At 43.0% G+C, this 143,855-nt stretch overlaps 7 protein-coding genes, 3 non-coding genes and 1 pseudogene across 12 annotated transcripts; 4 read left to right on the plus strand and 7 right to left on the minus strand.

Moving 5' to 3' along the window:
- Positions 1-6,444: 6,444 nt before the first annotated feature.
- On the plus strand, positions 6,445-20,203 carry LOC127604139 (signal transducer and activator of transcription 5B-like). The gene is made up of 19 exons (XM_052071075.1): positions 6,445-6,610; positions 7,234-7,368; positions 7,850-8,006; positions 8,194-8,283; positions 8,728-8,905; positions 9,594-9,724; positions 12,435-12,586; positions 12,747-12,902; positions 13,268-13,447; positions 13,650-13,737; positions 14,919-15,041; positions 15,352-15,444; positions 15,859-16,065; positions 16,178-16,272; positions 16,575-16,717; positions 17,150-17,305; positions 18,752-18,803; positions 18,904-19,008; positions 19,794-20,203. The coding sequence occupies exons 2-19, from the start codon at positions 7,241-7,243 to the stop codon at positions 19,915-19,917; spliced, it is 2,358 nt and encodes a 785-aa protein (XP_051927035.1). The 5' UTR covers positions 6,445-6,610; positions 7,234-7,240; the 3' UTR covers positions 19,918-20,203.
- A 6,964-nt stretch (positions 20,204-27,167) lies between these two features.
- LOC127604285 (ubiquitin-conjugating enzyme E2-17 kDa-like) lies at positions 27,168-33,058 on the minus strand. Its single transcript, XM_052071333.1, has 7 exons — positions 32,851-33,058; positions 32,047-32,110; positions 31,525-31,556; positions 30,594-30,671; positions 28,265-28,370; positions 28,075-28,168; positions 27,168-27,995 (listed from the first exon to the last, which is right to left on the minus strand). Exons 1-7 carry the CDS (start codon positions 32,872-32,874, stop codon positions 27,950-27,952), a joined length of 444 nt encoding a protein of 147 aa, XP_051927293.1. The 5' UTR covers positions 32,875-33,058; the 3' UTR covers positions 27,168-27,949.
- Positions 33,059-35,505: 2,447 nt separating this feature from the next.
- Positions 35,506-60,414, plus strand: ipmkb (inositol polyphosphate multikinase b). Its single transcript, XM_052071179.1, has 6 exons — positions 35,506-36,611; positions 46,963-47,048; positions 47,670-47,766; positions 47,956-48,128; positions 50,548-50,629; positions 50,904-60,414. Exons 1-6 carry the CDS (start codon positions 36,380-36,382, stop codon positions 51,650-51,652), a joined length of 1,419 nt encoding a protein of 472 aa, XP_051927139.1. The 5' UTR covers positions 35,506-36,379; the 3' UTR covers positions 51,653-60,414.
- Positions 60,415-63,221: 2,807 nt separating this feature from the next.
- On the minus strand, positions 63,222-72,646 carry naglu (N-acetylglucosaminidase, alpha). The gene is made up of 6 exons (XM_052071079.1): positions 72,056-72,646; positions 68,682-68,829; positions 67,425-67,571; positions 67,089-67,174; positions 65,659-65,915; positions 63,222-64,452 (listed from the first exon to the last, which is right to left on the minus strand). Exons 1-6 carry the CDS (start codon positions 72,466-72,468, stop codon positions 63,236-63,238), a joined length of 2,268 nt encoding a protein of 755 aa, XP_051927039.1. The 5' UTR covers positions 72,469-72,646; the 3' UTR covers positions 63,222-63,235.
- A 1,505-nt stretch (positions 72,647-74,151) lies between these two features.
- tfam (transcription factor A, mitochondrial) lies at positions 74,152-80,002 on the plus strand. Its single transcript, XM_052071278.1, has 7 exons — positions 74,152-74,424; positions 75,993-76,126; positions 76,358-76,428; positions 77,431-77,580; positions 79,120-79,215; positions 79,395-79,451; positions 79,570-80,002. Exons 1-7 carry the CDS (start codon positions 74,339-74,341, stop codon positions 79,837-79,839), a joined length of 864 nt encoding a protein of 287 aa, XP_051927238.1. The 5' UTR covers positions 74,152-74,338; the 3' UTR covers positions 79,840-80,002.
- Positions 80,003-81,521: 1,519 nt separating this feature from the next.
- Positions 81,522-90,033, minus strand: zgc:171971 (uncharacterized protein LOC569690 homolog). Of its 3 annotated transcripts, XM_052071222.1 has the most exons (9): positions 89,866-90,033; positions 89,254-89,520; positions 88,366-88,412; positions 86,939-87,093; positions 86,748-86,869; positions 86,530-86,608; positions 86,181-86,440; positions 83,662-83,814; positions 81,522-83,538 (listed from the first exon to the last, which is right to left on the minus strand). In XM_052071222.1, exons 2-9 carry the CDS (start codon positions 89,437-89,439, stop codon positions 83,401-83,403), a joined length of 1,140 nt encoding a protein of 379 aa, XP_051927182.1. In that variant the 5' UTR covers positions 89,440-89,520; positions 89,866-90,033; the 3' UTR covers positions 81,522-83,400. The 3 variants fall into 3 exon arrangements, with proteins under 3 accessions (XP_051927182.1, XP_051927181.1, XP_051927183.1); XM_052071221.1 differs by having other exon boundaries at positions 89,254-90,033; XM_052071223.1 differs by having other exon boundaries at positions 83,390-83,538; positions 86,177-86,440; positions 89,254-90,033.
- A 7,882-nt stretch (positions 90,034-97,915) lies between these two features.
- On the minus strand, positions 97,916-98,034 carry LOC127605155 (5S ribosomal RNA). The gene has a single exon (XR_007963490.1). It is a non-coding gene; the product is annotated as a 5S ribosomal RNA (ribosomal RNA).
- A 3,820-nt stretch (positions 98,035-101,854) lies between these two features.
- Positions 101,855-101,973, minus strand: LOC127605105 (5S ribosomal RNA). Its single transcript, XR_007963454.1, has one exon. It is a non-coding gene; the product is annotated as a 5S ribosomal RNA (ribosomal RNA).
- Positions 101,974-102,410: 437 nt separating this feature from the next.
- LOC127605195 (5S ribosomal RNA) lies at positions 102,411-102,529 on the minus strand. The gene has a single exon (XR_007963525.1). It is a non-coding gene; the product is annotated as a 5S ribosomal RNA (ribosomal RNA).
- A 449-nt stretch (positions 102,530-102,978) lies between these two features.
- On the minus strand, positions 102,979-103,088 carry LOC127605119 (uncharacterized; annotated as a pseudogene).
- A 28,041-nt stretch (positions 103,089-131,129) lies between these two features.
- LOC127604274 (PWWP domain-containing DNA repair factor 3A-like) lies at positions 131,130-132,354 on the plus strand. The gene has a single exon (XM_052071321.1). The coding sequence runs from the start codon at positions 131,695-131,697 to the stop codon at positions 132,244-132,246; it is 552 nt and encodes a 183-aa protein (XP_051927281.1). The 5' UTR covers positions 131,130-131,694; the 3' UTR covers positions 132,247-132,354.
- Positions 132,355-143,855: the final 11,501 nt, after the last annotated feature.

The raw sequence follows: 143,855 nt of genomic DNA on the forward strand, positions 1-143,855 counted from the left end.
ACTAACCGGGTGGCCAGGGATGAGACTGGTTTGTATAGGCATGAAATTGATGGACGTCCAGTCCTGTCGGCAACTAAATCGAAGACTCCAGATCGGGAGGCATGGGTTTTTTCATCTGCAATTCAAGGTAAGCTCGAACCAACGTATCAGAGGCTTATATCAAAAACTCAGATGGTGATGACCTGAGTTTGTAACGATCAAAGCCGAAGTGGTGCCACAACCGGCCTCGGCCCAACTTGCTGAACTGGTGGGGTTAACAGAAGCTCAAGAAGTTCAAGAAGACTGACGGTTCCCCCATCCAGCATCATGCGCAGATAATGAAGCTGCTGGTGGCCATGATGAAACCTAGAGAAATAGCCATTGAAAAATGTGCTGCCCACAAGTCCGATGCATCCAGAGTCACGCAGGGAAATAGAGTGGCGGACGAAGCAGCCAGGGCTGTCACGAAAGGCAGCCAGAAAGGGAAAGTTTTGTTGGTTACGCATGAGGTCGATCTCGAAGACAGGGTCACACTCAGAGATGTAATCTTAATGCAGGCAGCTGTTAACCCGATGGATAAACACCTTTGGGAGCAAAGGGGGGCGAGTCAAGACCCTACTAGAAAGGGAGAAATCACGAAGGTCTGGTAGTGGCGCCGCCGGATTTGCTGGGACTATTAATCCAAGAGACACATGGGTTGGCCCATGTGTCAAGGGGGGAGGTAAAGAGAAAAATAACCGCAGAATACGGGTTTTGGGCGCCATATTTGCTCGAACAAATCGACCAGGTAATTGGAAAACGTGCAATCTGTTTGAAAAACAATGTGAGAAGAGGGGTAGCCACCCCCACGGGTTATATCCCGACTCCTAATGGCCCCATGAGAGAACTAGTGGTGGATTTTGTCGACATGATACAACCTGTCGAAGGGAAAAGATATATGTTGGTGGTCGTAGACCGGTTTTCAAGATGGCCGGAGGCCTGTCCAACTAAACGGAAAGATGCTCAGTCTGTAGCCAAGTTTCTGTGCCGCGAAGTTATCAGCAGATGGGGTCTGCCGGATAGGATTTCTTCAGATAACGGGAGAGAGTTTGTGGATAAAACGGTCAAAATCATAATGCAAAAATTGGGAATTAAACAGCGGCTCGGAGCAGTGTATCATCCACAAAGCCAAGGCATTTGTGAAAAAAAAAAAATGAACGGCGTCATAAAAAATCGAATTTCCAAAATTTGTCAACATACTGGCTTGAATTGGATAGCTGCCTTACCACTGGCACTGATGGTTTGCCGGTCGAGTGAACTGCGCGATTTGCATTTGACCCCACATGAATTGGTAACCGGTAGACGCATGCCTTCGCCGTGTTTGCGTACCAGTGGGAAAGGCCCAAGCCTGTCAATTTTGGAGGACGAAATGAAAGCCTATGTCAAACATTTAACCAAGATACATAGGAATATCTCCACCTATGTTGTTGACAGGCAGAAACAAGAAGAAACACAAGAGAGACGCGAAGCAAATACTAAAGACACGGTTCAGCCAGGAGACAAGGTGTATGTGAAAGTGTTCCGCCGCAAGTGGTACAACGAAAGACGGCAGGGGCCATTTGAAGTTGTCCGCTGTACCGGAACGGCGGTGCAAGTGAAAGGGTCGCCTACCTGGTACCATCTGACACACTGCGTCAAGGTGCCCAAAGATGGAGAACCCCAAAGGGGGAGTCACGGCTGCGAGAACTCCGAACAACTGCCAGAACAAGAGCCGCCCAGGGGCCCAGATCGGGAGGAAGACGGGCAAGGTCGAACTGTGGTGGATAACGTGTCTGCTGTATCTGTTCCTGAGGACATCGGGGGCGGCACAGCCAACGATCAAGGAAGCCAACAGTTCGACAATGTCAATCTCGACAACGCGCCCTCCCCAGATATAGGTGGCTCTCCCCAACACAGCGACACCGAGCCAACTACCACCGGAGATGGTGTCCCCAAGGGACACGGTCACCCAACAGGACCCAGTGACGGACGCCCAGTCCGCCACAGAGTCCGGTCGCAGCGTTACATCGAGCAATGTTGAGGGAGTGTTGGGAAGTGCTGTCATGCTGCCATGTAGTTGCGCAAGGGCAGGAAGGTCCCTGTGCAGACACACAGCCAAATGGGAAGACAACACCGGTAACACCCTTGCCCTGGCCCAGCGAACATATGGGGACAATGTACTGTTACTAAATACATATAGGCGATTTGAGGTGTTAGGAGATTGCGCTCTATTTCTGACAAAAATTGGCATGAGTGATTTCGGAAACTATACGTGTACCTGTTTCAAAATGGGTGTGGGAAAGGCAGAACGCATGGGCGACCAAACTACGGTAGACAGTGTTACTTTCGTGACATTGACGGAGAAAAAAAAATAAAAGAAATCGATGACGAACAACCAGACAGCCCAGCCACTGAGTATGTTAAAACGGAGAAGGCAGACACAGTCAAAATTGACATTGTATCCATGACAACGAGTGGCGACAACATTGAAACGCAGCTGGCCGCGTCGGGGACGCGCATGACAACGGCGGAGGCGGTAAAGCCGACGCCTGACGTTCCAGGACCTGTCCACGAAGCGTTTGCGGACTCGGACTGGTCCCCGGCGGAGGTGCGAACCAATTTGCATGCTATGGCAAGACGGGAAGCTGTTTGGAAGGCTTATGGGTTCGATGCTTTGGCACTACCGGAGGTTGATGAATGGGCAGGAAGAAACATGTGGTATCAACTGACGGTGCATTCGATCGAGGTGTACCATTGGAGAATTAGCTTGGGAGAAAAATGGGGCCTTGGGATCTTTCCCTGGTATGGAGTGACATTTTTGGCCGATCACATTGATAATATTACGTATACCCTCCAGGGATTTGCGAATGAGACGATCAAGGGTTTCCGACAGTTATCACTTACCCAGAAGAGCCATCGGTTGACCCTGCTTAAACATGACATGGCTTTGGATTATATCTTGGCGAGGCAAGGGGGGTTGTGCATAGCCCTGAACTTGACAGATGACGCCTGCTACACTTTGATCCCTGATAACACCGACAACATTACCAGTATCATCGACGCGCTTAAAATCATTCGAGATTCTTTTGGGCCGTCTGAGGGAGCTGGTTGGTCAGCAACCAGCTGGATACAGGATAGACTGGGACCTATAGGGACGATAGTGGCGCAGGCGTTGGGGGCGCTCGGGATATCACTATGTGTGATGCTCTGTTTTTGCACTGTGATAATGACTGGCGCAAAGGCCATGATATTACGGTGGATAGGCGTGGTAATGCCAAGGGACCAGACCCAGATGCCGCTGCTCCCGATCGACCGTAAGACTGAGCCGACTTACTCTGGTGAAATGATAGTGACTGACAGGTACTCGGATTAAACATAATAAAATGATAAGGGGAGTGCATGTGAGAGGAGAATTGATATCAGAAAAATACAAAAAATAGAGCTGTACACGAAAATGAAAACCCAAAGTTAGGGGATGAAGGAGTGGGAACATCTGCGTAGCGCCACTTCCTTGGGTTTTTATTTTCCTGTTTGTGTGATGCGTTGCATGATCCTACGGGAATGTGATCCACCATATGTCGTTGTCTGGCCCGCGACCAGTTTACCGTCGTTATTGTGTCAAAAGTTGCATGTGTTTTGCGTTGAGTGCCATTGTCATCACGCGATACTGGCAGGAGTTCTTATTCGTTCCAGAACCTCTGGATGCTGACCGGGGCCGTGCAAGGGACTCTATGGACAGTGACCTGGACATAAGGACTTTGTATGGACAGCAGGCCCTGGGCAGTGATTCCCAGCACGTTCCATCGCTGAAGATTCGGGGAATGGACTCTGCCTCGGCCCACACATACACATGAAGAAGGGGGGCGTCATTTCGGGGGCTTGTTTTGATAGCATGTTTTGATATCTCATTACTATATACCTCATTGTTTATTCCAGTATTTTTACCTCATTTTGGTACCTGCTGGCCGGCTGATCATGTAACGGTACAATTTCACTGTTTGGTGAGCTCATACTGTTTTGTGGATTGTAATGTGCCAGGGCTCCTTACATCTGATTGACACCAGGTGTAGGGAACCACTGGGGATGGTAGAAAGGGCCTTCCTCTTTTTCCTTGTCATTAGACGGGCGAGGTTTTTTCTCGAGGAGGGGCCGGCAGCTTTTTGGGGCTTCTAACGGGCCACACCAAATTCAGTACTTCGCAATTTGTCACCGTTGTAAGGGTATTACCTAAGGGGGGTGGTATCGTCGTTTGAATTATGCGGACTTCAATTTTCTTTGCTTGTGGTTCCTGAGAGGCCTCAGATTGTTGTCAGGGAGCAATTGGCTAACTAAATAGTTTGAGTTTTCCTAGTTAAAATAACCTTAAGTAGCATGCCTTGAGCGTGATTTAGGCTGAAGATTTTAGGCCAAATTGTAGATGTGAGCATATATAAAAATTTGATTGGGGAAAGATGTTTGGACCTTTACCGATGTTATCTTTTGTTAGACCGTTTCCGGGACTACTACTGTGTCCCGGAAGGGGGGAATGAAGTGTAATTTGGAATTCCCTCTCTATTCCTGTAGGTGGCCTTAGAATGTCCACCTGGCGTCAGTGACACGATTCTATTCTATATTTGCGGGTCAGGGAGAATTCAGCTTCTGCTTGTACTTAAACCAAAGAATGTAGTGTGAAGTCTGGACCCTATTTCACTTGGTTGATTAGCAGCCCCCGAGGGGTTTCCTGGCCCCACCAAGTCTGGGGCCCCCTCCACGGGACATGTTTTTGCAGTTGGTCCTCATAACCTTTGGTCTCCTCCGGCCACACCGGGTCAGATGACATGTTACTTGCTTTGTTTCTGGATTTGCATGAGAGGCGTACCTCCCTGCCTCTCATTATCATATTGTCTCTATATAATCTCATGAATGTGTTTCTTCGGGGCGGCCTGATAATATCTGAGACTCACAGGAGCCAGAATCGATTCCACTCTGACATCGGTAGAATAAAATCTTTTCCCAATCAGCCGTGGTCCCTGAAGTGCTCATTCGTCGGGAAACAGCCACCGATCACCGAGTGTTTTTTGAAGACCAGCGAAGCAGCAAACACCATATACCACAAAGGAAGACAAAATGCCAACAGCAATTTAAACAGTTAATTCAAAACAAGTCATAGATAAAATGATTATCGACGGACCAGGTCGCGGGTCGGTAAACTTCAATACTCAAAGAGCCATTTTGACCATTGCCCAGAGGGAGAAAAAAAAAACACAGACTGTCACAAAACCCTTTTGGCATTTAAAGTGAGGATAACATTGCATTCAAAAAATATATGTAAAAATAATAAAATGTCAATTCAAGTAGTCCACTTATTCATGAAATTAGACGCTAATTTAAATTATTCACCTGCAGCCACCCAAAAATGCTAACCAAAGATTCCATCTGTTTTGTCATCATTTTATTAATTGTGGATTGTGCAGTCAGCTGTCCAATTGAATCAAGGACATTTCACTGAATGTAAAATATGTATTAAAAAATTATAATGGCCAATTCAAATATATGTTTGTATTTTTTTACCTGGTTAATGTGATTTTTGCTCCTAATCATGACAATGTAGCAAAATGAAACTTTGAGGTCTTATTAAAAAAGGCCAAACATTCTCCTAAGATAGTCCCTTCATTAAATGTCCAGTATTTTCCCCTCAGAAAATCCACATCTACCTTTCAGTATCTGTTTATTATAGATTAGATAGAGAGACTCAGTCAAGCAAAACAAATGTCTTGTAAATTTGACACAGAGAACAATGTTGTTTGTGTGTGTGCGCGTGTGTATGCATGCACGTTCGTGACGTTCTGCAACGTTTTAATGATTAAAAATATCACAAAGTATATCAAACGAGGTCTGAGGATAAAAGCATTCTTATATTTATCTACTGTAAATACATTTAGAAGTTTAGCTGGAGGTCAAAATATGTTGTGACAAACCTGAACAACAAACAATTTATCGGAGCCAGACATTTTTTGTTGTTTACATTAGCCTTGAACGCTTCGAAGTTGCACCTGGAACAATCCAAATGGGATCAATCCAATTTCAGATCGGCGATAAATCAAAATATAATCAGACCGTTGTTTCTTTATATTTGTATTGTCTTAGTGATAAACTAAGAAAACTCAAAATTAGTATTTTCTTAACACTAAAAATATACTGTGATAAAATACAAAAAACCCCAATAAAAATAAACATATACACTGTATTTTACTTTTAGAAATCACTGCCTCAATTGGGGGTTCCAGCCCCATAGGCCTGTTTGTATTTGATGTCTATGGATCGTGTTCCTATTAGGTCGGCGACAGCACCTTAAAAATAATTTGCATTGTAAAATTAAATAATGGAAATTAATAAAATAAATTAAAAACATTATTTTTGATGAAGACAGTAAAGAGGGTCGTTGTTTTATTTTGAAATATGTAAACGGAAGCTCTCCCTAATGTTATCAATTTGATACATCGTCACAGCAACAGCTGGTATCGCAGAATGTAGCGCGAACGTCAACAACAGTGACGTTTAAGTTGTATTTACATGTTTTTCCTCCGCCACTTTCCCATGGTGTATCTGTGAGCTGTTCTGCAGCCTTTAAGAGGTGAGGTTCATTCGTAACCGTAAAAGTGTCAAGTGACGTCGGGGAGTTGAAGTTTGAATCGTACGCTGTAACTTGACAACCTTATACACTGAACTCGACGACGCTAGCGAAGATGGTAGCATACTTTCCCTAGCTAGCACAGTGCTCGTCCCACCTAAGTCAAAAGAAACCAAAAGAAACTAAAAATCCGTGCAATATTCGTGTTAATAAGAATACGAGTTCAACAATATTCAGATATTCAATGAAACATATTTCTTAACTGAATGTCATCTGCGTGCTAATCCCCAAGTGTACGTTCACACGATCGTTAGCAAGCTAAAATATCTGTCCAAGAACAAAATCTCTCTTCAGCGTGTACTACAGATATATTGTGATTTGAATGAAAACGCCAACATCTGATAAGTTATTCGGATTTAAATCCGAGTTGTTCAGTTCAGTAGAAGCTATTAGCATTGCTTTGCAAAGTAAAGCCCAGATGTTTAATAAACATCAGTAAAGTCCTGAAAATTGTACTTTTCAGTTTCCGTTGTTATATGCAACCCGAGTTTCAAACTTTTTTGATTAAACCCTATCTGTTTCGCATTTGTACCACACCCCCTCATCCAATCCGCCCCCTTCCACAGGAGCACTATGGCAATGTGGATCCAAGCCCAGCAGCTACAGGGCGATGCCTTACACCAGATGCAGGCACTGTATGGCCAACACTTTCCCATTGAGGTGCGGCACTACTTGGCCCAGTGGATTGAGAGCCAACTCTGGTAATTTCAATTTGTGTTCAAAAACCCCCAAAATCCATGCCTTAGCTATATTGATAATGGACCCATGAAACACATTCAAGGAGGATGCAAGTCGTGCCACATAAATAGTCAAATAAATAAATTATGAGGTCATGAAATTATTTTGAATTTTAATCCTATTTGCTCTTTATATTGATTGTATTTGACTCAAACAATAGTAGAATATGCAGATTTCCTGTTTAAATGAATGGGCGAGACTCAAAGTGCGACAGCGAGCAGCCAACCTCGCCTCAGATTGCGCACTCCAGGGCTCTCGGGTGCACCCAATTTAGTTGCACAGGCACCCTAATTTCACAATGGTGCAGCTGAAAATAAAATTTGCAAGCTGCTGAGGGAGAATGGGGCGAGAGGGGAGAATTCTCATCGACTCTGATGCCTCACTCAAATATGACATGTGGTCTGCTGTTAGCTAAAATGTGATCAATATGATGTGCCATCAAAGGGATTCAGTGGAGTTGGGCAACCCAGCAGAGGAAGCCAAAGCCAAGCGTTTGCTGGACAACCTGGTGGCAGAGCTTCAGAGGAAAGCCCAGCTCCAGGGAGGAGAGGATGGCTTTCTTCTGAAGATCAAGCTTGGACACTATGCAAATCAGCTAAAGGTAAACGAGCAAAACAGATTCACCGTTAATTACCTTAATAATAATGGAACAAAACAAAAAACGAACACATTTTCAGGAGTTTGTTTTTGAATTTTCTGACCATCAAAATACCTACGTTTCAACTCAAATGTGTGATAATTCTAGAAAAAAAAAGTAATAAATCTCTTTTGTTCAATCGTCAATGCAGAGCACATATGACCGCTGTCCTTTGGAGCTGGTGCGCTGCATCAAACATATCCTGTGCTCCGAGCAGCGATTGGTTCAAGAAGCTTCAAATGTAAGTGTCGAAGTGAAACTTGAATTAGAAGGAATACCCATTTAACAAGGGCGGCCCGGTAGTCCAGTGGTTAGCACGTCGGCTTCACAGTGCAGAGGTACCGGGTTCGATTCCAGCTCCGGCCTCCCTGTGTGGAGTTTGCATGTTCTCCCCGGGCCTGCGTGGGTTTTCTCCGGGTGCTCCGGTTTCCTCCCACGTTCCAAAAACATGCATGGTAGGCTGATTGGACGCTCTAAATTGTCCCTAGGTGTGAATGTGAGCGTGGATGGTTGTTCGTCTCTGTGTGCCCTGCGATTGGCTGGCAACTGATCCAGGGTGTCCCCCGCCTACTGCCCGAAGACGGCTGGGATAGGCTCCAGCACCCCCCGCGACCCGAGTGAGGATTAAGCGGTTCAGAAAATGGATGGATGGACCCATTTAACAATTCAAATGTTTTGTGTTCAGGCAAATTGTGTAAGTGGGGGCCAGGCCATAGACAGCCTCTCCCAGCGCCATCAACAGATCAACCAGGCCTTCGAGGAGCTTCGATTAGCCACGCAGGAGACTGAGAATGAACTGAGAAAGCTGCAGCACAGCCAGGAGTATTTTATCATCCAGTACCAGGAGAATCTGCGCCTCCAAGGTATACACTTTTTTGCTCCAGCATCCACTTTCATTGTACTTGAGCAAATCGTAGCCTTCTTTTTGGATTGTATCAAAACATTCTTTAATTTACGTACCCGTGAACATGGTTATGACTTGAGCTATACAATTTTATTTTTGATAACTGCGAGGCATCTCCAATCGATAAAAACAATTTCCAGCAACTTTTCTTCCTTACAGATGACAATAGTTCTTAAACCAGACATGTCAAGCTCCGGGCCTCGAGGGCCCCACCGTCCTGCCTGTTTTCAAGCTCTCCCGCCTGCAACACACCTGATTCAGATGATCAGCTCATCAGCCAGCTCTGAAGCAGCATTACAATGATCCTAATGATTTGAATCAGGTGTGTTGCTCCTGGGAGAGCTGGAAAACAGGCAGGACAGCGGCCCTTGAGGACCGACTTTGGACACCCCTGTCTAAAACCAATATCAATAGTTTCATCAGTCTTCTTAATTTTTATCCTTTGCTCAATTCAGCCTAACCTAATCACGTGTTCTGCAAGAAAATAACAGATTCTCACCGGTCCAAGTCTTTGGAAATGTTCGTCAGGAAACAAACAGCTACTCACTGAATCAATTATGGTTAAATAACTAAACAAAATAAGTGGTTTTCATTCCCACCTTGTGAAGTTCTTTCTCTGGCTCTAATCTTGCTTCTGTTTTGGTCAGCCCAGCTGAGCAGTCTGAGCTCCTTGCCTCCAGCTGAGCGCACCCAGAGGGAAACCACGCTCCAAAGCAAGAGGGCCACCGTGGAGGCCTGGCTCGCCAGAGAGGCCAGCACGTTACAGAAATACAGGCTTGTATGAATATTCAGTATTCACTTCATATACTTTCTTTGCTAGCAGGTTTATTGGTTCAAATGGCAATGTCACCTCACACCACAGAGCTTTCAAGATGTTCTGCTAATTCTTTTTCACCTCCCACTTGTCCAGTGGTTCTTAACCATCTTCGAGGTACCGAACCCAGCCAGTTAATATGCACATTCACTGAACCCTTCATTAGTGAAAAATAAATATAATTTTTTTTTTCACAAATTCAAAATATGGGCGGCCCGGTAGTCCAGTGGTTAGCACGTCGGCTTCACAGTGCAGAGGTACCGGGTTCAATTCCAGCTCCGGCCTCCCTGTGTGGAGTTTGCATGTTCTCCCCGGGCCTGCGTGGGTTTTCTCCGGGTGCTCCGGTTTCCTCCCACATTCCAAAAACATGCATGGCAGGCTGATTGAACACTCTAAATTGTCCCTAGGTGTGAGTGTGAGCGTGGATGGTTGTTCGTCTCTGTGTGCCCTGCGATTGGCTGGCAACCAATTCGGGGTGTCCCCCGCCTGCTGCCCGAAGACAGCTGGGATAGGCTCCAGCACCCCCCGCGACCCTAGTGAGGATCAAGCGGCTCGGAAGATGAATGAATGAATGAATGAATGAATGAATGAATGAATGAAATTCAAAATGTATTTAAAAAAACACGTTTATTAAAAACCAAAAAAGTAAACAAAATGTCAAGGGATATGTATACTTTTTTTAAAAAAATTGATCGACGTACGATCACGACAGTCACACGTTGACTACGAAGCGAACTAAATTTCCCACAGCACTGATTAGACAAGCAATGTCATGTGATCATCTGTAGCAAGCGTGTCATAACTAATTGATATGTTGAGTCCGGTGTGTCTTAACCTCCATGGCAGAGGCTCCGTCGGACCCCTGAGACCGATTCACCGAACCCCTAGGGTTCGATCGAACCCAGGTTAAGAACCACTGTTCTTGTCTATTAATATTGTAGCTGTCATGTATCCAAGCATGTTATTTGACTATTATTACTTGGTCCTTATTTTGGGAATTGGGAATCTATGTGACTACGTATTTGTCTCCCAGTAAATCCTCTCTTAATGTAGCCTTTACTTTACAAAGTACATTTTCTAAATTGCCTTCCTTTCTTCAGCGATGTTTTGTGACCTACTCCCTGCTTACCTACAGATAGTAACTCATGTTTTTGGCTGACTCTGAATCCACACACATTCAGTTACCCCAATTGCGAAATTCCGTTTCGAAACGTGCACATTTTCCAAACATTACGTAAACACATTGTCAGTGCCAGTACTTGGCAGAAATTCTCCCAACTGCTTCACTGTTTCTGTGGGTGACTTGACATGTTTTTAAAATGTTATTTCCCTCCTTCGTTCATCTTTTCGAATGTTGTTGTCAAAATGAACTCTCAATATTGTGCTATAGTGGAAATTCTCAATGATCTCCATTAGGGGATCCACAGAGCACAATCACGTTGACACTGCTTGTTTGGATCTTTTAGTTGCCTCAGCCATTTTCAAAAGATGCCAGATTTCTGTCGTATAAGTTTGCCCCTTCCTTCTCGTTTCTCATGACCTGAGGGTCCACAGCTGTTGGACTAAATAGTGGAACTCACACTGGATAGAAAAAGATTAAATAATGAACTGTCGAAGGTCTGAAGGTCAATAACACACAGTGGAGTCCAAATTTGGCAAATGATGCGGCAAGCTACATCACACACAACAAATACAATTCAAAAGGCACATTGAAAAACAAATGCACAAGTGGGGAAGGTGATAAAGTGCGGGTTGAATGCATCAGTGGATGGTTGACAAGCAGTGATAAGGAGCAACCATGATGGACTAAGCAAGGCTTTTGAAATGAAAAGAGATGCAATCAACGTACAACATTGATACAAACGGGTCCTGGAAAGGACGCAGTTCCTGTTGATATCTTTTTTCTTTCTAACACTGATTTCATTTCATTCGTTCATTCATTTGATTTGATTAAGACGAGGATGGACTAGTGACCGCTATATACTACATTCCCCATATTCAGTGGTGCTATGATCTGAAATTTTAGCACCCAACTCGAGGCCAACATTCGTCAAACATCCTCAACATACTCTGGATAGATAAACTTGGATGAGCCACGTTTTATTAAAGTGTTCGGGATATTCCAAATTCCTTTAATATTATTTTTATTTGCATACAGCCTTTTCTTATAATAGACTTACTTGGTAGCGCTGATTTTTATCCGGTAACTTGTTTTTATTAACCTTGTATCAAGCATTTTGCATTTGTTCTTTTTATTATTTTTTTGCTAGCATTTTGTATTCGTTTGGTTTGTCAAGGAGAGTTAACATTTTTTTTATGTTGAAGGTATTTTCAAATGGCCGCTATTCTAAAGAGAGCGAAATAAAAACATCATAGACTTAGCTCCAAGTTTGTGATAGTAAACAGTTGTTAAAATTATTGTCTTCAGTTCTTACCTACTGTCAGAAGGCATAGCAGGCCATGCACAGTTTGCTCTGACATGACATGACTTTAAAATATAATTGATCATTATTGCACTGATATTCTACTGGGTTTAGCCATCACTTTTTGAGTTCCGTGAGGGAAATTTCTTAACAGACCCTTTGTATAACCTTTCTATTATTTATTTTTATTTTTTGTGCAAGTGTAATATCACACTTGTGTTCTCAGTGTGCGTGTCACGATCTGTTTGCAGGACCTGTCAGAACAACACCAAAAGACCCTAACCCTTCTGAGGAAACAACAGACATTGATCCTCGATGAGGAGCTTATCCAGTGGAAAAGGCGGCAGCAGTTAGCTGGAAATGGGGGTCCTCATGAGGGAGGACTTGATATTCTCCAGTCCTGGTATGGATTTAGGATTCCCTTTTGGTTACGTTTGACTTGCCAAAAAAAAAAAACAAGTGTTTTGTTATGAATGTTGTCTTCATCCACACTCATATGTTGATGGAATTGTTGTACAAATAAATGTGTCGAGCATGTTATGACCATATTCTGTTCTTTTTAGGTGTGAAAAGCTGGCAGATCTGATCTGGACAAATCGACAACAGATTCGACGCTGTGAACATCTTACTCAGCAGCTTCCTCTGCCAGGGCCCATGGAAGATCTACTGAACAAACTCAATTCAGACATCACTGATATCATCTCTGCCTTGGTCACTAGGTGAAAAAACCTCCGACCTCGTCCTTACTGAGCTATATGGAAGACCATTGTGCTGCTTGCAGACTGGCATGCAGGAACAATTGTGTGATTTGTTTCAGATCGCTCACATTGGCATTAACAAGGGATGTCACTGTCTCATCACATTCGTTGTGCAAAAAGGCAGATGTTTTTCATTCAAAGTTGCGGGGGAAAATAGTTGTGTGATTAAAAACAGATGGTTGTACATAACGGTTAAACGAAACAAGTTTTAAGTTTCAACTCTGCTGCCTCATCAACATGAATCCAAAACACACGATAATTCAAATGGCTATGGATGTGGGTCTCATTCCTTTTCGATAAGTCACTTCATGTCCTCTTCTCTGTAGTACCTTCATCATTGAAAAGCAACCGCCCCAGGTGTTAAGAACGCACACCAAGTTTGCAGCCACGGTGCGACTTCTGGTGGGCGGAAAGCTCAACGTCCACATGAATCCACCTCAAGTCAAGGCTGTCATTGTGAGTGAGCAACAGGCCAAAGCTCTCCTCAAAAATGAAAGCACACACAGGTGAGATTAAACTCCGGGAGCCTAACTTTGTTATGGATATATGACGATTGTGTAAATTCTGGATTTAAATAAGCTCTGTGTGGTTAAATTGTGGATGCAAAGTGTTACTTTGATTGTATGTACAGTTCTGCTTTGTTGGAAAAGTCTGGTTTATTCACTTTTTACACCCCCACCCACCTCAACTCGCCCCCTGGTTTGTTAGTGAAAGTAGCGGTGAAATCCTCAACAACAACTGTGTGATGGAGTATCAACAGGCAACAGGAACGCTGAGTGCACACTTCAGAAACATGGTAGGATTACGGTTATCATTTATATCATGAAATGTTATTGAGCAGCTCATTGCAAAAGAAGTAGAATGCTTTAAATGGGAAATGGACTGCACTGACATAGTGCTTTATCTATTGTCTTTATCTATATTGTCCACACTATAAGGCGCACCGAAAAGCATTCAATTTTCGCAAAAGCCGACAGCACCTGATAAGCCTTGGACATTTTCGAAGGATTGTTAACTCATTCACTCCCAAAGACGTTTTGAAACGTCTTTTCAGACTTGGTCTAGAATTGGCTGGTACTGAATAAGTTAAAAGTAGACAAAAGCAAACGTCCTTGGATCAGTTCTTCACAAACCCTCAGGCAAAAAAAAAATTTCTGAGAGCGAGAGAAAATGAACTAACAAGGGCAAAAAACAATGAGGATGCGGTTAAAGGTTTAACGACCATTTCTTTTCTTGACTCTATTCTTAGTTTTTCAATATGCACAACTCTCATTTATTGTGCAATAATCTAATTGTAACATGTATTTGTTACATATTTTGATGCATTTTTATGCTTTAGAAAACATTTATGTCTGAATGGGGGCCGGGGGCTTGGAACGGATTAGGGCATTTACATGGAAAACGCGTCTCTACTTCCAAAATCTTCAGGTTAAGAAATTTCTTCCAGAACCAATTAATTTCGTAAGTAGAGGTACCACTGTACTATAGTATAAGAAGCGTCATCTTCACCTCAAACTTTCCTTTTTGTTTCCTCCCACGTTCCCTCTCCCCCAAAAAGCTTAGGTAACTTGAAGACTGAAACTGTCCCATAGGTGTGAATGTGACTGGGTTATTTATATGTTCCTTGTGATTGACTGGTACCCAGTCCATATGGCTTTGGTCCATGTTGTAGCCCACTTCTTACCCAACAGTCATTTGAGATCCGCTCCAGCCCAACCATGACCAAATGAGAACAAGCACGATTTAAAAAAAATAAATGAGGCGATCTTGTTAAATCCGAGCTATATCAAGACGATGAGTGGAAGACATGGATGGATTATTTGAAAATACAACACACGTGCGTTGCGATACTGCTGATGAATGCATTTGGAGTTTAAAAATGTGGATGGTCACTTTCTTTGTTACCTACACTGCAACTGCATGCGTATGTGAAGAATTTCGGTTATAATTTATCAATCTATTTTTTTGTGTGTTTAGTCTCTGAAGCGGATCAAGCGTTCGGATCGTCGAGGTGCAGAGTCAGTAACTGAGGAAAAGTTCACGGTTCTTTTTGAATCACAGTTCAGCATCGGAGGCAACGAACTGGTCTTCCATGTGAAAGTAAGCAAACTGTAATTCATTCCCCTTTTAATGCCGTGGGTTTAAATGGGATTTTTGGGATACTGGATTTAACTTGTGGTTAAGGATACAAATGTATTTCAATAAATTTGAATGTGAAAGAAAATAAATTCATTTCAGGAGTTCAATCAGAAAATAATCTCATACAGATTCATGAAATGAGGAAAATCGCTTGAAAGAAGCCTACCGAATTGCCATATTACAAGTCATGCTGTTTCTTACGTAATATCATAATTTCTGGAGATGACGAATTTGGGGTTTTTGTCATTCTTTCCTTTGCTTCAACCCGCAGACTTTATCACTACCCGTAGTAGTGATAGTTCACGGTAGTCAGGACAACAATGCCACAGCGACAGTACTTTGGGACAATGCCTTCGCTGAACCAGTGAGTTGGATCCTGTGGTCTTATTTCAGTTGCATTAGTTTTATTGACCTCCAAACTCTATTCTGTCTACCATGATTTCACCACAGTCAGCATTTTTTGCCATATTCCACGATAGGATCTGATGATCAACTTTTCAATAAGATGGCTTTGGTGTGCTTTATCCTTCACACATTTGTGAGCGAGAACTTTCAGTTGTTCACATCACTGCATTCAAGTGGTGGTAGCAGACAGTGAACATGAGTGGCACCACTGCACAGCATTCCCACTGGGGGACGTTTCTCAAATCTGGTTGCAACCTACGAGTACAACAACCCTATTTACCAAGAAAAAAAACAAACATAATTTGTAAATACTTACATTGAATAAATATGGCAGTATTTTTCCCTTTCATTTTAATTATGCTTGTCTCTTCAGGGCCGGGTTCCATTCATTGTACCAGACAAGGTACTCTGGCCCCAGCTATGTGACGCCCTTGATATGAAGTACAAGGCAGAGATGCACAGTGGCCGCGGCCTGTCGGAGAACAACCTGGTCTTCCTGGCGCAGAAAGCTTTCACAACTACAAGTAACAACCCAGAGGAATACCGCAACATGACCATATCGTGGGCCCAGTTTAACAGGGTGAGGGCTGCATCTCATCACTATAGTAATAAATCACTCTTCGGTAATATATGGAAGCGTAGTTTCCGCTTCTAGGTTGCCCAGCAACTCTCAACTCAACTCTCTTGAACAGGAGAGCCTACCTGGACGAAACTTCACCTTTTGGCAGTGGTTTGATGGAGTCATGGAACTTATGAAGAAACATCTCAAACCTCATTGGAATGACGGGCAAGGAATATATTTTGTCCGTTTACAACAGTCAGGACTTCGTGTTGACTTTATAGATACACTGTAGAAAGCATCAAACAGTTCACCTAACTAAACTGTAATCATAAATTGGCCATGACACATCTCATTCTGCCCTGCTTAAACTGTGAGTTACTATTCAGGGTATCATAAACCACATCTGTTTAACGTGTGAAGTCACCTCTGCACACTCCACAAGTTTTAGTGCATCTCTGGCAGAATCTCTAATTTCATGTGATATGAAGCAAAAATACCAATAATAACTCCACATATTCCCGTTGCAGGGCCATCCTGGGTTTTGTAAACAAGCAGCAGGCACAGGATATGCTTCTGTCCAAACCCAATGGGACATTCCTTCTGCGATTCAGTGACTCTGAAATTGGTGGCATCACCATTGCCTGGGTTGCAGAGAACCCCAACAAAGCAGGTATCAAATGTAGTGCACATTATAAAGTCTTTTACCAGGTTTCTACATTCAGAGTAGATGGCAACCTCAATTAAGTTCACTGACACTGGCCCGACTGGGCCAGTAAGTTTCATAAATTATTCCAATAAAATCAACCGATTCATGATTTTTTTATTAATTCATATTCACTATATTGAATTTATCCACTTAAATTGTTCGTTCATCATTGACCTTTTTGCCACACTGAGCACGTTATTATTATTTTTTTTTTGCGGTTATGTGATGCTTTTAATATCATAACATGACAACGATATTGTGACATTTTTAATATCGCGTTGTCATTGTTATCATTACATCCCTAATGTGTCCAAGTGATTTTGGGAAACACTGTAAAAACACACTGAGTTGCACAAGTGGTGAATATAATTTGATGCTGTTCCTTTTGGTGAGCAGGTGAAAGGCTGGTATGGAATCTGTTGCCTTACACCTCCAAAGATTTCTCCATTCGCTCCTTGGCTGACCGTATCAGTGATCTGAACCATCTCCTGTTTCTCTATCCCGACCGACCCAAAGATGAGGTCTTTGCAAAGTACTACACACCACCACTCTGTATGTATCAGCGATGAAGCTTGTGTACATGTTTACACTGCCGTATTTTCCGCGCTATCAGGAGCACATTCGATGAATGGCTTATTTTAAAAGATTTCATATATAAGGTGCACCGCATCATAAGGTGCATACAATAGAAGCTAAAATAGTGGCTGCGGTTGCGTTATGCATCGACTATTGATGGAGCTACGCTAAAGGGAATATAATACAAGACAATACAATACAGCCTTATTTATATAGTGCTTTCACAACCGTTGCAGCTGTTACAGAACATTTAAAACACTATGTCCAAGAAATGAGAATATTGATCCATATATATAAGGCGCACCGGATTATAAGGCACACTGTTGGCTTTTGAGAAAATTCAATACTTTTAGATGCGCCTTATAGTGCGGACAGGTGCACCATTTTTGGTCATTTTCACAATTTTATTAAGGCCGACAGAAATTTGAGTTCTGTCGCGATACAAGCACGGAACCGACCAAAAGAAAGCTTTATCCCTCTTGTTTCATCAGGAAAAACATTTAACTGAAAAGCTTTTTGTAAAAGGATGCATTTCAAGCAGAACATTCACTTTGATATATACTGTATATTTCATTTGTGATACCTCAAGGATCTAAACCAGGTGTCATCAACATTTTTGAGGGTGAGAGCAACTTCATGTGTACCGATTGTGTGAAGGGCTACCAAATTGATACACGTCTGAAATAACATATTTGTCCAAAATACCTTCAATAATATGAGGATGTGTTATTTTTAATACTTGATGATTTAAATTGTCAGACTTTGATCGTGTTTCGAAATGTCTCACAGTACTGCCAATGTTTGCATTTTAAAATCATAATTTCTACTAGCAAATCACAATGTCCAGGCACTGGCGGGCTACTCAAGTGGTCTTCACGGGCTACCTGGTGCCCGCGGGCACCATGTTGGTGACCACTGATCTAAACAATGCTTTCCTACTAAATAACAACACAAAAAGGTCACTTTGATTACAAAATGTTTCTTGCAAGAAAAACACTGCACTGATGCATGAACGTTGAAGTGTGTGTGTACTGAAATCATTCCTCAAGTCTTGATACTTCTTGAGGATCTGCGCAAAACCTTTCATTACATCCATCCATCCATTTTCCGAACCGCTTAATCCTCACCAGGGTCGCGGGGGGTGCTGAGCCTATCCCAGCTGTCTTCGGGCAGTAGGCGGGGGACACCCTGAACTGGTTGCCAGCCAATCGCACTTTCATTACATTTTTCAAAATAAAAAACTTCATTTTACGTTTTGGCACTAAATGACAAGGTTTTTGCAAGCGTACCGGTAATTTTATGTTTTGGCATTAAATGAGTTGAAGAAATCAAAAATTCTGAATTTAAATTTGAACAAAAGAGATGGTCAAATGCAGATTGAGTTATTAAAATTGATCCTAATGACTTTGGTTCGTCTTGCAGCAAAAGCAGTGGATGGCTACGTAAAACCACAGATCAAACAAGTTGTCCCAGAGTGAGTTATCTTGTTGAATAGCTAAATCAATAGTGGGTAATATTTCAAGTATTATCTGCTTTTTATCATGTATATTTAAGTCTACTTTGAATTTTGACAGATTCACCACTCCAAATCCTGAACCCAGTGGAACAACTCCCACGTTCATGGACCAGACAGCTTCTCCTTCTGTGGTTAATTCCAACAATTTTGCTGCCTACCACATGTAAGCATGTATCCTTATTTTTATTCGTGTACATTGGGGGTGTCAAACTCATTTTTGTCACGGGTCACATTGTAGTTACGATTTCCCTGAGAAGGCCATTAAGACTGTGAATTTTGTAAAATCGTATAAATGTTTAAATACCTCCACATATTACATATTCAGTGCACAACAAATTGGTGGGTAACTAGTTTTGAAATCAGAAGTCAAGAATAATGGTTTGTGCAGCGATCATTTACATTAATGCAATAAGTACGTAACAAGATTATACTTGCAATATCTCTGTTATGACGGATTATATATAACAATTTTAAATTTTGATTCGGACTTTGTACATGCATCATGGAAAAGTTGACATGCTTGATTTGCTCTCGCGGGCCACACAAAATGATATGGCGAACCAGAACTTGCCCCTGGGCCTTGAATTTGACACATGTGGTGTACACAGTAAATAAAATTATTTTGTCATGTGTAATGGTAGAGGAGAATTTGGACACAAATACCGGAATTTAAAAAAAATACATGGTTATTTAAAAAACTATGAAATGGAGGGCAACCATCAAAAGTGCAAATTAAAAAAAATTACATCACACCAAGCAAAATCTAAACCTAATTTTAGCGGAGTAAATACACACAGAATATTGAAGTGGGCATACCTGGACGCGAATTAGAGCAGTCCCAAGCAAGACGAATGAGGATGAGTCTTGTGATCTTTTTTTGCGCCTGTCAGTCAAACTCTGTTCCATCGTAGAAAAGGTTAAATGTGGCATCTGTTGCTTTTCTCTTAGAGGGGACGCCATGTTGGACACAGAGGGAGACTTCGACTTGGATGACACCATGGACGTTGCTCGGCATGTGGAGGAGCTACTGCGGAGGCCCATGACCAACCAGTGGAGCAGCCAGCAGTCCTAAACGCGATGTACCCGATCCACTGGACTTTGGGAAGAAAACGGTTAGATATTCGACGTACGTGTTTTGCAGGAGACAAGCTCTTGGCACGAACATGTTGGTGCTATTCAAGAGCGCTCACACGTCAGTCTTGTTTCGAACCTGGAGAGCAGTGTTGGTGCCTGTAAATGGGCTTTTTTTTGACACAGCTGAAACAGGGCTACCTTTGACATAAACATCACATTCATGTGCCTCACAGACCTTAATCGGGTCGACAGCAATTTTCAAGCTCAAGTGCAGTGTGACAAAATGGTAAAACTTGTCATTTTCTCACATCGGATATTTGTCAGTATTTTTTGTAAATTAAATCTATCAAGTATACGATGATTTAAACATGGGAGCAAACAGGGTCGCTGAAAGCTGACTTCATGAGGCAATCACAGGGGACGTAGACAATAATATACACTCAGGCTCAGATTCACACCTGAGGACAATCGTGTGCCTTCAATTAACCAAAGAAGCATATTTTGGAATTTGCGAGCAAGCTGGAGTGTCTGGAGGAAAAACCCACCCAGGCATGGGGAGAACAAGCAAACTCCACACAGGAGGACTGGAACCATGTGACTCACCATGTGAGGTGAATGTACAGTACTAACCACTCGTGTACTGCCTAGCAAGCGTTCATTTTTCTGAAAAGTATGCTGTACGTTTCTTTTAAAATAGAAATCTCTCTCATGCAGAATTGTGACGACATTAACTTAAAAAAAAGTAAAAGTCACAGCATACCTGGAGATCTCAGTTTCAAAATTCAAGTTGCTGTAAGGAGATTGATTTACAATTTTACAGGTAATGTGTTGAAGTGTATGACACCTATACATACACTTACGCACACATGCTGTACATAAATATGTACTGTATACACAGAGGTGCTTGTCAAAAAATTTGAGTATCATGAAAAAGTTGATTTATTCCAGTCATACTATTCAAAAAAAGTGAATGCATATGTTCACTCCACACAAACTGATGCATTTCAAGTGTTAATTCATTTTAATTTAGCTGATAATATCTGAAAACCTTTTTTTATAATTCTGTCTCAAAAAAATTGAATAACACATATACTGTATACAGTATATATATGTAATGCATATGTATAAAAAAAAATCCTCGTCTGACCCCCCCCTCGGGTGGTGTCCATCCCTCATTCAGCTCGGGTCCTCTACCAGAGGCCAGGAAGCTTGAGGGTTCTGCGCAGTATCCTTGCTGTTCCCAGCACTGCACATTTCTGGACTGAGATGTCCGATGTTGTTCCCGGGATCTGTTGCAACCACTCATCTAGTTTGGGGGTCACTGCCCCGAGTGCTCCGACCACCACAGGCACGACTGTCACCTTTACCTTCCAGGCTCTCTCCAGCTCCTTTCTGAGCCCTTGGTATTTCGCGAGTTTCTCGTGTTCCTTCTTTCTGATGTTACCATCACTTGGCATCCACTACAACAGCTTTCCTCTGCCCTTTATCTATGATCGCGATATCTGGTTGGTTCGCCATTACTATCTTGTCAGTCTGGATCTGGTACTCCCACAGGGTCTTCGCTCTGTGATTCTCCACCACCTTCGGAGGGGTTTCCCATTTTGACCTTGGGGTTTCCAGTCCATACAGATGTTTTGGTTATGGCGTTCCATGTAGGCTTTCCCTGCCAGCATCTTACACCCTGCAGTTATGTGTTGGATCGTCTCAGGTGCCTCTTTGCACAACCTACACCTTGGGTCTTGTCTGGCGAGGTATATCTGGGCCTCAATGGCTCTGGTGCTCAGGGACTGCTCCTGAGCAGCCAGGATGAGTGCCTCTGTGCTGTCCTTCAGGCCAGCCCTCTCTAGCCACTATAATAGGACTTCTTGAGATCGGCCACTTCAGTTATGGTCCGGTGGTACATCCTGTGAAGGGGCTTTTCCTCCCATGATGGTCCCCCTTCCAGTGCCTCATCCTCTGTTCCCCATTGTCTGAGACATTCTCTGAGTACGTCATCCATTGGAGCCTTCTCCTTGATGTATTCATGGAGCTTGGATGTTTCATCCTGGACAGTGGCTCTCTCACTCACTAGTCCCCGGCCTCCTTCCTTTCGGCTTGCGTACAGTCTCAGGGTGCTGGATTTGGGATGGAACCCTCCATGCATGGTAATGAGCTTTCGGGTCTTAACATCCGTGGTCTGAATCTGTTCCTTTGGCCACCTTATTATTCCTGCAGGGTATCTGATCACTGGCAGGGCATAGCTGTTTATTGCCCGGGTCTTATTCTTGCCATTGAGCTGGCTTCTTAGGACTTGCCTTACTCGCTGCAGGTATTTGGCCGTAGCCGCTTTCCTTGTTGCCAGTTTGAGGTTGCCATTGGCTTGTGGTATACCGAGGTACTTGTAGCTGTCCTCAATGTCTGCTATTGTTCCTTCAGGGAGTGAGACACCTTCAGTGCGGACTACCTTTCCTCTCTTAGTCACCATCCGACTACATTTCTCAAGCCCGAATGACATCCCGATGTCACTGCTGTAGATCCTGGTTGTGTGGATCAGGGAGTCCATGTCCCTTTCGCTCTTAGCATACAGCTTTATGTCATCCATGTAGAGGAGGTGACTGATCGTAGCTCCATTTCTGAGGCAGTATCCATAGCCTGTCTTGGTGATTACTTGGCTTAGGGGGTTCAGTCCTATGCAGAACAGCAGTGGGGAGAGTGCATCACCTTGGTATATGCCATATTTGATGGACACTTGGGTTAAGTGGCTTGCCGTTGGCTTCAAGTGTGGTTTTCCACATCCTCATCGAATTCGCAACGAAGGCTCTTAGGGTCCTGTTCACCTTGTACAACTCCAAGCATTCAGTAATCCATGTATGTGGCATCGAGTCATAGGCTTTCTTGTAATCAATCCAGGCTGTGCACAGGTTGGTGTGTCGGGACCTGCAGTCTTGTGCGACTGTTCCGTCAACCAGGAGCTGATGTTTGGCTCCTCTGGTATCTCTACCAATGCCCTTCTGTGCTTCGCTCATGTACTGATCCATGTGTCCACTTATCTTAGCCGCAATGATGCCTGACATGAGCTTCCATGTTGTGGAGAGACAGGTTATTGGCCGATAGTTGGATGGGGCTGCACCCTTCGAGGGATCCTTCATGATCAGGATCGTTCGCCCTTCGGTTAGCCATTCTGGGTGAGTCCCATCCCGCAGCAGCTGGTTCATTTGTACTGCTAGGCGCTCATGGAGTGCTGTGAGTTTCTTTAGCCAGTAGGTGTGGACCATGTCCGGGCCTGGTGCTGTCCAGTTCTTCATATCTGAGAGTCTTTCCTGTATGTCTGCCACTGTTATGGTAACTGGGTTCTGTTCCGGGAGGTTGCTGTGCTCCTCTCTCAGGGTCACCAGCCATTGTGCACTGCTGTTATGTGCAACTTCCTTCTCCCATATGCCTTTCGAATACCTTTCAGTTTCCAGTCTTGGTGGGTCAGCTCTGTTGTTAGGACCCTGCCACTGAGCGTACACTTTCACACGTTGTGTTGCGAACAGCCTGTTTATTCGTCTGGCCTCATTCTCTTCCGTGTACCGCTTTAGGCGTCTGGACAAGGCTTGGACCCGTTGTTTGGCAGTTTCGAGTGCTTCAGGTATGGTCATCTGGATGTACCTCTCGGGTATCGGCCTTTTCATCACACCTCTCTGGGCTTCCGTCAATTTACTCACATCTTTCCGAGCCGCCTTGATCTTAGCCTCCAACCGTCTTTTCCATGGTGGGTAACGTATCTCATGGCTTCCATGGTTGCTCTTATAGCCAAGCATCTCAAGAATCACTGATGTTGAAGCGTATATCAGCTCATTGGTTTCCGTGATCGTTACGGTAGGGATCGCCCTCAGTGCTGCATTCACACTTTCCATGAGACTTTCAGGTGGTACTTCACATAGCCGTTGTAATCGGTTTCTAGGTTGCCCAGCTTTCATTCTCGCCATGATCTTAGCTTTCAGGTCAGTTGCTGCCTCGCTCAGCATTTCATTCATTGGGGCTGGCCTCACAATCTCATCATCTGCATTCATTGGGGCTTGCCTCCCAATCTCTGGTATGACCTCCTCCTCTGATCTGGCAGCCTGGGGCCCTTCACCATGGAACCTGTGTTGTACCTCATCAATCTCAAGTTGTGACAGCAGTTATATATATAGAAATGTTGGCCGACCAAAAAGTGTAAACATGGAAAGCATGTACCGTATTTTCCGCACTATAAGGCGCTTCGGATTATAGGACGCACCTTCACTAAATGGCCTATTTCAAAACTGTTTTCATATATAGGGCGCATAGAAGCTACAATAAAGGCTGCCGTTACGCTATGCATCCACTAGATGATGCCTCTCATGAAGGCTTTGGAGGGACCAAACTGGAACGTCTAGGCTGTAAGGAGGATGAGTGACCAATTCCCAGTCCATCTCATTGATGGTCCGCAGCAGTTCGAGCTGCTGTGTTGAGGTCTTGTTGATGATGCATGATGACTCCTAACTGATGACCGCCGAGTTTGTTCTTTGTCTTTCTTGGCCTGCCACAGCAGCTCACAGTAGTTGGCATCAAGTTTGACAATGAAGTCAAAAGTGTTGCGAGCGACTTGGCTGAGACGTCAGTCCAAAGATTTTTTTTTTACGCTGCGGGAATATGGAAGCTTGTGCACAGATGGGAAAGGTGTGTGACAGTGCTGGAAGACTGCTTTGAAGAAAAAAAAATGTTCAATGACCCTCGTATATCAGTCTGTGTGGAATGAATGCATGCATGCGTGCATTACACAAGTTTCACTTTTTGAAGAGTATGACTGAAAGAAATCAACTTTTTTTTAATGATGATCTAATTTTTTGACGAGCACCTGTATTGTATAAAAGCAGACATAAATGCAGTTGATGCAGGCAGTGGCTCTAAAAACTCTACACACCCATGTTCAAATGCCAGATTTCATACAGTATATAACCCTTGAGATAATAGTTTTCAATGTTTTTTTCTTAATCTTTTACAATATCGGTTTGTTTTGACTTTCACAAGTTTTTTTTGTTACCTTTTTTTAATTGGCTGGAAGAAATCACAATTTATACTTTTTTTTTGTATGGACTGCGGCCCTTCATTTTGACCTCAATTTAATATAAGCAGAAGTGTATTACCAAATATGGTTCCTTGCCTTATAAAGGGCAAACTCGCCCTTTAAAATGAATGTCTCTTACCATGCTGCATTTCTTTTCTGCATCATTTGTATGATACATATAATAAAGGACACTTAAAATGCACAAGTAATTTTTTTTTAAATGCAACTCGTTCAAAATGGACTTACCAGTAGTTAAGAGATATTCAATGTCAGTTTTACATCACTTTGCCTATTGAGAAGTGTGGAGGAAAAATAATTAATTTTGGACTCTTAAGTGGCCAAATGTGTGTTGTTGTTTTTTTTTTAATGTGGCATTTGTTCCATTTATGCACATTTAATTTGGATATTATGTAATTTTGGGCCATGTATCTAACTATGGGACATTTTTAGCTACAGTATAGTCAACCAAAAGTATATGTGATCAAATTATGACTAAATATCTTGATTCCAACACCACCTGTCATAATTACAGGCCACCGTTTGTTGAATAACATAGATGCTTGACTGTCTTTTTGTTCTTCTCAATGTACTGCATCTTTGTATGTTTGTCATCAGTACTGTTGAAAATAACCGGTAAGTTAGCTTGCCCGAAGTTGGATATTGACACATTTTTTTAATGATTTTTTTTTTTGCCTTTGTAAACCTCCATAATGGAATTTGAAACGCCTAAGATGTGAATTTTTTTAATGGTTTTGCCTTTGTACACCTGCAGAATGGAATTTGATTGACAAAGAATAAGTAACAGGAATTACTACCAAGTAAACATAAAACACCGTTTTTAAATGGTGATTTTATTTATAAAGGGGAGAAAAAAATATTCCAAGCTACCTGGCCGAGTTTGAAAGAGAACTTGGCCCCCGAATCCTTATAACCATTTAGGCCACCCTCAGTAGCAGTTTTAGAACTACAAGACTTCTGGGTTAAAGGTGTAACATCTTCAAGAGTCCGTTCACTGTAATTCAACTTTTGTGGCGTACTTGGAAAGGGTAAATAGACTCTTTTGCGGGTGTATAAAGGCACAATCATAAAAGCCGTCGTTCTATCAGAAGCTGCCGCTTGAGTTTAATCCACGATTGAGTTTTGCCTTTGGCGCTGTAACCGTGGCCTTAATTGTAAATATTTTTTTATATAAATCATTAAAACCAGAAATGAGTACCTTGTGTTTCGGGGAGTACAAATTACACCTGGGGAAAATACTAATACATCATAAGGGTACCTTTATTCGTGAGCAATGATACAACCAAGTGTTCAATTTTGAAAACTTTTTTTTTTCTTTAAGGAAGGCTTTCTGGCTGAAAACATTGTGGTTGTCTACAATCAATTCGTAGGAAAATATTTCAGGTTGCATCTGTAGCCATAGCCATACTTTGGGGATTGGTAAAGTACAATACGATTCAGCATCTGGCACATCAATCCTAGAAAGCTCAACAAAGGGATGTCTTGTGGATAAAAAAAAAAAAACTGAACAGAACCGCCAAACAACGGCACTTTAGTCCTGTCGATAGTAAATGTGAGCCAACATACTATGGTCAGTATTACTTTGTCAGGGGTGTCAAACTCATTTTAGTCGCGGGCCAATTTGGAGATACGTCTTCCCTCGGAGGACCGCTATGACAGTGAAACCACAAAATTCTTACTTGTACACAACAAATTAATAGATTACCGTACTTGTTTTAAAATCAGTCAATTATAATGGTTTGTTCAATTCTTATTCAAGTGACTCAACTGGGTAACAAAATTATTGTAAAATCTCAACGTTATTTATTACACATGACAATTTGACATTTCGGTATAGATTTTAGCAGGTTGACACAGGAAATTTGCTTTTGTGGGCCACATAAAATGACCCGGTGGGCCGGACCTGGCCCCCGGGCCTCGAGTTTGACATCTGCTTTATGTAGTTGTTTATAATATGTACTTTTTTTTAGTTTTAATAAAATAAAATAACTGAAATTTAGAAGTCTACTCACCGCATTACTTTTCGTTGCCGACGTTTGTACAATAGGGCCTGTTTATATGCTTCATCTCATTTGGAGGGCAAAGAACATGGTGGATTAAAATGTAGTTTTGCAAATTGCTTTTAATTCATGTTTGTCTCTGTTCCCCATACTTGAATGCAGACAAGAAAGCTACAATTGGACTGTACCATTCTTTATTTTAATACAAAATTTGCCCTGTAGGCATCAGACGCATGAAACAATTTGTACAGGAACACAGCGAAAAGCTTCTCACACTTTCTGTAACTTTGATAAAAATGTCAATCACATTTTAACCTATAAGACAAACTACAAATATGATCCGTTTTGAATCAAAAAAGAAAAAAAAACACCTGAGCAATTCTCAGGGGAGAAAAGTCCATTCTTTTCACTTGCAGGTTGACAGGTAGATGATCCCAATTTGGTGAAATAGGAATACTTTTTCAAAATGCCAAACAAAAACAAGACAGCAATGAGTTATTAATTTCAAACCGGTTTGTTTTGGAAAGACAGCACCTGTACATTGTTTCATTCAGTGTAATTGCATACAGCAAGTCAAAAAACCTATGTCCAAGTTACATTGTTAAAGGAGATTAAAAATATAATGATAATAAGAGTGTCCATTTTGAATTCTAGAAATAGTTAAATCAGGGATAGCATATTTGGCATTCTTCCTTGTGGCTGAAGGGCAGCTTATCGTTTTTACTCGAACGAGAAGAATGCTACGATTCGCAACAAAAACTTTCCGATTTTTAAAAATGACTAAAAAGCACTGAAACATGCTGCTTTTACTTGAGCTGCGTGAGCCTCAAGGGGTGAGAATAATGTCATTGTACTGTTGATTGGAGATTATTCAATTCATTCCTATATTTTACAGTGTTTTGTGACTTCAAAAATACAAAGGGAAAAAAAAACATGTTTAAAATGCAACTTTGTTTTTGTTACATGGCATACTTTTGGGTCCATTCTTTTGCTAATTTGTTGTATCTGAAGAGAGAGAAGAAGAGGGGAAGATTAAGTTTCATTCAAATCCAAAACTGTAGACTTTGGGTGCTTGCATACTAACTTTTCTTTGTCATTCTTGTACAGCTGTGCTATATCTGGAACTAAAGGGTCATCCGGGTTTGGATCACACAGCAAAGAACATATGGACAATAGCACTGAAAAACACATGAGATGCAACAATTGTCTCTCTTTATTTTCTACACACAACAACCTGGAAACAAACAAATAAAAAAAACATCGACTGCGATTACCTTTTGACACAGTTAGTGCAGGAGACCACTGCGACCGTAGAATGTCCAAACAAATACTCCCGTTGCTGTTGATATTTGGGTGATAAATTTTTGTCGTGAACGCTACCTAGAAAAGTGGCGGCGATCACATCGACAGTTACAAGGTACTGACAAATACGAGACTTGGCAGAGAATTTTAAGATCCACATCGACTTGGAACACTCCCAGCTGTTTGCAAAGATGCAAATATGGGACACGCCCTTAAATGTTTACTCACCTAATCACCAGCTCTTCGTCTGTGTATTAATAAGGTTTGGTGGGACGTGAACAATCATCTCCAGTAAACAAGACCTGGGACCAGGTTATTTTGTAGAGCGCTTGCTTGCTGTTCTCTGGCAATATTTATGTTAGCCACTAGAGGGCATATGTCACCTATTTATCAATGTACCGTATTTTCACGACTATAAGGCGCCATTAAAAGTCTTAAATTTTCTCCAAAATGGACAGGACGCCTTATGGTGCGGAGCGTCCTTTATATGCGCTGAGTTCCAAAATCTGACTGACAGCCGACACGCTGTTTATATAGAGAAAAGGCGGAAGTGACTGTGGCCAGGCATGCGGGAAAAAAGTCGTCCAATCAGGGAAGGGTGGGCGTGTATATATACATGTATGGAGAGGGAGAGAGAGAGAGGGAGAGAGAGGACAGGCAAGCTAGTCCGCCAATGGTGAAGGGTGGGCGTGTAAGTGGACGCCTCAAGCCAGTACCAACACTTGTATAGAGTGTGGCAATGTGCATTGTTGCAAAACAACTCCGGTTTTGGTTTCTAAGAACCCCTGAAAATAAATTCGACAAAAAGACACGCCTACGAAGCTCAGTTCAAACTTAAAGCCACTGGTTATGCTTTTGGCATGCGTGCCCATCTCACAGCAGCGGTGAAAAAAACAAGTCAAGCAAATGAACTCTGAGCTTGCCGTTATTCCCGGAGGGTTGACTAAAGAACTCCAACCGCTGGACATTGGCATCAACCGGGCGTTCAAAGTAAAGTTGCAAACGGCATGGGAACAATGGATGATCGGTGGCAAACACAACTTTACAAAGAGTGAGAGGCAGCACTTGGCGAGTTACGCCACAATACGCAACAACGAGAGGGAACGCGGCGTTTTTGATGGATTACGGTACTTGCATAATTGTTCAATTCTTTCTACACACACACGCGCTGCCACCATGTTTCGCTCTGTTCTTTACTTTCAAATGTGGGAAAGCTTCACACGAGAGAAATGTTGACTTTGCTGTTGCTACTCCTTCTTTCCGCTCGGCAATGCGTAGCAACTCACACTAGCATGTGATGCATTCAATGACAACTGAGATGTGCAGTCCTCTGCTTCTGATACAGAGGATGAGGACTTTGATGGATTTCTGGGTGATGATTGATCGAAAAACGTGAGAACATTGTACGATGGCTAAATAAAATACACCCAAACTCAGTTCTGCTTTCGTTGCCTTTTTAAAAACGTGTTTTTATCTTATCTGTATGTCTTGGCATGCTACCGTAGGCTTCAAGCTAACGTGTTAGAGTGCGCGCATGCATGCCGTATGTTTTAAGCTGGCGTATGTTTTACCACTGTAAAACTGCGGCCATTCGTACGATGCGTCCTGTGTATGTGTAAAATACAGAAATGTCACGCATTACTGAGACTGCGGCCATTAGTACGATGCGTCGAATAGTCGTGAAAATACGGTAATGTACAGTACAGCGTTGGAGGAAGATCAGTGCTCATCACAAGTGCTTGTGAACTGCAGTCCAGTTTCCATCCATAAATTTTCTGTCCCACGTAGGGATTTGCGAGGTGGGGCGCTGGGGGGTTGGAATGCAACGGCATTTTTAAATTTTAGTTCAACATTCGTGTTTTTTTTTTTTTTTTGCTTAAAAAAAAGGGGGGGAAAAAGATGCTCTACCGTGACCTGGATGAGCAACGTGGCTTATCACGATGCTGAATTAAAGTATCAGGAAAGTAAATGAAGTTCATCTTTTGACGGCCACTAAATTCAAGTGTGGCAGGCACATGAAGGTCTTGGGGCAAAAACACGCGTGTGGAGTGAATTGAGGGCACAAAACATTTGCTGGCATCTTAAAATGATGTAATGTGTGACACTGGTTGAAACATTGTCATTTTGTGTGACTTTTTACCGGTTATCCGCGGGAAATATCAAATTGTGCATCACTGGGGGGTCATTTGACATTTTAGAGGTTCCCCCAATATCTAATTTTTGGAAGCAAGACTGTATTCAACTTGGATTCAAAAAGATGTTTTGTTGATCATTGTTTGGAAAAAGAACAATCCCTCTCACCTTTGGTGGCTTGAAGGGGTAGTCGGTGGGGAAGTGGATTGTGAGAAAGAAAACGCCTCCTTGGTAAGGACTGTCACACTGACAAAGGTATGGAAGAAATTACACAATTCGTAAGACATTTCACAATAAAAGCTTTTTAGTTGCAATCTGATACGGGTGAGCGAGGCGGCCAGATTACTTGCACACAAACGCAGCTCTGCACTACTGTAAATTGCAAATTACTGTGCATACGCCATGAACCGATGGCAATGCTTCGTTTTGATGTACATCCAGTTGTGCTCATGTTTCCGCCCCCCAGTAGAAGTAATGTTTTTTGCAAAACATACTAACTTTCAGTAGATGGTCAATTTCAACGGCCAACTACTGTAAATTTTCAACTTAATATAATTTATAATGGAGGCTTAAAACCTGTATGTGCAACTGTGTGTGCAAAGCGCCTAATATTGGTTGGAATGTAAATTCCAAAAAGTAAACCGTTACTGTATGTTGTTGAGGATGCTTTCACACCACAAATCCATGATTCTGTAATGGGAGTTTGTTTCAAAATCCCAATTTAGAATGCTCCACATTCTGAAATAAATGTCATTGTAATTTTTAATTTTAGGCATCAGCAGTGTGCATTCTCTTTTGGGAAAAAAAACTAAACAAAACATTCTTGGCATTCCCGTACATATTCCCAAACAAAGCAACCCTCCTTTCAAACTCATCGTTGCGAATGGGCCACAAAATTACGTGTAGGTATAACCCGCAAATGTCATTGCAACCCGACTTCAAAATGTACATTTTAATGTTAAGAAGTTAAAGTAGCTGTTATTCATGAGCCAAAACGACATGAGAACTGTGATTTGGCACTGCGTTTGTGTCTGGTTCGTGACTCACTGTTTCGTGGAGCCAAAACTTGAAAGTAATGAAGCAATGGTGTTTTACTCACCGGGCCCATGATTGTCGCCTGCCAATGAAACACTGCAATCAAAACGGGAGACAAATATAAGATGGAGACATTTGAAATTGGCTATGCTGGCCCTTTTGTTTGTGCCACACTTTTTGGGGTAGAATTTTGGTGAGTCCTTAAATGGCTGCAAGCTGGTGTTTAGTAAATTAACTACAATTGAAGTTGACAAATAAGATGTCTTTCAGAAGAATTTGCGGTTCATTTGCCTTTATTTAAACATAAAACTAACCAATAAGATTGTAACACAGGTATTGCATGTGTTTGTCAAACAATATATACGTTGAAGACCTTGGAAAAAAATTGATTCTTTTTCGAAATACTTCAGTCCTATTTTATTCCTGTGCATATTAAAATAAACCTCTCAAAATCTCACATTTCCTGAGCAAACCCCTCATTTGCATCCTTCCTTTGATTAAGTCCGCTCATGTCGCAACAATGAACAGGTACCCTTGCCAATGAACTCCTTCAATGTGAATGGTGAACTGAAATGTGTTTACTCACAGTCGTCGCTCACGGGTCCAGCAGAACACTGTGCTGGAGGGTCTCTTTGCAGGTCCTGCAGCTCCTAATAAAAACAAAAAACAAAAAAAACACACACACACACACACAATACTGCTGTCAGTCATTCAGTGGATGATTTACATTGTAGCATTTTACTTTAATTTCATTACACTGCATGGCCGATGACTATGGTTACTCCTGAACAAAACACAACCTCCACTGATTACTTTTCAACTCCTTAGTTTTGTTTATTAATTGTTCCAAGAAATGAATGGATCTGATATCAGCATCATTTCAGTTCCTCAAGGAAGGTACTTGACGTCACTTAATGACAATTTCACGTTTAAAAATAAAAAATAAACCAAGTTTCCGCATTCAAATTGTAAACAGGATATGTGAAACGGAGCTAGTAAAACTAATTTGTAGTCCATTGTGTACTACTATGCAGTATACGTAAGCTTCCAAAAGCTTACGTATACTGCATAGTAGCTAAATGTTGTTGATGACAGATACCTGAAGCTTGATTTTCAACTTTCCGAGCAAAAGTGGTCCAACAGGAACACTTGGAGGTATGTGTCAATTGTGCATAGCTTAGCAAGCTAACCCGAAACTTTGAAGTTGACATTGTCCACCTCATCTGTTGTCGGCGGTGTCAACAAACAGATCATTTCTAAAACCGTTACCGAGTTCTGTAGTAGCTCTTTAAATGCCAGGAAAGCGAGAAAACATTAGTAACGGCAACTCTGTCCAATCATGAGCCTTCGACGGTTCATTTATCTGCCGCTAGCAAAGCTAGTCAGTTACCTTATTTATTCTCTTCAGTGCCATGTTGACTGGTGTAGCCGAACTTCAAAATATTTCACGTCACTTTTTTTCCGTTTCAATTTCGATATAGATGCTGTCACAATCAGCAATTGCAGTTCATTTCCTTGCCCAGCAGCCGGTTTACGGTTTGTGAATTTATGAGAGCTCTTTTGTTTCCGCCTTCAGTTTACGGTGGCGAGACCTCGGAGGATTATGGGAAATGGAGTTTACGAGCTCCAACCGGAAAACAAACACGTTGACGTTTATAATTGTGATGCAGCATTGGCGTTTAATTTGCAATGGTTACTTTACATTGTGCAGTATAATAATACCACATCAAATGTAGCTACTGATAAATGAGTAACTATATTCCCCGTATGATTTAATTAGCACGTCTGTAAATCACATTACATAAAATATATTGTGATTTGCATGAGCAGTACAGAACATAGGATTATGCAACAAAGGTAATTTGCACTTGACAATAAACCTATTCACACAAACTAGTGAGATTAAATTATTCTTAATGATGAGTGATGCAACACTTATCAAAAAGAAAGCAAATATGACCATTTATGTGGGGAACACACTTTGACTCGCTGTATTGTCATCCGAGTGTCGTTTTGAAGGCCCTTCCAGCAATATGACCCATAAAACAACATGAACTGGGATGTAAATTTTCTTAATACTTCGATCAGTTCAAAATTCAAACTACATGACACGTTAAAAACACAATGCTGTTGCCTTCAAGAATCCGACTTGAGAAGTATTCTGAACTCTGAGAGGAAATATTTAAATGATCATTTTTACTGGAGCAACTCTTTATGTAATGCCAGACAGGAGCATGCAAAAACCTCATTATGATGTGATGGATAAATGCATACTGTACACTCCCTGTCAACTGTGTTTACTCATTATCTTTGTTTGTGAAATTTCATCCCAATTAGAGTGGATTGCATTTCAAACAGATAAGTATAATTGTCCATGCAATTACAGAGGTGGACTCGTGTGGGAACATGGTAATTTGTGAGAAATGGGGTGAGATGAGTTATCCACTTTGTCAGGATGTTAGAACACTTTATCTTATTTGAACAGCAGAAAGTGATTAGCTTCCACCAATGCGAAAGGGACCAATTCAATGTTTAATTATTAACTAAAAATTTATTATATCAAACACATCCCAAAAAATGTACCCGTACATATTTTTACCTGCCCAATTTAGATTCTGAAAACTTTATTTATCTCTCACGGGCGATTCTGAAAATATAGAGGAAATGTTACTGTATTTACACAAATTAGCAACATAAAATAAGTAAGGGCATGAATAAATACAAAGGGTGTGGGAGGAACAATCTACACAAGATCATACCTGTCATGTACTTTTAGATGAATTGAGAATACTGTACATACATTATTTGTATTGTTGGATACACATTATGTATTTATATGATCTCGTGTCCTTGTTTGTCATGATGTCATGTCCTCATTTAAATGTCCTTCCATACCTGTTTGTCATGTCCTTGTTTACGATGATACTAATGCAGCGTGTTATACTGGAGACAAATTGCTTGTGTGTTCTACATACTTGGCCAAAAAAGATGATTCTGATTCTGATTCTGATTCATTGATACCATGTTTTTGACCGTAAGTTCTTTGTTGTATGCTTTATCTGTCCACATACATACAACCTGACCTAACGGTGTACCCTATTTTCCACACTAAAAGGCACACCAAAAAGCCTTAATTTTTTTTTAAAGTTCACAGTGTGCCTTAAAGTCTGATGCGCCTTGTGTATGGTCACTCCGGTAACATTTCGACCCCAAAACGGCTCCTTGCTCGAGACATGCTGACAATGCAGAGTTCAAACTTAAGGCGTTCGGTTATGCAGTTGAACATGGAAATAGAGCAACGGCAAGAGAGTTCAATGTTAACGAGTCAACGTTATAACTTGCTGATGGTTAAGTCAACTGTGTCGCTGCTTTATTAAATATGTTTTACTGACATCTGATCATTTTGTTGGCGTTTCCTTGAACGTAGCTCTATCTAGTGGATGCATTGTAGATTGTGTCTTACAATGTGGTGCGCCCAATGTATGAAGAACATTACAAAATAGGCCATTCATTGAAAGTGCGCCTCATAATCCAATGCACCTTTTAGTGTGGAAAATACGGTAATCTATTTTTCTCCATATAGGATACTCCGTGTTTTACATTGAAAGTGATACTAGAAAATATAATTGCGAATTCAATAAATATGGTCGACAATTTTGAGATTGTTTGATTTGTCTGTGTATCTTGCACCACAACAAAACCGGTTTTAGGAAAGATATATAATCGTGCTGAACAGAGGTCCACAGCAGCCGTTACGACACAGTCCGCATATATATATATATTCCTCGTCTCACCCCCCCCTCGGGTGGTGTCCGTTAAAATTATTATAATTTTATAGCCTATATATATATATATACCAGACGTATATATATCTATATATAGACATATAGATCTATATATGTAGGCTATAAAATTATAATAATGTTATGAACACAATCTCATTAGCTATCTGCCACTTTTCATGTGTTTTGTGAACGTCTGTTGATACATTAAAGTTCATTGGTTGAAAAAACGTCAAACGGCTGCCGTAAAGCAGTGAAAGTATTATTTTGCGACAGTATGGAATTGTCGCAACTCATTGGATATCGTCACTTGAACCGAAAGTAGTCTCCTACCTGTATCCCACGCATCTATGCTAAAATCGAGGTTTAAGGCTGACGAGGGTCACGTATCGTCTTACTGATAAGGGTTGGCTTTCATTTTGAAGGTGGACTAGAGCGTTTTCGTAATTCCGGTACGTTTTACTCTTCGTTAGTGTAGCCTGCTTTCGATTTTGTTGATGGAAACCACTCTAAACTTAATGTGTCGCAACATCAGTCTACGGGAGCGTCAGCGGCGCCAGGTGAAAAGGGGAACCTGCTTGGTGAACATTCTATTGGCAATGGGATAATATTGTTTCATAACGACACTTAAAATGTTACATGTTACAACCGGAATGGTGCAATACCTTGTAATGGTTGATAATGACACGTCGTGAGTATTGCACGACACCTCTCTGGTTTTATTTTGAAATCTGTAAGCGGAAATGGTGCTTGATTCACCTGTAATTGACGCTGTCAGGAAGTGGGATGTGGCCAGATTGTATTTATGCTGCTGATCAAGATATGAAAATCATAGAATCAGCGCGCTTCGGGAGCTCTGCTTCAACGTCGGTAACAGCGTGGATAACAGTTTTGTCCTACGCCCCTGAAGTTGCTGCCGGGAATCGAAATCAGCGAACGGAGCCGCTGTGTCTTTGCTTTCGTCTGGATTGGGCCACTTCCCTTAAGACTTCACAACCTCACGCCCCAACACTTTATTGCAACTGCATCTAGGGCGCGGGTTACGTCATAAGTATGTGAATCCATATAGTGACTTTTTAAAAAATATATGAATTTTGCTTGAGAACGAAGATTGCTGGCCCCAGTCGTTAATTACAAATGTCAGCAAGTCACCATCATCAAGTAATGATGGAGTCATCTTTAGCGCTTGGTAGACTGGACCTGACTTCCGCTGTCGGGGTCAACATGACTCCGTGCATCTCCCCGGCTGCTTCCACCAAAGAGATGAGCGGTCACCGGCCAGTTGGAACACAAGGACCGGCTCATCTGAATGGCTGCGTGCCGCTGTCACATCAGGTTGCTGGTCACAAGTATGGCGTGGATAAAGTGGGTAAGTATAGCTCCACCCCGACATCACTTTCATCCACGTGTGTTGGTGTGTTTGTAAAATTTCAAAGGATCAATTGATTTACAGAGCATCAGTTACGACTCATTAAAACTGGTATTTATGCACCAATTTCTGGCCAAGGTCTACAGATAATTTAGAAACTACATCGGTCCAAAAATGTCTCTGTAAGTCAACCAATTTATTGCATATTTGGTAGGAGCAGAAAATAAACATATATATATATATACTACATAGAAACATTTGGATTTGAAAAATGGCCTGGGTGAAAAGCATTTTGCCCGGGGACTCGCTTCTGTTAGCAACTTAGTGCAACATAGTGCCTGGGTGACTGCTACTAAGGTTACTTCAATGATGAATAAATGAAGTACTTTTTTTTGGGGGGGGGGGGGTTGCTCATATTTCATATTGCTCACAAACAGAATGGAACAATGATTAAACCAGTCTCAAACGAAATCTGTTTTTCTTTGAGAGGGATACCTGGCTGTCTCTCCTTTCTATCTGTCGAAAACAAAGCAGCATTGAGTTCAGCAGCCCAATGTTATCTTGCTTTATCACTGGGCTTGGTCTTGAATAATCATTAACACATCGGTCGCATACAAGTGAAGTCATAGACTCTGCAGACGATGTTACACCTTGCTATGTTGACCAAATAGTGGAATCCTGCTCATCCTGTATTGGTGCTGACTGAACCCGAGAGCGCTCCTCCCATTGCCTGTTTGCCCAGGCCGACACTTGCGTCGCTCTCCGTAGGTTTTGTTGAAAAATGGTAACTAATTTAAGGCCATTGAAAGGTTTCTTGAAGCGGTATCCTACGAAGATGTATTTTGCTTGGCCTATGTGATGGTTTTCTTGAACACATTAGGATTAAAATGTACACTAAATCTGCGATTACCGTATTTTCTGGATTATAGATTACTGTTTTATTTATTTATTTTTCATAATTTGGGCAGGGGTGCGATTTAATTCTAAACACATTATTACTACTTAATGGATTGTCATCTATCGCGGGTTTTCCCGGTCCCCATTAACCGCGATAAGCGTGGGATCACTGTATGTGCTTTATGCTATACTTGTCTGAATAACTCTTAATATGTTACGTGAACATACAATGCACGTTCTCAGTTTGTTGTTTGCGCGTCATGTCACGTTAGCATGTCATACACTTACTCAGTCTTGTTCTCTATTTTATTTGTATTTTAAATTGCCTTTCAAGATGACATGTTTGTTCTTGGTGTTGAATTTGACCAAATAATATTCCCCCCAAAATGTGACTTATACTCCAGTGCAACTTAGATATGTTTTTTTTTTCTCTTTATTATGCATTTCATGTCTGGTGCGACCTATACTCCGGAGCGATTTACAATTCGGAAAATACACTACTACTTTTGTATGCAAAGCAGCAATGTGATTTAAGATTACGTACGTCTTTGACATGTTCTACATTCATGAAGTCCTGCCGTGTTAGACGGAAACCCCAGTTGATGTCGTTCATTTCTTTGGTCCAGACTACCTTCTTATAGCGGTCATAGTGGGATAAATTTGCACTGGCGAGTCATTTAAATTACTTTTTTAGGCTGTAATCATAAATACGGTATTGGCCCGAATATAAGACGGTGTTTTTTGCATTGAAATAAGACTGGGGGTCGTTTTTTATTCGGGTCATACCCATTCACGATGCTAGACGGCGCCAGATATCATTGAAGCGAATGATGAACTTGACTCCCCAGGCCAAAGTGAACCCCTGTCACGAAGAATAAAAATAAAAACAGCAGTAGCACAAAGAAGAAAAGTAAAAAATAGCGGTAAGAAAGAAAAGAGAAGAAAATCATACAGATAACAGAAAATGGAGAAACGTAGCGACAATCTGGAAAAAAGTGGGTCGAAGATCGGCCAGGTTAACCGGCAGCTGAGGAGAAGTTACGTCATTTACATTTCACAAAACAGAAGCCATTCATTTACGAATGTGATTGCACTTTACATATTTAAATGTTCAGATATTAAGATTTGAATGAGGCAAAATAACATGCTTGTTCTCTCAAATATATGAGCATTTGTTTCAGATCTACTGTAATTACTTTCTGTATAAAAATTAATTTGGTGTTCAAAAAGTCTTCTTTTCAAACGAGTCTTGAAAAAGAGGGGGTCATCTTCTAATCAGGGCCGTCTTATATTCGGGCCAATGCGGTAGATATACGTTATGTCATATGTGCAGGTATACAGTAAATGGGCACTTATTTGTTCCACCCTCAACTGATGTGTAGGTCTGTTGAAAAACACCTTCACTTGTCAAATTTGATTTATTTCTTTTTATCATGTCTGGGTGGTAATTGTCCTTTTCTTTGAATTGTAAACTTCCAGGGCCTAATAATTGTGAAGAGGGTGGCCATGAGCAACAAGATGGTTGCCCTTGGCCCTTTTGGACCAGATATCTTAAGTACTTTGATTCCTGCATTTTTAACACGGTATTTGCTTTATACCACCTGAACGTTTACAATGGTGGTTTAAAAGCATCAGGCAAAGCCCTGAAGCCTTACCTTTGGACTGCTTCAGTAAGAACCCTTTTTTTCGAACATGAAAGAAAATACTTGAGAATTAAAAACATTTTTTAATTAAACTTCTTTTAAAAAGATGTGCTTTTCAGGATAGGTGTGTACTCTATATGATTGGAATTAAAACCTTAAGTTTTTTTTCCTTCCCCGAGTGTAAATCATTGATAGGCAGGTCAACGGTTGTCTGTAACAATTTCCAAGTTATGCATTTTTATTTGTGTAAAATGTAACAAATCACCCTCTGCCCCCCAAAAAGGTGGAAAAGGATTCTTTGACATTGCAGTGGAATATACAAAATAAACAGTATACCAGTCAGCCTGCGACAAGATTTCCTTGCTAATAGAACCGTAACAAACAGCCACTTCTCCTTTGTGCAAAATAAACCCTGTGCCAGTTTATCTCCATAAATCTTTTTCTTAGCCATAAAAAAACCATTCCTGATAATAAATCATGGCCTGACAACACTTTCAGCGTTTCCTATGTAAATGGAATCGGCAACATATCCAGAATACATAAGAATCTGCATTTGTCTTCCCACACAGACTCCAGCATGACTGCTGAAATGAAAATGCAGTTATAATCGTAGGAGTAATCAGAACACATTTTTTCACCGCCACGCCCCCACCTCCAACAGTAACAAGAGGTTGCCTGTTATACCTGCTTTGCATTACTCATTGATAGCCTGTTAACAATAATATCGTGTAAAGATTTCCATGCACATCATTCTACATCAATAGGAGAAAAATGCTGCTTTGTAAAAAATGATGAAACACAAACATCAAACTGTGGTGTGGCTGAGGCACCATCCCCATCAATACAGAAGAGCGCACGCATTCCCACGATGGCTTCTTCCTCTTGTCCTTACAACTTGATATATTGTCCTATTTGAGAAAGACCCAACCAAAGCAAACCATTTGGTACTGTGTCGATTTAAAAAAAGGAACTGATAGATTTGGCTTTGCTTCCGCAAAATCTGCAACAGCCACAGAATTGAAAGATGACATACTGTATGAATGCGTTGTACTTATGTCATGGGCTCACGTCTTATGTCAGCAGTATTTCATCTGGTCAGATGACCCGTGAGTAAATCTAAATTTTAGAGGCCACGTCCGGATTTAGCCGACTTACTGGAAGGGGGCGTAGCTGACTGCAGATGTGTTTGGAAATAATTTGGACTCATGAATGCAATCCAATAATTAAAATTGAAGTTAATTCTGTATGTGCGTGTGTGTGTGTGTGTGTGTGTGTGTGTGTGAGAGATACATATATATATATATATAATATATATATATATAATATATATATATATATATATATTATATTTTTTTTTCCGGAATGGAAGTGAATGACGACATTTCCATATTTCTCTATTGCTTAGATCATTTGTGACATATTGGAAAGTCTTTTTTTCCACCTCAGTTCCATTTTTGCCCCATACTAATCGGTCCCATACTAATGCACACGCTGCATTAGTATCATCGTAAACAACAAAATCATTGAACGATTTTAGAGTAACCAGTAGTTTTGTAGTACTATTTTGTAGTACAAGAAGAGTGACTGTGTGTGGGAAATGGGGGTGTCCTTTTCAAATCGGCAGAAAAACATGTTTAGTTCATTAGCAAGACCCTTATTGTTCACTGTTTGGGGGGATGGCATCTTAAGGGCTGTTCACAGGGCAAGATTTGGTCCGGTGCTGCACCGGGGCTGCCCCAGTAGAGCGTTCACACGTGCAAATTAGCTCCGGCGTAGCCCCGGAAAAGAGCTTATACCGGACCAAATTTGACCCACCTCAGGGAGGTGGGTCAAATATTTGCTCCGCAGCAAATGCTCGTTTGCGAAGCAGCACCGGTGTAAATTTGCACGTGTGAACGCAACTGGGTTAAATTAGCTCCAGAGCAAATGCTTGTGGAGAGTACGTATGGCGAGAATGCGTTGCTTTCGGGCTCTGTCGGACTTCCGTAATGTGTTGATTCATAACGACACAAGACTTGGCTAGTAACATCTTTCCTTTTGTAGGAGACTGGACTGTCTCAGAGTTGTTTGTTCCTTTGTTGTTTGTTCACAACCCCCCTCCCCACATAGAATTTATTTTGTGATTCCCTCTCTTGATTTTCTGTTTGGCGCATTAGTGTTTGCTTTTCTGAGTGTCATTGAAGTCATCGTTCATTTATGTTTTCTTGGGCGGTCACTCGAGCAGAAGGCACGGAAACCGAGAAGGACGTGCCGGTCCAGTAGTCGCTTGAGTTGCGTATATACAGTACGTTTTAAAAAGAACCAACACGACAGCTCGTTTGTTTTCTGTCGTTTTGCTCCGCTGCAGAAACTGCCGTGTGAACGCAAGTGGGGCAGCACCGACACTGTACCGGGGCTGCCCCGCTCAGCGGCTTTGTACTAGGGATGTGAATCTCAGCACTGAGGACGATTTGATACACATCTCGATCCACTGCCAGCGATGCGATACTTAAACGATACATGGAATTTTCTGGCGATACGATGCGATACGTTTCACCGTCGTCACGATGTGATACGATTCGATACACATTACGTTCAAATCAATGCGATCCGATACGATACAATGCAATTTGTTGCGATATTGTGCTATTAAACATGATGCAAATAAGCAAAGAAAAAAAGCTTTTAAAAAGCTGGAATTCAGTATGGTATTACAAAAAGGATACCACTTTATTCCTTATAAACAGTAGAACTTGTAAAACAACTTATTTAAGCCCTTTCACAATTGGGTTTTGTGCAAAGAAAATGTAAACAATTTGGCACCTGAGACTCACAGCTGTTGCTATAGTGTAAACAGACTATTCTCACTGAGTGTCTTATATGAAATATAATTATATATATATATATATATATATATATATATATATATATATATATATATATATGAATCTATAGCGCACGATGTCCACCCATCCACTGTAAGTGCAACTCTTTGCGCACTGTTCAGCGACACAGTAATCTCACTTCTCACTTAGTTGTACACATCGGGAATATGTTTGTAAGTGAACACAGACCTGTCTGGTATTTTATACCTGGGTTCCAAAACGTGCACGAGCTGTCTGAAACCCTCGTTGTCCACCACGCTAAGGCAGGAGGTCTTTGCATATGAAATAAGCAGTGACCTTAGTTATAGCCATTGCGCGGTCACAGTGAGTTGCAAGGGGACTCCCAAAATAAGAGGCAATTTTTTTCTGATCATGACCTGGTTTACCAAGAGTTTCTCCGGTGTCCAACGAGGAACTTTGGGAAACTTATCGGTGATCTGGTGCCATCGTTTTAAGTGGGTCTGCATATTTGTGGTGCTGCCGTTGTATGGCTTCTTAGTGCGACATTCTTGCAAATTACGGAGGTTTTATCAAGCTTTCCGTCTTTCTTTTCGAAGCCGTAGTATTTCCAAACATAAGATTTGAATGTTGCGGCTGCATTAAATATAGTAGTTTCCTTGCTGCTGCTTGCGCTAACTTCCATAATGTTTCGCTAGTCGTGTAGTTTGTCAACACAAAAACGCAAAGCAATGATGGTGCATTCATTGCGCCTAGGAAAGGGCAGATATGTGAAGTTTAACATGAATAAAACGGCGCTTGAATCGGATTTTACCGATACCCATCAATGCATCGTGATGAATCGCGATTTCACCCGTCAATCGCGTCGTACCCAGTGAATGAGCCGATGCACTCGGATCGCGCACGTGCGCATCGATGTATCGATTAATATCGATTATTTTCCACACCCTTACTTTGTACGTGTGAACGCTCCACACAATTTGCTGCGGTGCAAAATATCCCGCAACAAAATATCTCTGTGCAGCACCGGAGCAAATGTGTGCCGTGTGAACGGCCCTACAGATGCAGAGTCGTTAGCAGAGAACTGGTTTTTCAGCCTCTCTGCATAGCTTCTCTTAGCGATGTTAATTTCCTTTGGTCAATTGGGCGTGTTTGTACAGTGCCAGATCTCCACTTCTAAATGCGGCGTCTTTCTCTTTCCTGAGTTGCCTGAGTTTGGGAGTAAACCATTTATTGTTGAAGTAGCGGAAGGACTTCGTTGGTACACACATGTCCTCACAGAAACTGATGTATGATGTTACAGTGTCTGTGTATTCATCCAGTGTGCCCGTTGAAGTTTCAAAGACGCCCCAATCAGTGCAGTCTAAGCATTCTTGTAGATATATATATATTAGAGCTGTCAATTTAGCGTGTTTTTATTGGCATTAATTTAAATGAATTTTAACGGGATTAAATTTTTCTCGCGAGATTAACGCGGCACATGTCACAAGCGGATCTTACGTTGCTCTATAAATACACCAGAATCAAAATAACAAGCACGCTGCAGAAGTCCTCACCCATGTCTGTTTTGCCAGCCACGGCAGCGTGAGACACCTAAAATGGATACTTAAAGAGTTTATGAATGGAAAGTTTACTTTTAAAAAGTTGCCAGATTGCTCCACTGACAAGACCAAAGTTACCTGTTCTTCTCTCTGTGTGTATCATACAGGTATACGATGTATGCCACTGACGCGATTGTTACTGTGTTCGTCTGACAGTGACAGTGCGCTGCTGTGGTAGCGACCTAGCGAAAATCAAACGTCTCCAGTGTTGTCATCGCACCAAGTGTAGTCATCCGAAATGAGGTCTACACAAAAACCGTAGAGAGACTTCCCCGCAAGAAGTAAGGACCAACACAATCAACATAGCCTGACTGTGTTAGGCGGAGTGAAATCTCCCCTCTTTCAGAATGGTTTGCCCCAGCAGCACGGGGGAAGTGCTTGCGCTTGTTTGTACGGCCAACAGCTTTGAATACAGCGGCACATAACGAACACTGGTGTCCGGGGTCTCGTTATTCTCCAACAAACATACAGAAACAGACTGCTGTGTTCAAAAAAAACTTGAGAAAAACGAAGTATGCAACCATGGTTTAAATCCACTATAGGCTGAGTACTAGTTTACCTTAGATGTGCACTTTATAATGTTATATTGCTCTGTTTTGATTTCATTAAAAAAAGCTGCTAAAGCAGCTGTTGTGTGACAGAATATTTTTTTTCACTGTTGTTGATGGACAGTAATCTTGTGTGAGAGATTATGTGTGAACAACTGCTCCAAGTGAAAAATGTTCATTGTTTGTATTTACTTAAATTGTTATTTCAGTAAATATTTGCATTTGGCACATAGAAAACTGATTCATGATTCCAAGTTGATGAGAGCATTAAAATGGGTGGAAAAATAGGACAAAAAATGTAAAAGGAAACTCTGAAACGATAAAAAATGTATGAGTAATCACGATTAATTTTTTAGTTCATTTGAGTTAATTATGACAGTTGCATTTTTAATTAGATTAAATATTTTAATCGTTTGACAGCTCATATATATATATATATATATATTAGAACTGTCAGTTAGCGTGTTTTTATTAGCATTAATTTAAATGAATTTTAACGGGATTAAATTTTTTCTCACGAGATTAACGTGGCTCACGTCACAAGCGGATGTTACGGTGCTCTATAAATACACCAGAAACAAAACAACGAGCCCACTGCAGAAGTCCACGCCCATGTCTTGCCAGCCATGGCAGCGCGAGACACCGAAAACGGATACTTAAAGAGTTTATGAATGGAAAGTTTACTTTTAAAAAGTTGCCAGATTGCTCCACTGACAAGACCAAAGTTACCTGTTCTTCTCTCTCTGTGTATCATATAGGTACACGATGTATGCCACTGACGCGATTGTTACTTGTTTGGAACTATTTTGTGTGGAAGGTTACAGCGTTCCGTGTCCATATAAATAGAGCGGGTGGAGCTTCTCAGTGTTCGTTTGACAGTGACGGTGCGCAGAGGCGGTGACATGACAACGAAAGTTTAGCGTTGCAGTGGTAGCGACCTATCGAATATAAAACGTCTCCAGTGTTGTCATCGAACAAAGTGTAGTCATCCGAAATGAGGTAGACACAAAAACCGTAGAGAGACTTCCGCGCAAGAAGGACCAACATAATCAACATACCCTGACTTTGTTAGGGGGAGTGAAACCCCCCTCTTTCAGAATGGTTTGCCCCAGCAGCACGGGGCAAGTGCTTGCGCTTGTTTGTATGGCCGGCAGTTTTGAATACAGCGGCACATAACGAACACTGGTGTTCGGGGTCTCGTGATTCTTCAACAAACATACAGAAACAGACTGCTGTGTTCAAAGCAAACTTGAGAAAAACGAAGTATGCAACCATGGTTTAAATCCACTATAGGCTGAGTACTAGTTTACCTTAGATGTGCACTTTATAATGTTATATTGCTCTGTTTTGATTTCATTAAAAAAGCTGTTAAAGCAGCTGTTGTGTGACAAAATATATTTTTTTCACTGTTGTTGATGTACAGTAATTTTGTGTGAGAGATTATGTGTGAACAACTGCTCCATGTAAAAAATGTTCATGTAAAATTCACAATTGAAATTGTTATTTCAGTAAATATTTGCATTTGCCACATAGAAAACTGATTCATGATTCCAAGTTGATGAGAGCATTAAAATGGGGAAAAATAGGACAAAAAATGTAAAAGGAAATTCAGAAACGATAAAAAATATGTGAGTAATCACAATTAATTTTTTAGTTCATTTGAGTTAATTATGACAGTTGCATTTTTAATTAGATTAAATATTTTAATCGTTTGACAGCTCTAATATACCGGTACGTGTATTTTTCCCGAATGGAAGTGAATGACGACATTTCCATATTTCTCTACTGCTTAGATCATTTGTGACATATTGGAAAGTCTTTTTTTCCACCTCAGTCCCATTTTTTTCCATGAGAAAGTTTCCAGATTGATGCCGAAATGTGACAATTTGTACGCCTCATCCTTCCACATTTTCCACTGATTCAAACCATTCCAACTGTACAAAGGTTATTCAGGACATTTTGGAAAGCGAAAGCATTTTTTGACATGACTACAATCAAATAGATATTCTAATCTTTTCACGTTTCTCGACTGATCTAAACGATTCAAGCTTGAAAACGGAAATACGTGGAACAGTTTTTACATTACCCCAATTCCCGTTTTTTTTTCAGCGTCCACATTTTCCAATACAAAATTCCCAAACGAATGCAACAAAAATGGTAAGATTACCCAATTCGTCCGTGTTTATCACCTGATTCAAGCCATTCAACTTTAAAATGTTGATCTCAGTGGAGACACCTTGAGAACAATTTTTCAGAATTCCACATTTTACACAACAATTTTAAAAAATAAGAAGAAGAAATACCTTCCATAGTTCCTCCTCCTTTCCAGATTTCGCAACTACTTTAAGCCATTCCAACCGTGCCGATGATTTGGAACATTTGTTCTTCATTTTCATGTATACTATGCTTATACAGTAAACAATACGTTGACGTATGTTGCATGCCTACAGCTGGCAATTAGCATTTGAGCAATTCACATCAGAAAAAGTTTGTAAAATACGGGAGTCGATATCAAATCTTCATCGATTGCACTGCTCTTAGCTATACAGTACTCAATTTACATTTCCCATATTTTACTTTACCTATGACATTTCAGGTGCCAGCCCGCCCATTCGAATTCACACACAGATTTGATAAAAAAATGTATTCTCAAGCTACTGTAAAATAATTCTCACTTCCATCCAAATAGATTTCCACTTCTCTGATTGACCATTGATTCTGTGTTCCTGTGTGTTTACAATTTATGTATTTCAATACACTTATTACTTCACTAACAGTACTGAATCAAATGGCTTGACTGTTATGAGATCAATACACTTGATTTGTTTGTTTCTTTGAAGGGATTCTGCAACATCCAGATGGAACAGTCCTGAAGCAACTGCAACCTCCACCGAGAGGACCAAGGGAGATGCAGTTTTACAGCATGGTAATATAGTACTCGTCCGCATGCACGCACATACAGCGTATGCAAAAAAAAACAAACAAGCAAAAAAACCCACAACTGAGTCCCGTATTTTCCGCCACTAAGACATAGGAATTCATTATATCAGTACTGTACACACAGTGTTTTACAACAACACCTAACCATAGTTTGTAATTTCATATGGTTCTATGAATATGGCTACCTATTTTCCACAGTATAAGGCACTTTGGAGTATGAGGCACACCTTCAGTGACATGCCTATTTTAAAACTTTTCATATAGATTATATTAGATTAGATAAGAAATGGAGAAATATAGGGCGCACCGCATTATAAGGCGCATAGAATAAAAACTATAATAGTGGCTGCGGTTATGTGATGCATCCACTAGATGGAGCTACCCTAAGGGAATACAGCTTTATTGATATAGAACTTTCACAACGCTGCAGCTGAAACAAAGCGCTTCACAGAACCTACTAAATCCAAGAAATCAGAATATTGATCCATATAAAAGGCACATCGGATTATAAAGTGCACAGTCAGCTTTTGAGTAAAATGGAATGCTTTTAGGTGCGCCTTATAGCGCGGAAAATACGGTAATACATGTGCCCGTATTCGTTTTCTAGGTATATGCAGACGATTGCCGTGACCCGTGTCTTCTGGAGCTCCAGACACATCTCCCAAAATATTACGGCACTTTGTCCTCTCCTGATGCACCAAATGGTATGGAACTATGTTTGCATATCTGCTTATATGTATCGGCGACAATATACAAAACATGATGAAGGTGATAACTTTCATCATAATTTTAGTGTTTATCCATTCAAGCAATTTCTTGAGTTTGACGTCATGGACAGCCTTGCCCGCTTTGAAGCATAGACCACATCGTCTCTCTGCCTGTCACTATCTCAGAGCTGTACATGAAGCTGGAGGACGTGACTCAACGCTTCGTCAAGCCGTGCATCATGGATGTGAAGCTGGGCCAGAGAAGTTACGATCCATTTGCCTCGCAGGAGAAAAGGGAGCAACAGATCAGAAAATACCCACTGATGGAAGAGATGGGCTTCCTGGTCCTCGGCATGAGGGTGAGTGTGATTTATAAGGTCACTTTTGAAAAATGTAAATATAGGAATATATGGTGTGTCATTTCATAATTCCTCATTCTACCCTTGAGGAAAGCATGATTGTCCTCATCCTGCTCATGAGAACCCTGGAAAATTGTGCGAGCAACCTTTAATATTCACATTTTAGTCAGATAAATTAATGAGAGCCTCTACGCTTTGTACAATATGGATATGTGTGATAATTTACTGAGAATTTGCGTTCTCGCTGGTCCCGCATTTGTCCTCTGCTACTTTTGACCTCCGTTACCTTTTTATTACAGCATTTAAAAAAAAAACAATACACTGATATGTAATAATCCCCAAATTCTGTTAAAATCATAAATGGTCCGCCCCCACCAAATGCAAGTTCTCGTGGTTCGTAACCGATTACTCGCAGAAAACACGCGCAGCTGATCAGCAAGTGAAAACTTTAACACACACCGTTTATATGAATCGGATTACTTGGTCCACAGGGGTGGGAGAATACAGGAAAGACTGATAGTCCATCTTATCTTTTCGAAAGGAAGCAAGTAAAATATTTAAAACTTTGTTTCCATTTCCCTTCCGTTGTTTGTATCTTGATCGTTTCCTGCTTGCTTTCAGATATCCTCAGTATACAAACACAACAAATGTTGTGGCAGTTACAGTTGTGTGATACGTCTCAGTATAAGGTTACAAGGTTTGGGCCAAGTCTTAACGGTAAATCTTTGGGATATTCAGAAAATATGTCCGCACTTGGTTGGTTTGACAGCTTGTTTCACTACAAAAAAACGAAGAGGCTTTTCAATAGCACAATAACAGTCTTTGAACATCAACTCTGGATGTTTCTAACATTTAATGTGTGCTTGCAGTTTTCATCCAGAGTGTTGTACAATTTGCAAGACACGGCAAATGCTTCTTATGTAAAAAAGACTACTGCCCTGAACTCTAAATCTTCAGCCTTTGAGTTATTGTATGAAAAGCCTGACCAGAAATATGTTGTGTCGCTACAATGAAATGATGAAGACATACAGTTAAAACTACTTTGTACTTTCAGCAATTTAATATCATTCGTATACAGTAGCATTAACTGAACTCCTTGAAATTGAACTAAAAGCATTTTACAGTAGCAGAGTGCCGCCGCCAAACCATAAAAATACAGTATATCCAGTGCTGTGCACACAGTGTGTTTTACAACAGCACTTAACCATAGTTATACTTTTAAATGGACCTATTTAATAGAGATACCGTATTAATGTTCCTGAAATTCCAGATGGCCACATTGCCCCTAAGCAGGAGCATATCCAAATTGCGGCAGAGGAGATTGAGCAAAACCCAAGACCATGAACCCTGAACCATTGTTTTACATTGTTTATGAGTGGACAATGTGTGACCATCGTTATACAGACTGACTTAATGAAGCTTAAAATGACCTGTGTGCTAAAATCAAAGTAACAAACTTGGGCCAGTTTTATTCATGTCATGAATCACCATTCGATTATGTTTTCTATTTTGATAGAAGGTAATTTGAATGTTTTCATATCATACTATATCACGTACCTTCTTATGACCACAGGTTTTGGACAGGTATCACACCAGTCAAAAAAAAAACTACTTTGGCCACCTTGTGCATGTCTGACATTGCTCACCATGGTCCAATGAATGCTCAGGGAGTTTTTTTGAATGATCAGACGGATGGAAAAGTTGAGGGAACTTTGCCTAAGAGGAAATGCGATGGCTGGTTTCACTTTAATTAGCGCAGGTGCAAGATTATAATTACTATTATTTTTAGATTGTCTCCTTCAGTTGCCTCTGGCTCCCAACGCTTGGAACCGACCTGAGTAAATTATGCTTCCAGGATGTATTTTTCTGGTCTCATAGTTTTCCACTTCACCTCACCATGATTCTTCTCCCTTTTGTATCAATATGACAGAAAGGCCCAAAAATCTCAGGGAAAATCCTTTACACATGCCCAGAGTTAATACTTTGTTGTCATGTGAGATATACTGTCCTTTCCTGTGAGACTTTCCACCACAGCGGTTCAAACTCTGCAACCTGAGAGGAAACTTTCTCAAAAGAATGCCGGTCAGACCACTCAATTACTTCAGGTGCATTGAACGTTGATTTATAAAGGGGTTGTGTGTGAGTATATATCAAAGCCATAATGCTGACGTCAGTTGAATAACGCAAGTTCATTTGATTTTAATTTTTTGTTTTTAGACGTGTGCACGCAGTTACAGTATGAAACCGTTAGGTGGCACTAACACCACAGTTCATTGTATCCCTCCAGACGTGAAGAAAGTTAGTGGATAACATTTGAAACGTTTTTTATTGCCCTTTGTAGGAATCGTATAAAATATTTTGTACAGTATAGATTAAATATATAGATGTGTATTACAATATATCTTTTTTTTTCTTCCAGGTTTACAAGCTTTGCACTGACACTGTTGACATGTTTGACCAGCACTATGGCAGGGGACTGTTGAAGGAGACTATTAAAGACGGTACGCTTGTCTTTCATGAGTAATTTGTTTTGCTCAAATCAACCCACCGCCACCACACACATTTTACCAATATTTCCTAACTCTCAATCTTACACCTCTTGAGTTCCAGTTTGCATATTATGCAATTTCACCATTGAAAACCAAAGAACCGTGAAATGTTCTCATCCGTGGAAATTTGAGAGCATTCGTCACTTGCAACTCACACCACCGGTTCAGCCAAAGTGGATGTGCCTGCAGACTGAACGAGTCCTTTTCCGTTTTCTCTCTTCTTCAGGCTTGGCTAAATTCTTTCACAACGGTGTTTGTCTGAGGAAGGATGCGGTGGTCGCCAGCATTCGCAGAGTGCAGAATATCCTCCGCTGGTTCGAGTCGCAGCGTCAGCTGGTCTTCTACGCCAGCTCTCTTCTCTTTGTCTATGAGGGCCTCCCCTCCTCGAGCAGCTTCCCTCTCATCGGCACCCCCACGAACAGCCCGGCCGCCGTCGGCAGGAGTCGGGACGGCAAGGAGGAAAGGAGCCAGGAGGTAGGTGAAAAGAACGAAAAGATGGCAGAGTACAACAACAACATTCAGGCGGTGGCGCCCTACGATTGCGCCCGAGACCCCATTTGCAGCAATCACAGGAAAGCTGGCCTCCATCTGTGCGCTAAGGCTCATCATCAAGGCATGAGCGGAGACGATGGCACTTTAGGAACGACGACGCGCCAGCCGGGTTCTGTCGAGAAATTGCCGCCGCAAGACAACTCGACCTGGTTGTCCCGGCAACCCCCAAACGGAAATGGGAACGAATTCCAAGTCGAAAGGAAGGGCGAATACGACGAGAGAGCGAAGGGCGGCGGGAGGGAAGAGGACCTCGTGCAAGGCGGAGGCGACGTGACCGGGTTGAGCGAAGACAACGCGCAGGTAGAGGTCAAGATGATCGACTTTGCCCACGTTTTCCCCAGCAAGAGCCTCGATCGCGGCTACATTTATGGCCTCAAGCACCTGCTGACCGTATTGAACCAGATCCTCTCGGACGAGGCTTAGACTCGCCCGCGCTTCGCCTTCCGACTTGCTCCAAGTGAACCACTGTCCCCGCCTACCTGTCCACTTTCCTTCCGGAAATCTTGCAACCGCCATCATCATCTCACATAATTGCGATGTGTGCGTGTGCGGGCGTTGAATTATTATTATTATTTTTTTTTTTCCGAGTGGAAGTCAGAAGTAGAGAAGGCTGACCATTACATGCACTAAGCGATCCCTCGAAGGCATTAGGACCCTCTGCCTCAGCCGTTGGTTAACGCTGACTCGCATTACACAAGCTCTAAAATGTGACCCCCGTTTTACTGAAATGCACTGGATTTGACAAGTCTATTTTTATATTGAGGTCACGGGGTGGGGGGGGTGGTGAAAAAATGGTTAGGTTCGTTTTGAAAAACAGAACATCTCAAATCCTGAGTGAGCCAGAGATATTTCTGTCTTGTTTTTAACCATCGTAACTATTTGATACTATTTATAGAAGTTTTAGATTTTGGGGTTCTTTGGGTGGGATGCTGAGAGACAAGCTTTCACTGCCATAAAGCATCGGAATATATATATATATATAAATATTAGAGCTGTCAAACGATTAAAATATTTAATTAAAAATGCAATTGTCATAATTAACTCAAATGAACTAAAAAATTAATCGTGATTACTCACATTTTCTGAATTTCCTTTTACATTTTTTGTCCTATTTTTCCCTATTTTAATGCTCTCATCAACTTGGAATCACGAATTTCTATGTTCAGTTTTCAGTTTTCTATGTGCCAAATGCAAATTTTTTTACTGAAATAATTTCAATTTTACATGAACATTTTTCACTTGGAGCAGTTATTCACACATAATCTCTCACAATATATTACTGTCCATCAACAACAGTGAAAAAAAATATTTTGTCACACAACAGCTGCTTTAACAGCTTTTTTAATGAAATCAAAACAGTAATATAACATTGTAAAGTGCACATCTAAGGTAAACTAGTACTCAGCCTATAGTGGATTTAAACCATGGTTGCATACTTCGTTTTTCTCAAGTTTGCTTTGAACACAGCAGTCTGTTTCTGTATGTTTGTTGGAGAATAACGAGACCCCGGACACCAGTGTTCGTCATGTGCCGCTGTATTCAAAACTCACAAAACTGCCAGCCGTACAAACAAGCGCAAGCATTCCCCCATGCTGCTGGGGCAAACCATTCTGAAAGAGGGGGGTTTCACTCCCCCTAACAAAGTCAGGCTATGTTGATTATGTTGGTCCTTCTTGCGCGGAAGTCTCTCTACGGTTTTTGTGTCTACCATTTCGGATGACTACACTTTGTTCGATGACAACACTGGAGACGTTTAATTTTCGATAGGTCGCTACCACTGCAACGCTAAACTTTCGTTGTCATGTCACCGCCTCTGCGCACCGTCACTGTCAGACGAACACAGAGAAGCTCCACCCGCTCTATTTATATGGACACGGAACGCTATAACCTTCCACACAAAATAGTTCCAAACAAGTAACAATCGCGTCAGTGGCATACATCGTATACCTGAATGATACACAGAGAGAGAAGAACAGGTAACTTTGATCTCGTCAGTGGAGCAATCTGGCAACTTTTTAAAAGTAAACTTTCCATTCATAAACTCTTTAAGTATCCGTTTTCGGTGTCTCCCGCTGCCATGGCTGGTAAAACAGACATGGGCTTGGACTTCTGCAGCGCGCTTGTTGTTTTGTTCTGGTGTATTTATAGAGCAACGTAACATCCGCTTGTGACGTATGCCGCGTTAATCTCGCGAGAAAAAATTTAATCCCGTTAAAATTCATTTAAATTAATGCCAATAAAAACGCGCTAAACTGACAGCTCTAATAAATATACATATATATATTTTTCGTTCTGCTTTTTGAACCTTCTTAACCGTGCCACTAACTTTCTGCTTGGTGAGCCGTTGATTTCACATGACCCTAAAAACGATTGCTTCCAAAGCTTTTTTTTTCTTTTTTTGGTGGGGGACAAAGGGCAAATTAAAAACGGAAAATGCTCAACTGTCACATGCCGACATTGTTTAAAAAAAAAAAAAAGTAACGCAAACATTAGTTTTTTTTTGTTTGTTTTTAATATGCCGGTTTTTGTTTACATGCCAGCGAGCCTGCTACATTTTCTCCTTACGTTCCATTTGACCATACGATCGCGCATCTCTCAGCAGTCACCTTGAGTTTTTGAGGAAATTGCTGTTTTGTCGGCAGCGATTGAAATGATTATAAAGAGAAGTCTCTTCCGAAGATTCAATTTCTGCATAATTGACGTCATTTTATGGCATATGAAGATAATACCCGCCTTTGTATAGTGATCCATAATTTCCACTGATCCTGTTATTTCCATCTGCTAACATTGGATAAGTTAGCGTAGCAATACTTGACTTGGCGTTTGCGTGTTCCATTTTGAAAAGTAGTTTTTGAGTAAATCCCAAGAAAGCAATTTCATTCACACGACAGGCCCGAATAACACAATTACGCAATTAACATTTTTTTTAAACTGTTGTTCATGTGGTTGTTAAATGCGTGTCAAAGCAACTCTTCTACTTAGCAAACGACCAACTGGAACTTGAGTCGCTTGAATCTCATCGTTCATTTGAAAATGCAACTCCAACCTTTTTCAAGCTGAAACTGACACACTTTTTACTGCCATGCAATTTCTTGCATTTCTAAAATAGCCTGCCAGTTTTTTTTTCCTTTCCTGTATTCAATTTCAACAGGGATGTATCTCAGGTAACGAACACCCACGAATACATTCGGAAGTTACCACGTCGCCATTTTCCTCTCAGCTTGATCCTTGCGCTTGTCTCCACATGGTCGCTGAAGGTTGTCAGCGTCTGAAGACGTGATCCGTTTTTGACCTTTCACCCTCTTTAGGATCATTTAAACGTGGCTGACTGTCACACCTACAAGTCGAATCAGTGTCGCGATTCGGAGAGTTGCTTCCTTGCAACTCCCGCTTCTCGCTAATAGAAAGCCAAAACGCGTCTTCGCGAGTGGCGCCATTGACGTGACAAATATGACCTGTCATTTTTGTTATCGTAAAGCGGTAGCAATTGAGATGGCGTTGGTAAGATTGCAACTTTCATGGTCGAGTTTTAAAATTGGAGTCAAGAAAGAGCGCTTCTCAATAGGACTCGCCCTTTTATGGTTTTTGTTTTTGTGTAGCTGGCATTCAAGGAGTCATTTTAACATTATGTCAGACTGATTTATTTTATTTTATTTTTTTGTGACTCTTATTTACAGTTGTATACTTTTGATCCAATTTTTGTAGGCCGAGCCATTGGACTGACAACTGCAAAAATTTGACACACATTGGATGATATGAAATCAGATGGAATGCAACGAACGATGTAACCCAAAGCAACCCTCATCAAGACCAAACTCTTTCGAATTCAAATTCAGTTCTTGTTAACTTTGCCGTCGGAATGGCATATCGTGTTGGTCCTCTCACCAATGGTATAAGGCATATAATATTTTTTTAAGGGAAATATAAGGGTGTTCATTGTGCTTTTAAATTGCTGCTGATCTTTTTTATTTTATTTTTATTTTTTAACATAACTGGCTCATTATTGTGTTTCAACATTACAGGCTGCTTCAAATGTTTGTATGAGACTCACTGCCCCACTTTTGGTGAACTGATGATGCACGGGCCTTTTCCAGCTTATACTGTAGTGACAATGAAAAATGTAAACGTAATTAAGTGCATGGTCATTCGAATTTGATCCCACATACAGCTAGACTGCAAAAAATGAATTTGGTTCCTTTTGTTTTGATCAGAGTCACATTTTTGGAGTCCTCGTGGGTGTTTACACGCATTAACTATTATTGTCATGTAACTGCCTCATGTCATTTTTAATAACTTGTTTTTTGTCTTTTATGTTTTGAACATTATTGTTTGTTCATTTCGGCAGCTTTAATCGGTCTGTTCGTTTTGCTTGCAAGCTAACAATTGTCAAATTGTGCGTATTTACACAGGCAATCGTTGATAAATGACTTTGTTTAATGACACAAATCCAACTTGTAACCAGTGTGTAAAGTCTAGCAATCAGGTTTTGGTACTAAGACTGGCAGTTTTTTTCTATTATTACAAATTGTTTACCTAGCATTACGTAAAAAAAAAAAACATTGACATATGAATATGCCTTTGCAGAATTCGCACTATGTGCTTAGGGGTAAAAAAAAAACATACATTGTACAACGTGCTTGTTTTTCTTTAACTCAATCACCCAACATATCGACCAAAATCTAAAAACAAAATTTCTGCCTGTTCTTAGCTGAGCCAACAAGTAAGAACTAAAAATAATATATTTTTTAAATGTGGTACACTAATGGTGTAATGTAGTATCTTTCTTGAAAGTTAATTTCAGAAAGTAAAGTGAATGGTCAGTAAATACATTAAAACATACAGGAAATTGGACCGAATTGTATAATTCTTATGTGTTTACATTACATTACTTTAAAGAAAAAACATTGATAAATGAATATGCCTTTGCAGAATTCGCACTATGTTTGTGCTTAGGGGTAAAAAAACAAACACATTGTACAACGTGCTTGTTTTTTTTTTTTAAACTCAATCACCCAACAGATCGACCAAAATCTAAAACAAAATTGCCGCCTGTTCTTAGCCGAGCCAACAAGTAAGAACTAAAAATAAAATGCATATTTTTTAAAATGTGGTGCACTAATGGTGTAATGTAGTATCTTTCTTGAAAGTTAATTTCAGAAAGGAAAGTGAATGGACAGTAAATACATTGAAACATATAGGAAATTGGACCGAATTGTATAATTCTCTTGTGTTTACATTTTACCGTACCTGCTTTCCTCATGGCCATAATTTAACATTAATCATTTAAGTTAAATTTTGCATACTGGATTTCTCATGTCGTCAGATGTGCATATATATATGCAGTGCTGTGAAAAGAGCAAAATGTTTCAGAACCTCAATCCAATTCTAATGTCTAAAGTCAAGTCAACAGTATTTATAGAGCACTTTCAAACAGCCATCGCTGCATACAAAGTGCTGTACATGGAGCGATTTAACATACACAATAAACAGTAAGACGAATCGGTAATAAAGGCGGTAGAAAGCACCAAGCAGTAAAATCAAGAACAAATCTAAGTCATGCTGAGTCGAACGCCAAAGAATACAAGTGGGTTTTGAGGAGGGCTTTAAAGATGGGCAGCGAGGAGGCTTGCCGAATGTTCAGTGGGAGGTCATTCCAGAGAGAGGGACCAGCAACAGAAAAGGCTCGATCCCCTCTGAGCCTCAGTTTAGTTCTTGGTACTTCTAACAAAGACTGGTCCACAGACCTGAGGCGCCGGGCAGGTGTGTAGGGGCGACTTTTAAATGATGATTTTTGTGCGGGGAAAAAAAAACAAATACAAGTTTATCATGTCCCATGTGAAAAAGTAATTGCTTGAACCAAATAACTGCTTGTGCCATTTTTTTGGCAGCAATAACTCAATCGATTGTTTGCAATATGTTGTTGATCGTTTTTAACCGTCCGCAGGTGGACTTGCTCGGATGTTTTGGGGTTGTTGCCCTGCTGCATAACCCAAGTGTTCTTGACTTCGAAATTACAAGCAGATTTGTTTGGATTTTGACTTTTTTTTTTTGTTTGTTTTGTTAAGATCCCATAGCCCCAAGTCATTCCATGATTCAACAAATCTGATTATAATCGGGCCTGGATGTGGCCAGTGAAATAGAACTGAGCTTAACAAAAACCATTGAATGTCAGTTAAAACATGCTTTGACGAGGAGGAGCAATTACTTTTTCAAAAAGGGACAGTTAAATTTGGATTTCCCCCGCAGCTCCTTCATTGTTATATCTGAAACATTTTAAGTATAAAAAGAAACAAATGGGAGGGGGGCAAATCTTGTACTATTTCACAGCACTGTACAATGTCCCATTAATAAGGATACATAGGCTGAATGTGTTTTTTTTTTTTTGGTCAATCACCTGCCAATATGTTTGGTTTTCTGCCATTCATTCTTGAACCCTTTCAGGCACCAATCATGAGAACCTTTAACCTGATAACCTGATAATCTGTCCACTGGAGTAACTGCTGTCCCTAAAAGGGTTCATCTGACTTTCCAACTTTACAGTCTATTATAATTATGCCACCTTTATTTGTATCACTTCACTTATTTCCACACTATTGAACGAGTATCACCGTATTCCCATTCAGAACTTTTGGGGACAAGGTAAAACTCAAAAGAAATGCGCGAAATGTTTCAAAGCAGATAAAATACAGCAAAGGCAGGTTTTAATGGTAATATTCAAATCTTTGATGGCAATGTTACTGTATGTTTAAAACAAAAAAGCATACAGTAACTGAAGAAGTACAATGGCAATGCGGAATCACAAATTTTTGTGGTTTATCATGCGCTTCACTTATGCTGGTTTCCAAGTCGCTCCTTCGCACAAACATAGTCGATAAGCTTTAACGTTGAAACAAATATTGCGCTCTACTTTGCTGATTTTGATTAAGTCTTGTCTGTTTTCTTTTAAAGAATTGAAAGAGCAATTACTGTAAATGTGTCATTTCCAAGTCTACTTTGATATCTGAGCGAATGTTTTGCGTGTATGTGCGCGTTTCAAGCGAAAAAGGGAGTCAGGTTAAAAAATAAAAAGTAAAAAAATGGAAAGATCACAATCAATCCTTTGCAATCATTTTGTGATATTTGTCAATCCCCCTGCTCTGTGTGATGTATTTCGAACTACAGTGCCCTCCATAAGTATTGGCACCCCTGGTTGAGATGTGTTTTTTAGCTTCCAATTATTTTATTTTTTTTCTAAATAATATGGGACCTTAATGGAAAAAAAGAGAAAAATCCAACCTTCAATACAAGTGCATTTATTCAGTGGGGAAAAAATCCCACATAAAGAAATAATTATTTGACATCAAATCACCTGTTCCACAATTATTGGCACCCTTAACAATTCCCAGGAAATAAATATAATTGAAGCATTTCTGTCATTTCTACAGTAGTTTACAAAGTTTACCAGAGTATGTAGGAACATTTAATTAGTAATTCATCACTTCCTGTCTCCCTGGGGTATAAATATGACGTGACACCGAGGCCATTTCTCTTATCCACTCTTAAACATGGGAAAGACAAAGGAACACAGCATACAAGTGAGGCAGATGTGCGTCGACCTTCACAGGTCAGGCAGAGGCTACAAGAAGATTGCCACTCAACTGCAGCTGCCCATATCCACTGTGAGAGGAATAATTAAGAAGTTCAAAACAACTGGAACAGTGGTAAACAAGCCTGGACGAGGAGCCAAGTTTATTTTGCCACCACGCACAGTGAGGAGGATGGTAAGAGAAATCAAAAGATCTCCAAAGCTCACTGTTACAGAATTACAACAAATGGTAGCATCCTGGGGTCACAAAGTCTCCAAATCAACCATCAGGCGCTGTCTACACGCCAACAAGCTGTTTGGGAGGCATGCACGGAGAAAACCTTTCCTCACTCACAATCATAAACGCAAGCGTCTGGAGTTCGCCAAGCGGTATTGGGGCTTCAACTGGGACCGTGTGCTTTGGTCAGATGAGACCAAGATTGAGCTTTTTGGCAACAAACACTCTAAGTGGGTCTGGCGTACCACGAAAGATGCGCATGCTGAAAAGCACCTCATACCCACTGTGAAGTATGGGGGTGGGTCAGTGATGCTGTGGGGCTGTTTCGCTTCCAAAGGCCCTGGGAACCTTGTTAGGGTGCATGGCATCATGAATGCTTTGAAATACCAGGACATTTTAAATCAAAATCTGTTGCCCTCTGCCCGAAAGCTGAAGCTGGGTCGTCACTGGGTCTTTCAGCAAGACAATGACCCTAAACATATGGCCAAATCTACACAGAAATGGTTCACCAGACACAAAATCAAGCTCCTCCCATGGCCATCTCAGTCCCCTGACCTCAACCCCATTGAGAACCTGTGGGGTGAGCTGAAGAGGAGAGTACAGAGGAGAGGACCCAGGTCTCTGGATGATTTAGAGAGATTCTGCAAAGAGGAATGGCTGAAGATCCCTCTTTCTGTCTTTTCCCATCTTGTGAAACATTATAGGAGAAGATTAGGTGCTGTTTTGTTGGCAAAAGGGGGTTGTACAAAATATTAACACCAGGGGTGCTAATAATTGTGACACACATTATTTGATGTCAAATAATTATTTCTTTATGTGGGATTTTTTCCCCACTGAATAAATGCACTTGTATTGAAGGTTGGATTTTTCTCTTTTTTTCCATTAAGGTCCCATATTATTTAGAAAAAAAATAAAATAATTGGAAGCTAAAAAACACATCTCAACCAGGGGTGCCAATACTTATGGAGGGCACTGTATCTCCCAAGTTCTGAACCAAGTGTCCTCATGTGATGATGACTGCTCCTTCGGGTATAACTGTGCAATCTGGGTTTGCTGATTGTGGAAGGCCACTCAAATCTTGTAAAAAAACTAACAGTGGTGACCGGATCTCAGCTAGCAGGATTTTATTTTGAAACCAGTAACCAATGGAAGGTCTAACTAACTCTTATCAGTGCTGAAAGATCAGCTATCTGCTGGAAAAAATGATGTTCCAACAATGAATTGAACCTGCTCTTGTGTGTGAAAATACATTTTAATTTGAATATATTGGATTTTATGCATTGTAAAATTGACTCATGTAAATGATCAGTGGAGCGGAAATTGAAACGTCCCTCCTTGGGTGTAAAACTAATTATTTTAACAATAAAATGACATTTAAATTGATGTTGTTGTTCTTGCATTCATTGCGATCGTGTTTGTTTTTTTAATGGCTATTTTGATTTCGATTTTTGGGGGTGGGGTTAATGTTCAGGTTGGGTAAAACCTTCGCGAGATGAACTGGGTGACCTTGTCGTTTTACCATCACCCATTCAGCACAATGTTTGAACCGAAAGCTGACATAACTGTCATGGCTTGTTGATTTTTTAAAAAAAACATGTAATGCATAGATAACAATGTGACCTTTGTTACAGATTGCACAAAAACAATGCACCAAGCACACATACCACAATGTGGAGATTAAAATTACCGTATTGCCTGCACTATAAGGTGCACCTAAAAGCATTAAATTTTCTCAAAAAACATTTTAGAATCTGATGCGCCTTGTATATGGATCAATATTCAGATTTCTCGGACGTAGTATTTTACATGTTCTGTAAATCACTTTGTTACAGCTGCAGTGGTTGTGAAGGATACAGCTGTACTGAATTGTATTCCTTTAGCATAGGTCCATCTAGTGGAGGCATAACAAAACCACAGCCACTATAGGGGTGTTCACACGGCAACATTTGCTCCGGTGCTGCACGGGTGCTACCCCAGTAGAGCGGTCACACGTGCAAAGTTACACCGCTGTGGCCCCATGAAAACAGCTTACTCCGGAGCAAATTTAACCCACCTCAGGGAGGTGGTTTAAAAATTTGCTCCGGAGCAAATGCTCGTTTGCGGGCCAGCACTGATGTAAAATGGTACTTGTGAACGCTACAATTTGCTGCAGAGCAAATGCTCGTTTGAGGGGGGGTCGGGGGGGGGGGGGGGGGGTCGCCTCGCTACGCTCGAGAAGAGTTGATTACATACGGCGAGAACGTGTTGCTTTTGTGCTCTTTTGTACTTCAGTCATGTGTTTAATAATGACACAAAACATGGCTGGCAATAACAGTAGCAAGCGGCACCTTTGGGTTATACCATCTCAACTAGAACGGGGGGTATGGGGGGTCGTCCCCAAACATCATCTTTGCTTTTGTAGGAGACTGGACTGTCTTGGAGTTGTTTGTGTAGTTTGTTCCTTTGTAGTGTGTTCACAACCCCACACCCCCCATAGAATTTATTTTGTGATTTCCTCTGTTGATTTTCTGTTTGGCGCATTATACATTTGCTTTTCCGAGTGTCATTGAAATCATTGTTGATTTCCGTTTTCGGGGGCGGTCATTGAACGCCTCTCGAGCAAAAGGCACGGAGACAGAGAACGAGAAGGACGTGCCTGTTACAGCAGTTGCTTGAGTTGTGTATGTTTTAAAAACACGACAACTCTTTGTTTTCTATTGTTTTGCACTGCTGCAGAAACTGCCGTGTGACCGCAAGTGGCGCTGCACCGGTGCTACGCCGGGGTTAACACGTTCAGCGGCTTTGTACGTGTGACCACTCCACAAAATTTGCTCCGGTGTAAAATATATTGCAACAAAATACATCGGTGGAGCACTGGAGCAAATGTGTACCGTGTGAACACCCCTTTTGTGGCTTCTAATCTATACGCCTTATCATATGGTGCGCCCTATATATGAAAACAGTTTTAACATAGGCCATTCATTGAAGGTGCGAGGAAGCGCCTTATAGTGCGGAAAATACGGTACTGCATTAGTCCCATAACCTGCAAGAGTCTGATTACAGGCCAGAGTTAAAAAAAATAAATACAACCATAATTTAATTTAATCATAAAAATATATATTTAGATGACGAAGACAGTAGTACATCAGTGGTTGGCATATGATCAGTCACTCCAAAAAAAATCTTTGAACTTCTCTATTCTTTCCAGAATTATTTTACAAGACATACAGAGGTGACATCTTAGGTTAACATCTACATTCTTTTACATCAATATCCGCTCAAAGGCAGGGTTGGAGTAAACATCTTCATTGTTCATATTGAAAAGTGAACTTTCAACACGATTGCTTTGCTCAAATCAGTAGGACAGTTTTGTCAAGAATGGAATCTGGAATTTGTAAGTAAAGTGGAGAAGAAAAACATGTTGCATTTAGTGTATTTATAACTAATCTTGACTGTAACATGTAAGGAAGACTTAACCGTGTGGAATGAAGTTTACATGCTAAGGTGTTACTCCATCACATTTTCATTTAACTCATTCACTCCCAAAGACGTTTTTAAACGTCTTTTAAGACTTGGTCTTGAATTGGCTGGTACTGAATGAGTTAACTCATGTTGGAAACAGATCAACATTTGGGGTGGGGAGACTAAATTAACCAAACTTTCATAGTCGTTGATCCCACGTGCATGTAAATTTGCACATTTCTGCATGGTTCTCCGCTGCTTTTTGGCGGCATTCAACAAGTAGCTCCAGCACACGACATTTACAGCTGCACTCAGAAAAAGATCTGATCATCGTAGGCAACAATTGATTTGAAGCTTTTGACTTTAAATGCATTTTTGTCCCAGGGTGGAATGATACGCACGCACATTAGTTTAAAAAAAAGATTGAGTAGCATGAATTGTAATTTGGATTTTCTGTTGTCCACAGGACACAGGGTTTATATTTATACGTACATACCATAGCTACATTGGTCCCTTGCCTTTGAGTGCACCAACTTGTGAGTTTTTCACATTAGAAATATCACTTGGGTAATTTTTTTTTTCTTTGCGTTGCGTTATTAGCCGATTTTTCTTCCCTCGTTTGCATCATTTCAGGTCATGGTTCACTGGATGGACAAACAGGTGATTTTCATCATCAGAAAGTTCGGGATACCTCTTTAATAATTCACATTCCTCTTGCTGCAGACATTTTTTTCTTTTTTAGCAAAAATGTAGTCTCTGCAGATCATGATAGTCCTTTCAACGTTTTCAGGGCTAGTGGGTAATACTTAAGAAAGATCCTGCGGGTGATCTCGTACGTGTCACCTTGAGGCTTTGTGGGGTACTTTCGGCCGTTATAAATAAATCCCTTTTCGACCTTGAAAACGGCCTGATTGAAGGCATCTTGCTTAAATGGCCGTCCGCTGTCCAGACACTCCACCAATTTTTGGACAAACAGGCCCCATCGCTGGGCGTAGTAGTCCTCCATGAGGCCTCCCCACTCTTTGCTAGCATAGTCTTGGATTTCACCACTGGGGCCCCACAGAGTGACCTGGTTCCTGGCATTCATATCATACAGCTCCGCCTCCTTCTCGTCAATAGCGAAGGATTTCGCCCGCTCCAGCCATTTCCCCAACAGGAAATGGCGATCACTGCTCAGCAAATGATTAAGTTCCGGCAAAAGGTCGTATATGAGCACTCCTGCGGTAGTTAGCAGCTCTGGCAACTTTTGTTGATGAAAGGCATCGGTGAGATCCAGGTAAAACGATGATGTTAAAACTTGTAAGACCTCTCGAGTAACATCGACGAGATCATACCGGAAGGTTTCCTTTGACATGAGAGAAGGAGACGCTTGGATCATGAGTTTCCACGCTTCGAACAAGTCCGCCGGGTTGTACCAAAGATCGGTTTTCATGTGAAAGGAAGGCCGGCGCACGAGTGGACTGTGGTTATGATTTCGATAGTGCGGCAGAGTGCAGTTGTAGATGCTGGAAAACAGGAGTCTCCAGGTGGTGATCAGACTGTCTCGCGTAGTGCCGTAACGACGTATGGCATACAGAGATGCCCACTTGAGCAAGTTGACGGGCTCCTTGCGCCACGCCAGTTCGCTCATTAATTCGTACATGACGGGATTCTGCTCGATGCCCTCGGGTGTCATGCCTACGCCGACCATGGTGGAGTTCGGGAAATGCAAGGCTTGGAAGAGCCCCGAATTGACACTCTCCACTGTGCCAAAGAGACCGCTGTTGCCACCAAAGTTTTGCAGCATGCACCAGATGAAAGGCTGCCCGTAGAAAGACTCAGTGTAGGAGAAAATTGGCTCAGTCTCTGCAAACAAATCTAGCACGATCATCCGCCCAAGGGGCACGCCGTGTAGTAGGGCCCGAATCTGGGCAGGCTTCCAGAAAGCTGCAGCATTAAAGAACAACCATCCCTGCATCAGCCAAATTGCCTGAGGATCAACTATGGAGAGAAAAAAAAATCATGAGCTACAAGAAAGGGACCATTCTAAAACATGGATGAAATATTTTACTCAGTAGGGAGTTTTTGAAGAGGGGTACGTTTTGTAACACAACAGGTCATCTGGGGGTCCCCAAACTGGGACAATTAATTGTACTTGAAAATAACAAATTAAATTGTGTTCACTCATACAAACCGTGGCAGTATAGTTGAGCCACGGATTTCACTTTTCCAAAGTTCAGTTCACTAAAATACAGTTCTGAACGGTGAACCCTGTGATTTGGGGGAAATCTTGTCACATCGCTACTTGAAGTATCCGTAGGTTCAGTAAAAGGCACAATAGAAATCGAAGTATCCATATGATTACGTTAGCTTTAGCCAGCTAACATGACCGCAACACAAATCTATTTGAGTCCCGCCCACATAAACATTTTCTGCCGCTGTTTCTGTCTTCTTTGTTTTTGGTGGTGATACAGGCTTGTGACTGTGTGGACACACGAATGTTTATGTCATTTAGTGGTGTTACGTTAGCTTTAGCCAGCTAACATGACCGCAGGGTAAATCTATTTGAGTCCCACCTAAAAAAGATTCTGCCGCTGTTTCTCACTTCTTTGTATTTGGTGGTGTACAGGTTGTGACTGTTTGGACATACGGACGTTTATATCATTTAATGGTGTGTACCTATTTACCAATTGCAGCGCATTTCACTGTCAGTAATTATAGCGACTCTGTCTGACACTGCTTGATGTTTTTGACAAGTTCAGCCCATGGGATTATCTTTACTGTCTTAAACTGTATAAATGCCATTTTTGACCTACTACTGCCAATGGCTAAAGATTCATGACATGCCCTGATTTCAATATTTAAATTTGGCTGGGGTTTTTTCAAGGTTAAATGGAAGCACTGTTTTTTAACTCCTTTGAAAATCCAACGTCAGTCCCAGTAAATTCGCGCTTTTCTTTCAGTTATGTTATTTGGTGGTGCGAAGATTTAGCGACCTAGCATTGCAACGCAAATACGGGGGTAACAACATAACCATCCTAGACTGTGCTGTCCTGTCCTGTTCAGAATTGCCTCAGGAGACAGGATAAAACGAGTCTTCATCACAACGGCATTGAAAGATAACTGGTTAATAATACTTCTTTCGGTACAGACACGTGAACGCCTGTTACACGTACTTCATTTTTTTATTGATATGCCAAAACTCACCGGCAGTCATTGCGGCGAAGACGGATCGACTGACAGCTGACAGGTAAGCGGGGTCTGAGGAGGGAGGAATCATCTCGTTGAATGTGTCCGTGTTATAGATGTGATCCGTCCCGAATTGTCGGACCACCTGGGAAAGATAGAGGGAACCAATCCGGAGGAAAAGCGGGTCCCTCGGGTCCAAGATATACGAGCAGGAGAAGCTGCAGTTGAAATGAGACCATGGCCCCAATCTTGTTACGTTGGCCTCTGGATGCAACCTGAAATTCAAAATGGCTTCAGTAAAGGTACTTTAGCATTTAATGTGGCAGAAATACTCTTATTAACAAGCTATAGAGCAGGCCGGGGCAAAGTATGAACTATGGCGCAGGTCTTCATAAATTTAAAATAAAACTGATTAAATATGCAGAGCTTTTATTGTGAATTTGCTGCCTTTATTTTGATGTATGTGGGTGGTACAAGTGAACAAGTGCAACAACTTTGCAAGTTTTTGAGTCAAGTCAAACTTATTTTTATAGCGTCGCAAAGGGATTCACATATCCGCAATTGACTAATATTAACAACATGCCCTGATATTAACTCGCAGGAGGGCAAGGGAAGACTAAAAAAAAAATTCTGGCAAAAAATGAAAATCCTTGAAGGGTTTGCAGATAGGGGAATCCCTATTCCAGGATGGCCAGACTGCAATGAATGCTGAGTGGGCATCATTTTACACGTAATATAGTATATAATATAATTTAAACGTATTAAACCAATGAATATATAAAATAAACGTCAATTTACTCAGATGAAGCATCGCAGGAAGGTGTCTGGTGAAGTGGGCCCAATTATTTCAATCAATTGACAGGTCGATTAATCAATGAATCAGATCAACAAAAGTGTTTTCATCAAAGATTTTCATCCCTTTACTCAACAAGAGGACATTCTTTCAAATGGCAGAAAATGTACAAACATAAATTAATAAAGATTGAGTTTCTGGTTTGATCTGAAAAATAGGCAAAAATATAGATCGTTGTTTTTCAAAGTAAAGGCAATGTTTTGATTTTGATTAATCACCAAGATAATTGGTCTGCTTGCATGGAGGACGCGTGCATTTGTGCAAACACATTATCACTGTTAGTTATTATGAAATCCTCTCTTGAAAAGATATTTGAGTTTTTTTTTCCCAGTTAATTTGTACAAGTTATAAGTCACATGAATGGAAGCTGGGGGTTGGTTTTAATTATTGATCTGAGTCTTATCTTTAAAAAAAAAGACTTGAACAGGCATGTGTAGAATTATAAACCACTTTAAATGTGAGTAAATGTTTTCTTTTTTAAATCGAAATCAAGAATTTTATTTATCTTGAAAAAAAATAATTAATTATAATAAGTGTTTGTGGCGGCAGGAAAAGGTAAATGTTTTGTTTTTGTTTTTTTGTTATTTTTTTTTACCTGAGGATTCCCTTGGGGATGTTCCCGGAGAAGGCTGGCAGCACTGGAATCATGCCAAATGCTCTCATTCGCTCTAAGATTTTAAACTGAAAGAAAAAAATAAAGAGAATGTCTTTCAAGAATTTGAATCAGACAAAGGTCACTGTAAATGGCTGTATGTTAAAGGTTACATATCATTTTGGCCTCATCTATAAGCAAACTATATTTTAAAAGCATCTCCTGGACAACAAGTTTGAATCCTGTATTGAACGCTATATATTATTTTTTTTTCAGTTGGTGACATAATATTGATTGAAGAATAACATCAGTGTGTGTGACGTATAAAGGTGACAGTACTTGGAGGCTCAGCTGATTCACATGCCAGGACTGTGGCAGCGGTCCACCAAACTTGAACATGTTTCCCATGCGGTTCCAAGCCAGAAATGCCGGGCCGGAGAAGAATTCTTCGATTTCTGATTGGTTCAAACCAAGAGCACGGTAAACCTAAAAAGTGCATGAGGAACATGCTCGTGAATCAGTGCAATCGGTGAATCCTGTACTGGTATATAATTTCCACTTCCAATGACGTTTAGACATTAAACATTAAAAAATAAAAATGAAAAAAAACAACCAGAATACTATGATTTGTAAATCATGTTCAACCCACGTTTAACCCTTTCAGGGACAGCGGTTCCCAACAGCTGACTATGTTATTAGGTTAGAGTGACTACACTACAAAAACAATATATTTCATGTTCAAACGGATAAACTCGATTGGTTTTTAGGATATTGTCATTAATTTAGGATTTAACACTGCAACACGTTCCCAAAAAGCTGAGAAAGGGTCATGTTAACCACCGTGTTCCATTATCTTTTCTTTTAACAACATTTAATAGCTGAGAAAGGGTCATGTTAACCACCGCGTTCCATTATCTTTTCTTTTAACAACATTTAATAAACATTTGGGAACTGAGGACACTAAATTGTTGAAGTTTTGCAGGGGTTTCCCCCCCCCCCCCATTCTTTTTAATGTACGATTTCAGCTGTTTAAAAGTCCCAGTTTCTCTGTTACCATATTTTAAGCTTCGTGCATTTTGAATGGGAGGCAGGTCTGGACTGCTGGCAGGGCAGTCTCGTACCCTCACTCTTTTATTACAAAGCCACAATGTTGTTACATGTGCAGAATGTGGTTTGGTGTTGCATACGTTATATTCATTAACCTTAAAAAAAGGTTTATATGAACTTTTTCTGATGTGAATAATAAAAAAATATGATCACTAAAATGTATGTTGTGATCAAGCAAAATGTTTCAAGCATGGCTCCACACTGAGGATAGGGGCCACTATAGCCCTGTCAGAAATCTTTGTAGCCCCAGTTAAGTCCCTTCAGCATTGTATTGTACATTTTCTAAGATTTGTATTCATTTAATAGATGTTAAAAACATGAAGTTCACAAAGCCTCCCCAGGTCACAGAAAGACTTTAAAAAATACATCCTGGAGCTGTGCCTGTGGGTTTTAGTTGTCTTCCTTGATTTTTGCCACCGTAACTTGAAACTGGCGTGAACCAGATCAAAGGTTCAAAGGATCAAAGGTTTCGAAGGTTTTTGCGCTTACCTCTTGCCACAGGGCCTCTTGACCAGTGAAAGCCAGTGGAAGATTAATCCCATTAAGAGCCATCCAGTCAATCTCTCTCTCCCACCGTGGCCAGTCCCACCACACAGACGAATAGCTAACGGTGCAGACATTCTGATAGTAGCGAAACCTGGACACAGACAAAATGTTCATAAACACAAAATGAAACATGGACGCTGTTTTGTAAAAAATGATTTAACAGTCGCGCAAATCTGAGGTCGACCAGGACCAACACCCTGGAACGGATTGTATTCAATTTCCGAGGTTTCGCTGGATTACAGATGAAGGAATTTACCACCAAATAAAATACTCAATAACTGGAGGCAATGATTCATAAATGAAATGAGAAGAAGAAAAGAGCAGCAGGTTTTTTTTTATCCTGTCATCCCGTGGGAATCCCGTAGGAGTTCCAAAAAAAGACCCTCGTAGGGAGACTTAATCAGGGATGTTCAAGACCACTTTTCTTTTTTTTTTTCCCTCAGACCAATATGCAAATGAGTATTCAATTTTGTGTACTTCCTGGTACTGAGCACCAATAACACGAGTACGTTTGTTTGTTTATTTGTTTTTTTAAACTAACACAATGACAGATTACTGTGATCAAAGACCTTTCTTCTTTCTTTGTTACTCAATTCAGTTAAGATCAGAGCTCAATAAATCCAGTTAGCGCTGGTACAGTAATACCTCGGTTTTCGAACATCTCTGTTCTCGACCACATTGGTTTTTGGCCAAAAATTGAAGTTCCATTCTGAGCAGACGTGTTCAATCAAGATTTTCTTTTATTGAGCATGGTTTCGGTTTTCGAACGGCCTTCTGGAACGGATTATGGTCGAAAACCAAGGTCTGACTGTACTTGTTTTTGGTTCTTACTGAACTGCGAAACTCACAAAATATAGATACATACAAGTACAACAAAGCAATTGTTTCAGCAAAATTGGATGCCAATTTCCATTAGCTTGCCTATGTGGTGGCGCCAGAGGGGCCGTGGCAGTGTCCCAAAAGACCAAGATGCGCATTTATAACGCAGCAGTTCTTCCCATCCTCCTGTATGGTGCAGAATCCTGGCCATTAAACAAGACCCAGGCCAAGAGGATCGACGGCTTTGACAGCAGGTCACTAAGAACCATCTTGAACATCAGCTGGCACCTCCATGTTTCCAACTAAGACCTCCGAAAACATACCCTTCAGCCCCCTGCATCCTGACTGGCCGCTCAGAGGTGCATCCGTTGGCTTGGTCATCTCCTCCGATTACCCCCGGAACACCCAACTCGTGCCATCTTCTCATTTGATCCAGCGACAGCCGGCTGGAAAAGGCCACGCGGCAGACCCCACACCAGATGGCTTGATGTCATCAGAGAGGATCTCAAACACCAGGGCCTTACCCTGGAGGATGCAGCGGACCTGGCCCATGACCGTGGTCATTGGCGGACCCTGGTGAAGCTGATCGGCTCTACGCACTGCGACGACCCAGCCGAATGAGACTGGGCCCCCGCGTCGCAAGAGCATTATTATTATTATTATGCCTATGTGCTGTTTGTTTGTTTCTTCATTTATTTATTTTAATGTGAATACACAATGTTTAATTGTTTTATGTGTGTTAGTTTTACAATTAATGTCAATTGCTCTTGACATGCTGAAAGCAAGCACGCATGGCAACTCTTACAGAACTGAAACAAGGTACATGCTGGGGGGGAGGGGGGGGGTGATATTTAGCATACCACACCATAACAAACTCCCTGAGGACAACCAAGACTATGAACCATGAAGTCTGATGCCCCTGCCTTTGACTATTATCCAGTCATGGGAAAAACAAATGGTGCCACACTTTGCCATGCTTCACATAGCTTTTTCAGTCTGCACAACATGACATAACTGGGGTGAGCTGATGCGGGTCTAATTCCCAACGGTTAATTGAGAGAAATAGTCCTTTTAAGGACATAGTCGCCGCAAGTTTTCTTTGTAAACAATAAAACATAAGGAGTAACAATGCTGTATTTTTGTCATGCACACGTTTTTTTTTTTAAATGTACTCGGGAGCAATGATGGGTGCCCCATTGCTCACATCTTGCCATTTGACAGCTGAAAATTCCCAGAGGCAACACTGACCTGTGTTGTCCACACCTCATAAAAATGAACTATTTGGGAGTACTGTGAGAAAACCCACGCAGGCACAGAGAGAACATGTAAACTCCACAGAGGACCCTGCATCTCTGCACTGCGAGGCCGACGTGCCCACCAGTTGTCCACCGGACCGCCAAGAAACATACAACAAGACCTAAACAAATACATTTAAAATGAACCTCCAAAGCGCATGTATGATATTGTAACACCCTTGTTTGTGTTTAAAAGGTAGAGGCAGTTGCTGAAGCTCTTCAGCTGCTTTATTCCCACAAGCGGAAACAGAATCCACATTTATCCAGGAGCAGCTGTGAGCCACAGCTCACGCCCAGTCACCCAACAAACTGACTGCCTGCTTATTATGTCCGTCTTCAAGTTTCTTATTATGGCAAGTCAAGTCAAGTCCCTTTACCTTTCTTGATTCTGCTTTGCTAGTCATCTCAAAGACATCACAGATACACGTGTGAGAAACCAAATAATGACGAAATTTTAACCAAGACAACAAAATACAACTACTGTATTTACAAGCATGCTGTTAAATATGTACGTTGAGGGGTTCGTTGTTTTTAGTGGTAGCTCTACTTTACGAATGACAAAAGGAGAGATGGAATCCTTTAATGCGGTTTATTAAAGGGGGGGGGGGCTGCACCGCAGCACGTTCGAAACAACTCTCCTCGTAACTAAAATCACTTCCTGCTTCTCTTACTTCAACAGCCAATCAGAACCTATCAACATAAAAAATATGTCGAAACAATTATTAAACGACACAGTATAATTTAGGTATTCTTAACATGAAAAAAATATGATGCTCTAACATAAAATGATAATAATTAATAATATAACATAAGCTTACAAATGCGCGGCTTCACCGTCGCTACAATGTTCATTGACGAAGACGAAAACGAGGGACATTTTAGCTAAAATTATGTGGTGTCGGTTTCCTTTTTTTCCTAAAATTTTACTGATTTCGTTCGTTTTCTTTCAATACCCTTGACAGTTATCGTAAAAAATAAAATCTATTTTAATGAATTACTTAAAACTACTGGCCTGAGAAGGAAAGTGTTACAAATTGCTAACACAAGCATAGATCAGTCCACGTTAGCGTAAAAGGAAACAAAAACTAGCGGCGTTGTTGAAAACGCACGATTGATAAGAGTTACATAGTTTTGTCAGAACATACAGTACCCACGCGTCAATATGTTGACAGTCGACACGGATGGGACACGGGGGTCACTGACCTGTGCTGGGTGTTGATGCGGAGCACACCAGAGAGTTTAGGAAGAGGACGGGGAAGATCCAACTGATCACCGGACCAGGAAACGTGGCAGTTGCAGAAATATTTCAAGTAATTGTAAATCCCAGAGGCCACGGACACTCCGGTGTTACCCGTGGCGACTATCCTGTTGTTTTTAGTCGACCTGAGCTCACACACATCCAGGCTGTCATTAGAGAGACTCCTGTTAACTATGACGATGAACTCAGTGGATCTGTTCCCCAGCAGGCGTCTCAGCAGCTCGACCACAGCTCTGCCCTGTGTCTTGTCGCTAGCTTGCGCCTTCAAGTGATCCAAAGTGGGAAATGTACACGTAGCAGTTACGCAAAGGTAGAGCACGACAACGGCACACAGGTTCCAATCACCCCTGCCAGACATTTCGATCCCTCCGACGGATTTCCCACCGCAGAACCGGTTTAAAAACAGCACGATCGCTCCATTTGTAGTTAACCAGACAGCTTCTCGTTCCTGGGAACTACTAGCCAATCAGAAGAAGTTTTGCTTTTTGTTTTATAACTCGTAGCCAATCAAAAGAAGGAAACACATCGCATTTTAAGGAGCAATATATCGTGACCCACGTGATCAACGCTCAGTCATATGATGCCTTTTAGAGAGCTGATCTGATTTTAGGTAGAAATTTCACCTCATTTACCTAATTTTACCCTTTTGAAAAATGTGTTAACTTTAAAGTTGGAGAATTATTGAAATGAATCACACAACCATTAACTGAATTTAATTGCTTGTTTTGTTCCAGTTATAGAGTGACTTGACGATGTAAATTCCAAAATTCAACATCAACTATTTTTGTCAAGTTATTAACATTGTACCAAAGCAAAACGTTGTATCACCATTCATACTAGACATTGTGTAGTAGCGCTTAGGAAATAATAATTAGCGTTTCTTTCACATTTTACATTTTATTCATCCATTCATTCATCTTCCGAACCGCTTGATCCTCCCTAGGGTCGCGGTGGTGCTGGAGCATATCCCAGCCGTCTCCGGGCAGTAGGCGGGGGACACCCTGAATCGGTTGCCAGTCAATCGCAGGGCATTTTATATAGCTTATGTCACATAAAAACAAGTTCAGAGCAATGATACCGACTTCAGTCAAGTTGCAATTCTTGCACACACTCCCAGTCTACCGAGTTAGGAAAATACCGTCAAGTAAGGCCGAACTAGCTGCACCGCATGCCGTATACATCAAAAATAGGAAAATATTCCAAAACCTGGGTGGCCCGGTAGTCCAGTGGTTAGCACGTCGGCTTTACAGTGCAGAGGTACCGGGTTCGATTTCAGCTCCGGCCTCCCTGTGTGGAGTTTGCATGTTCTCCCCGGGCCTGCGTGGGTTTTCCCCGGGTGCTCCGGTTTCTTCCCACATTCCAAAAACATGCGTGGCAGGCTGATTGAACACTCTAAATTGTCCCTAGGTGTGAGTGTGAGTGCGAATGGTTGTTCGTTTCTGTGTGCCCTGCGATTGGCTGGCAACCGATTCAGGGTGTCCCCCGCCTACTGCCCGAAGACAGCTGGGATAGGCTCCAGCACCCCCCGCGTCCCTTGTGAGGAATAAGCGGCTCGGAAGATGAATGAATGAATGAATACCTAATTTGAGATGAGATATTGGCTAAGAAAGCGAAATAGAATCAAGATGATCAAGTCTTCCTTATTAGCTCCACCATTATCCTCGGTGTTTATTTTTTTTAACTACTGTATTTGATGCCTAATTACGGTACTATTTAGCCTGAGGTAGTTTATGTGATTCGCTTAGCGGTTATTGTTAGTAATGTCGCCCTCGTGCGTTCAGCCTCGTGCGTAATTCTGCATCTTAAAAAATACCTTTTTTCTTTTTTTAATTTATTTTTATTTTTATTTTTTGCTTTTCCCCGTTTTATCGTGGAAAACGCGTATTCGTGGTTCATCAGCGTTTTTTCTCCAAGACGTTTTTGGTTTTTAAAAAAAATCGCTCTATATACCGTGACCTATTATCCGAGCATAATGGGCGTCCACTGATTTGTGTTTTACCCTCCGGAACAGTTGGTGGCGGTAGTGAAGAAAGAATATATTTTTATTCATACCCACAATCCACCGGGGACGATTGAAGGCGCCTTTTGCTGCTATTTGGGTTGCTGCATGTGTGCATGGTTGAAAGCTGCTGTATGCATTCTTATAATATCGCCGTGGATTTTTTTAAGTCATACGATTGTTTTTGTCTGCTCCCGCTGACGTCATTTTAGGTGCCAACAACGCCGGCATGGCTCCTTTCGGCTTAGTGACAGCAAGTGTCGGTCTTCTGGCGAGGTCCTTCAATGTCTTCACTTGCACAAGCACTCTGGCAAGGTAGCTAATTTTGCTGCAACTAAGTTTGTACTCTAATAGCTTCGAGTAGAAGTAGTACTTTTAGGATTGGCGACAAAGCTAACATTAGCCCAATCATTGGTTGTAGGCTATTGATGTGCAGCATGCTAGCCCCACCAAGAATCTCCACAACAATAATAAAATCGAGTTTAAACTGTATTTTGCATGGTGAGTGCACTATTTGGCTACTGTTAAGTCAGTTCCTGCCAAGTTGGGGTGTTTGTGGGCCATCCGAGAACTGCATCAGTCTTTGTGCATTCGTTGAGAGGGTAATTTGTCTTTGACTAGATGTATATTACGTTTTACTGTTTAATGTTGTAGATTGGTCCAATATGGCAAAATAAAATTATTAATATACTTGACACAGCTCCCGGTGTGATGCGTGGCACTTCTGCACCACTGAGTCTACACTCTCAACCACAAGTTGGTCATCTTGAATCGTGAATCTTTGCATTTCATTTCTTTTGCCGTATTAACAAAATTTCCCCGAGTGATGTGTGGAAAATTACATTATTTAATCAACAGTTTTTTAAATTGATATATTGAAACAGAAATAAGCACGGTGTAGTTTTAGATTAGGGGTGTAACGAACCGTGACGTAAAACTATCGAAACGCCATGATACAAAATCACGAAAGTTATGATACGATAATTATCGAAGTATTGTTCTGCACTTCTTATTGTTGGAACCTTCGGTGGGAAGTGGGTTTTCTTACTGTCGATAAATCGTTACCCATTTAAAAAATTGACAATAAAAAATAGTCTATACTGTTTGCGTATGTTTTTTTTTGCCTTAGCATGTACTTATATGTTCAAAGTGCCTTTTAGAGGACCATATTAAGAAACTGAGCATGAACATGACAACTGCATTGATCTTGGAAAATGAAATATCACAATCACGCAAAGTACTGTCACAATATTTTACTTAAGTCTTGGCTCTGTGCTCTTCTTTGTAAGCACCTGCAACATCAATCATAGTAGCAGTCTGAATTATTAAGATAAAAAAAGCCACTGGCATTCCTTACATGAGAGTGCTGTTTAAATGCTAGAAGTTGCTAATTTTGTCAAATTGCCCGCCACGATGTCCATAGGCCAGTGGCTCACCTGCACAGTTATTGTTTACAGCAGGGGTGCCCATTAGCTAGATCCTGATCTACCGGTAGATCTAAGACAGGTCCCAAGTAGATCCGAGCAGTGTCGAGAAGAAAAAAAACAAACAACCATTTGTGTGTCTTTGTACATGTTAGTAATATATTTTTTGTGTTAATATACAATGCACACTAATCAGTCTCATTTTCACAAAAAATAAATAAAATAAAATAAAGCAGGTAAATCTTAAAATTGTGTGTGTGTGTGTGTGTGTGCGTGCGCGCCGGTACGGGTAGATCCCGTGAGGTTAGTTGATCAAAAAGAAGATCTTCGATCCAAAGAGTTTGGGCACCCCTGGTTTACAGAATAGTCGTGCGGTGTGGCTACACTTCCTGCACTTACACTTCCTGTCCCAGACTAATTGTGCCCTGTACGCTAATATTTGTGTCTTTGGTGTACCAGAGTCACCCATGCTGCATACAGGAACCCGGTTAAATGCCTGTCCACCGAAGCCAGCGGCCCCCCAAAGAGGCCTCTCAATGGATACATGAGATACGTTGTGCAGCAGAAGCCGGTCGTTGTGAGTCAGAACCCAGGTAGGGTTCAACACATGCACCTCACGTTCTTTCAGTCTGCAATAAGGAGCTACCCAGTGTGACGCTCATCTGCGCTGCTGCAGCTGTTTTTTTTTCCAAGCGTGTTATACCGGAGACAAATTCCTTGTGTGTTCTACATACTTGGCCAATAAAGATGATTCTGATTCTGATTATGCAATTTCAAACTGACGCTGATAGAACTGTTTGATGTAATCTTGTTGTTTCCTTCAGAACTCAAACATGTAGAGGCCATCAGGAAGCTAGCTCAGGAGTGGAAACTGATGAGACCGGAGCAGAAACAGGTATTTCACCTTAATCGCTTCATCAGAACCGGAAAATAATCAATTCAAGGAGACTGACTTGGTTCGATTTGGTAATGATCATCCGTCATCAAAGTTGCGTCATGATTAACCCTTTCAGGCACAGCTGTTACTTCAGTGGACAGCTTATCATGTTCTCAGGTTACAGGGTACAAGAAAGGGTTAAACCTGTACAGGCACAGCATGAATTCCCAATCAAACGAAAGCGTCACCCATGTTAAAAAGGAAATTCACGGATTCGTAAAAACAGCACAATACTTACAGATACTGTCAAATTCCATTGTGTACGACCTCAGGGATTCTTTTCAACTTTAAAGGTGCCACCGTATGTGCAGTGTCGTAAAAAGAAATGTTCACATCGCGAAGGGTATTAAAAATAAAAATTCAAAATGCTTCATTCTAATCAAGCAAGCTTTATTTTTTCTATCTATGTGTATTATATTTATATCATGTGTAAATACGTTTAGTGCTTAAGAAGTTCAGTCAACATGCTATCATATGATTCTTTCGCGAAACATGAAAAATGGAAGCGATCCAGCCAAAGATTTGTTGTAATCTGAAATATGACTGAAAAGTGATTGATGTTGACGCCATACGGGTTTGGTGGAGTTTTGTGACGTTGTCATGAACGCTTCAAAGAATGTACGTCAAAGTGTTCAGTAAGTGAAGAACTCTGACTGTCTCTCGTTAAAAACTCGAGGTTCATTTGCATTTATTTTAGCTAAAGACTAAATCTTAATGCCAAAACAGTTACGTATAATATCTGATATTGTTTATTGTACTCTTGATTAATTTATTGCTTGTCTTTGTTTAAAAAAAAAAATTATGGGGAAAGGGGATCTTGGGGGGGGGGGGGGATGAATCACTCTCACAATATTGAGGGGAAATCAAATGCGTGTTTTTCAAAATCGTTCCGTCCTAATACCGTGTAAATGCTGAAATGAGCTAACGTGCTAAATCACCTGCTTGGTCTCTCCATCGAAGCCCTTTGAAGACGCATTCCTGCGGGAGAAGGAGCAGTTTAAGATCGATCTGCAGCACTACCTTGCCCAGCTGACCCCCGCAGAGCTCGAGCAGCAAGTGCTTGAGAAGAGGCAGAGGAAGGCCAAAAGGAAGGCCTTCCGCAAGAAGAGGGTAAGGAAAGGCTAGCTTGACACTGCCGCGCAATTTCAATGTATTTAATGATTGATTTATTTTTGCCCATATGCGCCAAATGCAATTTTTTTTTTCATGCAGTGTGAACGGTACAGTTCCATTATTTATTGCGATCCAAATGCGATCTTTCGTACGTGGATGTAAATCAGATATGTAAGCGATGCGTCTGCAGTATCAACTCTCATCACGCGAGCTTACACATCATCAGCCGAGGGAGAGTGCACGGCAGGGAGATGACTGACAGTTGTCATCAAGTTGACACGTGGTGAAAGTTGTCATTCAACCACGCAGGCGGTTCGTTTATGACATCCGGCAATAACATGACGTCATCTTTAGTAGACGTCTCCATGCACTTTACTTTGGAGCCAGCAAATCCTCCATTAGGCGTCTCCAGTTGGTCCAGAATGCTGCTGTTCGCCTCTTGATTGGTATGCGGCAGAGGGTGCACATTACTCCTACTCTTGCATCCCTTCACTGGCTCCCGACACATTTTAGAGTTCTTTTTAAGGTCCTATTATTTGTTTTCAAATCTTTAAATGGCCTTGCTCCACCTTACCTGTCTGAGCTCCTCCGCCCCGACGCACCTGCCTCAGGTCTGCGGGCCAAATACTACTAGAGGTACCAAGAACTAAACCGATCTTATGGTGAAGGCATCCTTTTCATTTTTTTTTTGTTGAAAAGGAACGGAGAGTAGAATTCACGTATAAATAAACAGACACATTTTATGATGTAGACCGAAATTGAGCTTCCCCTCCTTGACAGACCAGCATCCGCCACTTATACAATGAAAGCAAACACCAAAAATTTGCAAAGGTAAATTTGGCAAGCTGTACAGAGACGACGTGTGGAGACTGTTCATGTTGGTCAGTCCCTTAGCCAATCAGGATGCAGAACACAATTCACTGTTTAAAAGAAAGCATTAAAAAAAAACTGCACTAAAAAAATCTGTGAAACAGCGAATCCGTGGAAGGTGAACCGCGTTATCGCGAGGGATTACTGCATATATACTGTATGATATTTGCTCCATGTACAGCACTTTGTATACAGCGGTGGTTGTTTTAAATACAGTTGGGTTGAGATGAAATGATGTTTAGGAGTGCCGTCTCATTTCCCCAACATATTTCTACCTCCTCCCGCCTCATTATCTTGGCGATATGAGATGATAAGATGAGCCCATACATACATATTGACATCCATCAACACTGTGCCATGTAATGTACCGGTAGTTATTGTATTATTATTTTTTGTTTGTTTCTTTTGTCCACCTCATTCAACCGTTGTGCTTTGTGCGCATACACCTCGCATCACGGGCGCGTTCCATTCTTGAGCAGCATGCCGCGGAGAGCGAACATAGCGTAGCAAAGTGATTTGGAATTTCCGCGCTTTGTGGGAACTCACAACTTGCTGTTAGAAATTCACGTCAAGTTTCTACTTTATTTATTTTTATTGTGTGACATATCATATCGTCCCACAGCTGGTTGGTGATTTGAACTTTGAATGTTTTTCAATGTAATCTAGGAAGCAACCGTCATGGGAAAGCCAAAACGTCCTCGCACGGCATTCAACATCTTTATGGCCGAACACTTTGTGGAAGCCAAAGGAGAAAACACACAGGTTAGTATGTGTGTTTTCTTGCTTTTAATTCTCCACAATGATACTTCTATTGTACTTCGCAACAGGTTTTTCACGATAGGCCTCTCAAACCCCCATGGCCAACATTTATTTATTTTTTACCTCCTAGCAAATCATGATGAATTTATATTAGATAAAAAGTATGTCGTGTTGCGTTCTAGGCAAAGATGAAGACTTTGCTGAGCGATTGGAAGAAACTTTTCAGCAATCAGAAACAGGTAGGCCTGAATAACTTGACATATGCTTTTTTTGCCCTCACGATCCTTTTTTTATTTTTATTTTTATTTTTTTTGCAAACTGCCCAGTTTCTAAATATCACTTGGTTCACCATTCCAGGTTTATACGCAGCTGGCTGAGGATGATAAAATCCGCTACAAGAATGAGATCACGTCATGGGAAGACCACATGATGGAAATTGGACGAAGCGACCTGCTCAGAGACAAGACTCTTGTGAGCCAGAGAAGAAAGGCCGCCGAAGCCGAAAAGGCCAAGAAGAAAAAGAGAGAGGCAGCAAAGAAGGTCGCCGCCGCCAAAGCCAAGTCAAGAACTGTCAAGAAGACAAAAAGCATCGTGACAAAAGTTGTCAAAAATACAAAAAAGACTTAATCTTTTTTTTGGGAGGTGGGTGTGGGGGGGGTCTCGCATTTTATAGACTACTATTAGACAGATGTTCTGATGATACAAATCTGTGTTCTGTTGCTTTCTCCTCTCGTTTAGACTGGCACAAATGTTATCAGGTTCTCCACAAATTAAAGGCTATCAACATCCACCCTCTTGCCGTCCGGGCTTGACTTAATTTGGTCGGTTGACTAATTTGTGAGGTTTGGATATGTCATTGAAGTCATCAAGTGAATTAAAGCTGGAGGTCGTCTATTTAGTTGTTATGGTCCAACATTGGCCTGAAGGACACCACGGAACATGAACCCTCTCAGGCACAGCAGTGGACAGTTATGTTATCGGGTTACAGGGTGCATTCAAGGGTTCAAAATCTAAATTGAGAGCAGCTGCCATAATCTCTCAATGGCCAAAATATCATTCAGCATTTAACATGATCTTGTTGTACAATACGCTCTGACTTTACGAATATCACGCTCAAAGGTATTCATTTAACAATGTATATTGATTGATGATTTTTGGAAAATTAGCAATTTACAGAAAAGAATCTTGAAATAAGGGCGGCGCCGTGGTCCAGTAATTAGCGCGTCGTCCTCACAGAGCAGATTTACCGGGTTTGATTCCAGCTCCGGCCTCCCTGTGTGGAGTTTGCATGTTTTCCCTGTGCCTGCGTGGGTTTTCTCTGGGTACTCCGGTTTCTTCCCACATTCTGAAAACATGCATGGCAGGCTGATTGAACACTAAATTGTCCCGAGGTGTGAGTGTGAGCGCGGGTGGTAGTTCATCTGTGTGCCCTGTGATTGGCTGGCAACCGGTTCAGGGTGTCCCCCGCCTACTGCCCGAAGACAGCTAAGATAGGCTCCAGCACGGAGCATTGACTTGTGAGGATAAAGCGGATGGAGTCTTGAAATAAAACTAATGTTATTAAAAAGAATAATGTATGGGATTGGAGGTTTTGGAATTCATTCATTCATTCATCTTCCGAGCCGCTTGATCCTCACTGGGGTCGTGGGTGGTGCTGGAGCCTATCCCAGCTGTCTTCGGGCAGTAGGCGGGGGACACCCTGAATCGGTTGCCAGCCAATCGCAGGGCACACAGAAACGAACAACCATTCGCACTCACACTCACACCTAGGGACAATTTAGAGTGTTCAATCAGCCTGCCACGCATGTTTTTGGAATGTGGGAAGAAACCGGAGCACCCGGGGAAAACCCACGCAGGCCCGGGGAGAACATGCAAACTCCACACAGGGAGGCCGGAGCTGAAATCGAACCCGGTACCTCTGCACTGTAAAGCCGACGTGCTAACCACTGGACTACCGGGCCACCCAGGTTTTGGAATATTTTCCTATTTTTGATGTATACGGCATGCGGTGCAGCTAGTTCGGCCTTACTTGACGGTATTTTCCTAACTCGGTAGACTGGGAGTGTGTGCAAGAATTGCAACTTGACTGAAGTCGGTATCATTGCTCTGAACTTGTTTTTATGTGACATAAGCTCGTGCAGATGTGACAGAAATGTTTTCATGATCAAATGTCTCTCTTAACGCTGATCATGCGGGAACACAACACCCCCCATAAAAAAACATGCTTGTTGCTTATATTTTCCTTAATTCTCTTTTATCCAAAAGATGAAAAGTGATGTTCAACATTTCATGAAATTTGTCTTTTAGGGTTTTCTAGTTTTTTTGGGGGGGTGGTGGTGTTTTGAGTCTTCAATAACGTTAAGTCACCGTCATTAAGACCATACTCTTAGGATTTGACCTTTTGTATTGTGTATTGAATAAACATTTACATACACTTGATGTTGTAATGTCAATGCCCTGACACAACGCATGAGGAAAAAAAATGAGAACAATTCAAATCAGGATAAGAACCGTTAAAGTAGCACTGAAAAAAAAATCTGGAATGAAAATTATAAACAGTATTTACAAAGTGCCCATCAAAAGACAATCATAGAATAATTTACAAATCCATGTTTGTTGTAGCAATATTGTTGCAACTGGTTGTTCTTGCCCTGGAGTGACACGGTCACTCCAGGTTTTCAGCTTGTTGTTGCAGACCAAAAAAAAAAAACATTTTGCGTTTCTGGGAAGAGTTCTGTACCACCATTACAATGTTTTTTTATCACAAATCAAAACTACCATCTGTACAAAACCTACCTGCAAAGGTAGTGAAATACAAAAGACATCTGAAAAATGTAATATCAAGACAGAAACCACTGCGGAATATGCACTAAAAAGGAGTACTGGACAGTATTTGAGAAATGATGTACAGCGAGCATCTTTAAATAAATCCTCTGCAGCACAGAACCCCCCGGCCCCCCTGCCAGTTTAAGAATGTTTGGAGTCAATATTTTAAAACCGTCGCATGTGACTCCACATAAACACATTAACGGTTGAACATTTAAATGAGCAAAAAAAAAAAAAGCATTGGCATTTTGACTTCAATACCAATCCTGAAAAACGATACCATGGTAAAAACTTCATCAATAAAAACTAGTGGAGTGGAAAAACAGCTCACAGCTAGACAAATTAATATTCTCATTTGTACTATTTCCAACAATTACCGTATTTTCTGCACGATAAAGCGTTTCGATTTAGAAGACGCAGCTTCAATAAATGGCCTATTTCGAAACTGTTTTCATTATATAGGGCGTACCGCATTATCAGGCGCATAGAATAGAAGCAACAATAGTGGCTGTGGGAGTGCTACGGGCAGAACCCTTTTCGGTTACAATTGGTTCCTGCTAATAATCACCACGAAATGGCAGAGGAACACTAACGGGGACAACTCAATGTAGAATATAAAGAGACTTTCACCTTATATAAGGTGCATCGGATTATAGGGCGCACTGTCGGCTTTTGGGAAAATGTAATGCTTTTAGGTGCCCCTCATAGTGCGGAAAATACGGTACTATAAATATTCTGATAAATACGTTTGATACAAAACTCAATGCTGAATATAAAGAGACTGTGACACCATGTATAAGGCACATCGGATTGTAGGGCACACTGTCGTCTTTTGGGAAAATTGAATGCTTTTAGGTGCGCCTTATAGTGCGGAAAATAAGCAAGAAGAAAGAAAAAAGCTTGTTAGTCTCGCAATGGAGAAAGTCCCAATTCACAGCAGCAAAGTTATGAAAGGAAGAAGTAGAACAACAAAATATAGGAGCTGCTGGAAAGGCAGCCACTCTCGCGGCGCAATTTTGAAGTCAAAATAACACAACACAACACAAAGGACACAGTCGTGCAATCTTCACCACTTTTCTGCATACACTTTGTTGTCTGAAGCAGTTATAGATGAAAGAGAAAATATGGTACTATTAAGATTCTAATAAATACACTTGATACAAAAGTGAACAGTTTTAAACACTTGAGACTGATTCAACATCTTTATACAATTTTCAACATATAATACATTTTCCACATTTTTTTAATGTTGCAACATTGATTATTGAAGGTAAGCACTGCAGGCTGCCAAAAAGATGAATCCAAAACTACAAAAATACACTTCGGTCATGCAGTCTGTGATCTCATCTGCTGATGAGGTGATCAGCATCCTTGTTGCTGTTGGGTTGATTCCTCCAATAATGTTTGGAAATTTGGAGATAAAACCAGTTTATGTTTGATGTTCCCTAACACCATCATGTCGCCGGTCTTACCGTCGGTCAGATTCACGGACACCAGTTGCTGAAAACAGCAAACCACAAATTATTTCATTTTTTTGAAGTCCATCATGTCTATTATTTTGTACCACTCCGACAGTGTCATTGAAAACCAAACATGATCACCTTAATACCCCTTTTTATTTACCTGGAGGAATGACAAAGCAGTTCCATCAGTGATGTCCATGACAATATCACCCAGCTTCATCTCCACCTTTCCAGATTTTCGTATTCGGAGCTTTCCCAGAAATCCCTCGGGGAATTCGGACAGAACAGGTGAGCACTTCACTGAAGGGGACTCCTGGAAAGAAGCAAGGACTGACACAGCAATTCATGGATGAGGAGTACAAAATATTATATGCTGTATACCAGGACCTGACTGATAGAGATGTTTTTTTTTAGGCCAAGGCCAATTTTTGGAAAAAAACAAAACAACAGGTTACCGATTAATCGGACAATTAAAAAAATATATAATGCATAAAACAACAACACCTCCCACAAATGCATTTCAGTGGACATCAATCATATGCCAATTTTCACATGCTAACCGATTAATCAGACAATTAATTGAAAAAAAATAAAATAAAACATACATATATATATATATACACATAATGCATAAAACAACAACACCCCCCACAAATGCATTTCGTCATTCACGTCAATTATGTGTCGATTATTTGGCAGAAAAAAACATTGATTACCTATTAATCGGACGATTAATTAAAAAATATATATAATGTGTAAAACAACCCCCCCATATATATATAGATATATATACATATTAGAGCTGTCAGTTTAGCGCGTTTTTATTGGCATTAATTTAAATAAATTTTAACGGGATTAAAAATTTGCTTGCGAGATTAACGCGGCACACGTCACAAGCGGATGTTACGTTGCTCTATAAATACACCAGAAACAAAACAACAAGCGCGCTGCAGAAGTCCAAGCCCATGTCTGTTTTACCAGCCATGGCAGCGGGAGACACCGAAAACGGATACTTAAAGAGTTTATGAATGGAAAATTTACTTTTAAAAAGTTGCCAGATTGCTCCACTGACAAGACCAAAGTTACCTGTTCTCTCTCTGTGTATCATTCAGGTATACGATGTATGCCACTGACACGATTGTTACTTGTTTGGAACTATTTTGTGTGGAAGGTTACAGTGTTCTGCGTCCATATAAATAGAGCGGGTGGAGCTTCTCTGTGTTTGTCTGACAGTGGACAACACAGAGAAGTGACTAGCGAAAATAAAACGTCACCAGTGTTGTCATCGAACCAAGTGTAGTCATCCGAAATGAGGTAGACACAAAAACCGTAGAGAGACTTGCGCGCAAGAAGGACCAACATAATCAACATAGCCTGACTGTGTTAGGGGGAGTGAAACCCCCCTCTTTCAGAATGGTTTGCCCCAGCAGCACGGGGCAAGTGCTTGCACCAGTGTCCGAGACCCCGGACACTGGTGTCCGGGGTCTCGTTATTCTCCAACAAACATACAGAAACAGACTGCCGTGTTCAAAGCAAACTTGAGAAAAACGAAGTATGCAACCATGGTTTAAATCCACTATAGGCTGAGTACTAGTTTACCTTAGATGTGCACTTTATAATGTTATATTGCTCTGTTTTGATTTCATTAAAAAAGCTGTTAAAGCAGCTGTTGTGTGACAAAATATTTTTTCCACTGGTGTTGATGGACAGTTATATTGTGTGAGAGATTATGTGTGAACAACTGCTCCAAGTGGAAAATATTCATGTAAAATTAAAAATTGAAATTGCTATTTCAGTAAATATTTGCATTTGGCACATAGAAAACTGATTCATGATTCCAAGTTGATGAGAGCATTAAAATGGGGAAAAAAATAGGACAAAAATGTAAAAGGAAATTCAGAAACGATAAAAAATGTGTGAGTAATCACGATTAATTTTTTAGTTCATTTGAGTTCATTATGACAGTTGCATTTTTAATTAGATTAAATATTTTAATCGTTTGACAGCTCTAATATATATATATATATATATATATATATATATATATATATATATATATAATGCGTTAAACAACAACACCCCCCACAGATACATTTCAGTGGACTTCAATTTTATGCCAATTTTTGCTGTTACTGAGGAATTAAGACAAGGACTGGCCTGAATTATAAAGTATTTCAAATGCAAGGTATCAGGCTATTGACTGCTTGTCGTTGTAAAATTCTCCCAGTCTCTTGCACTTTTGACAGTGGAATGGTCTCAAAATCATGTACTGAGGTGGGGGCATTTGTGGCCTTCAGGATGATATTTTGTAGCCCCTACTTGACATCTAAATTTAATGATGTATTGCAGCCCAACACGTTTTTTTGCCATGCCATTGCCTTAGGTGTTTCATTTACGTGTTTTTTTTAATCATTTCTGGGCTACGCCCACGGAGGCTCAAGTGTGCTTTCGGCAAAACATACTTCTGAAGTGACACAAAGCGGAAGGAAAAGATTTCCCGTCACCCAGTCCCAGTCTGTCTTTTCTAAAAGTTTGGCAACGTGAATAGCCAATTTCAAGAAAAACACCCACCCAAAATGGGTCAGTGAGCCACTTTAGCGGGTGGGTGTGTCAATTCGGTCTTTATTTTTTTTGTGCATGAACCTTACATGTGTCACAAATAATTTGTGAAATACCCACTGTTGGCGCAACTTGTGTTTTCCCATGCAGAGGCTTCTTGTCCTTGGTAACTTTCTCAAATCTCGGTCCAGGACTGGGGTCTGCTTTTTGTTCTCTTACAGGCATACAGTCGGGTAACTGTATGAAGAAGAGTTCCTCCTTGCCGGACAGGCAGAGACACTGCAGGATCTCCACTAAAGATGGCTGGTCTCTGTTATGGCCTGTTTTAAGCTGAGGTCCACTGGATGGCGATGCGAGAAGAAGAGGCTTCTCTTGGCTTGCTTTAAAAACAACGCGAGCCAAGAGCAGAGGAAAATGAGGTCATGGGCATGCCACTGTAAGGTGTTTGCATAGCAGTTGGTTCTCTTACAGGTTGTGCTTGTCTGACACAAAGGTAACCGGATAGGTTTCAGCTTGGCATCATTCCTCAAACTCGGGTCACTTATGAACTGCCGGATGTACAGACAGACAATGATTTCGAATAAATAAATAAATAAACAATGTTGATAAGTGAGGTAGAGAAATTGATTTTCTCTTTTGTTGGATTAACAAAGACTTCTATGACGCGGAATGAAAATGGTCACTCACATCATCTCTCTGCAGTTTTCTGAGTAGCTCATCTTCATCGTTGAAGTCCTGCGGCTCTTTTTTTACAGTTTTACAATTAGGAATTGCGGTGGCATCACAAACTCCCGCAGCAGCAACCCAGCCTGCGAGATTGAAAATGTCTGAGGTGTAAGCGAAGACGCAATGTTGCACAAAATATCATCGACATGAACCTGTTTTCCGCGGCGTGTCGGCAGGGCCCTGTTCAAAGATGGAGTGACACTGGATAATCTGCGGCTTCTCTTTCCTCCTGCCTCTGTTTTCTCCTCTTCTATTATCCCGCTGTTTCCGCTCCCTTTTTGGCATCACTTGAGCCTCTTCCTTTAATCTGTAATCAAAAGTATTTGAGGTGGATAAATGCAATTTATATTCGTCAACAACTTTTTAGATTTTTTTTTTCTTTCGGAGATGCAAGTAAATGTCTACATCAGTTTTTGGTGCCAATTCCGAATCCTTCCTCGTTTTTTTTCCGCTTGCACATCAGGTTTTCATAATAGTAATAATCATAATAATAATAAAGCAACAATAAATTCACTTAATATATACAGATAAGATAGTAATATGGCGGCCCGGTAGCCCAGTGGTTAGCACGTCGGCTTCACAGTGCAGAGGTGCCGGGTTCGATTCCAGCTCCGGCCCGTCTGTGTGGAGTTTGCATGTTCTCCCCGGGCCTGCGTGGGTTTTCTCTAGGTGCTCCGGTTTCCTCCCACATTCCAAAAACATGCGTGGCAGGCTGATTGAACACTCTAAATTGTCCCTAGGTGTGAGTGTGAGTGCGAATGGTTGTTTGTTTCTGTGTGCCCTGCGATTGGCTGGCAACCGATTCAGGGTGTCCCCCGCCTACTGCCCGAAGACAGTTGGGATAGGCTCCAGCACCCCCCGCGACCCTAGTGAGGATCAAGCGGCTCGGAAGATGAATGAAAGATAGTAATATATTTAGTCCAATTTAATTATATTGATTTTTGGGTTCGGTTCAGAAACAGGTTGAATTTTGTTTCTAAAAAATCACAGCTTTCAATTAGAATGCATGGTAAAAACCGTTATTGCCCGAGCTTTTATCGGCCAAACTTAAAAACAAAAAAATAAACATTTCTCAAGAAACTGAGGTGCTCGGAACAAAGTAGAGACTTTTTTTTCTTTCTTTCTTTTAATCGACGTCAAAAATATGTATAGCGCTACATGAAGCCATCTTTGATTCCAATTTGCTTCTGACCAGTGTTACAGAAAATCCATCCATCCATTTTCTGACCCACTTTATCCTCACAAGGGTTGTGGGGGGTGCTGGAGCCTTTCCTAGCTGTCTTCAGGCAGTAGGCGGGGGACACCCTGAACAGGTGGCCAGCCAATCAGAGGGCACACAGAGATGAATAACCCCACACTCCTGCTCACACCTAGGGACAATTTAGAGTGTCCCATGAAGCTGCCATGCATGTTTTTGGAAGGTAGGAGGAAACCGAAGAAAACCCACACAGGAACGGGGAGAAATTTCAAATTCCAAACAATTTGGAGCCGGTATCGAACCCACAACCTCTGCATTGTGATGTCAATGCGCTAACCACTCGACCACCCATATAAAGGACTCTGCTACAATCCAACTTACTCATCTTTGCTCTTCCTCACAGCATTGATGTTAGGCTCAAAGGTTTTCTGAGGAGAACAGAAAAAAATGTTACATGAAACAACTGTATGAAATATGGCAGAGATGACAGTATTTGTTCAAATAAAATCTTGCCTAGGATTTTCGAGCACCTGACGACTGTGACTTGGAAGTTCTAACGCAACTAGATCTCTGGAGTCCATACAGAGCTATCAAGTGTGAAATTGTGCAACGACATTTTTGTGAGTGGGCTACTGTATTTCCGGAAAATGTATGTGAACAAGCTGAAACACTATTCTAAGTATAGTGTTGCTGGATACACACATTAGAATTATCTAATAGCGTCTCCACATTCGCGAATAGCATTATCAGCCTTCATAACTCACCTGGCGCCCAGCGGGATTTGAATGTGTGTGGTGATGAAGTTCTGCCTCTATTAGTGAAAATAGAATTGATGCGTTGACTATTTGATCACTTTTCAAATTCAGTGCGGCCGCACAAGTAGACAATAGCAGCCCGGTGGTTCTGTCCTGGGTCAGTGAGACGGGACTACCCCCTAAAAAAAGGCCAATTTCAATGGGGGTCTTAAAAAATAGGGTGAAGTGAAATTTTTTACAACATTAAAACCCCTGAATTGTAACTGTTTAAAAACACATTACATATGTCACGAAGACATTTTTGCATATCGCTTTGGCACTACGATATGTGGAAGTGAATGGGGGGAGCTTAATTTAGACAAAAGCAGTGCTTTACCTCTTGCAGCGTTACTCTACAGGCATAAATTACTCGCGGATCGGGACGTTGTTTTTAGCTTGCGTGCATATTTTAAAGCTTCTTCCCATTTTAAACCACAGTTATACAGATGACGTTGTATCTGACGAGATACTGTACCTTTGTTTTCTTCAGGGCACCCCCTAGTGTCAAATCCCGATTTCGGAGGGACTGCAGTCTACGAGCGGCGGCTGGGGAAGGGAAGCATCCGAGGCCGTGCAATCCTCTGCTGGCAGTAATACTCAAACTAGCCCCACTGTTAATGCCAGAAGAACTGGGTACCTCTTCTGCATCCTTCTTTGCCATAATTCAAGATGACTATATCCCTTTGTGTGTGCAAGGACAGCGTTGCGCATCTCCTTTCCTCGAAACGGGCGTTTATTTGAACTACAAAATCAAACAAAACCCTCTTATTTCGAAAGTACATGCACGATAACCAGTGTTTTATTTCTGGAAATAAACAAAGCGGCTGCTAATAATACCAACCAAATGGTTTGGTTTTCGTGTTGTTTTTGTTTTTTTGAAACCCAGGGCGGTCTTCAAACTTAAAACATTTCACTTCGAAATTTACATTTACAAAGTGCTTTCAGCTAAACGCAGACAACAACAAACCGTCGTTAGCCCCAACAAACTCCCAAATGCTACTACTTCCGCTCCTACACTTCCATTTTAAAACACAATGGAACACGGCTTGTTCTGGTGGGTCGCGGTCGTTTGTGGGGTTTTGCTTACGCCGTACGTCTCCGGAAGGCTTCGGTGATATGTCTTAGTCCTGTCTCAATAGCCGCTTACAGTTTAAAGGTCCAATGTTTAAAAGGCATTCCCCGCGGTTGTAGCTAGCTTTCACCCTCCCCAACGCCGAATACTCGTCGTGTTTCCGTCCCGTTGTTGTATTAAAACAATACCCTGATTCAGTCACAAGAGGGCGACGTTCTATTACATTAACAGTTCCAAGTCATTTCACGCTATCTGTACAATAAGAATATTGAACTGATGTCCATAATCTGTTCAATAAATAAATAAAAAGGAACTCAAGAAACCATCTATAAAAATAAGAAATCAGAACGCCTTCAGTGTTTTTTCACTGGACTCTGCATTACGGCAACACGTTATGAACGTAAACCAAATTCAAATGAACGCTTAAAAATAAAGGTGGGCAAACACTTTTAAAATCATACAAACATTTGCGTCAGTTACTAGACCACCATGATATATAAAACAGTGTTTTTGTCCTTATCTCTTGCCACCTTTAAGAATAAAAAGCCATTTGAAATGTGCATAATTGATTTGCATAAACATATTTCAGATCAACCTATGAAACTCTATTTTCATGGCATTTTTCATCAATAAAAAATCTAATTTATGCTTACTGCTTTATGTGAATTAAAATCAACACATTTAAACAGACTTGGATGTCTTCTTGGCCTGGTTTACTTGAACCATGACCTCGACCATTAACCTTATTTAGGCGGTGGTAAAATAGAAAAGTCAAATGTGCCAGAGGCCAAGCTGAACAACACACGACACACTGTCTCGTGCTAAAAGTAAGTTACATGGTATGGTCAATTTTTCCATAATACATAATCTTCACCAAAAACAAATAGTCAACATTATTATGTGAACATCACATGTGCTTGTGGTCAATTCCTGTTCAAGGTACAAACAAATAAGACTGTAAACTTATGTTATATTATACAATTATATAATATAATAATAATTCATTCATCTTCCGTACCGCTTGATCCTCACTAGGGTCGCGGGGGGTGCTGGAGCCCATCCCAGCCGTCTCCGGGCAGTAGGCGGGGGACACCCTGAATCGGTTGCCAGCCAATCGCAGGGCACACATAGACGAACAACCATCCACGCTCACACTCACACCTAGGAACAATTTAGAGTGTTCAATCAGCCTGCCATGCATATTTTTTTGGAATGTGGGAGGAAACCGGAGCACCCGGAGAAAACCCACGCAGGCCCGGGGAGAACATGCAAACTCCACACAGGGAGGCCGGAGCTGGAATCGAACCCGGTACCTCTGCACTGTGAAGCCGACGTGCTAACCACTGGACCGCCCTATAATAATGTAAGCTTTTGTTAAATTGTTAATTATTATCATTTTATATTCATGCATTATATTCTTTTATGATAGTTACCTTAATTATACTCTGTTTAATACGTCCTGAAATATTCTTAGGTTGCTTACATGTGATTGGAGAAGAAAAACAGGAAGGCGGGTCGTTACCGGAAGGGGGAGTGTTGGTTAGAGCGTTAGCGGGGAGCGGTTGAGCAGAGAAAAAAAAAAGAGAAAAAGAGCTGTGTTCAAACGAAGTCGTCCTCTCCTTTTGCCCATTCTAAACGTGGAGCAATCCATTCAAAACCTGCGAACCCCTCAACTTACATTGGTGGCAGCGGTGTTGGTATGTTTTGTGTGGCTCCTTGACTCTTTTTATGCTACGATTTTTTCGTGCTAATTGTCGTACTGCTAGCCACATGGATTTTGCGCTCTACCGAATGGCTGCTGCTAATCGCTAATTTGGATGAGACTTTGAGGCTTCATGCAATTTGGATTTTTTTTCCCTACCTTCTTCTTGGCCATTGTTTCCATCATTAGTCATAGTTTTGAGCTTGCTATGTACGATACTGAGGCTTCCGTTAGTCAACCCCCTGAAGTGGCTCATTCCACTGCTGCTTCTATGGCTGCTGCGAATATTACTCAGCTGGGCCGCCTCAACATTGATTTACCACCAGCTTTTAAAGGTGATGGGACCGTGTCTTTTACTAGCTGGTCTCGGCGTTTTGAGGTGTCGATGCAAGCCATGTATAACCGACCAGCCGCTGAAATTTCATCTGTACTGGCTTCAGTTTTACCGACAAAATTAGCTGAGGCTGCATTTCTGTACTGGGATAGCCTTTCCCCCGCAGTCAAGGAGGACTACAAGGCTGTCAAGAAGAGGCTCCAGGATGTTTTTGGTCCTAGCCTGTCCCTGCCATTTTTCCAAACCCATATAAATGCCCGACCCCGCAAGCCTGGTGAGAGCTTGGAAGTGTACAGTGCTGACGTCACCCGCCTCGTTATGGAGGCCTTCCCTGACTACGGCCGCGTAGCACAGGAAGGGGAGAAGTTTCGCCGCTTCGTGGCTGGATTGGATCCTGCCCTGCAAGCAAAGATCCACGAGATGGGAGCGGGTGACCTTGACGAGGCCCTCGTTGTTGCTGGCCGATGTGAGAGCACGTGCGGCACTGAACCTTCATGCTTCATACCCACCTATGCGGACTATGGACCAGGTGTCAGTGACATGTTCTGATACTGCTTCTATTAAGCTTCTAGAAGCAATGGAACGACTGACAGTTAAAGTGAGTGGCGTGCAGAGTGACGTCCACCAGCTACAGGAGAGGGACACCTACTGCGGCCAGCGCTTTGACCACTGGGCCAATCGATCTTCTGCGTCTGGTGATCCCCTCGGTGGTGCACACCGCCGTTCTCTATCCGGCCATGGTGGTCCACTCCAGTCCAGAAACTGCTACTCACCTGACAGGGGCTACGGTCGAAATCCGGAGTTCTATCGCAGACACCGTCCAAACTCTCCTGAGTTCCGGCGCAGCAGACATGACTGGATCTCTGATGGTGTACGGCATCGCCACCATTCTCCACGCGGACCTGACTGGGGCCCCTCTGTGCATGAACGCCAGCAACGGCATTCCCCAGGCAGACGCAACTGGGACTCTCAGGGGGATGCCAGGCGCAATGATTCTGCGGATAGTACATCGCAAGGTGACTGCGGTGACTACCAGTCCAAGTCCGATCGGCCATACAGGAAGCACTACAGCTCGCCGTCTCGGAGGGAGAGGGAAGGAGACCTATCAACCAGACGCAGTGTTCACTTCCAGTCTCCTGATAGGCGAGTGCCATCCGGCACTTCCCGATCAACGCAACAGGGAAACGCCCAATAGCTGATGTTGAGGGCAGACCTCAGCTTGTGAATTAGCGCCCCCTGCCGACAACCTGGAAACTGACAATCAAGACAATAAGAAGTATATTCACTCTGAAACTGTGTCCCCCAACATCCTTTCCATTGTGGAAGGCATTGAAGTAGCTGCTCTCCTTGACACTGGGTCCACAATTTCTATCATCAGTGAGGATTTCAGAGTATCACATCCAGCACTGAAGAAGCGCCCAATGAAGACATCCTTCACTTTGGCTCGCTCTGTCAATGGTCAATGCTTGGACACATTGGGGATTTTGTCATTAGGCATCCGCTTAGGAAGGGAACTATTGCAGCACGACTTTCAGGTCATCAGAGGAGCTCATCATTCTGTGATCTTAGGATGGGACTTCCTAAATCAGCACCATGCCCTGCTAGATGTCAGCAAAGGCCAACTGATACTCTGGGACATGAATCTCCCTCTACTCCCTAAGAACCACTTAGTAGCTGCCTGCTGCAACGTCTCCGTGATGTCACGTGCCTGTATTCCTGCTCGGAGTGAAACCATCATCACAGCATGTGTTGCGGGTGCGACGGCCGCATCTCCAGTACCAACCGACTATGTTGGAGTCCTAATACCCAACCCTTCGTCTGAAGTTGTCGTGGCCCATACTCTCAGCGAAGTACAGAATGGAATGACTCTTGTTCGTGTTCTAAACACGACCGAAGAAAACATCGAGCTGCATGTCGGTCAACACCTTGGTGAGTTTCATTCCATCTAATCTATTGACACTGTAGCTGTAGAAGAGTCACGCTGTGCTGCTTCGCATGTTTCTGACATGACTGCTCCTCCTGTTGAGATAGATGAAACCTGTCTGACTCCAACCCAAGCTCAGTCACTGAAAGCCTTACTGTCTAAGTACTCCGTCGTGTTCAGCAAACACCAAGACGACCAAGGTAGAACAGGTATCATCAAGCATCGCATTCGCACAGGTGATGCATCACCAATCAAGCAGAGAGCGTACCAGGTGACACCAGACCAGCGACAGGAAATCCAGCTCCAAGTCGACAAGCTTCTGAAAGCAGACGTCATCGAAGAGAGCTACAGTCCTTGGGCCGCGCCTGTCGTTCTGGTCCGCAAGAAGAATGGATCTTGGCGTTTCTGTTTAGATTATAGAAAACTTAACGCTGTAACCATCAAAGATTCACATCCTCTGCCAAGAGTGGACGATGCCTTGGATGCGCTCTCAGGTTCCGCTTGGTTTTCCACCATGGACCTCCAGCACGGATACTGGCAGGTGGAAATGAAAGAGGAGGATCGCGAGAAGACCGCTTTCACGACAGGGAGTGGACTCTATCACTTCAAAGTGATGCCAATGGGATTGACCAACGCCCCAGCGACGTTTCAAAGGCTGATGGAGATGGTTCTCCGTGGCCTCCCATGGCAGACATGCCTAGTCTATTTGGATGATGTCTTGATCTTTAGCCAATCCTTTGAAGAACATCTCCAGCACTTGGAGGAAGTCTTCTGCAGATTCCAGTGTAGCGGCTTGAAGTTAAACCCTGCCAAATGCTACCTTGCCAAGGACAATGTACTCTTCCTTGGGCACATCGTCTCAAAGGACGGTGTAAAGCCGGACCCCAAGAACGTACAAAGTGTGAAAGATTGGCCCACTCCTCACACTCCAACTGAAGTGAGAGCCTTTCTCGGACTTTGTTCCTATTACAGAAAGTTCATTAAGAATTTTGCACATCATGCAGTACCGTTGCATGGACTGACAGAGAAGAATACACCCTTCCTGTGGACACTAGCTTGTGAAGAAGCATTCGCTTATTTGAAACAAGCTCTGTCACGTCCTCCTGTAATGGCCTTCCCAAACTTTGCCCAGCCGTTTCAGCTATACACAGATGCCTCCTGCTCTGCCATTGGGGCAGTGTTAGCTCAGAAGCGTGAGGAGAGGGAAGTGGTCGTTGCCTATGCCAGCCATGTCCTCACCAAGGCAGAGAGGAAATGGTCGACATATGACAGAGAGCTGTGGGCGATCGTCTGGTCTGTCAGACATTTTCGGCATTATCTCTACAAGCAAACTTTTGTCATCATTACAGATCACAAACCCCTCTTGGGCCTGAGAAGAATCCCCATCGACAGCGACAGGACTGGTCGGCGTGCACGTTGGGCCCTGGAATTAGATCCATTTGAGTGGACTGTGATCCACAGAGAAGGATATCGGCATCAGAATGCAGACTCATTATCGAGGCGGCCAGAGGTGACAAGTCCGCCTGCCACCACTGGAAACCCTTCTGTCGTCCCGCTACCTTTTCATGTCGTCACAAAACCCAGCTATGTGTGCACCGCCGATCTTCAGCCGGAACCAGAACCAATACCCCATGAGCCGGTCCCAAACCAGTCCGAAGGATGCCCCTCATCGACTTTCCAGCTTTCCACCAGTGGATTGGAGCTGCAGGAGAAGCAACAGCAGGACCCGATCCTGGCGGAGGTCATCAGATGGAAGACCAAAGGCTACAAACCCCCACTCTGGAGGATGAAAAACAGACCCGCTGCAGAGAAGTCACTCTGGCGTGAATACGGAAGGCTCACCTTTCACAACGAGCTGCTCTGTAGGAAAGTTCATAACCGAACATCCAAGTCAGCAGTCTATCAGGTTATCATACCTCAAGAGTTGCAGGAAGACGTCTTCAAGCTGCTCCATGGTAATCTGGTGGCAGGCCATTTGTCAGCGGAGAAGGTTCTGCAACATGCTCAGGTATTGTGCTACTGGCCATTCATGTCTCGGGATATTTATCAGTGGTGCAAGAAGTGTGTGCCGTGTGATGCTCGACGCAATCCTGTCCCACATCAGAGAGCACCCATGAAGACAGTGACAGCAACCTCACCATTCCAGAAAGTGGCAGCTGACATCTTGGAATTACCAGTCACCAGCCATGGCAACCGGTATGTGTTGGTAGTTCAAGATTATTTTTCTAAATATGTCAACCTCTACGCCATTCCAGATCAAAGGTCAACAACTGTGGCCAGATGCATTTTTGAGAACTTCATCAGAGAGCATGGAATCCCGGAGAGTCTTCACACGGACCAAGGACGGCAGTTCGAGTCGGACCTTGTCAAACATCTTTGTTGTCTACTCTGAGTGAAGAAGACAAGGACCAGCCCATATCATCCACAATGTGACGGTATGGTGGAACAATTTAACCGGACACTCATCGACCAATTAGCTAAGACTCTTCTCCAGCAGTCTGGAGAGTGGGACGACTGCCTCAATCAGGTGGCCTTGGCCTATAACACCAGCCCTCACTCCTCTACAGGATACACCCCCTTTTTCCTGACCCATGGTCGAGAGGCACGGATGCCTGTTAATGCCCTGTTCCCTCCTGATGTGCCGTTTCCAAACTCCACGCCTGGCACTTCAGCTGACTATGCAGTACAACTGACCCGAAAGCTACAATCTGCCTTCAGGTCTGCTACTGTGAACAGCGATCAAGCTCACGTGCGACAGAAACATCACTATGACCGACTTGTCCATCACACTCCTTACACCCCAGGGGATTATGTGTGGTTGAGTGACCCTACAACTTCACATCAAAAGCTGTCTCCACACTGGAGGGGACCTTTTGTGGTTCTGGAGTTTCTTGGATCGACGGAAGAGGAATCTGGCGTGACGTACAAGATCAAGTATCTTTTGGATCCACCTGATAAAGTCCAAACACTCCACTACAACCGATTGCGTCCTTATTACCCTGATGTAAAGACCGTACCTTTGGGTACTTCATCAGCACCTGTGGGTCACACACCTCATCCACCCCTGGCCCTATCAGCGTTATCAGGTGCTCTACCTTTCCAGCCCTCCAGGTCTTCAGTGACCCGGAAGAGATGCCTGCCTGGCCCTTTATCACCTTGTCTGGCCCCATTGGAAAGGCCTCGGACGACTGATACAGACTTACCTGTTCCCTCATCTGTGGACCAGAGGCCTACCGTTCTGCCTGCAGCACTGGGTTCAAACACCGGTTCCTCTTCACGCCCAGGCCACCGCCAAGTTAAACTTCCTTCGCGTTTCAAAGACTTTGTTCTGATGTGATTGTATGTTTCTGATGGGCTTTTGTTTTACACAAACGCCCCCCCCCCCCCCCCCCCTCCTCGTGCAATGTTAGTTTGTTGTAACCTGGCTTCTATGTTACGTGTTCAAAGTAGAAATGAGGACATTTCTCTGGTGGGAGAGGGAAGAATGTAAGCTTTTGTTAAATTGTTAATTATTATCATTTTATATTCATGCATTATATTCTTTTATGTTAGTTACCTTAATTATACTCTGTTTAATACGTCCTGAAATATTCTTAGGTTGCTTACATGTGATTGGAGAAGAAAAACAGGAAAAGCTTCCGTGATCGGGCGTTCTCAGGGTAGTATGGCCGTAAGCGAAGGACGGGGTCAAAATTTCCCTCTTTATAGGTTACAGGGCCCCTGTAACGGCACTTCCGGGTCGGTGGGGGGCTAATTTGTTGCATTTCTTTCCCTCATCCCTTTTCCACGGACGAGGGGCGCGCACTCTTGGCGTTTTGAGCTCTCAGCAGTGCTTGATGTCTGTTCTGAAAGTTGGCTTTTCCAGTGGAGGTGCGAAAGCATCCAGCAGTCTGAAATCCTAGGCTGCTTCCTATGCAAGTGCGATCATGATCGATTTTCGTGCAGAGGGCTCCCTCTTTTGGAAAATAATAGTATTACAACAAGACGTTGATCAGTCAGATCAATGTTACAGAAGCGATTTCAAACCGTAGCAGAAGTGAAAGTTGAATGAGAAATGAAAGCGATAATTAATAGGAAAGGGGCGTTTATTGGTGTCGTGTGCAAAAGCTTACAGCACCTGGTATTCCCAGGCGGTCTCCCATCCAAGTACTAACCAGGCCCGACCCTGCTTAGCTTCCGAGATCGGACGAGATTGGGCGTTCTCAGGGTAGTATGGCCGTAAGCGAAGGACGGCGTCAAAAATTCCCTCTTTATAGGTTACAGGGGCCCTGTAACGGCACCTTCGGGTCGGTGGGGGATGGATGGCTAATTTGTTGCATTTCTTTCCCTCATCCCTTTTCCACGGACGAGGGGCGCGCACTCTTGGCGTTTTGAGCTCTCAGCAGTACTTGATGTCTGTTCTGAAAGTTGGCTTTTCCAGTGGAGGTGCGAAAGCATCCAGCAGGCGGGAATCCCAGGCTGCTTCCTATGCAAGTGCGATCATGATCGATTTTCGTGCAGAGGGCTCCCTCTTTTGGAAAATAATAGTATTACAACAATACGTTGATCAGTCAGATCAATGTTACAGAAGCGATTTCAAACCGTAGCAGAAGTGAAAGTTGAATGAGAAATGAAAGCGATAATTAATAGCAAAGGGGCGTTTATTGGTGTCGTGTGCAAAAGCCCTCTCCGTGAGCCGTCACCTTACCGTGGTGGAGGGGTTTGTGTGTCCCAATGATCCTAGGAGCTAAGTTGTCTGGGGCTTTATGCCCCTGGCAGGGTCACCCATGGCAAACAGGTCCTAGGTGAGGGACCAGACAAAGCACGGCTCACAAAGCCCCTTAATGACAAATAAAATCGATGGTATCCAGTTTCCCTTGCCCGGACGCGGGTCACCGGGGCCCCCCTCTGGAGCCAGGCCTGGAGGTGGGGCTCGTTGGCGAGCGCCTGGTGGCCGGGCCTACACCCATGGGGCCCGGCCGGGCTCAGCCCGAAGAGGCAACGTGGGTCCCCCTTCTCATGGTCTCACCACCCGTGGGAGGGGTCAAAGGGGTCGGGTGCAATGCGAGCTGGGCGGCAGCCAAAGGCGGGGACCCTGGCGGTCCGATCCTCGGCTGCAGAAGCTAGCTCTTGGGACATGGAATGTCACCTCTCTGGCAGGGAAGGAGCCCGAACTGGTGTGTGAGGCAGAGAAGTTCCGACTGGATATAGTCGGACTTGCCTCCACACACAGCCTAGGTTCTGGTACCAGTCCTCTCGAGAGGGGTTGGACTCTCTTTCACTCTGGAGTTGCTCACGGTGAGAGGCGCAGAGCAGGTGTGGGCATACTCATTGCCCCCCGGCTCAGTGCCTGTACATTGGGGTTCACACCGGTGGACGAGAGGGTTGCATCCCTCCGCCTGCGGGTGGGGGGACGGGTCCTGACTGTTGTTTGTGCATATGCACCAAACAGCAGCTCAGCATACCCACCCTTTTTGGAGTCCTTGGAGGGTGTGCTGGAGAGTACTCCTGCTGGGGACTCCCTTGTTCTACTGGGGGACTTCAATGCTCACGTGGGCAATGACAGTGAGACCTGGAGGGGCGTGATTGGGAGGAACGGCCCCCCCGATCAGAACTCGAGTGGTGTTTTGTTATTGGACTTCTGTGCTCGTCACGGACTGTCCATAACGAACACCTTGTTCAAACATAAGGGTGTCCACGTGTGCACTTGGCAACAGGACACCCTAGGCCGTAGTTCGATGATCGACCTTGTGGTCGTGTCATCGGATTTGCGGCCGCATGTTCTGGACACTCGGGTGAAGAGAGGGGCGGAGCTGTCAACTGATCACCACCTGGTGGTGAGTAGGCTCCGATGGTGGGGGAAGATGCCGGTCCGTCCTGGCAGACCCAAACGTATTGTGAGGGTTTGTTGGGAGCGTCTGGCGGAATCCCCTGTCAGAAGGAGTTTCAACTCCCACCTCCGACAGAGCTTTTCCCATGTTCCGGGGGAGACGGGGGACATTGAGTCCGAGTGGACCATGTTCCGTGCCTCTATTGTTGAGGCGGCCAATCTGAGTTGTGGCCGTAAGGTGGTTGGTGCCTGTCGTGGCGGCAACCCTCGTACTCGCTGGTGGACACCAGCAGTAAGGGATGCCGTCAAGCTGAAGAAGGAGTCCTATCGAGCCTTTATGGCCTGTGGGACCCCAGAGGCAGCTGACGGGTACCGACTGGCCAAGCGGAACGCAGCTTCGGTGGTCGCCGAGGCAAAAACCCGAGCATGGGAAGAGTTCGGTGAGGCCATGGAAGCCGACTTCCGGACGGCTTTGAGGAAATTCTGGTCCACCATCCGACGTCTCAGGAGGGGGAAGCAGTGCACTACGAACACTGTGTACAGTGGGGATGGGGCGCTGCTGACTTCGACTCGGGACGTTGTGAACCGGTGGGCAGAGTACTTCGAAGACCTCCTCAACTCCACCAACATGCCTTCCTTGGAGGAAGCAGAGCCTGGGGACTCTGAGGTGGGCTCTCCTATCTCTGTGGTTGAAGTCACCGATGTGGTTAAAAAGCTCCTCGGTGGCAAGGCCCCAGGGGTGGATGAGATCCGCCCAGAGTTCCTCAAGGTTCTGGATGTTGTGGGGCTGTCCTGGTTGACACGCCTCTGCAACATCGCGTGGTCAACGGGGAGAGTGCCTCTGGATTGGCAGACCGGGGTGGTAGTCCCTCTTTTTAAAAAGGGGGACCGGAGGGTGTGTTCCAACTACAGAGGGATCACACTCCTCAGCCTCCCTGGTAAGGTCTATTCAGGGGTGCTGGAGAGGAGGGTCCGTCAGGAAGTCGAGCCTCAGATTGAGGAGGAGCAGTGTGGTTTTCGTCCCGGCCGTGGAACAGTGGACCAGCTCTACACCCTTAGCAGGGTTCTCGAGGGTATGTGGGAATTCGCCCAACCAGTCTACATGTGTTTTGTGGACTTGGAGAAGGCGTTTGACCGTGTCCCTCGGGGAGTTCTGTGGGGGGTGCTTCGTGGGTATGGAGTACCGAACCCCCTGATACGGGCTGTTCGCTCACTATACCACCGATGTCAGAGTTTGGTCCGCATTGCCGGCAGTAAGTCGGAATCGTTTCCAGTGAGGGCAGGACTCCGCCAAGGCTGCCCTTTGTCACCGATTCTGTTCATAACCTTCATGGACAGAATCTCTAGGCGCAGCCGAAGCGTTGAGGGGGTCCGTTTTGGTGGCCTCAGTATTGCATCCCTGCTTTTTGCAGATGATGTGGTGCTGTTGGCTCCTTCAAACAGGGCTCTCCAACTCTCACTGGAGCGTTTCGCAGCCGAGTGTGAAGCGGTTGGGATGAAAATCAGCACCTCCAAATCTGAAACCATGGTCCTCAGTCGGAGAAGGGTGGAGCGCCCCCTCCAGGTCGGGGGGAGATCTTGCCCCAAGTGGAGGAGTTTAAGTATCTTGGGGTCTTGTTCACGAGTGAGGGCAGGAGGGAGCGAGAGATCGACAGGCGGATCGGTGCAGCGTCTGCTGTGATGCGGACGTTGTATCGGTCTGTCGTGGTGAAGAAGGAGCTGAGCCAAAGGGCGAAGCTCTCAATTTACCGGTCGATCTACGTTCCAACCCTCATCTATGGTCACGAGCTATGGGTCGTGACCGAAAGAACGAGATCCCGGATACAAGCGGCCGAAATGAGTTTTCTCCGCAGGGTGTCCGGGCTCTCCCTTAGAGATAAGGTGAGAAGCTCGGTCATCCGGGAGGGGCTCCGAGTCGAGCCGCTTCTCCTCCACATCGAGAGGAGCCAGATGAGGTGGCTTGGGCATCTGCTTCGGATGCCTCCTGAACGCCTCCCTGGTGAGGTGTTCCGGGCATGTCCCACCGGGAGGAGACCCCGAGGAAGACCCAGGACACGCTGGAGAGACTATGTCACCCAGCTGGCCTGGGAACGCCTCGGGATCCCCCGGGGAGAGCTGGAAGAAGTAGCTAGGGAGAGGGAAGTCTGGGCTTCCCTGCTGGAGCTGTTGCCCCCGCGACCCGGCCCCGGATAAGCGGTAGAAGATGGATGGATGGATGGATGGATGGTGTGCAAAAGCTTACAGCACCTGGTATTCCCAGGCGGTCTCCCATCCAAGTACTAACCAGGCCCGACCCTGCTTAGCTTCCGAGATCGGACGAGATCGGGCGTTCTCAGGGTAGTATGGCCGTAAGCGAAGGACGGCGTCAAAAATTCCCTCTTTATAGGTTACAGGGGCCCTGTAACGGCACCTTCGGGTCGGTGGGGGATGGGGGGGCTAATTTGTTGCATTTCTTTCCCTCATCCCTTTTCCACGGACGAGGGGCGCGCACTCTTGGCGTTTTGAGCTCTCAGCAGTACTTGATGTCTGTTCTGAAAGTTGGCTTTTCCAGTGGAGGTGCGAAAGCATCCAGCAGGCGGAAATCCCAGGCTGCTTCCTATGCAAGTGCGATCATGATCGATTTTCGTGCAGAGGGCTCCCTCTTTTGGAAAATAATGGTATTACAACAATACGTTGATCAGTCAGATCAATGTTACGGAAGCGATTTCAAACCGTAGCAGAAGTGAAAGTTGAATGAGAAATGAAAGCGATAATTAATAGGAAAGGGGCGTTTATTGGTGTCGTGTGCAAAAGCTTACAGCACCTGGTATTCCCAGGCGGTCTCCCATCCAAGTACTAACCAGGCCCGACCCTGCTTAGCTTCCGAGATCGGACGAGATCGGGCGTTCTCAGGGTAGTATGGCCGTAAGCGAAGGACGGCGTCAAAAATTCCCTCTTTATAGGTTACAGGGGCCCTGTAACGGCACCTTCGGGTCGGTGGGGGATGGGGGGCTAATTTGCTGCATTTCTTTCCCTCATCCCTTTTCCACGGACGAGGGGCGCGCACTCTTGGCGTTTTGAGCTCTCAGCAGTACTTGATGTCTGTTGTGAAAGTTGGCTTTTCCAGTGGAGGTGCGAAAGCATCCAGCAGGCGGAAATCCCAGGCTGCTTCCTATGCAAGTGCGATCATGATCGATTTTCGTGCAGAGGGCTCCCTCTTTCGGAAAATAATAGTATTACAACAAGACGTTGCTCAGTCAGATCAATGTTACGGAAACGATTTCAAACCGTAGCAGAAGTGAAAGTTGAATGAGAAATGAAAGCGATAATTAATAGGAAAGGGGCGTTTATTGGTGTCGTGAATTGGAGGTGGGTGCAAAAGCTTACAAGCACCTGGTATTCCCAGGCGGTCTCCCATCCAAGTACTAACCAGGCCCAACCCTGCTTAGCTTCCGAGATCGGCCGTTCTCAGGGTAGTATGGCTGTAAGTGAAGGACAAGGTCAAAATTTCCCTCTTTATATGTTACAGGGGCCCTGTAACGGCACCTCCGGGTCGGTGGGGGATGGGGGGCTAATTTGTTGAATTTCTTTCCCTCGTCCCTTTTTCCACGGACGAGTGGCGCGCCATAATCATACTGGGCAAGTGTTTAATGAAAAAAAAAACAGCCCCTTGATGCATCAGCCTGACTTGATAGTTTAGGTCAAGATGAACCGACTGTTAGCATGCACATGCACAGACCCTTCAGTCAGTGCCAGTCAACAAACAGCTTACCGGTATTTTAATTGTACATTGGCGTATGGCTCGACTAAAACCAGGAAATGAAGGTGTGCGGCAAAGTTTTTTTGCTGCATCACTGGGAAATAATCAGTTGACAGTGACAAAACGGCCCCGCTCAGCCCCAGACAACCGGCACTTTCGAACCACCTCCAAGATCGTTATTAGTTCTGAGTAAAAAAGAAGCCACGGTATTCTGCATTGCCACATATCATTTTGGGGAACACGTTCAGAGTGCAAACCTGAATACAAAACTGAAACTACTTTAATTAAATGTGATAAAATAATGACATACTCTAACAATGTGTTTCATTTTTATTTTTTTATTTTTAACTCTGTCTCTGAATTAAATAATTTCCTGTGATCAATCATTGTTAAATCAAGGATAGGGAGGGAAATTTAAAGAATGCAGAAACATTCATGTTTCACTTTAGAGCAGTGTATAATGCTAGGTTATCTATCAAATAATAACATAACTCCAAATGTAAATAAAAATGTTTGCTCTAAACACATTATTTGAATGGGTTACCATGGCAGAAGACCAAAGTTGTGTGCTTCATATAACTGCAGTCGTGGTGCATGTGTTTGTGTTTGGTGGTTGGAATCCAATCCTGCGGATTTTGGTGATGTCGGGTTGCCCTTTAGCCCCTACTGAAGTCAATTATTCATTGTTACTGAAACCTAACAGTTCTGACCAAGTTAACCAGTTTGAAATTGATAGCATGTAATATATTTCGATAAATATGTTTGGGATAACAGGGCGGCCCGGTAGTCCAGTGGTTAGCACGTCGGCTTCACAGTGCAGAGGTACCGGGATCGATTCCAGCTCCGGCCTCCCTGTGTGGAGTTTGCACGTTCTCCCCGGGCCTGCGTGGGTTTTCTCCGGGTGCTCCGGTTTCCTCCCTCATTCCAAAAACATGCGTAGCAGGCTGATTGAACACTCTAAATTGTCCCTAGGTCTGAGTGTGAGCGTGGATGCTTGTTCGTTTCTGTGTGCCCTGCGATTGGCTGGCAACCGATTCAGGGTGTCCCCCGCCTACTGCCCGGAGACAGCTGGGATAGGCTCCAGCGCCCCCCGCGACCCTAGTGGGGATCAAGCGGCTCGGAAGATGAATGAATGAATGAATGTTTGGGATAATATATTTCGACAATATTTGCATTTTGCTTCTTATATATATATATATATATATAGCGGCTGGATAGCTCAGTTGATAAGGCATCGGTTTGGCATACGGGAGACGGTGGTTCGAATCCCGCTTGGGGCAAAAATGAGCACATAACACCATCCAGTGTGGGTCCTTGGGCAAGATCCTTCACGCTAATGCCTACCTCATACAATGATGAGAGACAATAAAACGAATGACATGCCGGCTCAGACATCGCCCGGCCAAACAAGTCAGGATCGTTCGCCCTTCGGTTAGCCATTCTGGGTGAGTCCCATCCCGCAGCAGCTGGTTCATTTGTACTGCTAGGCGCTCATGGAGTGCTGTGAGTTTCTTTAGCCAGTAGGTGTGGACCATGTCCGGGCCTGGTGCTGTCCAGTTCTTCATATCTGAGACTCTTTCCTGTATGTCTGCCACTGTTATGGTAACTGGGTTCTGTTCAGGGAGGTTGCTGTGCTCCTCTCTCAGGGTCACCAGCCATTGTGCACTGCTGTTCTGTGCAACCTCCTTCTCCCATATTCCTTTCCAGTACCTTTCAGTTTCCAGTCTTGGTGGGTCAGCTCTGTTGTTAGGACTCTGCCACTGAGCGTACACTTTCGCAGGTTGTGTTGCGAACAGCCTGTTTATTCGTCTGGCCTCATTCTCTTTCGTGTACCGCTTTAGGCGACTGGACAAGGCTTGGAGCCTTTGTTTGGCAGTTTCGAGTGCTTCAGGTATGGTCATCTGGATGTACCTCTCGGGTATCGGCCTTTTCATCACACCTCTCTGGGCCTCCGTCAACTCACATGACTCACATCTTTCCGGGCCGCCTTGATCTTAGCTTCCAGCCGTCTTTTCCATGGTGGGTAACGTATCTCATGGTTTCCATGGTTGCTCTTATAGCCCAGAGTCTCCAGGATCACTGATGCTGAAGCGTATATCAGCTCATTGGTTTCCGTGATCGTTACGGTAGGGATCACCCTCAGTGCTGCATTCACACTTTCTATGAGACTTTCAGATGGTACTTCACATAGCCTTTGTAATCGGTTTCTAGGTTACCCAGCTTTCATTCTCGCCATGATCTTAGCTTTCAGGTCAGTTGCTGCCTCGCTCAGCATTTCATTCATTGGGGCTGGCCACCCAATCTCATCATCTGCATTCATTGGGGCTTGCCTCCCAATCTCTTGTATGACCTCCTCCTCTGATCTGGCAGCCTGGGGCCCTTCACCATGGAACCTGCGTTGTACCTCATCAATCTCAAGTTGTGACAGCAGTTGCCGTTTGTGGATGTTGGAAGCCATGTTATCGCATCTCGCCCATCTCCGCTTTGTTCCAGTAGCCCATTTTTCATCAAGGTGCTCAGGTTCCCCAGCACCTGACGCAGACCTTGTTTGGCCGGGCGACGTCTGAGCCGGCATGTCATTCGTTTTATTGTCTCTCATCATTGTATGAGGTAGGCATTAGCGTGAAGGATCTTGTCCAAGGACCCACACTGGATGGTGTTATGTGCTCATTTTTTTGCCCCAAGCGGCAAATATATATATATACATATATGTATGAAGATGGCGCCCGAGTAGGCAGCCTTCGGCAAGTGCTCTTCAAGAGCCTTGCTTTTTTGTTCTTTTTTGTTCTTTTTGCTGTTTTTGTCTTTTGTTTTGTCACATGTTGTTTGTTGTTTCATTGTGTGGACCTGATATGGACTGTTTTCAGCGCTTTTTGGCCACGACATTCGTCAAAGGAGCAGTATCTGTGCTTGGTGGTTGCGCCTTCTCGGCAGCACGCCTGTACCAGCACAGATTTTGATTGGGAGGAATGTCGGCGCCATTGACTGTCGGTGCTGGATAGACCTGGGGCGCTTGTGTTTTTTGCGCCAGTAATGGGCAGCATTTTTCACAACCCCGATTTGTTCAGTGGCTATGTCAGCGCTGTTGGACAGTTGGCGTTGGTGCGGCTGGATGGATGGCCGCTGAAGTTGAGGATGAGGAGAGAGGAGCCTTGGCGAAGAGCGCCGATGCGTATTTGGAACCGTGAGTTCCGTGAGTTGCCGCTTGGAATTGAAATGGATTTCCATGGGACAGGAGAAGTGAACCAATCTCTTTTTTCGTCAATGGATGCTACAGCTTCTTGTTGACTTTGAAACTTAGCTTGTAGCCGACGTGTGCACATTTTGAGCATGACGTCTCTGATCCACTGGTTAAAGGACACTTTGATTCTCTCCTCTTTCATCTCAAACCGCTTCAAACAACAAAGCGTGTGACGGAAAAGTGGTTAGGACTGCACGACTGTCCGTGTTTTATGTTATGTGTTGTGTTTATTATTTTACTTTATGTTAACTGTTTTGTAAAGCGCTTTGTTACAGCTGCCGCTGTTGTGAAAGCGCTATATAAATCAGCATGTATTGTATTGTATTGTATTGTATTGTATGTATGTATGTATGTATGTATGTATGTATGTATATATATGTATGTATATGTATATAAAAATTCGGTTGGCAAGCACTTGCACACACTACCTAGATACTAACAACTTTTTCTCTCAAATGTATGCCCATTAAAACAACCACAAACCTATTCCAAAGTCCTTGTAGAGAGAAAAAAAATGCATGATAAAACTGAATAAAAGAGCAAACCAAAATAATACCATCATAATGCCACTATTTAACTGAGGTATCACAGCAATTTCAATTACAAGGCGACCATATTTGTTTCCTTCCATGGTCGACATTGAGCACAACTGATGCTGCACATAGCCACCATTAAAAACACCAACTGATTAAAAAACATTTAATTTGATAGCTAAATGGCGCTTACCCATTTTGAGAAGAGCCATTCATCATGGCACCAAACGCCCAAATGCAAAAAACAATTTGCCTCCAATTGTTGTAAGTGTTGAATCACGCTGCGAGACATGCTAAAGCTAATTTGCCAGACAAATTAGTTGACTCGATCAAACTTCATCGCCAAAGTTATAAAACCAAGTATGGAAAGCAAGTGCTCTCACCGTACATTTCTTGTAATTGTTCCGTGTGAAGCCCACTGCAGGGGACATTTTAGATGCCCACCCTTGATGCCATTTTTAAAACACTGTGGCTGTCAAATGGCTTGACTTAGGATACCAACCATTACCAAGATAGCTCCTCCATTTCACTAATGGAGTCTTCCCTGTGATTCCAACACATGCCAAACCAGTTGCTGTATTGCATGTTTTGCCTAAAGCAGTCTTCCTCAACTGGCGGACCGCGATCCACGACCGGACCGCCGACCTCCTCTGTCTGAGGCTTCTCTGTCCAGACCCTCGGCAAATTGTATCAAATAAAAAATTATCAAGTGATTTTTATGTTATACATTTTATATGTTTGGACTATAATCTGCGCATTACCGCGATCGCTTGTTAAAATTATCCGTTGTATTCTTTGCGTGCACTAACAGATGTAATGCAGAGGACCGCAGCAGCGCGACTGTGTGTATAATGTTTGACTAACTGGAGACCCTGTCTGAGGAGGGCATGTGGCGATAACGATGCGCTGATGCTCCTCTGAAATGAAGGTGTGCCCATACATAAGCGTCAGCATATACGATGCGCTGATTGGCTCATTTGAATTTAAGGTGTGCCCATACCTAAGCGTCAGCATATACGATGAGCTGATTGACCCATTTGAATTTAAGGTGTGCCCATACCTAAGCGTTAGCATATACGATACGCTGATTGGCTCATTTGAATTTAAGGTGTGCCCATACATAACCGTCAGCACGCGTCTATCCCAATACACACACATTCAAAATGGAGGATTGTGTCAGGAAACAGACGCATGCGCGACGCCACAGTGTGCTCACAGCTTCAGCCCAGGAAAGCCGCACACAGACAATTAGACAAAACGAATCGCGGGAGGTTTCGATTGTGTGCAGTTCTGCTCCCGTCTACCCGGGGTTCTTTGCAGCTGTTTAACAGCAGAACATCGCAAGGGAAATGAACGTCACAATGGCGTCCTCAAATAATATTTGCATGCCCCAGACAATGCATTCACTTATAGTGGAAGAACAGCACTGCACATTCCTGTGCTCCTTGTGTCAGTATTTAAAATGGTTCTTAACTCCTCTTCTTATATATTTTTAAGTGATTTCAGAGGGGATTTGAAAAGGGGAATTGTACACATGAAAAGGATATTTTTGTTTTCATGTTTAGTATTTATTTTGGTAAAATTAGTGTTTTGTTTTTGTTAAAGTAAGGGAAAAAAACACAACTACTGTTTAACAAAGTTAAAGTAAAAATGTCTTATTTCCCTAAAAGGGCTATTTGTATTATTAAGCAGGCACAACTTAACAAAATAAAAGAGTTCCTGTGCCTCAACACAATACCTCTCATTATTTGGTGTGTACTGGCAACGTGAATAATTGTTATTTTCATGCACCCCATTATTGATTGGTTGTGAGGAGTGTTGATTTGTATAAGCTTGGCTTTACCATACTAAATGGGCATATAGCCCTTCTACCCATGATTCCCATGCATGGAATCGGACCTTGGTCTTATTAAAAAAAACAAGTGGACCTACAGCATTTCTAGTTGAGGATCACTGGCCTAAAGTAACCATTAGATCATGCTGCAACAGCGGATAGAGGTAACCTTAAAAAAAAAACTTGAGTAACTTTTTAATGCCTTTGAAAATTATACATTGTTTAAAGTATTTACAGTATGTGAACTGAATAAAAAAGTTACTCATAAAGGTCAAAGTAAAATTATATATAATATGATAATATGTTGTGGTGACTTGACAGTCCTGAGGTCGGTTGTTAGAATCCGAGCTTGGGCCTCCAGAAGTTTGCATGCACTCTCCATGTTTGTTGGGATTTTATGCCAGTACTCTGGCTTCCTCCTGCATTCCAAAACCACACATTTTGGATTAATTGAAAACTAAAAACAAATCCTTAGGTGTGAATGGATGTTTGTCGATAAGTGCCCTGCAATAGAGATGCGACCAGTCCAGGGTTTATCATGCCTATCATCGGGATTGAGCTGGGATAGGATCCAGGTCACCTGTGACTCTCATGAGCAATATAGAAAATGGATGAACGAATGTTACAGTTGTGTTTCCTTCAATTTACAAACCTTAGGCAAGTTATAAAATCATTTCCAATACGTTTTAAAAAAAAATGTTTTTACGGTGTTTTAACACATTTTTTAAATAATCAAACACAGTTAAAATGTATCATACAGTATATTAAGAGAGAAATATCAACAAATAAAAATATTTGTACTCATAACGACTCACGACGGCGATGATGAAGCAGCCATAACACAGTACAGTCCTGTTACAAGGCTGAAATAAGGGTGTTTTCTTTGTAAAAAAAATATGACCAACCTGGTGTTGAAATTGACCATTGAAAATGTCAAGCATGCATGAGCATATAGTACGTCTGCATATAAACATAGTCTCCGTGCTTTTGCATCGGTGACTTTTTTGTTGTTATATTTCTCACAAACATCTTTTTGGGCAGGTGTTGGCTGCTTGTGTTTTTTTTTTCTGTTGCAAACCCGGGTGGCTCCGCCATTGTTGTTTTGGAACTGCAGTGCATCACCATGTCAGCAAGCCACCACTCCGTTAACATTGCATTCCATAGGGAAAGGATGAACGCTGAAGTAATCAGCAATGTTTGTGCTGTATCTCAAGAACACAACAGTCAATCAGGGACTGTATATATTATAAAATAAAATAAAATCCTCGTCTCACCCACCCTCGGGTGGTGTCTGTCCCTCATTCAGCTCGGGTCCTCTACCAGAGGCCAGGAAGCTTGAGGGTTCTGCGCAGTATCCTTGCTGTTCCCAGCACTGCACATTTCTGGACTGAGATGTCCAACGTTGTTCCAGGGATCTGTTGCAACAACTCATCTAGTTTGGGGGTCACTGCCCCGAGTGCTCCGACCACCACAGGCACGACTGTCATCTTTACCTTCCAGGCTCTCTCCAGCTCCTCTCTGAGCCCTTGGTATTTCTCGAGTTTCTCGTGTTCCTTCTTTCTGATGTTTCCAAAAAAACCAGCATGTCAGACAGCAAGAAAATATAAGACTATTGGACTTAGTCTTTGTTTTGAATGTTTCGATGATATTGTAGAATGTATCAGATTCTGGGGCCTGTGGTGGAGGATGTCCAAGACACCGAAGTGTTGGGGAGACCAAAATCAATATTTTAACTTTGATACTGAAAGACCACCATGAATGTTGCAACATGGTCATTTAAATTATGTTTCCCCTTCCATATACAGTTGATGTAGAAACTGTGAAGTGAAGCTTTTTTTCCAGAATTTGGGAGGAGGGGCTAATGGAATGATGGAAGAAAAAAAGTTCATGCTGGGCAAAATGTCCAATTTGATAATAGAAATACGTGCCTGTAACAAATGTGGAGAATGTCACCATCTCTCAAGACAATGCTCAAGAAGGATTATGGATGGCCAAAGTTTATTTTTCGATTTTTTTTCCCCCATTGATATGATTGGTCAAGGTCATCTTTATTGTCAAATATGCTTACCTCACCCGCTGGAGGTATTTATCCGTAGCTGCTTTCCTTGTTGCCAGTTCGAGATTGCCATTGGCTTGTGGTATACCGAGGTACTTTTAGCTGTCCTCAATGTCTGCTATTGTTCCTTCAGGAAGTGAGACCCCTACAGTGCGGACTACCTTTCCTCTCTTAGTCACCATCCGACTACATTTCTCAAGCCCGAATGATATCCCGATGTCACCGCTGTAGATCCTGGTTGTGTGGATTAGGGAGTCTATGTCTCTCTCGCTCTTATCATACAGCTTTATGTCATCCATGTAGAGGAGGTGATGATCGTAGCTCCATTTTTGTGGCGGTATCCGTAGCCTGTCTTGGCGATTACTTGGCTTAGGGGGGGTTCAGTCCTATGCAGAACAGCAGTGTGGAGAGTGCATCACCTTGGTATATGCAACATTTGATGGACACTTGGGTAAGTGGCTTGCTATTGGTCTCAAGTGTGGTTTTCACACACACACAAAAAGAAATATATACCTGTATATATACACACACACACCGGTATATACAGTATATGTATGTTTATGTTCAAAAGGCAATATACCATGCAATGGATGGCGGAGGCTTGGAATGGTGGGTTGAAGCAAACAAATTTCTTATTTTTTCTGCTGTTCACAAGGTCTACCAAACGCTGGTCATGTGAAAACGTTGGGGAGCAACTGTCCCGATCCTGACAACACTTTTTACAGATATTGAAAATGTTTCATGACATTTTCATAAACGTTAAAGTTCAAGTGGAACTCCAGCCCCCTTGCAGCGATTCTAATGGAATCTGCAGGACTATCCAGATTATTTTTTTAATGTCAAGCCAAACATACAATGTCATAAATCTTCCACAGTGAACAAAGCGTCCTTTCCCAAGGGATTTGCAGTACTTGTTGTGGTGGAATGATACAGTCATTCATTGGGGAGCTCTTTCCACCGCCTGCGTTTAAATGGCAAATTCCCCAGAAACTGTGTGTCCCAATTTTAAATTTACACTATCCTTTGACTTGTTTTCCTTTCAATATGTATAAAAGAAAGCAGTTACAGTGATTTTTTTTGCTTATTTCTCATTGCTTATTATTGGTGTACAAGTGCTTAGCCAATTGAAGGTTTGAGATTCAAAAATTAACATTCGCTAGTTTAGATGTTTTACCTGTGTTTGCATAGTTTTTCTCCAGGTACTCCTGCTCCCACCCACATAAAAATAATACCGGTAATAATAATCATCATAAGCTATGTTGTCTAAAGACTCATAATTGCCCATAGGCTCAATTGTGAGTGGCCATTCTTTGTCCATATGTGCCCTGTCCAGGACAGAAAATAGATGGATAGCTGGAATTAATTGAAAACAATTTCCGACATGAATTCAGCACAACAACAGACACATGCTTCTTCGTGTACATTAGAAACTTAATTCAACCATGCAAACACAATCATTGATCATTCAGGTACTTCAGATGCTTTAAGCAGTAACAAATTGTGTTGTGAATTTAATCCACAACTCATCCTGTTTTGGGTGACAGGTAACATTATATGAAAAATGTGCTTAATTTTTTTACTGTTTCAGATGACCATGAATCGGAGGGAGTTTTACAGGGTGGCAACGGACGGCAACTCCCACCTTTAACAACCCCTTTCGAGCCCCACTTGCCACCCCATGAGCAATGAATCTATCAAGACTGAATGCTAAATTGTTTTATAAATGTTAATTAAATTTGTGGCATGAAGATCAACTGGTTCGCACGTCTGCCTCAAAGTGCAGAGGTCTAGATTCGATTCCGGCTACGGCCTTCCTGTCTGGAGCTTGCATGTTCTCCCTGTACTGCGTCAGTTTTCTTCGGGTACTCCAAAAGCATGCATGGCAGGTTAATGGAACAGTTTAAATTGTCCCTCGGTGTGATTGTGAGCGCAAATGGTTGTTTGTCTGTATGTGCCTTGCAGTTGGCTCTATTGCCCGAAAACACGTGGGCTACAGAATGCCTCTGACACGTGTGAGGAAAAGCAAATTAGAAAATGGATGGATGGATGCTCCTAAAATTGTCTCGATAATGGGTCAAAAACGTGTTTCAAATGTATTCCCCCCCTCTTTATTTTTTTAAAGAAAATAAATTTGAACATCAGATGACTGAGCCCCATTTGTTTATGCAGCCATGTTGGCTGGCGCAGTAGCAGCAGAGGTCGGCGAAGGATTTACAATGGAGTCTCGTTATAAAATTACAGTTTGTCAGTCAACATTTCATCTTAGAGAATTCATATCTCACTTTTATAAAAAGGACATAATGACATACATTTGAAAACTGGACAGGTTGCATATTACAGATTCCTAAACAGAGCCACAACTATCGGGATGGTGGAGATGATGAGTGCTAAAATGTTGAGTCCTTGCGATCATACATAGGCTTGGAAGGTTACAAGTTGGGGCCGTCTGTATTTAGAGCACTCGTGGGGCTTGTGGGGTATCCCATTTGGGTGGGCTGATGAGGACGCGGGCTCCATGGCATAGTGGAGTTTCAGCCTCGCTGTTGAGCGGGCACAACCAATGTTCACGTCCTCTTTGGTGCTAGAGAGCGACCCTCTGGCCGGAGGAGCTGTCCGCTCAAACGCCAGCACAAGGCCGGAAGGCAGGGAAACTTCAGATGCCGGGTCAATTCTACCTATCAACCAGCGAGGAGGTCACTTGGGGATCATCAGGCGCCGACAGGTATGGCAGCCTCGGTCACACGCTCCCTAGTATTATCCCTGTTTTTGTCATTTTCGTTTGTTTTTGGCAACCCTGAGCGGCTTACATACACGAGGGAAAAGTTGCTGCGCATTGGGGAGTCTACGCTCGGTCTTTTTTCACCAGCACACGAAAATCCACAAGGTTTTTCTGAGCTAATCGTGAGCGGAGCGGCTGCGCTGTACGGAGAATGGAAACGCCGCCGGAGGAGGGGGAAGCGAGCCTGCGTGCTTGTCAAGCTCTGGCAGCGCGGATTTCGAACCCCATCCCATCGATCCATCTTGCTAATCTACGATCTCTGCCAAACAAGATGGATGAACTTCTTCTCCTCACAAAGACCAAAAAAACCTTTGCACGTTCTGCTGTGCTCTGCTTCACTGAAGCCTGGCTCAGTGACCGCCACCCGGATTCCGCGCTACATCTACCTGGCTTCCGCCTTCTCCGAGCCGACCGCGACACGGAGCTATCAGGGAAATCGAAAGGTGGTGAGATTTGCTTCTATATCAACGAAGAATGGTGCACTGATGTCACGAAGCTCGACGAACACTGCAGCCCGGACCTGGAGTCGCTGTCTTTAAACTGCAAGCCATTCTACTCGCCAGGTGAGTTCACCTCCTTTTTACTAGTCGGTGTTTCCATTGCGCCACAAGCTAATGCTAACACGGCGATACAAACGCTAGCCGAACAAGTAAACAAACTCGAACTAAAATACCCAGAGTCACATTTTAAATTGTTCTTAAAGATGTTTACCGTACCTCCACCACGTCCTGATGTCCTCGGGGTATCGAGGAAACCACAGTCAGGTGGTAACAATTCAATCAAAGCGTTGTACTCACCAGTACCTGCCCAAGTCTCCGTCAGACACAGAAAATCCAAGTCATTGGAAAGGAAATACTCCCTCAGAATATGGGTCTTGTTCGTCAGCGACCGGGCGTTTAACAACGCGATCCTTGTGGAAGTAGCAACGGGAGGGATTGCCTCTGTCGATCGCCGAGCCCGGGGGAATTCCCTCAAAAGTTTCGCTGGATTCCTCCCCGAGAAAGGCGCGCAGGGTAGAAATGCCGTGGCGCGTTGGGAGAGCCAACGACTGTTAGCAAGCACGAGGCGACGGGGTCGAGGGCACACCACGCCGGGGCGATCGAAGTGTGTCTCAGATCCCGTTTCAGCTTCATGAGCTGACCACTGCGTTTGCCGCGGCGCTTCCGTGAAGGGAGAGAGCGAACGCGGAAGAGATCAGCCAGCAGGTTAGCCAAGAACGGAGGTAGCGTCTTTTCACCACTGTCTTGCCAAAACGCGGCTGAATCTCCGACGTGTTGTTGAATCAATAACAACGATCGGCGATCATAAACCAACCGAGACGCTGTTAGGGAGGTAACAAGCATTGCGAAAAGTAAAAAACCCGAAATGGCAGGAGCGTCGCCGAACACACTGGCGCACAAGCGGCCATCTTAGGCAATCCAAAATAGGCTCTGCAAAATCTGTTTTACACATGAGAAATAAACTGAGACCCACGATTCAAAACAATGTCCCCATGCAGTTGGAACATGACGTATGAGCAAAGTTGATTCAGCTGCAGGATCGGAGCACTTCCTGTGCACAATTTCGTCAGGAATGCAGCAGGTCGGTATGAATGCATCTACATGAACAGTGAGGCAAAGACTTTTGGAGGATGGTGTCAAGAAGGACAAGAAGTACAGACTCATATTCTGCAAACGGTGCAAGGAATGGACTGTTGAGGACTATGGTAAAGCCATTTTGTCTGATAAATCCCCTTTTCCGATTGTTTGGGGCATCCGGGAGGGGTGGGGAGGCGCTTGTTGGAAGAAGAAAAGATGAGTACTGCCATTGGTCCTGTGTCATGCCAACAGTAAAGCATTCTAAAACAATTCATGTGTGGGGTTGCATAACAGCCCAGAGCCAGAAAGAATCGCTAGCACTGCAAATTGCATATACGAAATGCAATTTCTCTAAAACCCATTGACACTTATGAAATGCTTGTAATTATATTTCAGTTTATCATAGTGTGTTGCAGCCCATTCAGTTTATTATGTCATTTAGTCATTATACAAATAGTTAGTATGATTGACACACTACTCCTTAATTACAGGGTGATATTGACCCAAGTGAATAACGAACACATTGTCTATTGTTTGTTTTTGTTAGTATTTTCTTTCATTCTGACTTCATTGGTCAATGTAACAATCCAATCCAATCTCCATTGTGACTCTGACTTCAATGCGGTGACTAGGCAACATTTGTGTTGCTATTTTTTCATTCTTGCTCTTTGTCTACTTCAATGGTATGTTTTCTGAGGCTCTGGGGCTTCGGATGGTGGAGCTTTCTCACAGCACACTCAAACTTGCTTTTTGTCACCTAATAACCCGGGCCTGGCAAAGTAGTATGTCAGCCAACATTCAACTTTCCCCTTTCTGTAAAGTACTGTGAATTAATTATGAAATCTGTGGTACAGTACCAACAACGATCCGAACTTGTTGAATGTCCCGCTCCACTATCTTCAGTGACTACCAGATCCAGTACCCGACCCATGCAGCCTCACCCCTAACTGCTCAACCCAAGCCAATTTCTGCATTTTTGATAGTGCTGAAATAATTGCTTTCAAAAATGTGTGCATAAGTACTTTGGTTTAGGCGTGACATTTAATTTGAGTTTTTATTGCTTTGAATGCATTTTCAGACCGTGTTGAGCACGTTTTCTGACTTTTAATGTATCTTCATAGGAATGAGTTGTGTGATCAAATTAATGGTGATTTAGGGTTCAGGGGGTCATCCTGAACAAAATCCATGTTGAAGTGTGTGCATAAAAATCCTTTGGTTTAGGCGTGACACTCAATTTGAGTTTTTATTGCTTTAAATGTATTTTCAGGGCGAGTTGAGCACGTTTTCTGAGTTTGAATGTATCTTCATAGGAATGAGTTGTGTGGTCAAATTAATATTCATTTAGGCTTCAGGAGGTCATCCTGAACTCAATTCATGTTGAAATGTGTGCATAAGTCCTTTGGTTTAGGCGTCACACTCAATTTGAGTTTTTATTGCTTTAAATGCATTTTCAGGGCGAGTTGAGCACGTTTTCTGAGTTTGAATGTATCTACATAGGAATGAGTTGTGTGGTCAAATTAATGCTCATTTAGGCTTCAGGAGGTCAACCTGAACTAAATACATGTTGAAATGTGTGCATAAGTACTTTGGTTTAGTCGTGACATTTAATTTGAGTTTTTATTGCTTTGAATGCATTTTCAGACCGAGTTGAGCATGTTTTCTGAGTTTCAATGTATCTTCATAGGAATGAGTTGTGTGATGAAATTAATGGTGATTTAGGCTTCAGGGGGTCATCCTGAACAAAATACACGTTGAAGTGTGTGCATAAGTCCTTTGGTTTAGGCATGACACTCAATTTGAGTTTTTATTGCTTTAAATGCAGTTTCAGGCCGAGTTGAGCACGTTTTCTGATTTGGAATGTATCTTCATAGGAATGAGTTGTGTGGTCAAATTAATGCTCATTTAGGCTTCAGGAGGTCATCCTGAACTAAATTCATGTTGAAATGTGTGCATAAGTCCTTTGGTTTAGGCGTGACACTCAATTTGAGTTTTTATTGCTTTAAATGCATTTTCAGGCCGAGTTGACCACGTTTTCTGACTTGGAATGTATCTTCATAGGAATGAGTTGTGTGATCAAATTAATGGTGATTTAGGCTTCAGGGGAACATCCTGAACAAAATACATGTTGAAGAGTGTGCATAAGTCCTTTGGTTTAGGCGTGACACTCAATTTGAGTTTTTATTGCTTTAAATGCATTTTCAGAACGAGTTGAGCACGTTGTCTGAGTTTGAATGTACCTTCATAGGAATGAGTTGTGTGGTCAAATTAATGCTCATTTAGGCTTCAGGAGGTCAACCTGAACTAAATACATGTTGAAATGTGTGCATAAGTCCTTTGGTTTAGGCGTGATAATCAATTTTAGTTTTTATTGCTATAAATGCATTTTCAGGCCGAGTTGAGCACGTTCTCTGAGTTTCAATGCATCTTCATAGGAATGAGTTGTGTGATCAAATTAATGGTGATTTAGGGTTTAGGGGGGTCATCCTGAACAAAATACATGTTGAAGTGTGTGCATAAGTCCTTTGGTTTAGGCGTGACACTCAATATGAGTTTTTATTGCTTTAAATGCATTTTCAGGCCGAGTTGAGCACGTTTTCTGAGTTTGAATGTATCTTCATAGGAATGAGTTATGTGGTCAAATTAATGCTCATTTAGGCTTCAAGAGGTCAACATGAGCAAAATTCATGTTGAAATGTGTGCATATGTCCTTTGGTTTACGCGTGACACGCAATTTGAGTTTTTATTGCTTTAAATGTATTTTCAGGCCGAGTTGAGCACGTTTTTTGAGTTTGAATGTATCTTCATGGGAATGAGTTGTGTGATCGAATTAATGGTCATTTAAGCTTCAGGAGGTCAACCTGAACTAAATACATGTTGAAATGTGTGCATAAGTCCTTTGGTTTAGGCGTCACACTCAATTTGAGTTTTTATTGCTTTAAATGCATTTTCAGGCCGAGTTGAGCACGTTTTCTGAGTTTGAATGTATCTTCATAGGAATGAGTTGTGTGATGAAATTAATGGTGATTTCGGCTTCAGGGGGTCATCCTGAACAAAATACACGTTGAAGTGTGTGCATAAGTCTTTTGGTTTAGGCGTGACACTCAATTTGAGTTTTTATTGCTTTAAATGCATTTTCAGGCCGAGCTGAGCACGTTTTCTGACTTTTAATGTATCTTCATAGCAACGAGTTGTTTGGTCAAATTAATGCTCATTTAGGCTTCGGGAGGTCCTCCTGAATTAAATTCATGTTGAAATGTGTGCATGAGTCCTTTGGTTTAGGAGTGACACTCAATTTGAGTTTTTATTGCTTTAAATGCATTTTCAGGCCGAGCTGAGCACGTTTTCTGAGTTTGAATGTATCTTCATAGGAATGAGTTGTGTGGTCAAATTAATATTCATTTAGGCTTCAGGAGGTCATCCTGAACTCAATTCATGTTGAAATGTGTGCATAAGTCCTTTGGTTTAGGCGTCACACTCAATTTGAGTTTTTATTGCTTTAAATGCATTTTGAGGCCGAGTTGAGCAAGTTTTTTGACTTGGAATGTGTCTTCATAGGAATGAGTTGTGTGGTCAAATTAATGCTCATTTAGGCTTCAGTGGGTCATCCTGAACAAAATACATGTTGAAGTGTGTGCATAAGTCCTTTGGTTTAGGCATGACACTCAATTTGAATTTTTATTGCTTTAAATGCATTTTGAGGCCGAGTTGAGCACGTTTTCTGAGTTTGAATGTATCTTCATAGGAATGAGTTGTGTGATGAAATTAATGGTGATTTCGGCTTCAGGGGGTCATCCTGAACAAAATACACGTTGAAATGTGTGCAGAAGTCCTTTGGTTTAGGCGTGACACTCAATTTGAGTTTTTATTGCTTTAAATACATTTTCAGGCCGAGCTGAGCACGTTTTTTGAGTTTGAATGCATCTTCATAGGAATGAGTTGTGTAGTCAAATTAATCCTCATTTAGGCTTCAGGAGGTCTACCTGAACTACATACATGTTGAAATGTGTGCATAAGTCCTTTGGTTTAGGTGTGACACTCAATTTTAGTTTTTATTGCTTTAAATGCATTTTCAGGCCGAGCTGAGCACGTTTTTTGACTTTGAATGTATCTTCATAGGAATGAGTTGTGTAGTCAAATTAATGGTCATTTAGGCTTCAGGAGGCCAACCTGAACTACATACATGTTGAAATGTGTGCATAAATCCTTTGGTTTAGGCGTGACACTCAATTTTAGTTTTTATTGCTTTAAATGCATTTTCAGGCCGAGCTGAGCACGTTTTTTGACTTTGAATGTATCTTCATAGGAATAAGCTGTGTAGTCAAATTAATGGTCATTTGGGCTTCAGGAGGTCAACCTGAACTAAATACATGTTGAAATGTGTGCATAAGTCTTTTGGTTTAGGCGTGACACTCAATTTGAGTTTTTATTGCTTTAAATGCATTTTCAGGCCGAGTTGAGCACGTTTTTTTGACTTGGAATGTGTCTTCATAGGAATGAGTTGTGTAGTCAAATTAATGGTCACTTAGTCTTCAGGGGGTCAACCTAAACTAAATTCATGTTGAAATGAGTGCATAAATCCTTTGGTTTAGGCGTGACACTCAATTTGAGTTTTTATTGCTTTAAATGCATTTTCAGGCTGAGCTGAGCACGTTTTTTGACTTGGAATGTGTCTTCATAGGAATGAGTTGTTTCGTCAAACTAATGGTCATTTTGGCTTCAGGAGGTCAACCTGAACTAAATACATGTTGAAATGTGTGCATAAGTCCTATGGTTTAGGCGTGACACACAATTTGAGTTTTTATTGCTTTAAAGGCATTTTCAGGCCGAGTTGAGCACGTTTTTTGACTTTGAATGTATCTTCATGGGAATGAGTTGTGTGATCAAATTAATGGTCATTTAAGCTTCAGGAGGTCAACCTGAACTAAATACATGTTGAAATGTGTGCATAAGTCCTTTGGTTTAGGCGTGACACACAATTTGAGTTTTTATTGCTTTAAATGCATTTTGAGGCCGAGTTGAGCAAGTTTTTTGACTTGGAATGTGTCTTCATAGGAATGAGTTGTGTGGTCAAATTAATGCTCATTTAGGCTTCAGTGGGTCATCCTGAACAAAATACATGTTGAAGTGTGTGCATAAGTCCTTTGGTTTAGGCATGACACTCAATTTGAATTTTTATTGCTTTAAATGCATTTTGAGGCCGAGTTGAGCACGTTTTTTGACTTGGAATGTATCTTCATAGGAATGAGTTGTGTGATCAAATTAATGGTGATTTAGGCTTCAGGGGAACATCCTGAACAATATGTATGTTGAAGTGTGTGCATAAGTCCTTTGGTTTAGGCATGGCACTCAATATGAGTTTTTATTGCTTTAAATGCATTTTCGGGCCGAGCCGAGCACGCTTTCTGAGTTTGAATGTATCTTCATAGGAATGAGTTGTGTGGTCAAATTAATGCTCATTTAGGCTTCAGGAGGTCAACCTGCACTAAATAAATGTTGAAATGTGTGCATAAGTCATTTGGTCTAGGCGTGACACTCATTTTGAACCAGTGATGAAAATAAGATTTATTTTTTAAAAAGCCAAAAAATGTGAAAGGGACGAAATTACAAATGTCCTGTGTGTTTCACATAGAGTCCATACAGGCCAGCGATCCCGCTCCCTCTCTTTCTCTGTGACACACACGCTTCCGCGCGCCAGCACTAACACATGCAAGCACACACACAAACACACGCACACACACTCTCACAAACGTACGCACACACTAGCACGTATCGTAAACAACACACCGACAATGATTAAGATCAAAGAAACACTCACACATGTATGGGCACACGCACACGCGCGCGAACACACACACAAACACATGAGAGGCACACACATCCGCACACGCTACGCATGTAAACAACACTTAGACACTGATTGAAGATCAAAGACTAACCCACGTGGAAGACTGAAAGATGCACAGCCAATCAGCATGGCTTTGCATCTTTTCACCTCCCCCTGCCCTCACACCACGTGGGCAAGATCCACTCGGGCTGTCTTTGGTGGACGTCGTCGGTGTCAGAACAAATAAAGTGAAAGCCAAAGTTAAAACCTCTGAGTAATTCGTCATTTTTTTCCGAATACAGTACTTTGGGGGGGAGGGGTGTGCTCACAACACACACACACACACACACACACATATACACACTCACACACACATACACGCTCTCACACACACACACACACACACAAGCACCTGCACACGCACGCACACACACACTAGCGCGCATCGGAAACAACACTTAGACGTTGAAAAGTGTGCAGACGTCCTTTGGTTTAGGCATGACACTCAATTTTAGTTTTTATTGATTCAAATGCATTTTCAGGCCGAGTTGAGCACGTTTTTTGAGTTTGAATGTATCTTCATAGGAATGAGTTGTGTAGTCAAATTAATGGTCATTTAGGCTTCAGGAGAAAATAAAATAAAACACACCCTGAATAACCAAAGGTCACATTTAAACATCAATTAGAGTTTCTGAACAGTCTGAGTGAAGCAGTGCGCTCAGAGCACTATTTCTGAACGCACCCACAATGGGGGAACATGAATTACACACATTCATATTGCATCCTCAACCGCAAAATGATGAAATATTGAAGTCTGAATAGGCTAATTGTAAACAGAATCAATACCAAGATGGAACAAATATAATCGGCTAACCCTACATTTCGCAACCTTCAACCAATAAGGCCAACCAATGGCTTGTCTGCTCTGGGTCTTGATGGAGGCAGGCACTTTTCTGCTCTGCTTCTGCTACCTGGACTTTCCCATGGATGCAAAAAAACTTGATTGGACGCTTGCATTCCTATTTGCCCTTTACCCCTCCGTCCCGAGCTTGGGACTGGCCTTCAGTCACAGGTGCTCGACACACAGACATAAACAAACGACAATAACACACGCACACACTGCAATATCAACGTCTTCGTCAAATTCCTATTCGCTCCAGTCCCACGTGTTCCAACTTGATTGGCTGGAGTGCTGCCATGCTTAGCTTCCTTGCCGGTATAAATGTGACGCATCACCACAACCACATCCATCCTCCCTGTTCACTGCATGTCAAGGTTTGAGATTTGTTGTACTTGTCTTTTAAATATACGCTACATGTGTGCTGCTTTTTCTTTCAGGCTCAAACTAAGGAGAATGGTTGGGGTCTGTCGTTTTTTTACCACCTATTCTTCCCTATTGTTTTCTGTTCACATCTAAGATATCATGGCGCTTAACAGCGAATTGCAAGGCTTCCCATTCTTTTCCCCCCTGTGGATCATTGTTTTGTTGATGGTACTCAGGACGGGCTGTAACTAGGAAAGTTACAAACACACAAACACAGGTATTTTTAATAAGGCTCCCAAGGCATAGCAAAAAAAGCATCAGGAGTATTCAGGAAACAAGTTCCAGCCGCGGGCAGGTACATTGTGACACAAAGTGTCATCACTTTCTGTGGGCACGGACTGTTGGGTGTTTGGCAGGGTCCACCCTAGACAAATTTGGCGATCAATCACAGGTCAGATGAAGGGAAACAACTACTGAAACAAGCAAGCACGTGGAGAACATAAGCACTATGCATGGAAAGGTCCAAAGGGACATTTAAAATTTGATGCAGATGCACAAAACTCTTGCACCACAATGACACAATTTTGATCAGCCCTTTTAACATTTGTAAGCTTGTGAAATGCACAATCCGAGCCTCAAAGACTGAGTACCAAATGCTTTAAGTTTACCTCGTGTTTTCAGAATTCGCCTGTGAAAATTGGTGGAGATGGGAAATACACACACACAAAAAAAGAAAAGTTGTGTTCATTTTCAGTTAAGTGATTCTTTATCCTTATTTCACTGATTTTACTGGCCATTAGAGACAAGGTCCTGCGATTGGCTGGCGACCTATTCAGGGTGTCCCCCGCCTGCTGCCCAAAGTCAACTGGGATAGGCTCCAGCACCCCTTGCGACCCTAGTGAGGATAAAGCGGTTTGGAAGATAAATGAATGGAGACAAAGTCAATTGTTTACTTTCATTTCAGCATTTTTTTCCACCCCTTTTGTCTGACCCTTCTCTTACCCTCTTCTGCCTCTTGTCTCTACCGTCGACTGATGGGGAAACTTAGAGATAAGATAAGATAGGAAAAACTTTATTTGTCCCACAATGGAGAAATTCCCAATTTACAGCAGCAAAATTATGAAAGGGAGAAATAGAAGAACAAAACTCTGTAAGTATGATTTATAAAATATAAATAGAAGCATATTGAAAAATGGATGAGTGGGGGTGCGTCCAGGTTTTCAGGTCTGTCTATTCAATAGCCTGGCAGCCGCCGGGTGAGCTGTACAGTCGCTCACCTGCTTGCTGAAGTAGCTGCTATTCAGTGCTTTTTCTCTTCACAATAGCAAAGCACATCAATAATTCAAACGGAAGTGTCATAAAGCAATTGAAGACCTTGATTCCTTAAGGAGAAAAGATGGAATTATACAAAGGTTATAGATTCAATGTTACATAAAACATCTGTATGTGAACAAGTCGTGCAAAACAAAGGCTCCTTCAATGAAACATCCCTGAATAAATTGCTATGGAGCATTGGAGAAAAGAAATCTTTCATGAAAATGAAAAGAGGTTTTTCTGCTTGAGAAGCAGACACCTTTCCTGGTCTCTCCTAGGCCGAGGCGGTATCAGGTGTGTTAATAAATAAATAAATAAATAAATAAACCAGCAAAAGAATGTTTCTTGACCTAATGAATGAATAAAATCGATGGTAAGTGGATCATCGGTAAAAAATATATTGATTCAGCAATTGCAATAGTAAAATACCAAAAGCACATTATGCTCCTGATCATCACGTTTTCATAGTACGTTGTTGCTCTTGGGAAGTCGTACTCGCTGGCCTACTGACCTGTGCCTGGGGATTCATTTAAATACTGAACACTAGCATAGGTTCCAGGGAAACAAGGTCCTACCAATATCAACATCCTCATCAGAGCCATCCTCTGGAGGATTAGATGTAAGGAGGAGATCTTCAAACTCTCTGGTTTTTGCATTGTTGGATTATTTTATTCTCCAGAAAGGTGCCGAAAATATCTTCCCCACGCATGAGAACATAATTTACGGGATGACTATGCGCCACCAGAAATGGAATCTGAAAAATGTATATTTGAATTTGAATGGCTAAACTTGAATAAGTGCATTTGAAAATTGGAATCTGAATTGAATCTGAGTTTGTATTGTTTAATTTGAATTTTCACTTTTTAAATGTATTAAATAAAGGGGTTTGATGCCAGAGAAGATTTAAGAGAGGTGAGGTGAGATTATCCCGCACCACCGAAGGAAATCTTGCGGCACACAGCCGGGAATACTATACGATGTGTCAAATTGGCAGCTTTTGAGACAGAATCTACTTTTTGATCATTCATCCATCCATCCATTTTCTGATCGGCTTTATCCTCACAAGGGCCACGGGAGCTGCTGGAGCCTATCCCAGCTGTCTTCGGGCAGTATGGGCAGGGGACACCCTGAACCGGTTGCCAACCAATTGCAGGGCACACAGAGACGAACAACCATTCACGTTCACACTCACACCTCGGGACAATTTTGAGTGTTCAATCAGCCTGCCATGAGTGTTTTTGGACTGTGAGGGGGGAACCGGAGTACCCGGAGAAAACCCTCGCAGACCCGGGGAGAACATGCAAACCCCACACAGGGAGGCTGGAGCTGGAATTGAACATAGTACTAGGTCGATGCGCCAACAAAAACAAAACAACAAATACAAAGGAATGCTTAGGGTTCTTCAGTGACTGGGGGTAAGATACCGTTGCCCGTTGACAAAGAATTACAGGCATAAACTTACAGTTCCTCTTTTCTGTCAAAAATAAATCTAAACAGACAAGATTGTACACACAGTGATACACACATTAACCTATTCACCGGTATTCCCGGGAAGGAAATCCATCTCAATATTCAAAGGTTTAGATACTTGAATGGCTTTTTAATTCTGGGGAAATGTGTCTCCGGATAGATATCATCGATGTAAGGCTTTTTCATCCACTTTTTCATAACAACTGCAGCATGAGTGAAAAGGGTTCATTTTACCTGAGACATGTCCTGCTCATTCTATGAAGAAAGCCTCCGCATGGCTCAAGGTTATGCTCTATTACCAGGAGAAATCATTGGAGGGAGACAAGGAGACACACCGATGGAGCCGAGTCCCTATTCCCCAACATCAAAGTCAATCTTTTTATTAGCTTTCCAAACAAGAGCAAATGGGTGTTGTCACAGAAAAGCAAGCTACCCCCCACCCCCCCAAAAAAACAGCATCCCTCATTGACCAATCAGCTGTTTAACAAAATTGGAGCACATTTCAAAAATATGCTCAACAGTGCCCATTCTTGCATTGATGCACGACACATTGTTAAAGAGGTATGTCCATCAAAATATTCCAAAACATAACATCTAACGATAAAAATCAATATTTCTCTTCTTAAATGAAACATGATCGAGGTCGTGTGTGCATGGGACATTATCAAATTTCACCTAATTGGCCCAAAAAGTATTTATTTATGACAAACAATGTTTTTTTTTCCATCGATCTATGTGTTTGTACTTTTGGAGACATTTTTGTTTGGTGGCGTGAAGTGAAATTTTACCAACCTCAAATGTATGCCTCGGCTCAATAAGGTTTGGAAATCAGTGAGAGGGATGGATGGATGGATAGATAGATAGATGCAGTCATCTGATTGGTTGCCCTCTATATCAATCAAATAACGGGATTGATGAGAGGCTTACGAGCTTAGCACCGTTGTTTGCGCATGAGCGGTGATGCAGTCATCTGATTGGTTGCCCTCTATGTCAATTAAGTAACGGGAACGATGATAGGCTGACGTAGTACGTTCTGTGTAGTTAGCGCCTTGTTTGAATGGCATCACCACTGCCGAGGCGTTTTCGACGCTTGTCACGTGAAAGTCCGGAAGCCGCATTGAACCAGCCAAAGAGCCGCATGCAGATTTTGTGGTTTTTGTGGTCCTTGAAACAAGTTGAATTTGTAGTAGCTTTCTCTATCTTAGGCATGTGCTGGAATTTTGAAGTAGAGATTAAATTCCTGATAATTTGGAATTTTCATAAATTTTATTAATCAATATGTGGTTGTTTTATTGCAGGCACGCAAGCCTCTCTTGTTTCAGAGAGGGAGCAGTCGGGTCCACATGACCTGAACTGCAAAGGGCTTTTTTGTTCACTGAAAAAATATGGAAATGTATATGCTGTATTTCCCGAAATAAAAGACAGATTGCTTGGGACAAGAATTTTTTTTTTTTTAAATTTTCATCTGTGACATAAACAACTCTGATCTCTCTTTGGCCACTTCCTTGAATGTCTCCTGGCCACTGGCCACAATGAGAGCCTGCAACAAGATGTTCTAACCAGATTTGAAGAAATCAGAGATTGGATTTATTTGCTGTGGTACAATTAGTCTTTCTACTGTAAAGGGTTACTGGATGTCACGTACAACAGTTACGTGTTCACTGTCATGGGGAGAGTCTATTCAGTTTGCTGGATTTGGAATGTCAAGTCAAGTCAAGTCCAACTTTATTGTCAAATTCATTCATGAAAGCAACAGCAACCTAAGCAAGTGCAGTGACATAAAGCCTTTAAAAAGTCACATTATTATTATTATTATCATTATTATTATTATGGGTTTATAGTCTGAATACTTAACACCCCCACCCCAAGCCTCTCCATTTGTAGCATCAACTGTCTAAATGCACATCTTGTTAGCCGCTCCAAGCCAGAAAGCTCACTTTTGTGCAACGAGGATGGAAGCTGGGAAGAAGGCCCACTCGCACCGCTGGCCCAATCTTAATGGTCATCATAGCAGACAGGTCTAATGCTAGTTGGAGGGAAAGGGGGGATAAATCAAAGCACCGATTGGCGCTGTGAGATACAATACAGGTACCCATGATACTGAGAATTGTCAAGTTCCATTTGTATTCATGTCTTTGGGGTTGGGGGTGCTCAGGTGGAGGCTATTTGGGAATTGTGAGCAAAGGGCAACAAATAAACAAACACTGCAATTCTGTGTGGCAAAATGAATACAAAAACTGCCCCTCCTCAATGCCAAATGCCAATGGGAAGGTGTTGTATTGTTATTATTATGATCATTATTTAGTCTCCGTCTCGGTGGTCGACTGGTTAGCGCGTCTGATTTGAAGACTCTGAATTGTCCCTAGGTGTGAGTGAGAGTGATGATGGTTGTTCGTCTATGTGTGCCCTGCGATTGGCGGACAACCGGTTCAGGGTGTCCCCCGCCTCCTGCCCGAAGATGACTGAGAGCGGTTCCAGCACCCCCCGTGACCCTTGAGGCTAAAGTGGATCGGAAAATAGATGGAAGGATTTATTAGTCTTGTGAAGAGTGCTTTTGTACAGCTGTGACTGTACAAAAAGTGTACTTAAAGTGCTATATGTAAAGTTGAGTTGAGTTAAAAATTGAATTGAGTGCAACTTTAATTGTCGTAAGCAACAAGAGCGACTCGTGAACAGCCAAAACATCTACATTAACCCTTTCATGCATCCTGTAACCTGATGTAATAACTGTATAATAACTGTAATAACCGCTGTCCCTGAAAGGGTTAAGCTCACAAGCTATAAAATTTCAACAAGATGTGATTTATAATGGGTATAATGTTTTTTTTTTTTCGTTGGGTAATGATATCTCAAATTGATCTAAATCAGTTAAGCCTTCTGCTCAAGGCTTACAATGTGTTACTTACATTTTCCAAGTAGGTTTTCCTCTTTCATACACTTCGGTGTATATACCCCTGACTCCTTCCATCTTGACGATTCATGAACCGGATATAACACGGCTCTTCAAGCAACTAAAGAGCAAGAGGGCATCAGAGCTGAATGGACTATCTCCCTCCTGAATGAAAGTCTGCGCTGATCAGTTTGCACCAGTCTTCACACAGATGTTCAACAGATCCTTGTGTCTGTGTGAAATCTCGGCTTGCTTCAAACACAGTTCAGTGGATGACACAGTCAACATGAGGCTGCACATTATCCGGGAACCCTGGGAACAATGGCGCAGGGATGTACGCAAAGATCCTGTTTGTGAACTTCAGACCTGCGTTCAACACCATCATCCCTGAACTACCTCCAGCTCGGTGTGTATCCTGTCATCTGCCAGCGGAGGACAGCTTCATGACAGGCAGGACATAATAGGTGAGGCAGGGGGTGGGCGGGGCGATATCCTCAACACACACCATCAGCACCAAAGCCCCCCAAGGATGTGTTGTCTCTCTGCTCCTCTTCTCTCTCCACGTAAACAGCTCCACCTCATCGCTCTCAGCTGTCAAACTCCTGAAATTGGCAGACAATTCCACAGTCATCGGCCTCATGAACGATGGGGACAAGCCTGCATCTTGACACAAAGTGGAGCGGCTCAGGCTTTGGTGTGGCCAACACAACTCAGGGCTGAACATGTTCAAGACTTGTAGAGATGATTGTGAACTTCAGGTGACATCCTTCAGTCGGGTGGCATCCTAAGCTCCCACTAACGCTGTGCAAATGCCCTGTGCCAATCGTTGAGACCTTAAAGGTCCTGGGAATTACTGTCTCTCAGGAACTGAAGTGGGAGACTAACATCAACTCTATCTTGAAAAAGACACAACAGAGGATGTACTTCTTGCAACTGTTGAGGAAGTATGGTCTGCCATAAGGCATGACAAAGAATTTGTCCTGAGCGTGTGTTAAAGACAGTTTTCCATTCATCTCCCTTTCTGATTTGAACCAGGTAATAAGCTTTTATCCCGTCTATCCATCCATCTATTGATTTACGAAAAAACGCTATTTTAAAGGTCGCCTCCCTGGTGAGGTGTTCTGGGCATGGCCTACTGGCAAGAGGCCCCGAGAATGACCCAGAACACGTTGACAAAGAATTACAGGCATAAACTTACAGTTCCTCTTTTCTGTCAAAAATAAATCTAAACAGACAAGATTGTACACACAGTGATACACATATGAACCTATTCACCGGTATTCCCGGGAAGGAAATCCATCTCAATATTCAAAGGTTTAGATATTTGAATGGCTTTTTAATTCTGGGGAAATGTGTCTCCGGATAGATATCATCGATGTAAGGCTTTTTCATCCACTTTTTCATAACAACTGCAGCATGAGTCAAAAGGGTTCATTTTACCTGAGACATGTCCTGCTCATTCAATGAAGAAAGCCTCCACATGGCTCAAGGTTATGCTCTATTACCAGGAGAAATCATTGGAGGGAGACAAGGAGACACATCGATGGAGCCGAGTCCCTATTCCCCAACATCTGTCATGTTCCGGTCCTTGGCCTGGCCAGCAGGTGGCAGACTGAGCAGACTTTCTGGCTGCACACCTGCTGCCAATCTTTCAATCAAGGAACTGTGTATTTAAGAACCAACAATCTGTCTGCTGGTTGTCGGGATATTGTTATGCCTTGATGCTTCCTTGCCCATAGACTGTTTTTTGCTATAGATCTTGTCGTGTTTCGCTCTTGAACTCTCGGTACCAATGGTTTTGTGAGTATTGGATTTTATTTTTTTTAATTGGCTTTCTCTTACGTGTGTTTTGGATACATTGTTTTTGTTTGTCTTCGCGATCCTTATTATCCTCCCTTGCCTTTTGTGCAACCGTTTTTTGTTGTTCGTTGTTTGTGCCCTCTGGTCCTTGTTTTGACCAGCGCTTTATGTTTCTACTTTGTCGGTGCGATTTTTGTACATTAAATATTTTTGCTTCGGAGACCTTGTCTGGCGTCTACACTTTTGGGTTCCAAAAACTTGATTCGGTTAGACCGAATCGTGACAGAATATCCCGACCAACATGGAACCCGTAGACCTCAACAAGGTTATGACCGTCTTGACCAGCCAAGGACAACTGGTGGGTCAGCAGGAACAAGCGCTCGCGGAACTCCGGGGCACGGTCTCCCTGCTGGCCCATCGACTCGAGATTTTGGGTTCACCGGTGGAGCGGGAACCCAATATCCCACACCCACCGCGTTGTGGTGACATCCCCAGCTTTGCGAACGTGAGCCAACGGGCTCTGTTTTGCTATGGCTCACTTGGGCACGTAATCGGTTCAACAAGTGACAGTTATCGCCCGACTTGTTTGAAGTTTTTCCCCATCGTTTAACAACAATGAGAGGTCAACCAAGGAAAATACAAAAAAAAGAAAGCGAATATGACATCAAGACAAAAACGGAACCCATGCCCTATTTCCCCCCAGGCTGCAGAAGAAGCGAGTCCTGTGTCAGGCAGTGATGTCTACACCGACTGTCAATCCACTTTATGTTCTTTACAATGCACCCCAAAAAGATGCACGAGAGGGACAAAAAAAAACACAAGAAGCATTCCACACCGACAGTCTGGCCACTGTGTGTTCCTTCGGAAGCACCCCCAAAAAATGCATGGGACGGCCAAGAAAAACCCCGGAAGCCTTCCGTACATCCACACCTTTGCATAGGTTGTCCACCGAACGACTGCCCAACATTTGTGACATTCGCTCTGAAGAAGAGGATGGGAAGGATAAGAAATCAGAGGTTGAGTCACCATGCGACACGCCAAGGTCTCAGAACAGGAAGAGGAGCATAGAGGCTGCCGAATCCAGACGACTTAGAAAAAAACTACCAGTGACGCAAACCACATCTTCTCCAGCAAAACGTCGCTGTTCTAAGAACCTGAAAAATAGGGTTATCACTCCATCATCTGAACCCTCACGACCAAGATTCGAACGAAAGGAAGATGAGTCTTTGCTGTCGTCAGATCTGTCAACTGAGTTAAGTGACCACAAGGAACAGATGCCTCTTCTTTCTTTCCCGGAGGATGAGGAGAGTGTTGATGAAGAGGAGCTGCCAAGTTTATTGATGCAGACAAGACCAACGTCTATCACAGAGGGAGTTTTTGTGTCGTGCAAATTTAGACGCTTTCCTACATGGCCAGCGTTGGTCAAGCAAGTAAATCGTAAGGCAAAAAAGGCCAGCATTATTTTCATTGATGATCAGATAAGTCGACAAAAACGGGGGGTCATTGTGGCTCTGAAATCCCTGAAGCCTTTTGACTGTGAATGAGCTAATGAGCTGGCGGCTGAAGCCAAAGAAGAATGGGCCACTAAGATGAAGTGGTCCCTGGAGCTGATAACCGACTATCGAATACGCATCGCTTGTGGCTCGTTTTGTGGTTCCTTCCTCGAGTACTTTAATCATGGCATTAGTAATCCAGTGAGGAACAAGTCCGAGCAGGACTCCTCTAAGTAAGTCACCATCGCTGGTGATTCGTTGATGGAGGAAGAGGGTCAGTGGGAGAATCCCAAAGAAGATTGTAAAGAGCAGCAGCAGCAGCAGGAGGTCAACAAGTGTGCCAAGCAGCTCTTGCCAGACCGGACCCTAGCTGCACATAACCGTGCCAACGAAAAGCTTGTGCACTTTGTAATCAAACAGCGCATGGTGGAAGGACGCCTGCTGGCTGTGATCCGAGGTCAGGTGCAATCGAGGTGGCTCCGCTACTTCCAGAGATCTGACAATAGATTTTTTGGAGTGGAGACTTACCTGGAAGATAACACGCAGTTAGACAAAATGTTCTGTTATCTCACCGAGCTCTACGAGACTGCTGTGCCCATACTGCCAGGCAAGCCTGCGGCTCAATACATGGAGCGCATCCCGTTTGTTTTGGATGTGCTCCTTCCCAAGGCTATCACATACACCATTGCTGGGATGGACAATATCTCTATAAAGAAGGCAGAAGAAAAATACCTGAAAGGACGTTGTTTAAGTAACAGGGAAATACAAGACTATGAGTTGATGATTGAGCGGCTCTGTATGAGAAAATCCTAGCAGCTAAACACAATGCTTTGTTTCAATTCCAACAGACGTCTGAGTGGATGTAATCAAATTGCCTTCTCAAGGCAGTCTTAAAATGGTCTGGCATCAGGAACGTCTCACTGCAAGTGTAAAATCTGTCACGTACCGCCGCCAGAAACCGGCAGATTGCGGATCGGCGTCGTCGCCCGGCACCAAGCTATCAGGTGGGGCAGAAGGTGTGGCGGTCTACGAGGGATCTGCGTCTGGCCGGCGCTTCGAGCAAGTTGGGGCCCCGCTTCACGGGACCGTTCATGGTGGAATCGATCGTCAGCCCCGTCTCAGTCAAGCTCCGGCTGCCGCCCTCCATGAAGGTCCACCCAGTCTTCCACGTCTCCTTTCTTAAACTGGTGGCCTCCAGTCCCTTGGCTCCGCCTCCCACCTCGCATCCTCCTCCGCGGATTGTCGACGGTGACCCGGTGTGCACGGTGAGGGAAATCCTGGACTCTCGGCGCAGGGGAAAGGGGTTGCAGTGCCTGGTCGACTGGGAGGGCTTAGGACCGGAGGATCGGCAGTGGGTCCCCCGCTCCTGGATCTTGGACCCTGCCCTTCTTCGTGCTTTCCACGTTGCTCACCCTTCGAAACCGGGTGGTCCGCCGGGACAGACTGAGCAGACTTTCTGGCTGCACACCTGCTGCCAATCTTTCAATCAAGGAACTGTGTATTTAAGAACCATCAATCTGTCTGCTGGTTGTCGGGATATTGTTATGCCTTGATGCTTCTTTGCCCATAGACTATTTCGCTCTTGAACTCTCGGTACCAATGGTTTTGTGAGTATTGGATTTTATTTTTTTGAATTGGCTTTCTCTTGCGTGTATTTTGGATACATTGTTTTTGTTTGCCTTCGCGATTCTTATTTTCCCCCTTGCTTTTTGTGCAAGCGCTTTTTGTTATTCGTTTTTGTGCCCTCTGGTCCTTGTTTTGACCAGCACTTTATGTTACGACTTTGTCGGTGCCAATTTTTGTATATTAAACCCTTTTGCTACGGAGACCTTGTTTGGTGTCTGCACTTCTGGGATCCCAACTTTATTTCGGCTTGTCCGAACGTGACAGAATACTCCAGCCAACATGGATCCCGCAGACCTCAACAAGATTATGACCGCCTTGACCAGCCAAGGACAACTGGTGGGTCAGCAGGAACAAGCGCTCGCGGAACTCTGGGGCACAGTCTCCCTGCTGGCCCATCGACTCGAAATTTTGGGTTCACCGGTGTAGCGGGAACCCGATATCCCACACGCACCGCGTTATGGTGGTGAACTTGGGCTCGGTGAACAATTTCTTCACCGATGCTCGTTGGTATTCGACCAACAACCCTACAGCTATGCCAAGGATAAAACCAAGGTGGCGTTCATAATGAGTCTATTGACTGGTCAGGCGGCGTCATGGGCATTGGAAGTGAGCAATGCTAAACACGGCCTTCGGTCTTCCTTTCCTGATTTTGTGCTCCTTCCCGAGGCTATCACATACACCATTGCTGGGATGGACAATATCTCTATAAAGAAGGCAGAAGAAAAATACCTGAAAGGACGTTGTTTAAGTAACAGGGAAATACAAGACTATGAGTTGATGATTGAGCGGCTCTGTATGAGAAAATCCTAGCAGCTAAACACAATGCTTTGTTTCAATTCCAACAGACGTCTGAGTGGATGTAATCAAATTGCCTTCTCAAGGCAGTCTTAAAATGGTCTGGCATCAGGAACGTCTCACTGCAAGTGTAAAATCTGTCACGTACCGCCGCCAGAAACCGGCAGATTGCGGATCGGCGTCGTCGTCCGGCACCAAGCTATCAGGTGGGGCAGAAGGTGTGGCGGTCTACGAGGGATCTGCGTCTGGCCGGCGCTTCGAGCAAGTTGGGGCCCCGCTTCACGGGACCGTTCATGGTGGAATCGATCGTCAGCCCCGTCTCAGTCAAGCTCCGGCTGCCGCCCTCCATGAAGGTCCACCCAGTCTTCCACGTCTCCTTTCTTAAACTGGTGGCCTCCAGTCCCTTGGCTCCGCCTCCCACCTCGCCTCCTCCTCCGCGGATTGTCGACGGTGACCCGGTGTGCACGGTGAGGGAAATCCTGGACTCTCGGCGCAGGGGAAAGGGGTTGCAGTGCCTGGTCGACTGGGAGGGCTAAGGACCGGAGGATCGGCAGTGGGTCCCCCGCTCCTGGATCTTGGACCCTGCCCTTCTTCGTGCTTTCCACGTTGCTCACCCTTCGAAACCGGGTGGTCCGCCGGGACAGACTGAGCAGACTTTCTGGCTGCACACCTGCTGCCAATCTTTCAATCAAGGAACTGTGTATTTAAGAACCATCAATCTGTCTGCTGGTTGTCGGGATATTGTTATGCCTTGATGCTTCTTTGCCCATAGACTATTTCGCTCTTGAACTCTCGGTACCAATGGTTTTGTGAGTATTGGATTTTATTTTTTTGAATTGGCTTTCTCTTGCGTGTATTTTGGATACATTGTTTTTGTTTGCCTTAGCGATTCTTATTTTCCCCCTTGCTTTTTGTGCAAGCGCTTTTTGTTATTCGTTTTTGTGCCCTCTGGTCCTTGTTTTGACCAGCACTTTATGTTACGACTTTGTCGGTGCCAATTTTTGTATATTAAACCCTTTTGCTACGGAGACCTTGTTTGGTGTCTGCACTTCTGGGATCCCAACTTTATTTCGGCTTGTCCGAACGTGACAGAATACTCCAGCCAACATGGATCCCGCAGACCTCAACAAGATTATGACCGCCTTGACCAGCCAAGGACAACTGGTGGGTCAGCAGGAACAAGCGCTCGCGGAACTCTGGGGCACAGTCTCCCTGCTGGCCCATCGACTCGAAATTTTGGGTTCACCAGTGTAGCGGGAACCCGATATCCCACACGCACCGCGTTATGGTGGTGAACTTGGGCCCGGTGAACAATTTCTTCACCAATGCTCGTTGGTATTCGACCAACAACCCTACAGCTATGCCAAGGATAAAACCAAGGTGGCGTTCATAATGAGTCTATTGACTGGTCAGGCGGCGTCATGGGCGTTGGAAGTGAGCAATGCTAAACACGGCCTTCGGTCTTCCTTTCCTGATTTTGTGGCAGAGTTTCGACGGGTCTTCCACCATCCAGTGATGGGAAGAGAGGCCGAAGGTCGGTTACTAGAGTATCGGCAAGGAAAGCAATCAGTGGCCGAATACTCTATTTCGTTTCGCATTTTGGCAGCCCGCAGCGGTTACGGGGACCACGCGCTGTGTGGTTTGTTTCGCCGCGGGTTAAGTGTTGCTTTAAAGGATGAACTGGCTACCCGCGATGATAGCACCAACCTGGAGGAGCTCATCAGTCTGGCCCTCGTCGTGAACAACCGCTTACGGGAGCGTGAGAGGGATCGCATGCACGAACAAGGAACTACCCGTTTTAAACCCCGATGGGCGGGTAGTCGGCCGGCTGAACAGGAGTCCAGGCGACCATCCGGACCCGAGCGTTATTCGTGTTCCAGCCCAGCCGACGCAGAGGAGGAGCCCCTGCAGCTGGTAGGAGGACGTGTGGGTCTCGAGGAGTCCAGGGCAGGACGTCCCAAGAGACTCGAGTTGGACGGTACTCTTTATGGTCTATCACTGGCTCTTCCGGTTCGGGCATTGGTGGATTCGGGGGTGGAGGGGTTCGAATAGCCGCCACCGCGGGAAGGCCTTCTCCCGCCAACCGGCTGAGCAATGTGGACAAGAAGTGGCTGGAGAGATGTCAGGTTTTTGCTGAGCTGGAAGCTGAAGGGAAGCCCGCGGCAGGAAACCAGGAGCGATGTCAGCCATTTTCTGGCGTGGGAAAATCTGAAGTGGTTTTTGCCCACAAGCTCAATGAGGTCTTCGTTGTTCGCTAAATGTGATGTATTATTATTATTATTATTATTATTATGACGCACACATTTTATTTCACGATCACCCTTTAAAAACGTCTAATGAACCGTGTTAAACATCGCGGAATATGTCCCAAAGTGCATCTAATAGTTTAGACTAAAGCTTTTGGTCCTATTATGGGTCGCTACGACGAGGTGAAAGTGTTGCTCAAAAGATGGGAACATAGATTTGTTAAGGAGCACAAGAGGAAGCCCGCAAGGAAGACGTTGATCAAGCTTCAGAGGATACCAGGAATCTATACAAAGAGTACTACAGTTTGAAACTGGCCAAAGAGAAAAGCAGCAGCAGCAGCAGCAGCAGCAGCAGCACAAGTAACGTTGCAACCAGACATAACAGTGAACAATCTGATTCTGCCCTTCAGAAGGCCTGCTGGGGTTCTCATCTTGAATCGCAGTGCATTTCCGGCGTCTTCGCCCTGGACAGAGATGCTCTGAAGGCCTCTGCACAATATTACGGCTTCAAGCTCAAGAGCAACCTGACAACGCTGACTCACAAGGAGAAACCCCTCTCGTTGAAAAAACCCGGACGTGTGCCTGTGAACTCCTTAAAAAAATATGCTCCAAGTGTTCAGAAAGATAACACTGTCACCACAACCCCTGATGCGGAATCCAGCCCCCCCGGGCGGGTGGAGCCGAACCCTGAAGAACCTGTCGAGCCATTTCGGCACATTCCAGAACCGGCCAAAGGTTCTGTGAGTCCTGGTAGGACGCAAGTGTCACCTATGTCCAGTGGAGATGTAGAAAAAGATTCAGAGACTTTACCTGGAGCACTTGGACCTGCAGATTTTGGAGGGCTTCCTCGTAACGACCCGCCGGAATCTATTTGTTTCGATAAAGTCCCGAGTATCTATCATGATTTACGACAAGTGTTCAGTAAGGACCGAGCTCAGTCTCTGGTACGATTGTGCCATCAACTTGCTCGCTAACACCACCCTTCCGAGTTCTCGCTTGTATCAAGTTTCACACAAGGAACAAGAAGCATTGAAGGAGTACATCGACAGCTCCCTCTCCGCTGGCCTTATTATACCATCTAGATCTCCTTTCCCTCCGATGGGATCTCCATCGGAGGGAGAAACATCACCAACCTCAGATTTGCTGATGACATAGATGGACTGGCAGGAACAGAAGATGAGTTACAGCGACTAGTAGAACACCTGGACGAAGCAGCTGCCTCATATGGCATGGAAATATCTGCCGAAAAAACAAAGCTGATGACCAACAACAATCAAGGCATCAATCTTGATATCCAAGGCAGTGGGAAAAAACTAGAAACTGTGCAGTCATTCAAATACTTAGGCTCTATTATCTCAGACGAGGGCTCGAGGCCAGAGATGTTGGCAAGAATTGCTCAAACATCAACAGCAATAGCAAAACTCCAAACCATCTGGAAAGATAAGAACATAGCTCTGCGCTCAAAGATCCACCTTCTACGCTCCCTTGTCATGTCAGTCTTCCTATATGCATGTGAAACCTGGACATTAACAGTAGATCTCCAAAGAAAGATCCTTGCAATGGAGATGAGATGCTACAGGAAGATATTAAACATCCCTTACACCAATCATGTAACAAACGAGGAAGTTCAAAATAGGATGCAACAAGCTATCGGGCACCATGACAACCTACTCACCATCGTAAAAAGACGGAAGTTACGATGGTACGGCCATGTTACGAGATCATCAGGCCTTGCAAAGACGGTGCTACAAGGAACTGTACAAGGATCTCGCAAACGAGGAAGGCAGAAAAAGAGGTGGGAGGACAACATCAGAGAGTGGACCAACCTGGATTTCGCAAAGTCCCAGAGAGAGGCAGAAAACAGAGACGGTTGGAAAGAAACGGTGAAAGGGTCTTCACGGGCGCCCCAACGACCACAACCGAGGTCAAGGGATAGGTAACGAGGTGACGAGATCTCCTTTGGGGGCCGGGTTCTTTTTTATAGAAAAGAAAGACAAGTCACTACGTCCTTGTGTAGACTCTCGGGGGCTTAACAAAATCACCATAAAGAATAAATATCCAATTCCGCTATTAGATTCTGCGTTTGCCCCTCTCAAATCTGCAACCATCTTCACTAAACTGGATCTACGTAGCGCCTACCATTTAGTCCGCATACGGGAGGGGGATGAATGGAAAACTGCATTCAAGACCCCACTGGGACATTTTGAGTATCGAGTCATGCCTTTTGGGTTGACCAACGCCCCCGCCGTTTTTCAGAGCCTTATTAATGACGTGTTGAGAGATTTATTGAATGTATTTTGCTTTGTGTACCTGGACGACATAATGATTTTTTCTCGTACGCCCCAAGAGCATCAACGCCACATCAGGCTCGTCTTGCAGCGACTCTTGGAGAATCGACTCTTCGTTAAAGCAGAGAAATGCGAGTTTCATGTGGAGTCAGTTTCGTTTCTTGGTTTTGTCATAGAGAAGGGTCAGCTGAGAGCGGAATCCGCCAAGACTAAGGCGGTGGTAGAGTGGCCTACACCCACCACTAGGAAACAGCTACAACGTATCTTGGGTTTCGCCAATTTCTACCGACGATTCATCAGGAACGATAGTCAGAGAGCCCTTCCGTTAACCTGGGTGGAATATGCCCATAACACTCTCGTCTCGTCAGCCACAGGTCGGTCTCCTTTCATGTCTGCCTATGGCTATCAGCCGCCGCTTTTTCCGTCACAAGAAGGGCAGGTGGAGGTCCCGTCAGTGCAGCGTCATCTGAGACGGGCTCATCGCATGTGGAAAGAGACCAGGGCCGCGTTGTCTCGCACCGCCTCCAGGAACCGGATGATCGCAGATCGTCGTCGTCGCCCGGCGCCAGCCTATCAGGTGGGCCAGGAGGTGTGGCTGTCGACGAGGGATCCTCGTCTGGCCGGCACTTCGACCAAGTTGGGGCCCCGCTTCACGGGACCGTTCGTGGTGGACGCGATCGTCAGCCCCGTCTCCATCAAGCTCCGGTTGCCGCCCACCATGAAGGTCCACCCAGTCTTCCACGTCTCCCTGCTTAAGCCGGTGGCCACCAGTCCCTTGGCTCCGCCTCCCACCTCGCCTCCTCCACGGATTATCGATGGTGACCCGGTGTACACGGTGCGGGAAATGTTGGACTCTCGCCGCAGGGGTAAGGGGTTCCAGTACCTGGTCGACTGGGAGGGCTACGGCCCGGAGGATCGGCAATGGGTCCCCCGCTCCTGGATCTTGGACCCTTGTCTGCGCTTTCCACGCTGCGCACCCATCAAAGCCGGGTGGTCCGCCAGGAGGCGTCCGTTGAGCCTTGAAAACTTGATGTCATGCACTTGCACCATCAATTCCCAGCGCATTTCACTTGATAGGCCAAGGCCTTCTTCGTCCTTCATTCCAGCAGAGAATTGCTGACGAGCAAAGGTCTTTAAAGCCAAACTGATTTATTCCCGGACTAATGGAATGGCAGGTGTTTGAAGTACACTTATGATAACCAAATGATAAGAGCAAAACTAATTATAGATGTAAGGGAGAAATTGGCACACCGAGTTGAGTCTGTGTGGAAAGTAGACTTCCCATCGAAACCTCCACAGCATTTGTGTTGGATTTATTATTTTTTAGTAATCATACATTCGCGTATTATTCGATCGTCAATTTATGCTCGCAAAGAATGCTTCTGCCTGTCGTGATAGTTTGATTTTGCTTGCAAAGAAGAACGCTTATGCTTGCAATCATTAGTTGGCTTTGCCTGCAATGAAGAATGCTTATGCTTTCAATAAAGATATATCCTTTATTATTTACTCACATCTATAATCATTATGTATTCTTCATTATATGATCACTTTTGCTTGCTGTACTGTGTGACAGGTTTGGGTCGCAACCACCTTTCCGAGGACGTGGTTGGGAAGAGATAACTGTTAAGACTAAACAGTGAGCAAGGGTGAACAGTGAATGGAGACATCAACACCAGCTGCAACGTGATGTTTATGTGACATTTGCACACATGTACGTAAATTGCACTCACATACACACACATAGTCAAACAAGTTCAGTGTGTGTTCAACAGCCCCCACCCTTTAGGTTGGACACACCTATGTAGTAGCTTTCCCAACAAATGAGGAGGTGAAGGGGGAGATCGTTAGGGTTACGTGCCGAGAACTGAAACCGAATGCTTCTCCTCATTCCCTCCTGGTACCAGAATCGAGTCTCCTGTCTCCTCCTTTTGGTTATTCCTGAGTGTCAAATTGGACCAACCTGACAATTTGTGTCCCACTTGACATCCTTGCACGTTGCTCCTGCACCACAACAATCCACCCCCAAATTGGAAAGTTTGAAATGGCAGCAATAAACAGGAGGAGGAAAACAAAAAAGAATGGGAAAACAAAAATTGAAAGAGTTGCTATCCGGCCAAGTGGCACCGGTGCTGCTGCACAGATGAAGGTGCCAAAGCCTGTCAAACACAAGGCACCCGCCCAATCCAGTGGCTGAGGGTAGACCTGACTGCCACTCATCCAAACCTACAGAGGAGAGACACAAAAAGGACCAACAATCACCACTGTGTACTGTAGAGGTGTACGCATTCCTAAAAATGTCCAATGCGCCACAAACTGGCTTTGAAGTGACGTGAACAGCACAAATAAATGGTCGTTTGTCAACTTTTTCAATTATAGGGGTGTATTTGGCTGAGGATACGCGCTAGCATTTTTAATAATTTTTCGACGAAGAGGCATTAATTCACCAAACCATATACGATTAAACGATATGTTCTTCCCTATGTTACTTCTATTGCACCATATAGATCACTTTAAACATAGTTGTAAATGGAAAACGGAACAAACTGAAGACAAACACACACACACTGATGTGTCGGCCCGGAGCCAGACCCCCACGCCTTCTCCCAGGGACCAGGGGCGCACCGAGGCGTTCCCGGGCGTCAGCTGAAGGATCCAGTGGGCCGACACCAAAGAGGCGAGAATCAAAAGGTTTCTTAATCAATCCGCAGCTAAGAGGACACACCAGAAGTTTCAAAGTGCTTGAAGCCGAGATCGTTCGAAGTCCAAAAATAAACCAGAGTCCAGAGGCCAAGGTGCAGGCTGGTCACAAACGAGTTTATTCAATCAAACCCGGAGAGGTACAGATGTGCACATCGGAAGAGCTCTCAAAAACTCCCCGGAACATACACAGGTTTTATAGCGATATGAGGGCAACCCCTCTAGCGATATGAGGGGCAACCCCTCTCTTTCCATTGGTTAGTTTCCAAGATCGTTTGTTAACTTAATGGTGTCATATTGCGTTGTGTATTCTGATTGGCTGTGGCTTTTCTTGTTATGTAGATTTTAATGGTATCTATAATTATTCCATAACTTACTTTGTAGATTATAATGGTAATACAGTTGTTCTGTTTATTAAAATATAATAGGAGCCCCTACTGGGCCTTTTTATGATTGCTTATGGTTTTTACCATGTCTGTGTGGCTGCCTAGTATTGATCCTTCCTGAGTAGACAATGACCGTTTTTTTTTGTTTGCTGATCTCAGCAATGGCTTGTCGGGGTGATCTACCTGTTTTCGCCATGTTTTGCTTATCTTGTGCAGATGGTGCCTGTAGATTTCCTCAGATGACGGACAACTTGTTTTTCTTTAAGGACGGGTACTATGCTTTGCTACGTTCTGTTTTTTTCTTAACAATGACCTTTTAGGGGCAACCATCCTGTTTTGCTCTTGACAACCATACTTATTTTCCACTTGCTTCGTAGGAAAATGCAAGGTTTGCATTTTTCACTCACACCGTTTAACATAGGACGCATATTCTTATGTCCTTGCACTTCACCTTTTGCCAAGTAAGCCGTTGGTGAAATGATATAGCAATGCATTGAGTGTTTTGTCCGAATGAAACCTATTAGAAGAGATCAAAAGCGGGTAGCTAATACACTTCGTTAATATACCATTAGCTCCTGGGTTCTGCACTTGCTTGACATTAATTACCCTGTTTGACAACCGTATGCCCGTTTTTTCTCTATCAGCTATGGGTTATTAACGTGGTTTAACACAGTATTAATATAAAACACACACACACACACAAAAGACTATAAATGGAGGGGCATCGAGCAATGGTTGTTTGAGATAACGCCAAACAAACATTAACCGAATACATTTGCATCACATACCTCTTCATAAATATCCCAAAAGACCTGCCAAAACAATGACATTTTTCAAGTGAGTTGTGACCTAAGCTATGAATCTTTTCTGGAGATGTGCCCAAAAATGTGTTTGCAGGCGGTGTACAGTTCTTCCAGTTCTGGAATGAAGCAGTGAGCTAGTATTGATGAAAATGCAAAGTGCAAATGACTTGTTGAGACCCCCCCCCCCCCCCCCATCACTAGCTTGTCCCACTCCAAAAGGCGTAAGGATGATTTCCTTTTTACATTTGTAAGAGAACGTGGTAAGAATTTCGGACTAGTTATGTAAAGCTTGCACATAACCAGAAAAGAGAGCTTAGTGACCAGCCATCTCTGCGACCCGCGTCCTCGACGCATCATTTTCCTGAGGGATGCACAGTTCCAAATAATGTGCGATTTTGGAACGCAAGGAAATTTCTCAATCAAAACAAAAAAATATTTTTTTTCCAGCAATGATCGCAGTTTGACAATCGCCGCCATTGTTGTATTGATCTCAAGGTAAGTAATCTTGTGTGACGAGATTTCTGTTCTCGCGAGACGAGATTGGTGAGATCGGCAGACGATTGCCAAGATGAAACAAGTGTTGCGAACACGTGTTGTGAAAGTTTATTGCGGAGATATCGCAGAGGAAGCAGCTAAAGTTGGATAGTTTTTTGCGATAAATTGACTTTGAGAAAGCCTTGCATCTGCCATGTTCCGTATTTGGCACCAGGTGGCAGGTGTTTCATTTCTGACGCCTGCACACCTGCTGCCTCTTTGGTCGGTGATTGCACCTGCTATATCTAAGCGCTCCGGCGGTCGACTCATCGCCGGTGTATTGCATGTGTTGGGAAACAATGTCTTGTATCCTCATTTTTGTAATGATGTGATGTGTTCTTTATTTTGAACGGATCTGGCAAGCCAAGACACTACGCCATATCCGGTCTGTACTCGGCGCGAAATATTTTTTTTTCTTATTCCTGTTCAGTAGCGATGAGAGGCGGCTGCTCTCTGTGCAGACGGCAAATCAAACATGCCACGTGTGTGAACTAAACGAGTAAATTCATCTCTGGTCGTTATTCTCCCAAATACATCCGGAAGAAGAGCACACCTCAACAGGTTATGGGCCCAGGAGATGCAGCTGATGTTTGGGAGATAAAAGAGAAGCCAGAGGGTCCAACTGTAGAGGAGCGGTGAGCTAACGTGGCTATCGCTAACCGGCTAAAAGAGTGGAGTAACGCAACAGCAAAATGGATCGAGAACGAGGAGCAGCAAGCAGGCCACTACGACTGGCATTCGACGCAGATGAAGCTAAGTACGAAATATGGGAAACAAAAATGCTCGGACATTTTCATTTATTGGGACTGAAGAAGACTGTGCTAGGAGAGCCGGTGACAAGCCCTGAAAGAGTGACTGACGCACAGAAAAATGCCGATGCTTATGCTGAATTAATACAAATGTTAGATGACAAAAGTCTCTCACTAATTATGAGAGATGCGCCTGATAATGGAAGAAAGTCTCTCAAGATATTAAGAGAGTATTATGCCGGGAAAGGAAAACCACGGATAATAAATCTGTACACCACGCTCACATCGCTTCAAAAGA

This window comes from Hippocampus zosterae, chromosome 7, assembly GCF_025434085.1.
Source record: "Hippocampus zosterae strain Florida chromosome 7, ASM2543408v3, whole genome shotgun sequence".
NCBI classification, from domain to species: Eukaryota; Metazoa; Chordata; class Actinopteri; order Syngnathiformes; family Syngnathidae; genus Hippocampus; species Hippocampus zosterae.

Coding starts and splice junctions, on each gene's coding strand:
- zgc:171971 (XM_052071222.1), bottom strand. CDS start 89,439: ATGGCAAAGAAGGATGCAGAAGAGGTACCCAGTTCTTCTGGCATTAAC. Junction 86,870..86,938: donor CGACACGCCGCGGAAAACAG/GTTCATGTCGAT, acceptor TCAATCTCGCAG/GCTGGGTTGCTGCTGCGGGA. Junction 83,539..83,661: donor CTGCTTTGTCATTCCTCCAG/GTAAATAAAAAG, acceptor TGCTGTTTTCAG/CAACTGGTGTCCGTGAATCT.
- LOC127604274 (XM_052071321.1), top strand. CDS start 131,695: ATGGAGGAAGAGGGTCAGTGGGAGAATCCCAAAGAAGATTGTAAAGAG.
- LOC127604285 (XM_052071333.1), bottom strand. CDS start 32,874: ATGGCACTGAAGAGAATAAATAAG. Junction 28,371..30,593: donor ACCCCTTCAAGCCACCAAAG/GTGAGAGGGATT, acceptor CCACTTTTCTAG/GTAGCGTTCACGACAAAAAT. Junction 28,169..28,264: donor TGCACTAACTGTGTCAAAAG/GTAATCGCAGTC, acceptor TGTGTTTTTCAG/TGCTATTGTCCATATGTTCT.
- naglu (XM_052071079.1), bottom strand. CDS start 72,468: ATGTCTGGCAGGGGTGATTGGAACCTGTGTGCCGTTGTCGTGCTCTAC. Junction 67,572..68,681: donor AAGAGGCCCTGTGGCAAGAG/GTAAGCGCAAAA, acceptor TGCACTTTTTAG/GTTTACCGTGCTCTTGGTTT. Junction 64,453..65,658: donor CTTCGCCGCAATGACTGCCG/GTGAGTTTTGGC, acceptor TTCTCTCCATAG/TTGATCCTCAGGCAATTTGG.
- LOC127604139 (XM_052071075.1), top strand. CDS start 7,241: ATGGCAATGTGGATCCAAGCCCAGCAGCTACAGGGCGATGCCTTACAC. Junction 8,284..8,727: donor TGGTTCAAGAAGCTTCAAAT/GTAAGTGTCGAA, acceptor TTTTGTGTTCAG/GCAAATTGTGTAAGTGGGGG. Junction 12,587..12,746: donor CTTGATATTCTCCAGTCCTG/GTATGGATTTAG, acceptor TGTTCTTTTTAG/GTGTGAAAAGCTGGCAGATC.
- ipmkb (XM_052071179.1), top strand. CDS start 36,380: ATGTCAGCAAGTCACCATCATCAAGTAATGATGGAGTCATCTTTAGCG. Junction 47,049..47,669: donor AGATGCAGTTTTACAGCATG/GTAATATAGTAC, acceptor TTCGTTTTCTAG/GTATATGCAGACGATTGCCG. Junction 50,630..50,903: donor GAAGGAGACTATTAAAGACG/GTACGCTTGTCT, acceptor TCTCTTCTTCAG/GCTTGGCTAAATTCTTTCAC.
- tfam (XM_052071278.1), top strand. CDS start 74,339: ATGGCTCCTTTCGGCTTAGTGACAGCAAGTGTCGGTCTTCTGGCGAGG. Junction 74,425..75,992: donor TGCACAAGCACTCTGGCAAG/GTAGCTAATTTT, acceptor TTGGTGTACCAG/AGTCACCCATGCTGCATACA. Junction 79,216..79,394: donor CCAAAGGAGAAAACACACAG/GTTAGTATGTGT, acceptor GTTGCGTTCTAG/GCAAAGATGAAGACTTTGCT.